Source organism: Talpa europaea (assembly GCF_964194135.1).
Source record: "Talpa europaea genome assembly, chromosome: 5".
In the NCBI taxonomy this organism is placed as follows: Eukaryota; Metazoa; Chordata; class Mammalia; order Eulipotyphla; family Talpidae; genus Talpa; species Talpa europaea.
This window is the reverse complement of record NC_140071.1, coordinates 129,716,931-129,861,109: the sequence shown is the minus strand read 5'-3', so window position 1 is coordinate 129,861,109 and position 144,179 is coordinate 129,716,931. Positions and strand designations below refer to the sequence as shown.

Sequence of the window (144,179 nt, the reverse complement as noted above, 5' to 3'; positions counted from 1 at the left end):
TACAGTCAGAAGCATGGGAGGGTGAGAGAACTCACCAGAGCCAGAGGGGAGAGCACAGCAGGCAGACTGACGAAGTACACTGCTGAGGGGAGCAGCGGGTGCGGCAGGAGAGGTCTGCGCGTCATGTGGGACCCTCACCCGGTGGCTGAGGATCGAACTGGTGCTGCAGAGGCTGCGGGCAGTTTTGCAACCCAGCGCTTAACCACTGAGCCACTGGGGAGGCCCTATTGCTTCATTCTTTAACACTGGTCCTTTTCATTTAAGTCCCTTTTAATTTTCAGAGGACTTGGACACCAAGCCACACTTCTTGGTTACTTGTCCGTGGCTTGCAGATCAGCAATTCATCATCATTTTGTCAGAGCTGGAACCCGCTTCCTCAGTTGGGAGAAATAAAGGCTTTTAAAGCTTTCCGGTCACTGAGGACGGCCCCAGCCCAATCAGCTCTGCATGTTTTGCAAGGCATAGTTCGGAAAAAAAACAGCTCCCCCCTCTTTTCCCGCCTCTCTACCTCCTGTCTAGTTCTCAGAACGGGCAAAGGACAGGGCAGCTTGGCAGCCAGAGGGTCCCCAGAGCCATGTCTTTGTTAGCCCAGGACAGCCAGAGCAGGCGCAAAGCGAGGCAGGGGACTCACTGGCCACTGTGGCAGCTGCCGACCCGGGTTCAAATCTCAGCTCTGAGGTTCCTGCCTGTGTGTCTTTGGTGCCTGTTTCCTCCTCAGGGAGCTGGGAACAAAAGCTGTCTTTCCCTCTTAGGTTGGTTGGGGGATAAAATAAGATCACAGAAGTAAAAGCATTTAGCACAATATCTGGTAACTAAAAAGTACTAAAAAATATTAGCTCCTGTGATTTTTCTAATTATTATTTTCACCATCATTTTAAATGACACAGTCAGAGAGACGCACATCTCAGCCAATCAGGGCCAACTTAGTGACCCCACAGGCTCCGGGAAAAAATTCAGCTCCTTGTCTAGGGCAGACCTCTCTCTTTGTCTCTCTCTGTTTGTTTCTGTCTCTGTCTCTGTCTTTCTCTGTCTGTCTGTCTCATTGCCTGAGGTGGCCCAAGTTTTTGGGGTAACAAACTAGGAAGTGAATTCTGAGAAGGGGATCTGCAGTTGTAATGAAACTAGTGTTCAAATAACCCCTGTTTCCTAGGAAAGCAAGAGCAACACAAAGCAACCCCTCCTCCATACCTGACACCCCCCAAAGTCATGCCATGGGTTGGGTAGAGCTCAGAATACAATCAATAGCTTCCAGAAAGGGGCAGAGCAGCTGAAGTCCCTCTTTCTAACAGCAGTAAGAGAAACCAGCCTCTCTGTGGCTTCCTATCAACTTATTCCACTTTGAGAAAGTGACCTCTGAAATCTGCAACTAGGGCTGATCCAAAGATGAGGAGGACAGACCCCCCCCCCCCATAAGACCAGAGCTGTGTCCTAACACAGAGCTGCACACAGCCAGTTATCTCCTTTCTTACAACTCCACAGATCAGTCAGGGGTTTGGAAAGATCTAGAGCTGAGTGGGTTTGTGGCCAGTCAGCAGCAGCAACTCACCCATGAAGTAGGTGGTGGTCTTGCAAACCGCGCTCCCGAAGATGAAATCCTTGAGCAGGTTGGGGATGAGGTTGAAAGGCATGCAGAAGAGGCAGAGCATGAGGTCGCTGACAGCCAGGGAGAGCAAGAAGATGTTGGTGACAGTTCTCATCCTCTTGTTCCGAATCAGGACCGTAATGACGAGCGTGTTTCCCAGCACGCTGAGCAGGAATATCAAGGAATACAAAAGAATCTGCACCGCCGGCTGCCACTCTGCAGAGTAACGGGGACGAGATGGTTATGAGAGCAGAATGTTAAAACCTTAGGATGCAAAGCAAAAGGTTATTGCTCAGTCTTTTTTTTTTTTTGCAGGGATGCATATCATGCAGCCCTACTACGCCTGTGCTTACAATTTTTAGCAGAAACACACTGAGAGGACAGCACAGAGTGATTCAGTTGCTTCTCAAAGGTTGATTTGTTTCAGGATCTCTGGGAGAGAAACTGTTGCTTAAGAACAAAGCTGCTCAAGTGAATAGCGATTGCTTTCTTTCCTAGCTGCTAAGTAGTATTTTGCTTTAAACATTTCTTCACGCTGGGTTGCCCCCAAGAAAAGGCAGCGGCTAGCTGGTGACAGCTTCTTTTCTGGAAAGCTTGTCAGTCCAGCTCTGACACTTGTCCACCCTCGTCGTTACACTTCAGTGCCTCCTCCCGCGTCCTACACACCCACCCCGGCCCCTCCAGGGAAGTGTAGGGGCATCTAAGTCAACTCTGCTTTTGAAGCTCTGATCCACACTTCTCAACAGATGACTTTCTCCAGCCTGTCTCACCGGGACTCTGTGCTGTTTTCTTTATCTGCTTTGCCTTGGCTCATGTCCCTCCACTTAGCAGTTTTGAGAATTGAAATAAGAGGCTCCGACACTTACCTTTGGAAGGAAGGGGCCGATCCAGGCAGAAAAGTGTGTCGTTTTCCATCCCGAGTTCACAGGGAGGAGAGATGTTGCTTCCATTCCCAAGAAGGCTGTCGACCACATCCATCCTTGCTGGCTGCTGTCCACCCAGTGCGCTGCTGACGGCTCCGTCCCGGCTCATTCCTCAAAGGACAGTCTCCCGAAGGCCACCTGCCGTGGAGGGACGGGGAGAGGGTGGCTGCCAGGTGGGGGCTTTGTGGCCATTCCTAAAGGCGACTTGACTTCTCCACGCTCAGTTCAGCTCGGCAAACGCTCGCGCTCCTGCCTGGGAGAGGCGAGCAGAGCCCGCTCCACCTCAGGCCCACCCCCTCTCCTGGCCAGCCTCGGGCCCTGGGCAGGACAGCCCGAGCAGGAGTTAACCCTTCCCAGAGATTCGCTGCTCTCACACACACGTGTGCACACACGCATGGACACACACACACACTCGGACACCCAACACACGCTTCCCAGTACCTCTCCTCTGTGGGAACCTGTCAGCAGCCCAGACAGCAGCAGCCCAGAGCCCACATGGCCGTGTGAGACAGGAACAATTAACACGGTAACAGATAGGATAATGCGGACCGCGAGGACTGGAGGGCAGGAGGGGCTGCGTTTCTACCTCCTTATAGAAAAGCAATTAGTGCCATTTTAGTTTTGGCGCCGTGCCCAGCAATGTGTGTGGATCTAACCGCTGCCCGGTTGTTAAGTTGTTACCAACCCCAGGGTTATTTCTTGTGGTCTCTGCCCTTGTTAACTGGAAGGACAGGGATACTTTTGAATATTGGTGCCTGGATGCTTATTACAAAAAATTGCAGATTAGATTTTCCATTCAGTCATTTTCTTCCTTTGTCCATTCACCCAGTGGGCCTTCGCTGAGTGTCGACCATAAACACGTAAACAAATAAGAGAAAGATCATGTCAGATAGTGTTAACCACTGTGAAGGAAATGAAACAGAGAGGTGTGGTGGAGAGGACCGGATGGGGGATGCTCGATGGGGTAGTCAGGAAAGGCTTCCTGGAGGAGGTGGTCATGATCTGAGCTCTAGATGAGGAGGAAGTGGTGGAGAAAGTTGTGATGATTTGAGGAAATCTATACAGGAGGAGTCTATTTTTTTATTTTAAGCAGAGACCACAGCCTGTGCAAAGGCCCTGAGGTGGGAATCAGATTGGCCTACTTGAGGAATAGCTAGAAGTGGGTTTAAGTAAGAGATAAACTGTGGAAGGAAAGATTAGAGGAGGGACTGGTCAGGGGTCTGGGCTTCCTGTGAAGTTCTGTGATGCTTGAAAATCCTTCATGTACGGATTTTGTCCTCAGTTCAGACCCTTGGGAAAGCAGACAATAGCAGCGGGTCCTGCTTCTGAAATGCTGCCTGGTCTGACTGGGACCTGGTCTACTTGCTGGACCCTCTGGGGCCTCAGTATACTGACCACGCCCTCAGTTGACAGAGCAGCATGCTCTAACTTTGCTGAGCCCCGGCCGGACACAGGTGACGTTTCACTGTGGAGGCTTAGGGTGTGGAGTTGGGAAGACAGTGGCTCCTCTCTTTTTTGAAACCACAAAACAGCTCATGCTTGAGGTGCTTAGACATCCACAGAGGTTGCCTTCTACTGAGGTTCACAGGGGGCCCAGCAGCTTCTGCTTTAGCAGGGGGTTTGGGGAAAGGTCCCCCCCCCAGGATCAAGAGCAGAAGAGTCCTGGCTTGGTGTTTGCCCTCGCTGGAGCCTGATTTGGGGCTCACTCTCCCCTCCCGCCCTCCTTTCCCTCCCTTCAATTCTGTTCTGTTAAGGTGGGCAGGAAGGGAGGGGCCATATAGGGGGGCATAGGGTGCTAGAGATTTTTAGATGCACAAGGAGAAGCTCTTTAGAATTTATGCTTTACAATCCAGAGCCCCTTGTAAATACCCAGGTTAATGGTTAAAAAAAGGAGCTAGATCCCCTCCCGGTGAATCCTTCAGCCCCAGGCGTGGGAGTCTTTATTTTTATCCAATATCCTTGGTGATGGGAGGCCAGGAATCTCAGAGTCACCTCTCAGGAAGTTCTCAGGAGCCATTAAAGAGCCCAAGGGCAGGTAGAGAGCAGGCTGCAGGAACCTAAACCCAGTCTCCACCACTAGCCAGCTGTGCAATGTGTACAAATTACTTTTCTGAGCCTCAGCTTGCTCCTCCTTAAAATGGGCACGACATAACATTACCTGTACACAGAGCAATACAGAGAAAGCGCTTAGAACAATGTTTGGAACACAGCTCTGGATAATAATAATTACAGACTAATACTAGGGCTGCTCTATTCATGCCCATTATTGGAATCAGAGGGAGGATTTGCAGCTCCAGGGCCCTAACACAGTGCCTGGTATGTAGTATACACTTGGAAATGCTTATGAATAAAATGTGAAAAATTGGGAAATACAATCTTTTATATTGCTTATTATTCCTTCTCATAGTGCTACCATATTGTTTCTTTTTCTGACCAACTCTGGATTTTTCACCCTGAGTTTCTGAGCCAGTGTTACCTTAGGGTTAAACTGCAAGTAAAAGAGCATTCCAAGGAGAAACATTAGGAAATGCAAGGAAAGCAGATGCATTTACCAGGGTGTTTGCTCTTCTTCCCGTCCTCATCATAGCTGCTACGCTGGATGCAAGGAGACAAGCCAGGAGCAAACTTGACACAACTTCTACCTGCCTGAGAGATGCTCATCCTCAGGAGACAGCCCACAAATAGAGTGGGCGAAATAGAAGTGCCCCTTTGGCCTCGGAACCTTAGCTTCTGATTGGATACAATTTACTAAATTGATAAAAATTGTCAGAAATTCACAAAATTGAGTTGAAATGAGAACCTCCCCTCTTTCTGAGACACATGGTGCTGGGAGCGGCCTAAGTCTGGGTGATTTCTAAGGGCCCCTGAAACGTTTTAGGTACTGGGGGCTCTTGTGTGGCAACTACTGCCCTACCTGGACAGAACATGAGCTACCTCAATGGGTTTCTGGTAAAGAAATTGGTAACTGTTCCACGAATCCTTTTTCGTAAGAAACAATGGTTCTAAAACATCTCAAAGATTGATATGGGTTTCCCCTCATTTTATCATTACTAACATGTGTCACAGGCTCATGGAAAACCTTTATAAAATAGAGAAGTGTAAATATAACGCAAATATATCTCAGGGCCCCTGATGGTTTCGTGTCACTGTGGTGCTACTTTCAGAGAAACACAGTCCTGGAGCCCAAGGTAGCTTAGGTAATTGCTTGTTGTGGAATTTACAATTCATAGGGCAGCCTGACATTTCTTAAAATCCTCTGGCTTCTCCTGCAATTGCCCAGCATTTTGCTGGCAAGAATATCACTTGCTAAATTCCTATTCCTTGTTCTTTTTCCCAAATTCACTTTTCTGTTTTATTCCTTTCCCTCCTCTGCCACCCCAGACTCTGCTCTGGCCACCCTGGTTACTCTGGAGGGCAGACACGCTGAGGTTCTGGGCACCCTCTGCACCCCACAGAGGACTGTATATTCCCCCTGAAGTTCTCCCATTGACTATGCTTGGAGAAGTCATGGTGGATCCTTTCTGATAACTAATTCCCCCTCCTCCTATGAAGGAAAGAAGCACCATCTCTGCGAGGCTGGTACTTAGCACTCCAGCTGGGTCCAAGCAATTGACTCTGCCAGTGTCTCTGTCTCACAGTGAGGACCTGTAAGATGGGCGAGCAGTGGGAACACGTCTTTTAGAAGGCTGCTGGGATATCCCATGTCCCCCTCATGTCACATGTATGGAAAGAACTCTGCAGAGTGTGTGCTATGTCATAGCGGCTCAGTCAATCATCATCATCATCATCATCATCATCATCATCATAACATTATAAATTGTGAGGGAAAGAGGAGCATGATTATCTGGGAGAAGAACATTCTGGACAGGGTATTTATTATTGTCTGAATATTTTCCTCATTATTGGATAGGAAGTCTACTTAAAGACATGAAGATGATATATAATTTATAAATGGCTATCGTAAGCTATTTCTATTTCCCCCTTTTAATATAGTAATTGGATACCCCACTGGGTACCCATGTGATTGGCACAGAGCTGCCTCAAATCAATGCTCTGTCTCCCAGCCCCTGTGTAGCTAGACTTGGCTCTATGGCAAGGTTCTGACTAGAGGGATGTCAGGAGAAAATGAGTGTGTAGCTCGAGAAGTATCTTTACAAAGAGCTAGCCTACCCTTTTGATTCCTTTTTATCCTTCCTCTGGCCAGAATGAAGATGTAATCATTGGAGACAGAGCAGCCATTTTGTATCCTGAGGTTGGTGCTATGTGTGGGGCGTATGTGTGAAAGTTCTGTCTGAACTCTAGAGAGATGGTGAGTGATAAAAGCACCATTGATTGGGCATAAATCCTCCCTTAGAAGCTTTATTCTGCTGTTTCTACTCCTCCTATAGCCTCATGGGATGGGCTTTGATTATTTTGTTTCATCAATAAGGAAATTCAGTGTTCTAGGAATTAGACTTACCACCTCACCTCAAAACTCCCTCCAGTTCTTTGTGGGAACCCCCAGATTAGGTTTCACGCATCCCCACAGACCACTCTCTTAGGTATATCACCTCGTCCATCTCTATTTCCCCTCACCCCCTTGGCTTCCACCAAGGACATGTCCTGTGCTTGAAAGCACTGGAATCCCACTGGGGAACGCCACCATCCACGGAAAGGACACTGCCCTCATGTCTCCCCCACCAGCCAGTCCTCTGGGCACCAACACGCAGAGGTGGGAAGCAAGCACCCACCCTGCTTGGGTCAGAACTTCAGAAAGGCTCCTGTGAAAACAGGTCCATCCGTCCAATCCCATGCCGAGAGCTAGCCCGGTCTCCATGTCCCTGTTCTCCCGCTCTGCTCCCCATCCAAACACTTTCCTCCCCCTCAGTGGAAAGGCCAAAGGCCCCCAGAATATTTGTGGATGCAAAGAGGTGGATGTGACTCTCCATCCATGGGGATGCTGGGGAGGGCTGTGCCCCAGCTCTGACTGCCAGGTGCCCTCCTTTCTGCTTATGGGTTTCATCTTCACCCCATAATGCTTTCCAGCTATGGCAGGATGAGGCTGCTGCACAGTCAGGTCACTAAAAACCCGAGTTTCACATGCCTCGAGGTGTGGGGAGCCAGCAACTGGGCTCTTACGGGAACCTTTTAGCGACCGGTGCCCGGATGGCTTCACATCCACCCACGTGTCCACTTGCTATTTTGGAATTGTAACAGCTACCGAATCCATTAACTGGACTGGAAGTGAAAGCAATTGGAAGCACAAGTGCCTTGAAATGTTTAAGCGCTGCAATGCTCATCTGGCCTAATTACTGCCGAAAGCAGGGTCAGAACGGAGCTCTTGATCTCAGTCCCTGCCGTGGCCCAATTATCCTTTAATCCTTTAGTTTAAAGGAAAAATGTCAAATTTTAAAAATGTCGTTTCTATGTCTGTCAATAGTGAGAGTGTGGATTTGAAATTTTTTTTTTTAAAACAGGCACTAAGTGGTCACTGAGCGCTGAGAGCACCTAAGCACTCTGTGCCCGACTGAGCTGTGGTGATGCCATTGACCTGGCCAGTCTCCAAGGTGGGCTCTGTCTGCCACGCTCGCTGCGGGTGTATCTGCAGCTGTGCCTACAAAGTCTAGCGCACTGTACACATGCCCTAAAAGTTTGTTGGGTAAAAGCAGGAAGAGTTGGCAGGACTGATGCCACCTAATGCCACTTATCCTTCTTCACATGGAAGAAAATGTTGGAGTCTGAAATTGTGAGATTTTTCCAGACTGGATAGAATTTTCTCCCTTATTTTACTGTTGATGTAACTATCTGAGAACTCAAGTCTCTTGAATGAAGTGCTCTTTCCAAGCCAATAATAGCAGCGGCGGCAGCAAAAGTAGTGAGAAAAGCTCACACTTACTGGCTTCTCTTTCGAGAGCTTTCTATGCAGACTCATGTCATCTTCACATCAGCCCGTTAAGAATCAATGTGACAGTATCTTTAGGCTCTAGAGTCAGACAATCTGGGTTCTTTCTTGCTCTCACTCTCTTTTTTTAAAGATTTGTTTATTTATGCATATAAGAACTGGGGTGTAGGCCAGAGACATGGGGGGTTAGAGGATTCACCAGAGAGATTGGGGAGCAGTACAGGCAGACTGACTGAAATACACTGCTGAGGGGAGCAGTGGGAGAGACAGGAGAGATCTGTTGTGCCATGTGGGTAGCTCCCTGGCCGGCTGGGCATCAAATTTTTGCTGCAGTGGCTGGCGCTAGCTTGATAGCGCTATGTCTTTAACCCCTGCGCCACCAGGGAAGGCCCCTCTCTCTTTTTATAAATTATTAATTGTTAGTGAAGAAGGTCAATGGGAACATTTGGAACCTTCGCTAGTGAGAGTCAAAATAGGATAGGCGATGTCTGAGTTCCTTTATCAATGAACGCCAAGGCTCTTCCTAGAATGCCCATTGTTAGCAGGTCATCTTATGTCCTTTTCTGTACCTTACACCTGCCTGTGTCTCCAAGGAAATGACCTGGGAGTTATTGGCTTCACAAAAATGATATTACATTGTATCTTTTTTCCTCTGCAACTTTCTTTCACCTAGGAATCACTTAGAGGTTATTCGGCCAGTATAGATTGGCATATCCTTTTAAACTTCTCTAGAGTATTCCATAATAGGGTGCGTCACACTTTTACCATTTTTTTGCTTTAGGTTGTTTCCAGCATTTTGCTCTTTCACACAAAGCCACTGTGAGCTGTTTGGTGGCTTTCTCAGGCACATGTTTCTCCAGGCGCTTCCCCATAACAACAAAACTCTGGAATTGCTGCATTTAAAAGAAAATGATACTTCCAGATCAAAGGGAGGGAGGGAGGAGCACAGGGGACTGAGGTGATGGTGCACAGGTGCATTGGGGAAGGAAACTCTATGGGGACTCCACCTGAGGGGGTGGGGGAAGAAAATATTATTTTAAATGAACAATGGGGCCGTGGCGCAGCGGTTGAGCACTGGGTTGCGAAGCTGCCCGCAGCCTCTGCAGCGCCGGTTCGATCCCCGGCCTCCAGGCGAGAGTCCCACATGGCGCGCAGACCTCTCCTGCCGCCCGCTGCTCCCCTCAGCAGTGTACTTCGGTCCTTCTGCCTGCTCTGCTCCCCGCTCTGGCTCTGGTGAATTCTCTCACTCTCCCGAGCCTCTGATTGTACCCAGTGCTTGTATAAATAAATAAATAAATCTTTAAAAAAATAAAATAAAATGAACAATGATGTAAAAAATTTCTAAAAATGACACCTCCAAATTCCCATGCGAAATGGCCGAGCCAATTTGTACTCGCCAAGTGCACAATCTCCTCACCTACCCATGTGCAGCCATTCGATTTGCCAATCTGTTCAGTATTTCCCAGGCTGACAGAGGTCTTAGAGTTTATTTTTGCATCTTTATTGCTCATGAGGTTGAGTATCATTTTGTAGTTTATCAATCATTTGAATTTTTTGGATTTATCTGCTCATTTCTTTTTTTTTTTTTAAAGATTTATTTATTTATTTATACAAACACTGGGTACAGTCAGAAGCGCGGGAGGGTGAGAGAATTCACCAGAGCCAGAGCGGGGAGCAGAGCAGGCAGAAGGACCGAAGTACACTGCTGAGGGGAGCAGCGGGCGGCAGGAGAGGTCTGCGCGCCATGTGGGACCCTCCTCCGGTGGCCGGGGAGCAGCCGGGGATCCAACCGGCGCCGCAGAGGCCACAGGCAGCTTCGCAACCCAGCGCTCAACCGCTGCGCCACCGGGGAGGCCCTATCTGCTCATTTCTTTTGTGCATTTTTCTATACATTCTCTTTCTGTCATTGATTGATGAGTTTTTTGCTTTCTTCTGATACTAAGCATTTGTTAACTACGGTACAAATATTTTCTCTCAGTCTGCATCCAGTCCTTGTAATTACAAACCTAGATTGGAATCCTAGCACTCAGATCGACTTTCTGGTTACATTGAATAAATACTTATCTCAGTTTTGGAGTCTGCATCTATAAAATGGAAGTAACACCCTACCTTTATGGTGTTCTTAGGATTAAATAAGATAATGACTATAAAACGTTTGGCCCAGTGCCTGGTATGTAATAAGTTCTTAAAGGTAATATTCATTGCTAAATCTTTAAAAGACTTTTCCATTCATGAGCCAAACACTTATCTTCAACTTTTACCCATTGGTAATAGATCTACTCTCTGTAGTAAAACAAAAATAAAAGCCTGTAGGATCTTTTGGGATGAGCAGGATAAGAAACATCACACCTGACTTTAGTTTATAACTTCTACAATAGGCCTGTTTTATTTTTACTTTTAGCCGATGTTGTATAAATTAAATTGTTAGTACAGCAGGGAAAGGCCTGAATAGAAGTAAATTCGGTTTCCATTGAAAAAACTTTTAAAGCAAATGTATAAAAGCATTTTTCATAACAGCGTGGGAAGATGAACAGACATCCTGTCCTCTCCTCCCCCTGTAACATTACGACAAAAGGATCGTTCTTAAAACCACTCACTTGTTCTGAGAAGCCAAATAGCTCCTTCTGAGCCTGACCATCAGTCTTTCTGTGTGGCTATGATTATGATTAATTCAGATTATGTTGTTTTTTGAGTGTAAACAGATTCCTCCACAAGCCTCTAAAACAGGTGGTGCAAGAACTATTTTCTCCAAACTTTATTTTTTTAAAGATTTATTTATTTATGAATACAAGAACTGGGGTACAGGCCAGAGGTGTGGGGGGTGAGAGGATCCACCAGAGACAGAGTGGGGAGCAGAACAGACCAACTGACTGAAATACACTGCTGAGGGGAGCAGTGGGTGAGTCAGGAGAGGTCTGCTGCACCATGTGGGTAGCTCTTTGGCCGGCTGGGGATTGAACTCATGCTGCAGAGGCTGCGGATTGCTTCATAGGTTGCACGAGGGAGGCTCCAAACTTTAAAATGAAGGAACAGAGGCTCTGAGGGCAAAGGCATCTCTGACCTTCCCAGTATGAATTGGTGCCCCTTCCAGATCCCTCCACCCCACTCTGTAGCTCTCAAACCATGTCCCTCTGTGTGTGCAGAGTCCCCTGGCCTCCTCTCCAGAGTCCTTCCTGCTGTGCCCCTTCCATGCTGGCTGGGCGCTGGGCACAGAGGAAGCCCACTGGCCCCCACTTCGGCCTCAATCTCCCACCTGGGGTTCACGGTGAGCAGAGTGGGGGGAGAGGACCAGGTTGGGGGGAGGAGGGTGTTCTCTGGGAGTGATGTGTCTGATGGAATCAGACACACACATCCAAGTATGGGAGGACAGGGAGCCGAGCCAGGAGGCTCCAGAGTCTACCTGGTGCTCTTCATCCTCAGTCATTTCGAATGACCTCCCTGAAATGGTCCAGGATGCTCTCATCTGGGACTGTCCTGTTTTGATGCAGCTAAAACTGCATTGTCAGGGAGAAAGGTGACTCTTAAAATGTGTTCTCCAGGGCATCCCTTGGAGGCCCCCTTGGAGGTGCAAGGGGTTAAGCACTGCACTATGAAGCAATCTACAGCCTCTGCAGCACGAGTTTGATCCTCGGCCAGCCAGGGAGCTACCCACAAGGCGCAGCAGACTTCTCCTGACTCACCCACTGCTCCCCTCAGCAGTGCATCTCAGTCAGTCTGCCTGTTCTGTTCCCCACTCTGTCTCTGGTGAATCCTCTCACCCCCCTACACCTCTGGCCTATACTCTAGAACTTGTATGCATAAATAAATAAATAAATAAATCTTTTTAAAAAAAAAGTGTTTTCCAAACAACAAGTGCAGGGATCCACAAACTTTTCCATTAAAGTGACACCTAATAAATATTTCTGACTTTGAGGAACAAATGAAAGAAGAAACAGAACTTTCTAGCCATCAATGATCTGCCTGTCTCACACATCCATCTTGGCGTCTATTGAATTAGTGGTGGTGGTAGGAAAAGGCCTAGAGGAAATCTGACATTGGGGATGGAGGGAAAATATAGGTACTATTGCAAATACAGTGAGGATTTATTGGATTACCCCAAAAATACTTAGTGTCATTGTCTTTTCTCAAATCTTTGCCGATAGTATCGCTCACTTGGGTGAACTGTTCAAAGAGCTGACGCTGAAAGAATATCCCAGTCATGAAATAACAAGGCATGTGCACAGGTTTTAGGACCAACAGGAAGGATTTTATCCTTTTCTCTGGTGGAAGAGCATGAGAGTGTCCTCTTCTTTCCTTTGATTTCCAAATTGTCTAGAATGTGTGCATGTGTTACTTTTATTTTATTTCTTTTTAAAGATTTATTTATTTATGCATGCAAGAACTGGGGTGTTAGCCAGAGGTGCAGGGGGTGAGAGGACTCACCAGAGAGAGTGGGGAACAGAACAGGCAGACTGACTGAAATACACTGCTGAGGGGAGCAGCAAGGGAGTCAGCAGAGGTCTGCTGAGCTGTGTAGTTCCCTGGCCAGCCAGGGATCGAACTTGTGCTGCAGTGGCTGCAGAATGGCTTGATAGTGCTGTGTCTTTAACCTCTGCGCCACCAGGGAGGCCCATTACTTTTATTTTAAATAGACTGGCTCCTATACATTTATTAAATACAGTGCACGTGCCAGGCATTGTACCAAGCTAGGGGTTAATTTCAAAAACAAGGTTCTCAACATCTTGGAAGCATCACTTCCCTTTTGAATGGGCAGGGAAGGCTAGGAAGCTGGAGGACAGTGCTGGAACACAGTGATCCTTGCAACTTACCTGGCAGAAAGAACATTTTATCAGGCAGTGAATATTCTAGAGTCTGACGTTGTTAGTGTTAGCATCACAGGAGTGGGGAGCAGCCGCTCCCTAGAATATTTACCTTGCTGTCCTCTTGACCTCCTCCAGCTCCTGTTTTATGGGCAGGTTGCCTCTCTTGCAGGAACTGACTATTCAGACCACCCCAGCCCGCTTGCTGCTGACTGCACTGAGTGGCTTTATTTGTGATTAGCATTGTCCACACTATGTCTGTGCTCTGGATGTCCTTTTTCTTTGCTTTAATAAAACTGGATATGCTAACACTGGGTGTTTTCCTTTTTAGTAATTCAGTACTTTGTTAAAATTTCTTCTTCCCAGGACATAGGTGTAGGTCCCTGGGGAGTGGGGAGAGGGCAGACTGTGGAAGTGACAATGGGATCCTTGCTGGATTGCAGCCCTCCCTCCACGCTAACCCTGCTCTGCTCGGATCTGTGCACTTGACTTGAGCCCCGAGCCCCGAGTTCAGAATGAGTGTTTTCCCGGAGGATTCTCAGTTCTTTATGCAAATAAGGTCTTCATATGCACCCCGCTCTGTCCTTACAGATAATGCATTTGAATTCTAGAGGGAAACACCCATGGAAGTCCCCACAAATACATTTGCACACACAGAGGGCACACGGTTTTGTTGAAATAGCATTGGTCTGGCAGGCAGCAAGATCTGGAATTGAAAGAGATTTCACCAGGTGTTCAGTGTGTGACCTTGGCCAAGTTACTCAACCTTTCTGGACCTTGGGATCTTTATCTTCATGTGACAGAGTAAAAAGGGAAGGCTATGAATATTTGCAATCTTCTACACACACACTCCAGTACAACACACCTGAAATGAGCGGAGATTCTTTGTTCAATCAGATATTGAGTTTTAAGTGGTGCCCACTGGGGTGAGAAGTGGAGAGAAGAATTAAAGAAACCAAGAGGGGCCAGATTACCATACTAAGGGAGCATGCAGGGGCAGCGGTGAGTGAGAAAGGAGCAAGTGGGGGCCTTTTTCATGGCTAACTACAAGGACAGGGAGCTTTGGAGCTGGGCCTCAGAAGATGTGTCATGTTGGATGTTCTGGAAGCAGCTGCCATGATGGAATTAGAAGACAGATTTATTGGAGCAAGTTCCTATAAGATAAACAAAAGAAGTAGGAAGAGAAGGAGAGAGGTTTAGCAACTGTGAAGGAAGCGTGGGAATGAAGGAGGTTGGACAGGAACTGCTGTCTGCAGAGCAGCCCTGGAGAGGCTGATGGGCAGCGCCACATCCAAGATGGCCAGGTAGAGAAGACTGGCGGGGTGGGAATGGCCTGGTCCTGGTCCCCACACCACGCAGTCCCGCAGTCTCCTTGCTGCAGACTTGGTGATAAATCCCGACAACCTGAGGCTGTCACTCCACACCTCATAGCAGGCTCGCTCAAGCTTTCTTTCTCTCTCTCTTTCTTTCTCTCTCTCTCTTTCTTCCTTCCTTCCCTTCCTCTCTCCCTCCCTCCCTCCCTTTCTTGATTTATTTATGCATACAAGAACTGGGGTACAGACCAGAACTGTGGAGGGTGAGAGGATTCACCAGAGAGAGTGGGGAGCAGAACAGGCAGACTGACTGAAATACACTGCTGAGGGGAGCAGCGGGCGTGACAGGAGAGGTCTGCTGCACCATGTGGGTATCTCCCTGACCGGGGATAGAATTTGCGTCTCAGTGGCTGTGAATAGCCCGATAGGTTGCCTCTTAACCCCTTGTGCCACCAGAGAGGCCCCCCTTTTCAACTTTTAAGGACCCTTCTGATGACATTGGGTTCATCTCAATCATTCTGGATAATCTCCCTAACTCAGCATTCTTAACTTAGTCACCTCTGCAAAACCCCATTTGCCATGAAAGGCAGTATGTTCACAGGCCCGGGGGTAGGACGCGGATGTCTTGGGGAGGGCAATCATTTGTCTTGGTGGCTGTAAGTTTTCCACTCTGATTATGTTCAATGAGAAACAGCCCAGAAAGCCAGTCATGGACAGAGAAGGAAGCGATCTGGTTGTGTTTCAAAGGGGTGAACTCCAGTGTTGGATATTTATCACGAGTGATACAGGAAATTAATGATGGAAAATGCTTACAAGTCCTATCCTTAAGATAGTTTTGTTCAGACAAAAATGGGAAGAGGATGATCAGTTTAAAGACAGAGTTAGCTCCAGCAAAATTCCTTATGTGTGCGAAAATATTACAGTAAGTTGGGGATGTTTTCATGTGACATTAGCGCTTTCTGTTATGTGTTTGGCTTGGCACCGTGGAGAGGAAGAAGAGATGATGAGCAAGCAGATCCCGCAAATGCGGGCTGCGAGTTCTGGGGAGCTGGAGAATATTGTGGGGTGTGATTTCTTCTTTACAGATAAAGTTCCTTCTTTATCAATAGAACCTGCCCACGCCCCCAACAACCTTCGTGCCATCACATAAGACATGTACCTTTTAAAGGTGGGCCTCCCTTGTGGTGCAAGGGGCTAACATGTAGCACTCTGAAGCTATCCACAGCCTCTGCAGCACGAGTTCAATCCCCAGCCAGGGAGTTGACCCACATATGGCTCAGCAGACCTCTCCTGTCGCACCTGCTGCTCCCCTCAGCAGTGTATTTCAGTAGATCTGACTGCTCTGCTCCCCACTCTGTCTCTGGTGAATCCTCTCACTCCCTGCATCTCTGGCCTGCACCCCAGTTCTTATATGCATAAATAAATAAATCTTAAAAAAAACAACGGTGGCCTTGCTTCATTTGGGTCAAGTGTAAGATGGCAACATCTCTGCCCTTTGGTATTATAAGGAATCGATAAAACCAAGGTGTAGAATTGCTTGACACACAACTTACTGAGCCCCTAACATGTTCTGGAGATGGTTCTGTGTGGCAGGAGTGAAGCAAGAAAACAGGACAGATCGAGTTCTGGCCCTCTGGATCTCAATAAAGGGTCATTTTCTTAATCTCAGGGGCATTTAAGTTTAGGAGAGAATGCAACCAAAGAGAAATGTCTGATCCCATTGCACTCCTGATTTCACATCTGCCTAGATGAGCACCCTCTGATTGATATGACACTAATTAGTCATGATGATAATCTTACTAATAGGTGTTGCTTGCATTTTACAGTTTGTGTGTGTTAATGCATTGAATCCTCACAACATACCCATAAAGTAAGTATCTGTATTAGCCCCCTGCTAATGCTGAGGAAGGTGGAACACAGAGGTCTTATGCCACTTGCCAAAGTCTGGGCAGAGGCGAGATTTCAACCAGATGTTGGCCTTTGAAGCTTGTAGGGTAAGGTAAAAAGTATCAAGCTTTTCTGCCCTCCTGCCATTAGGGTAGATGAGGGAACCCTGTGGTCCTGAATGCATGCCTGATGGCGGGCACCTGGAGTGGGTACACCTGGGCTGAGAGAGTGAGTTTATAAGGGCGGCATCATGGGGACGCCAGCAGAAGCTGAGAGAAGCAGACACAGAGAAGCAGAAGTAGAACCACCAGAGAAGGCCAGAGAGCCCAGAAGGAGTGAAGACTTGCCGGGGGCTGGGAGGCCTGTCAGATTCCCGGCCCCCCGGCGCCCCTGCTTGCTGTGTACCTGGTAAACCCCAATAAAAGCCTGAAAAGCCACTGAGGGCTCTGACTCCTCCTTTACCTGGTCTGCTGGATCCTAGAAAACCTGCACCGTGTCCATGCTGCCCACTACAAAGCTGCTATTCTATGGAGATACCATTCTACTCTCTGTAGAGAAACAGAAAAAGTGAAAGGCCTACTCGATCTGGAGAAATAAGCATTATCTAATGACCCTGCCCACATCACCCTTAACAAGTTAAATGTTGGACAAATGTTTGCTTTTCATAAAACAAACCTTAAAGCCTTTATCTTTCCAAATGTGTGTAGTGTCGACCCAAGGCCGTTTAGGGAGCCAGGGAACAGAGGCAGGCTGAGGAAGGCTTTATTTACATTTTGAGAAAGGAGTTCAGCATTTTTCTTGTCTACAGAAGAACGCTAACATTTGCTTCTGGTGCTCATTTTGGTTCCCACTGCTGGTTGCTATTGTTGTTCCCCAGTTGGAACCAACCGATCACCTGTAGAATTTTAAAGTCATCAAAACCTTCCCCCGAGTAAAAGCCCAGGACTAGCACACTGCCTCACTCTTGAGTTTTACCAGATATGTGAGGAAGATTTAATTCCTATCATCCAAACTCTTCCTAAACATTGAAGAGGAGGGAAGGCTTCCCATCTTTTTTTTAAAGAATTATTCCTTTCTTGTAAGATTTTTTATTTTATGTAGAAGGACTGGGGTGTAGGCCAGAGGTATTGGGGGGAGGTTGAGAGGATTCACCAGAGACAGAGTGGGGAGCAGAACAGGCAGATCTACTGAAATACACTGCTGAGGGGAGCAGTAGATGAGACAGGAGAGGTCTGCTGCGCCATGTATGTCAGCTCCCTGCCAGGGGATCGAACTCAGACCTTCGTGGGCCATCGCAGGGGTAGCACTAAGACTTAACCCCTAGGCCACCAGGGAGGCCCTGCAACTCATTTTATGAGACCAGTATCCCCTTGCTACCCAAACGAGAAAAGGACATCACCAAATAGGAAAACTCAAGCCCAGCTTTCTGATAAACTGGGATGCAAAAATCTCAAAATAATAGCAAACCGAGCTCAACAATACATTAAAAGGATAGGTTCACAGAAACTGCAATTTACAAAAATGACATATAACGAAAGCAGGTCCTCGAATAACATTTCATCAGCATCAGCTGGGGCTGTTTCTCCTCACTGACATCATAATGATTGAACAAAAGGAGAGTATTGGAGGGGCAGCTAGGACAGAGGCAGGGGGCACAATCTCCCTTCCAGGCGCCAGAAAGAACCATCTGGATTTTGGACTTCTGACCTCCAGAATGGTGAGAAAATACATTTCTGTTGTTTCAAGACACCCCGCTTGTGACAATTTGTTTGCTGCTGCCCTAGGAAATGAACACACCCCTGCAGGTTCTTCTGTGACCTTTATCCTGTGTACAGAGCCTGCTGCCAAGGTCCCAATGTCAGAGGTTGAGTGGGATTTGAACCTGGCTCCTATGATGCCCCAATTAAGACTTCCTCCCACCTTTCTTGCTTGAGCCTTTAGGAGGAGTTATGTGGGTGAACCTAGGTTAAACAGAGGGAACAAGAAGACTCTGATCTCATCAGCCCTACCCAATAATCTATTTTATCGTGGAGTTACTGGTTTGTTCAATATACCTGTTGCTTCATTTCCTCCCTTCCTGGAAGGACAAGGAGGGAGAGAGCTGTCTATACCACCCGTTCTACACAATGAAGTGGGAAAACGCAGTCTATTACCTACAACCCTATTTGCTCGTCCCAAACAACTAAATCACAAAATTCTCTAATGACCCCAGGATGCTTGCCTGGCACAGGTGTGGAGAAGGCTAGCCAGCCGTGCAGTTGGCTTTGCTGCAGGAAAACAATTAGAGTGGTGACTCAGAATGTAAAAATCACATTACTTTAAATGATATGAATAGCAGTCAAGGCAAGAACACAATTATCTGCAGGTGGAATCAAAAAACAGAGATTCACTGTCACTGAACAGAACAAGGTTTGTGGTCGTCTGCTTTCCTTCCTTTTCCAGACAGTTTCACTGACCCTCGATCAATCAGACATAATTGAGAGCACAGAAACCGACCCCTGTGCATCTTAAGAAAGTAGGTTGCTGTCTTACTCTGCTCAGGCTCCTATTACAGAACCAGACACCGAGGGATTTACAAACACCAGGCATTTATTGGTCATAGCTCTGCAGGCTGAGAAGGCCAACATCAGGGGGCAAGTTGATGCAGTCTTGAGTGAGGACCTGGTTTCTAGGGTGCAGTCAACAGTCTTCTTCCTGTGCCCTCCAGTGGTTGAAGGGGTGGGGGTGGGGTGTCTGGAGTCTCCTAGAGAAGGGAACAAATCCATCACCAGGGTGTGACCCTCAGACCTAACCAGCTCCCAAAGGGCCTGCCTCCTAATACCATTTTGTTGGGGGTCAGGATTGCAGCATATGAATTTGGGGGGGCAGTCACATTCAGTCAATAGTAGATGGCATTTCAAGTTAGCTGGGGAACAAAAATGATTATTACTATTTAAGAGCTCATACAGGAGCAGCTGATTATCTATTTGAAAAAAGTTGCATTCCATTTCTTACCTCACAGCATATTTGAGTTAGAGCATTCTTAGCTGCAGACAACTGACCGCTCTCTAGCTAGCATACAGAAAAACAGAAAAGGAAGTTACTAAACTACAAAGGGGATCATGCAGTCCTGGAACTCTCTAAGGAGTACAGACATCAGGCCCGGACTGTGCAGCCAGGAGTCGCACACATTACAGCCCAGGCCGGTCCAGCAGTGCCCCGCCACCCTGCCCCGAGTCCCAGTTCCATGCCTCACCTCTGGGCCAGGACAAAGCTTGTCCAGCAGAACTTGTGCCATCACCACCTCACTCCTTAGGAGGCCCAGCCACCACCCTCCCCAGAACGAATGTCTGCTCATCATGCGTCTCCAAACTGAAATTCCACATGGATCAGTGGAGCTTGACCATAGAGTTGTGCCTTATTTGCAAAGGCAGCTAGAACATGCAGTTTCTGGCTTCTTTGGGGTGGGGGGAGGCGGAGTTGTTAAAGTACAAAGTAATAAGGGGGGGTTATCTCTTACACACACACAAGTGTGATGTGTCTGAGGTCAGCCAAAACATCATAAATACTCACTACAATACTTTAAAGTGAATTCTAGTAATTACAGATTTACTTGTACAAAAGGGTGCCCTAAAAGGATTAGACAAAGTCATAGGGAAATGCTAAGCTGATATTGGGACAAGGAAGGGCTTTCTGAGCATAAATGCACTAGAAGAAATTACAAGGAAAGATCAATAGATTCAGCTACTTAAAAAGCCCATCTTTCTTACATCAGGCAAACCATGAAAAATTTGACTGATCACCTCTTGGCGATGTTTATCCCCATTAAAATCTGTGCATGCATAAGGACCAGGGTCAACTAGATAAAATATAGTTGCACAGTCGTCAAGATCACACAAATTGAGTCCAAATGAAACCACTTCAGTCCTCTCAGAATTTCCTAAAACCCAGCTCTGTCCTATTCCACATTCTATTTCTTTTCTTTTCTTTTCTTTTCTTTTTAAGATTTATTTATTTATTTATACAAGCACTGGGTACAGTCAGAAGCGCGGGAGGGTGAGAGAATCCACCAGAGCCAGAGCGGGGAGCAGAGCAGGCAGGAGGACCGAAGTACACTGCTGAGGGGAGCAGCGGGCGGCAGGAGAGGTCTGCGCACCATGTGGGACCCTCCTCTGGTGGCCGGGGAGCAGCCGGGGATCCAACCGGTGCTGAAGAGGCTGCGGGCAGCTTCGCAACCCAGCGCTCAAACGCTGCGCCACCGGGGAGGCCCCCAAATTCTATTTCTAAGGAAGAGGCTTTTTTTTTTTTCAGTCTCTTAAGAATTGCTCTTACATATTTGGAAAGTTTAATTATTTTTATTGTCCAAATTACTTTCTGTCTTTTAGAGGAATTTAAGTCAATCCATGTCTAGACTTATGAGATTTCTTTTAATTAGAGAGAGGAATGGCTGGGGTCACCAAGTAGATGTTTCCTGCCATTCCCTGAGCTCTGCTTACAAGGTTATTGCTGAATGTATTACTGCTGAAGTGGAGGCTGATGCAGGGGCCTTTGAAAAGTATCCTCTTTATTCCTTTTCATTACAGCTACTGGCGAATGCTTGGACTTGGCACTCATGTTAAGCTAGGGTCTGAAAGTTGCTTTTTACTGGCAACATAAAACATACTGCCTTTCGATTTCCTGTCAGATGGAAAAGGCATTGCTTGAATAATAATAAACTTAATCTGCAAAAGAAAATGAAGAAGAGCAAGTCAGGGTCTTGGCCCAGAGATGTGCTCGTGGGTATAAGTTTGGTGGTTTGTATCGGGCAGCAACACAGATGTAGGGGAGAGCCCAGTCTGGCCACTCCAGGGTGGGTGAAGGGACATACAGATGGAGAGAAGAAAAAGAAGGCTATCTGGTAGATGGGATTTTTTTTATTTAATTTTTTTATTTTTAAGTAGAAAAACTGGGGTATAGACCAGAGGTTTGGGGGTGAGAGGATTCACCAGAGACAGAGCAGGGAGCAGAACAGGCAAATCTACTGACATGCACTGCTGAGGGGAGCAGAGGGCAAGATAGGAGAGGTCTGCTGCACCATATGTGTTGCTCCCTGCCCGGATATCGAACTCAGGTGGTAGAGGAGATAGCACTGAGACTTAGCCCCTAGGCCACCGGGGAGGGCCCATGATGTGATCATAAGTATATGGAGTTTGTGGTAAAATTTAGCAAAAGAGGGAATTGCATGCAGGTAAGAAAATGAGAGTCTATTCCTAGCAAGTGTTCCCATCCCATGCAGTCCCACCCCTGCAAACCCACAGATGTCCATATGACATCACGAGAAACAGAAAAAGTTAGAAAACTTCATTCTGGCACTTCTGTGGCAAGTAGTATGAATGTAGCAGACAACTTTGCTATTGGCAATCCTTCAAGGTGATGAGTATGGTGAATGTTTTGTTCCTCCTCCTCTTACTCTGAGCTGGCTCTAGCTTTGACCAATAGAAAGTGGTGGATGTTTTTCCAATGGAATCTAAGCTGCACCCTAAAACAGCTGGAGCTTCTGCTCCCCAGGCTGGGAATGCTCCTTCTTGGCACCCAGTTGCAAAGCTCAGCCCAGTCAACCCAATGGACTGTAAGAAAGATGAGAAATGCTTATTGTCTTAAGTCACTGAGCTTGGGGTGGCTTTTAAGGTAGCAATTGGTAATCAAAATAGTGGGTCCTAATAATACAGTAACTGGAGGGACTTTTCTCGGCTGAGCAACATGTCAGAATTGCATGTGTGAGTATAGAATTCAGAGCTGACTTAAAACCAAAGTGACACGGTAAAAAAAAATTGGTAAGAGTTGCTTGGGGTGAAAGATATTGGAGGGAAAAGAGGCTAGAGACTAAGCGTTTGGAATTGAGGCAGAAAAGGAGAGAGAGAGAAAGACTAAAGCCATCACTCAGCCCTATCCCACCCCTCCCTGTAGCATTAAACTAATAATTAAACAAAACATTAGAAGGGAAAGACCATGGGGAAAGATACTTGTGGCAAGTAAGTCATTTTCCTATAGTGGGTGGTAAGTACAGCTTTACTTCATTGCCTCGGCACAATCTTCAGTAAATTCTTTATTTCTTACAGATGCTCTATGTGGGAACATTCTTTGGGGGAAACTGCAAAGTGGTTTGAGTCCTGCATGTGACGGGGTGGGGATCACACACAGAAGCTGCCCACGTCACTGGGCATCTCGTCTCATGCACAACCCTGTCAAACAGGTGTCATTAGACTCTTGGGCAGATGAGCGAAACCAGACTTGGAGGTGTGGTAGTGTTTCCAAAGTAATGCGCCCTAGAAGTGGCAGCTTCGGGGTTCACACCCGGGCCCCTCTATCACCATTGCATGAATTCTTTTCCCCTTACCCTGTTTGTTTGTTGCTTCACACCTTTCACTGTGCAGAGAATCAATCTTCAAGGCTTAGGGGCTTCATATTCCCTTTATACCCAGTTTTCTCAAGTCTTTCATCCTCTACGAATGCCATGCCCAAATAGTATTTAAATGCTACTTGGAAAGCTCTAAGTCTAATGGTCATGGGCACAGATGCTGGAAACAGACTATCTTGGCTCAAAGCTCAGCTCTATCACTTACTGATTTTGTTATATTGGGCAAGTTCCTTAGCCCTCTGTGCCTCTGTTCCCTTATCTGTAAAGTGGGGGTAATGTTTTCCACCTCTTCAGTTTGGGGATTTTCAATGAGTTCACGTCTATGGCACCATCTAGCTCAGAGGACCTGCTCTACAAGTATTGGCTATTGTGAGCATGTTCCCTACTCTGTTTATGCATCTTCCTGAAGATGAAAACAGTTTTTGTTTTTTTTTTTTTTTTCACTTATCCTGGACCTTAGTGCTGGTATTCTTGGTTTGTGGTGGGGGTAAGGAGTGGGTGCCCTCTCCCTAGGCGTCAGGATGTCCCCAGCCAGGGAATCCGGTCCCCTGGCAGCAACTATTGAGCAATGAAGAATTCCACTTAAACTTCTTTGTTTCACTTATTTGTAATGAAAAGAAATGCGCTCCTCCATAATTCAACGAGACATTTGCATATCAGAAGGACAAAGAAATAGGGAGGAAAAGGTCAAAAGGGAATAGGAGTTGGTGGTGGGGAAAATGCAGCTCTTATTGATTCAATATGTTGAAAAGAATCTGTCAGCCAAAGGGATCTGGCTTTCAAAAATAAGCTTCCAAAGTCACTTTTTTTTTTTTTTTAACCAAAGAAAGTAAGAGACTGAGGCTTGGGAGCACGATGGACTTGCTCAAGATCACTCAGCATGAAATTGATGATTCAGGATCTGCCAGACTCCCAAACCCTCTTTTTCCCACTTTAATGCTTCCTAGGAATTGAATTTTTTTTTTTTTTTTTTTTTTTTAGGAGAAGGCTGCTGCATCCTATGTGGCTTAGCTCCCTCGTGGGGAATTGAACTCAGGCCACAGCAGTGATAGAGCTGAGACTTACTCTCAAAGCCAACAGCGTGGCCCCTTTAGGAATTGAATTTTACAGTGAGCAACTGATAGTGAAGGAAAAGATAAAGGAGAAAAACCTAGAATCGCTCCCTCTTATTGATGACATTGCAAGCAAGCTTACTTTTTCATTTATATTTTTATGATTTAAAAAATATATATATTTTGTTCTTATTGTCAATAGAAATTTTTAAAAGCCACTTCAAAGGGAAAAAATAGCTCAGAACTCATTATTTAATTTGGAATGCATGGATTCACCAAAAATTCCCGACACCGGTAGTGTTCTTTGCTAGACTTCCAGCTCAACCCACCTGGCCTTGGTCCACAGAGAAAATACCTACCCAGAGCTCTTAACGACTGTCTCTTTACGAATTGAGAGAATATGATCGTGTTTCTTTCTCTTTTCCTGAGGAAAACAACACCAATTTTTTCACCTACAGTCAATATTTCAACCCTTTCATCATGTCACGGGAACTCTACCAATTATGGGAAAAAAATTATATTTCACTGACCTCTATCAACGCAAGCAGGCCACATCTTGCAAAGGACATTTGGAAAGTCAGAAATAAAAGTTTACCAGATCACCTTGATCTGAGCAAGGCCTAAGTAAGGCACAGTGTCTCCCTGGGGCCCATGGTCTATCTCGGTGCCTGAATTGCTGCCACGTTTCACTGGTCACCGTGTCTGATCGATCCATGGACATCTTGAGCTTCTGTTATCATGTGACCTGGGGACAGGGATTCTTCATGGCCCATTGTTCTGCCTTAAAAATAATTACAGTTCTGATTATTGTATCAAAATGACCATAATGGTGTAGTATTATTATTGCAATTATTACAGGCAATTCTCCATTTCTGCAGTTGCTATGTTTGCAGAGTTGCTGAGAACTTTAAATTAGTTGATCCTGGACCAGAGGAAATACAAGGAACTTGCAAACCTTTCCTGCCAACATTTTCATCAAATGATCAATACATACCTTATTTCATGTGTGTTTATGTTTAAAGACACTTTATTTTTGATTCATTAACTTGGACCTCGCTGCCAATCACGCTGTAACTCGTGCCTGAACAAGCTTGTCTGGCACATGTGTTTTCTCTACCAGGCACAGCACACCCGTCTTTCCGTGTAGGAACACGTAGCAGTTCTTCACCACCATGCTGGGGATGACTGGGAACGGCAAAATCACCAATAAAATGCACACGCATGCACCTGAACAATACATGGTAATAAATAGACAGCAAAATGGTCACTTGTTTACAGAGTGAGAACTGAGACAAGAAAGTAGGACGTTGACTCCTACATTCAGCTGAAAGTGCACAGAGGCCCTTGCTAACTTATTTATTTATTTTTAAATATTTATTTATTTATGCATACAAGAGCTGGGGTACAGGCCTGAGATGCGGGGTGAGAAGATTCACCAGAGACAGAGTGGGGACCAGAACAGGCAGACTGACTGAGATACACTGCTGAGGGGAGCAGCAGGCGAGACAGGACAGGTCTGCTGCACCATGTGGGTTGCTCCCTGTCTGGCCGGGATTGAACTCGTGCTGCAGAGACTGTGGGTTGCTTCATAGTGCGCTGCTCAACCCCTTGTACCACCAGGGAGGCCCTTGCTAATTTAAAGAGACAAATGCATATCGGAAGAGCAAATGAACCTACTTGCTAGAAATAAACAAACCCCTTTTCTCATTATTCAATGAATTCAAAACCTATTGGGCACATACCCCAATACGTGGTAGGAATCTGATCACAGTTCCTAGAATCAGAAGTATCTAAAATGTCCACCTCTGATTCCTGAAATATTGAGATACCCATTTCTCAAACAGGGAAAGTAAATGCTGTGTACCCCAGTGGGCACAGCCTTCAGGCGTGGCTTGTGATTTCATTGTATTAATTGCCCGCGCGGGGGATTAGCTTAACACACAATAGCGCGACCCTTCTCTCTGTCTTCGTATGTGCAGACCTGGTAGGACTCTCAGTTGTCTAAGGACTAAATATTATCCAAACACTGAACGGGAACTGAATTGTCCATTGCAAGCCGGATATATTTTCTTTGTTTTGTCTCTGAGCATATTATCATCCTCCCCAGGGCACTTTATATTCAGGAAAGATCTTTCCAGAGAGCAGTAGGTAGCTTTTTACAATTTGGTAATATTTATACAGGACTGGTTTGGGAGGTGCCTGAAATGAAGTAAAATGTAAACCTCGTTTTTATTCCAAGTTCTTAGTTTACCTTAAATCAGCAGTGCACTATCTACAAAATAGAGCATCTAACTCTGAGGGACGGAGAAGAGAAAGCTCAAGTTCACCCACTAATGAGGGCATCTCGTTAAAGTCACTTGTTAGTTACAAAATATAAATCTAATTGATGATTTAATTAATTAATTTATGAAGCCATTTGGGCATCTGTGTTCTGGAACAGAATTAAGGCAGAAGATCTTTTTCGTTGAACATTTAGCATGAGCATCGTGCTGGATATTTTCACAAATAACATTTCATTGAAACTCTGACTCCATTTGACTGACGGGTAAAGAAACTGAGGTTCAAACCTGTTATGTAACTTGCCCACAGCAGTTCAGTAGCAGAAGAGGAAGGAGAATTCTAAAACCGGAGTAAGATAAGATTTTTTTTTTTTTTTGACCCAGGGTCAAAAGAATGACAGATTTGACTACATTAAAAAACAAGTAATCAAAAACATAAGAATCTTTTTAAATCAAATTGTATTGATTTGCCATTTATTTATAAAACAATGTGATGTGGAGCATACAACTTTATACCTTAGCATGCATGAGCTTCAGTCATTCTACACCAAAGCTGCAGTCCCAATATTCTATCACCTTATCCACGCCATCCCCTTCTGGCTCCCCATATCTTTCAGAGTCTAGAGTTATTTTTGCCAGTTTGTTTTCTCAGTAACAACCACCTGACATCAGCAAGAACCTCTCCTTCCAAAGTACAGTCCCAGATCATCTATACAGGATTTGCAAAGGCCATTTTGGAAAAGATTATATTGCGACCCCAAAAATGATCATCTGGAGAGACAAGGTCAAGGAAATTCTTTAGAAGGAGTGAATTTGCTGTGCTTCTGTCTTCCTTCCATGAGTAGAGAGGAGAGTGCTGCCTTCTCACTTGAAGCCAAACTCTGCAGGTTGCAAGAAAGCTCAGCTTTGCTTTCTCTTGGAGTTGTCTCTTGGAGTTGAAGAAGCACAGGGATTAGTTGACCGTATTCTGAAAAATTCGACAGGCATGTGGCTGGTGATGCAGCCCCAGGTGACTAAACAGAAAGGTCCACCCCGGGAGCATCTCACCATGGGGAGAGCAGACAGGAGACCAACTAGGGGAGAAATTGAAAGGATTCAACTTGGAGGTATCTTGGACTCCACCCAATAGAACTTCTCTGAGCGGTTATGTGATTATAAAAAAGGAAGTGGAAAGTCAGATGCCCACAGGCTAAGGGAGAATTATAAGTAGCCATTAAGAGAGAGGAGTTTTCCATATTAAAGAAGTAGCAATCACATGGGGCCTCTGATGTAATCCATGAAATTAACCCACAGCAGGAAAACAGCTTTGGGAAGCTCCATGCAGTGGAAACTATGTTATGCATTTCAGTTCCTGGACACAAACCACACTTCCCAGCTGCCCTTGTCGTTCAGTGGGGTCACGTGGAGTGTGGGCAGGTATAGCCTGACACACACCTACTCAGCTACAGGAAGCATATCCCACAGGGTCATCTTTGTGTTTTTACCAACAACAGACCAGATAGATGCGGCCTAGAAAACAGAGAAGACATCGATTCGAAGAAATGGAGCTCTGAATGACTGTGTGGAGCAGAGTCCTTCCTCCCCACCTTGCTCAAAATCTGACCCACATTGCCTGTAACATGAGTGAAGAAAACATCCACTGTTAGTCACTCGATTATCACAGTATAAGACGGACAAGTGCACTGAACACCTAATGGACATCATTATTGGATTGCGACAATGGAGGTTTTTTCTGTCCATCCGAGTCCTCCAACCTTGGAGAAGCCAGAGTCAGACTTAGTGTGGACTGGGAGGGGAGGAGCCAGGAAGGAAAATAAGAAGCTGCCAGTCATACCCCCTCCCCCACTACAGACTTCCAACATGGTGGTGCAGGAGAGGACATCTTTAAATAGCACAGGAATATGACAATTTTTTTTATTAAACTTTTATTTATTTGATTTCTCCCCTCAGGTGTAGTCCCCATAAATATCCCACTACCATATCACCAATGAATCGTCACCAATTCTTTTGTGTTCTTTCCTCCCCTATTTTGACCCATCTCCCTCCCACTCCCCTGCTGTGGGAGTATGATAATTTTAATGTTATGGGGTTGGATATTCAGGCTAAAACAATAGGGTCAATCTTGTAATTAAAATTACCGAATATATTTTATTATCTTAAATGTCTGGGGAGGGGCCTCCCTGGTGGGGCAGGCGGTTGAGCACAGCTCTGTGAAGCTGTCCACAGCCTCTGCAGCACCGGTTCGATCCCAGCCGGTCGATGAGAATCTTACATGTTGTGGCAGACCACTCGTGTCTTGCCCGCTGCTCCCCTCAGCAGTGTGTTTCCAGCAGCTTGCCTGTTCTGTTCCCTGCTCTGTCTCTGGTGAATCCTCTCACCCTCCCGCACATCTGGCCTGTACCCTGGTTCTTGCATGCACAAATAAATAAATCTTAAAAAAATTGTCTGGGGAAAAATATATGAGAATAGCTTGCAATTTTATCCAGGAACAGAAAATAACCCCACAATGAGAGAAAAAAAACAGCTATGCTTTTATTGTACCCTACAGAGTCAAAGTCATTGAACAAAAAAGTGAACCACTTAGGTTGTTTCCAATTTTTTGCTATAAACAATGGAAAACCTTACACATATAAAATTTTGTGGGTATGTGGGTCCAGATATATGTATGATAAATTCCCGAAACTGAAATTACTGGTCCAAATGATGTATGTGTGTATGTGTGTGTGTGTTTGAAATTTTGATAAATATTACCAACTGCCTTCCATAAAAATTGGACTCCAATTTACCACCCATCAGTAATCTGAGAGAGAATTGTTTTCCCTACAGCCTCATTATAGTTTTGAACTAGTTTTTTTGAGCTGCTATAATGGATTATCATAAACTTCATGGCTTAAAACAACAGAAATGTATTCTCTCACAGTTCTTGAGGCAGAAATCTAAAATCAAGGTGTCAGCAAAGGCAAGATCCCTCCAGTTTCTGGGAGAGAATCCTTGCTTGCCTCTCACAGCTTCTGGTGACTCCCAGCATTCACTGCTTCCTTGGTTTGTGACAGCATCGCTCATCTACTTCACTCTTATAAGGACAGTTGTCAGTGGATTTAGGACCCACCTGAATAATTTAAGATGATCTCTTTTTCAAGATCCTTATCATAATTACACCTGCAAAAACCCTTATCCCAAATAAGGTAACATTTACAGCTTCTAGGGATTATTAAAACATGGATGTATCTTTTAAGAAACCACGATTTAACCCACCATACATTTTTCAAAACTTTAAAAACTTGGGCCTCCCTGGTGGCTCAGCGGTTGAGCGCTGGGCTGTGAAGCTACCCGCAGCCTCTGCAGCACCAGTTAGAACCCCGGCCACTGGGTGAGGGTCCCACATAGCGGGCAGACCCCTCCTGCCGCCCACTGCTCCCCTCTGCAGTGTACTTCATCAGTCTGCCTGTTCTGCTCCCCGCTCTGACTCTGGTGAATGCTCTCACCCTCCCACACTTCTTACTGTACCCAGTGCTTGTATAAATAAATAAATAAATAAATCCTTAAAAAAAAAACTTTAAAAAACTTGACCAATCTCATAGATAGAAAAAAAAAACAGTACTGATATGTAGCCTTATACTCCTTGATCTCTGTGGCATGCTCCCTCATTATCTGAGGTGCAGAGGGTGATACCTTGATGCTGGATTTTGAGAAAAGAAAGAAGCTTTAGTACAAGTGGATTGCAAGGAGGCAGGAGAGAGACTCAAACCTGCCTCCCTGGTTAAGAGAGGGAATGAAATTATATAAGGTTTTGGGATTTGGTGTTAAGAACAAAGGAGTTAAATTTTATTGGCTGAGGAGTAGGCTAAGGACAGAGAAATGTGGACTTGGCTAGTTCGTTGACTTGTTACATGGCAGTTCACACATGGAGAGAGTGAAAGACTTTTCTACAGATAAGTAGTGTTTTAAATTTCTGTTGGTAGGTCCCTTGACTCTGAGTAGCTCCTTCCTCTGTATTTCTTGTCTCTTGGCTCCAGCCAGCCTGTGACTCAGAGTAAGGTGGATGGCTTCTGTGCATACACACGTTGCATCATTTGTGGATAGGTTTTTGCTGTGTCTGTGGAAGCAAGTCCTAGAAAAAGTTTGCTAGGCTTTGTGTAGCCAAGGAAACTGATATCAACCTGACCTTGGCTTCACAAGCCCCTCCTGGCTGCTCCTTCTCAGTTGCCTGCACCAGTCTCTCCTGATTGCCTCATGTCCCTCCCCTGAGTTTTCTCCCCGATCCTCTTACCCACCCATCTTCATGTTGTTCCCCCACCTGACCCCAATCCAGAATGCAGGGAATTTCTATTTTTCAGTCATATATTCCCAGTGCCTAAGACAAGATCTGGCTTGGAGTAACAGCTTGGAGCTAATACACCCATTCCTAAAAGTCAGTTAAATGTATTATCCTTTGCTTTTTTTTCTTATCTCCCTACATGACTGTTCCAGTGTATGGATTCCAGATGTCTCTCACTATACATAAGCAAGATCAGTAGATCAATTCTTTCTGGTGTTTTCTCTCTCTCTCCACTGCGTCAGGCAGTTAATAGAAATCTGATGACGATCACGGTTTGACTCATTAAATCAATAAGATGCTGTACAAATAGACAGGTGGCTGAAAGTCACCCTGGAGAATCACAGTGATTGGTACCCTGTGAGATAGAGGTCAAAATGATTTATTTCTTATTATGTGAATGAAAACATTTTAAGCTTGTTTATATTGCTGGTTGATTATTCCACTGAGCTTGTTAACACACTGGGGAAAATAAATATGATTCAAAGTCACCTTTATTAAAGACAAAATAATCCATAAAAAATAAAAACAGATGTCAAAAGGAACAAATGAGATAATTTGGGGGGCAAGTGAATGGGAAGTGACTGAGGTGGTGAAAGACTTGACTGCATACACGATTGATGGGGTCTGGGCATCTCAAGGCATTTCAAGGATTGTATCTCTTGGCAATCTCAAACTAGCCAAATCCACATTTCTCTGTCAGTGACACAATAGTGTCAATGAACCTGACACTATCTTTTTGAAGGACACTATGCCTTTTTAAAATCAGAACTTTGGGTGCCAATTTATTCTCTCTATTTTAGAAATAATTTGATACCACCAGAGAAGGAGCCAAGACAAATGATTGAAAGGAATGGAAATGTGTGAGGAAGCATGAGAGTGAATCTACAGTGGTGAAGGAGGGGAAGAACTGAAACCAAATTTCTTTTTTTTTTTGTAAATAAATTTTATTTTTATATTCCCCATACAATTGCAACCCCCTTATTTTGACCCCAATCCTTCCCCTCCCCGCCCTCCACCTCCCGTAGAGTGTCTCTGGTTCATAGTTTTTTATTGATTTTGATTTTCACTTTCTTATAGTTATTCATTTTCCTGGTCCCTTATTTAAGTTTTCTAGATTCCTGCTATGAGTGAGACCATCCGGTATTTTTATTTTTCTTTTTGGCTTATTTCGCTGAGCATGATCCCGTCCAGCGCCATCCATGTTGCTGCAAATTGCTTGTGTTTATCTTTTTTGATTGCTGAGTAATATTCCATGGTGTATATGGACCACATCTTCTTGATCCAGTCATCTATTTTTGGGCATTTGGGTTGTTTCCAAAGCTTAGCTATTGTAAACAGTGCTGCTATAAACATAGGGGTGCAGGTGCTCTTTGGAATTGATGTTTCTGTGTCCTTTGGGTAAATATCTAGGAGTGGAATTGCTGGATCCTATGGAAGCTCTATGTTTAGTAGGTCCAGAAATCTCCACACAGCTCTCCATAGTGGTTGGACCAGTTTGCACTCCCACCAACAGTGCAGAAGAGTTCCTTTTTCTCCAAACCCTCGCCAACATTTGTTGTTGCTAGTTTTTTTAATATGTGCCATTCTCACTGGTATAAGATGATATCTTTTGATTTGCATTTCCCTGATTACAAGTGATGTTGAACATGTTTTCATATGCCTGTTGGCCATTTGCATTTCCTCTTCAGAGAAGTTTCTTTTTAGCTCTCCTGCCCATTTTTTGACTGGATTATTTTCTTTGTTGTTGTTGAGTCTCATCAGCTCTTTGCAGATTTTTGTGATCAGTCCTTCATCATTAGTGTTATGTGCAAAAATGTTCTCCCAATCGGTGGGGTGAAACCAAATTTCTTAAGCCTTCCCACTCTAAAACCATTTTTTACTTTTTGGGAAAAAGGCATAGTGATTGCCTATTTGATTTAAACTTACGAGTGAGCACACAGTAGAACAGGAAAGGTTAATTGAATGATTTTTAAAACTGCATTACATTTTGGGTAAATTGTCCTGAAGCACATTTGATGGAGGCAAATGTTATTTAAATATTAGTTCTCAAAAACTTTGAAATGACAAGAGGAAGTTGCAATTATTATCATGTAGTAGAATTATTGTACCTTGTATATAACCATTGTCATTGCTCTTGTCATAATGTGTTGTAACTATCAGTTGAGTGTTTCCACCATTAACTGTATAACAATAGCATCCACTTCTTTTTATGTCTAGTCCAATGCCATATCATTTGTTGATTTAATTTATAATAGATAATTGCCATCAATTTTCCTATTAATTAGGGAAAAATTAGGCACCTTCTTCCCAAAAAATCTGTTTGTGAACTGAATTTGAAGTAGCATATATTAGTCAGGACTCTGTCGTTTGAATGCAGAATGGAATTCAAATTGGCTGACGTTTACAATGGGTTTTCAAATGCAAAGGTCCCAAAATTAAGACAAGTCCTGTGGGAATCATGGCAACTGGGGGCATATGGGATTGGAACCAGATCACAGTGTCCCAGGGCTCTGCACCATCACTTACATTTTCTTTCTTTCCTTTTTTAAAGATTTATTTATTTATTCATACAAGAACTGGGGTACAGGCCAGAGGTGTGCTGCACTGGCTGAGGCTAGCTTCATAGGTTGCATCTTAACCCCTTCGCTACCAGGGATTTTCTTTTTTCTTTTTTTTGGCAAAGATTTATTTATACAAGAACCAGGGTACAGGCCAGATGTACAGGAGGGTGAGAGGATTCACCAGAGACAGAGTGGGGAACAGAACAGGCAGACTGACTGAAATACACTGCTGAGGGGAGCAGCAGGTGAGAAAGGAGAGGTCTGCCATGCCATGTGGGTATCTCTGTGGCCGGTGGGGATTGAACCAGCACTGCAGAGGCTGTGGACAGCTTCACAGTGCTGTGCTCAACCACCTGCGCCACCAGGGAGACCCCCACCAGGGATTTTCTTTTCTCGTTTTGATTAGGAGAGCTTTCTCCAGGTGGTAAGGAAGGGGCCACTAGCAGCTCTGATTTCATTTTTTTTTTTTTTTTTATTATCTCCTCGTCCCTTCAACTCCAAATGGAAAAATCTCAGAGGGCCATGTTCAGCCGAGTTGGACTACTTTCCCCATCCTGGAATCTTTTTTTTTTTTTTTTTTTTTTTGGCCAAGGGAATGGGACCAAGGAAGGAAGTAGGGCTGCATCACTCCTTTGGAGTGGAAGATCATTCTTCTCCTTGGAGGACTTGTTATGAATATGCAAAAAACACAGTCACCTGGGAAACGTTTTGCTATTTGAGTTTGATTTTACATCAATAAATATTTACAGAGCTTCTGAAGTTTGACACTGAAGTTTGGGTACAGCAATAGTTTAACATCTAATGTCTCTTCAGGGCTCACAAATTAGTTGGAGCAGCCCAAGACCATCCACATGCTGATTTTACCTTCTCATACTTCAAATCCCAGCTCAAATGCCAGTGTCTCCCAACTCAGACATCTCCCTTTATTATAGACTCATATAACTTGCTTGAGGCAACTCGCATTTGTATATATTTGCATGTGTGCCTTTGTAAAATAAGCTGGTGTCTCTAAATTGGGTGTAAGCACTAGGAGGCAGAGGTCATGTTGATTTAAGCTCCCTATGGAACCGCAGCACTGAGCACAATACTTAGAATAAAGAATGGATATAATTGCTAAAGTTACTATCATCAATAACCTATTTGGGGATGTGTAAAGAGAAAGCAAAGCTGAGAGTCAAGAACTGAGGTATAACGAGTATCTAAATTTATTTATTTATTTATTTATTTATTTATTTATTTATTTATTTATTTATTTATTTATACAAGCACTGGGTACAGTTAGAAGCATGGGAGGGTGAAAAATTCACCAGAGCCAGAGCGGGGAACAGAACATGCAGACTGACAAAGTACACTGCTGTGGGGAGCAGCGGGCACGGCCGGAGAGTTCTGCGTGCCATGTGGGACCCTCGCCAGCGGCTGGGGATCGACCTGGTGCTGCAGAGGCTGCAGGTAACTTCGCAACCCAGCGCTCAACCGCTGCGCCACCAGGGGAGGCCCAGTATCTACATTTAATTGAATAACAGGAAGAGAGGAAAAGATGAAGACAGATTAAACAGAGATGACCCCAACGAGAAAGACTGCACTTAATCAAATATCACTCTAGCCAAGGGAGGATAAAGTTTCGGTAAACAGGGCGAGTTGGCAGTGCCTGCTGCAGTGAATAAGAAAATGATAAAAACCTTTTTAAACTCACAGTTACGTAGGTTTGTTCTAGAAGAGGGAGATGAAACTCAGCTCATCAACAACCTACCTCTATAGTTCCCAATATGCCAACTGGTCTCCCTTTGGGTTAGGGAAAAATCTCACACCCAGAAAATATCTGAGCAGCTGGCCTTGATTCCAGCCAATAAATTAACTGGGGTTTTTGCAGTCTTTAAGGAAAATGAGTAATTTCAAAGCTTCCACTTGTTATTTATTTTGTTAAAGGTTATATGTTAGGATTCATTTCTGGTGGGAAAGAGGAGTGAGTAGGTCTTTAGCTATGCCAAAAAGAATACAAACTCTTAAACTGGAATTGAGAAGCTGAAACAGTGAGCAGGGAAGCTGAGACTTCTTTACTCTGTACATTAAACCACAAGGGGAGCTTTTGTTTTTATTTTTTTTCCCTGTTTCTTCATTTTCCTTTATTTCTTTTTTAATTTTCTTTTTTCAATTTTTTACATCATTTTTCATTTTTAAACAATTTTTGCTTCCCCCCACCCCCTCAGATTGAGTCCCCATAGAATTTCCTTCCCCAATGCACCCGTGCACCATCACCTCAGTCCCCTGTGCTCCTCCCTCCCTCCCTCTGATCCCTCTCTCTCCCCCACCCCTGCAGGATGTCTCTGATTTATAATTGTCTGTTTTTGCTTTGTTGTGTTTTGTACTGTTATTATTTTTTTATACTGATGTCTTATTTGATTCCCCTATATTCCTGCTATAAGTGAAACCACGTGATATTTTTCTTTTTCCTTCTGGCTTATTTCACTGAGCATAAATGCTTCTAGCTCCATCCACATTGCTGCGAATGGCATGAGTTTATCTTTTTTGATTGCTGAATAATATTCCATTGTGTATATATGCCACATCTTCTTGATCCAGTCATCTGTTTTTGGGCATTTGGGTTGTTTCCAGGTTTTACCTATTGCAAATAGTGCTGCAGGAAACATAGGTGTACAGGTAGGTGTTCTTTTGAATCAATGTTTTTGTGTCCGTTGGGTAGATCCCTAGGAGTGGAATTGCTGGGTCCTATGGTCGCTCCATTTTTAGTAGACTGAGGAACCTCCACACAGCTTTCCACAGTGGTTGGACCAGTTTGCACTCCCACCAGCAATGCAGGTGAGTTCCTTTTTCACCACATCCTCACCAACATAAGGGGAGCTTTTAAATGTAATCTTACCCTGGCCCCAATTCAGAACACGTGACTCAGACTCTCTGCAGGCACAGCCCAATCCCTGGAGTTTTTCTGAAGTCCCCATGTGACTTTAGTGTGTAATCAGAACTGTTTTGCATGAAGGTGAAAGCATGGTCTTCCTTGTACAAGACTTTGGATATTTATCTTCTTCTGCAGAGTTGAGAGCTGGGGAGTTGGGAGAGAGACAACATGAGAGAGGAGTCTCTCCCCGCCTCTCCTCTGCTCTCCTCTCCTCTCTTCTGCCCTCCATCCTTGCCTCTCCACCTCCTTCCCTCCCCATTTCTTTCTCCACATGGTGGCTGCCTAGGGCTAAGGAAGCAGACAGATAAGACTGGATGTCCCTCCAGTCCCGTTTCCACTCCTGACCCCCATTAAAGGGCACAGCCAATGAAATTTAGAATTTATGCTATCTAACTTATGACTGATGCAGTTTATTTATTTTCCCCTATGTCATAATTCTTCACCATAAGCTTGTATTGACTATGTCACGGAAGTGAGGGAAGTGTCTCTGTCCACGCCTGGGCAAGATGCAAGAGGTACCCAACAAAGCAGCCTGGTACAACCACTTCAGAGAGATGGCAAGCCTTTCTCGCCCTGCAGTCTTCAGTTATAGTTACAAGAATTGGATTTCCTACAGAAATGTAGGAGATTAAACAATATTCAAAGATTTTTCAGAAGTAACATGAAAAGACAATAGATTGGGTTGAGCATAAGATGGCTCAGGGACAAAGAATTAAGAGCTTCAGGAATCCAAGCCCCCAGGTCAGAGGTGTGGAGTTTTGTTTGTGGGTCTTAAAATAGCACATGTGTTCATGCACCTGTAGGGGTGGTGATGAGGACAAAAACCAAAAATCAACGGAGCAACCGTTGTTTAAGCGATACAGGCAACTTTGGTGATTGCTTAGTCCAGAAACTTGACAGTGAAAAGGAGAGAAATAAAACCTTGGCTACAGGAGGTTCCAGAATCAAATGGGGATGCTCCTGTGCTTTTGATTTCAAGACAGGGTGGAGATGTGCACACTTGAATAGAAAGGAAGAGGTACGATGGGAACTAAAAAATGTCAGGGAGAAAGGGCATGGATGTGAGTCCACAGCTGTAAGGAAAACAGGCATTGCCTTAGGTGAGTGTAGTACCTGAAACTTGTGATTTTTCCATTGCTATTGGTAAAGTATTTTTACTTTAAAGTATTTTGCTTTAAATTCAAGTATGTTTACTTATTTGTAAATTGCTTACATGTGCCACTATCATGCATTATCAAATTATATATTTGATATTTATATATATTTATATATTTTTTTTCATCATTCTTCGTTTCTTCACAATATATGCTTTCTCATCTCGGTTATAGTGCCGTGAAATTCCCACCACCCATTCACCCATGGACCATCACCCTAGTCACTTATACTCTTCCCACCCCTGTTTTGACCATACTCCCCTCTCCTCACCCCCAGACTGTCTCTGGTTTATAGTTACTGCCTGTTGATTTTGAGATTTACTTTATCATAATTATTTTTTTTCTGATCCCTTATTTGGATCCTCTACATTCCTCGTAACAGTGAAACCACCCAGTATTTTTCTTTTTCTTTCTGACTTGAAATGGATAATTTCAAAAGATGACATAAAAATAAAATATTCCAAAAGTTTTAATTACACATAAGTCCTTTGTACTCAAAATGATAATTTTTTCCATTACTATACATTATCAATCATATGTTAGAATAGCAAAGGGATTGAATAGGTTTCCCAATTTTTGAAAATCTTGGTTTAACATTTTGTATGGTAGCAATTCAAAGGTCTGTTTCTAATTTTAGCTTATTTTGATACTTGGTTTTGTGTCTGTCATAGCTGGAAAAAGATACCTCACAAAGATACATAAATCTGTCTGCAAGTGGTGTATCATTTGCTTTGTTTACCAAATCGTAATACTCATTTTTCATCCCCACCATCAATTATGCCAGGGTTGTTATTGAAATTCAGTTAGGAAATTTCCATCTTCCCCGATGTCAATCATTTATTCTTGTAAATTGGCTGTAAGGTGTTCTGTCTCTCTATTTTTAACAAATGGATTTAAAACCTACTGAAATTCTCTGTTTAGAAAAAGAATCTTTTATATTGAGTGATAACTCACAGCACAGAAAAACACACTGACCTTAAGCCCAGTAGAGGAATTTTTAGTAGTAGAAAGGTCTGTTTCCGTGTTTTTCGGGTGTGCTGATATGGCTCCTTTCACAAGTAACTGACATCAATTGCTTAGAAGTAAAATGAAATAACCGTGGAAAACTCCCAACATTAGTTCCAAATAGCATACATATATTTCTAAAAAAAAAGACTTTTTTCCCCTATCATTAAGGGTTGCTAAAAATCATCTTAACCTTAAAGAATCAGATTAAATATATTAACTTATTTCAACAGTATCTACAAGGAGTGTGGTAGTGACATTTACATGTCCTCACAGACAAGGTCAGCAGATTTGTCATGTTGCTCTTGAACAATGATTTTACCTTGAGATAACAGCTTTGTCTGGGTGCCATATTAGTCTACTCTTGCTGAAACTTTGCCTCCTAAGAAACTACCGCAGGAATTCAGACCTGTGGTATAAGTTGCTCCAGGTCTAGGGCATCTCTGCTTCTGGCTGTGAAGACACTGGGCTTAGCTCTGGGCTTGCTCTCGGCTGCTCCATGTGCCCTACCGCAGGGCCCCAGGCTGAGCATTCGCTGCAATGTGACTGGTGAGACCAGGGTTTGTGCTCATGACTAGGGCGAGTGAGCAGGCCAAACCAAACTGGCTCCTGCCTTTTAAACCTCTGCCCCTAACTGCCATGGACCAAAAGGTGACATGTGAGCTCTTGTCAAGGGTGTTGAAGTGTGATTTTTCTAGCAAGATAATGAAGAAGACCAATAATTCTGCTAACTACAGATTCCCATTAGTCAACAGCCCATTGTTAGCTCACTATTCAATCAAAACCAACGTGGCACCACAGGCTGGATTCCACAACCAATTGAAAAATCTAGCTGTCTACTGTTAAGTCAGATATCTGAGATATGCAAAAACAGAAAACCATGACTCTTTTCTCACTAACATTTGTTCTGAAAATACAGTTCTTTTAAATAAAAATATTTAGGTGACCATATGACTGGTTTATTATGGTTATTTTGAAATGAATTAGTAAGCAATCTTTTATTGTGGGAAAATATACATAACCTAAAATGTACAACCTTAACCGCATTTAAGTATACCATTCAGTACTGATATTGTACCAATATCACCACCAACCATCTCCATCCATACCTAGAACTCCTTCCTCATCCAAACTGGAAACTCTGTACTCATTAAACCTTAACTTCCCAGTAGCCTCTCCACCCAGCCCCTGGCAACATCCACTGTACTCTCTGCCTCTGTGATTTTGAGCACTCTAAGTAACTCCTGTAAATGGACTTATACAGCATTTGTCTTTTTATGTATGTAGGTTAGTTCTTATAAAATAATGTCTTCAAGATTCATTCTGCTATAGAATACATTAGAATTCCCTTCCTAAGGCAGAGTGATATTCTAGTGTATGTACATACCACATCTTGTTTATCTGCTTATTCCTCAGTGGACAACTGGGTGCTTTCACATTCCAGTATTTTGGACAATGTGCTATGAATATGGATGTACTAATATCTCTTTGAGACTGTGCTTTCAATTTTTTAGGGTATATACGCTGAAGTTGAGTTGCTAGATCTTATTGTACTTTATTTTTAACTTTTTGAGGAATTGCCAGACTATTTTCCATTGCAGCTGTACTATTTCACATTGCTACCAACGCTGCATAGAGATTCCAATTCCTTTTTGTTTCTGTGGATCCAGTAATAATGGCACCAAATTGATTCTGATTTTAGTAATTTGAGTCTTCCTTGTGTGTTCAGTCCATCTAGTTATCTTTGTGACCTAAACAAAATGTCATCTGTATAGCACAATTTAGAAATTTCTTAATTTTTTTGTGTTTGGTTATAATTTTCATTTTGGAAAATGAATGATGCCTTTTCTTTGCTGTTTATGGCGGAACTATTGTTTTGCTACAATCAGCTCTGATAATGTTGGGAGAGCCATTTAAAATTAACATCAATGTTTCCTTCCTGAGCTTAATAGATACCTATTTATTCAAAGACAGAGAAAGGATCTTTATATTTCCAGGAAATGGGGAAGATCATGAGACTGTGCAAATAGTGGTCCCAGACAGCACAGTGGCTAACAGAATTTTGTGTTATTCAGGAAATAGGAAAGCAACATGAGCAAGGTAAAGAGCAAATTATGAATGGATTTTTTTCTAACAAAATGTCCAAATAATTAGACAAGGAACATTATGCGCCACATGAAGGCTGAAGAATAATTGTTAAATAATAGACTTGAATCATTGGGAAGTGAGCCAGGTTTATCCCTAGTTACCCAGCCTGTTTTTGGTAATGCTCTCTAATATTTTTACAGCACTTTGTAATTTCCACAGAGCTTCCCTTGTTGGTGGCATCCTCCTTCTTGTTCTCCCTTGAACCCCAGGATTTTTCATCAAATCTGAGCTCAGAAATGCATTTGCTCAACTCATTCCCAGTAAGCACCTTCAAATCCTTTATAGGACAAGACAGTCATACTGAAAAAAATTCATTCAAACAAAGGTAAAAATGACTGATAACGTTTAATATGTGACCTTTCCAGAGGCATTTGTATTTTATCCAAAGATAAGGTCTTAAGTTAAACAGATGGATCCGTAATTCTACAGGTCAGGCAGCAGGAGAGGTTTCCTGGGGTAAGGGGGAGGCATAGGATTGGAAATGCCCTTTTTTGATGTCTTTGAATCAAACAATTTAGGGCTGTTTTTTGTTTCCTGGCAAAGCATTCCTCTCTCCAGGTCTGCTTTGCTGATAGCATGCATTTCTTCGATTGATTTAATTTAATCAATAGCATATAGATTTTTAAACCATCCAAAAATATAGGCTTTCAGTATTTTTAAAGATTGGGACACTGTTAGGGTGATTTTGACCAACTTGAAGAGTTTTATATAGATAAGAAATTTGAGGGCAGGAAAGTCTGAATCATTCTTATGAGTTAGAACCATAAAATTCAAATGGGTAAGAATCAAGGAAGCTGTGAGGATTAAACATTTAGTTATTCAAGAAAGTCTTGTGGGATGTATTCTTGTTATTTAGAAACAGACCAGAGTACAATATGTTTTTGCTGTTATTCTGTAAATCTAACTGAGGTATAGCTGAATAATAGAAGATGTTACTATTGTAGCGCCTATATTGTTTTGCTCTAATATAATCATTACATTTTCTCTCTAAATTAGTCATTATTACTTGAATTAATCTTTTATAATTTTTTTTCCTGTGCTTGTGAAATTTGTTACATAGCAGAGTACTAGAGAAGTCAACAGAGTCTCTTTAACATTGATAATGTTATCTTTCATTACATTCCCAAAGATCTCCTTTCAAAAATACAGAATTGTTGAGTGGCTATATGTTAGCTTTACACCATTACAGATTCTTGGCAGAAGATGTTTAGAAATAATTCTGTTTAATCAATTCCAAAGAACACCTGCACCCCTATGTTTATAGCAGCACTGTTTACAATAGCTAAGCTTTGGAAACAACCCAAATGCCCAAAAATAGATGACTGGATCAAGAAGATGTGGTACATATATACCATGGAATATTACTCAGCATTCAAAAAAGATAAACACATGCAATTTGCAGCAACATGGATGGCGCTGGAAGGGATCATGCTCAGCGAAATAAGCCAAAAAGAAAAAGAAAAATACCGGATGGTCTCACTCATAGCAGGAATCTAGAAAACCTAAATAAGGGACCAGGAAAATGAATAACTATAAGAAAGTGAAAATCAAAATCAATAAAAAACTATGAAACAGAGACACTTTTAGGGGGGCGGGGGCGGGAGGGGAGGGATTGGGGTCAGAATGGGGGGGCTGCAATTGTATGGGGAATATAACAATAAAATTTATTAAAAAAAAAAAAAGAAATAATTCTGTTTAGCCACATCATGTTTTCTGATATGACAGTGAGATCCAAACAGCTGTCCCATCTAGTTTGTAGCAGGAGCAGGGTGAGAGCTGGGCCCCCTGACCCAGCATCAGGCACTGCCCACTATGCCACATGGCATCATTTTACATGTTCAGAGGCCTCATTGGTTTCAGAAGATTGCTGGAGAGGGTGGACTGCCATGGTTCCTTTGGAATAAATTCAATTCTGAAAGAAGAGAGGAGACCAAGTTGTTCTTTCCCCAGAATTCATGGGTTCACTGGAAATGTTCTGAGATGATGTGTTAGTCTCCAGGAGTTTGATTTTTCCATTTAGCTCCCTTTTGTTTTGCTTGACCTTAATAAGGAAGGAAGCCACTTAACTGGGTGATAAAGTCATTAAAATTTGAATTGTCAGTTTGTGTTACGTTTTCCTTAAAAAGTATTTCTATTTTTTGTTTAAAAGACATCTTAAAGAGCAAAGATTACATTCAAGATTAGCAGCAAAGAATTTCTAAGAGAACACAGAAAAACCAAGATGTTGGTACTTGGAGGGACTGTCTTTCTAGAAAAACCTGATGACTCAGGTTGGTTGTAGAATCTCAAGAATATTCAGCACTTGGATTCATTTCTTTGGCTACATCTACACTGAATCATCTACAGTAAAACTGAAAAAAACAACAACAACAACAACAACAACAACAACCAGGCAATTGTTTGGATATTTGGGCTGCTACATAATGACAAACATATAGCTGTTTGCAAGTTTCAGATGATTGAAGAGTATTTTATCATCAAATATTTACAGTCATGAACACAGTCTAATTCAAACTTGTATTTTTGCCAAGGAACAATTTGTTTCTACCTGGAATATAACTGGAAAGTCAGGCACAGATTTTGATGATTACTAGCTTAATGAATGAACGTAGCTTAGTTGGATATGAAACAGCACAATTCATATGATCAAACATTAGTTGAAAGAAAAACCCCCTGGAAGAAAAGGACTGAAGCAATCCAGCTGCAACTTGTAATCAGAAGACAGCATACTCTCAGCATAATGAGGCCAGGCAGAGTTGCAACGTAAACGCTCGTTAAGACAATCATTTGAAAAGTTTCTATATAATGGCAGGTCTCTGGAACGCTAAGCTCCACGTTCTGCTGATTGCTAACAGGAAAGAACATCGAAACTTCATTTGCAGTTTGAAGGATGTGCACTCATCTGTTGGAGAGTTCAGCAAAGAACTCTGGTGCCCAGAAATCAGAGGAAAACCACTCAGAAGCAGATTGCACTGAATGAAAAAGGACTATTCTAACTCACCTCTATTTTCCAGTCTTTCCAAATAATTAGACAAGGAACATTATGCGCCACATGAAGGCTGAAGAATAATTGTTAAATAACAGACTTGAATCATTGGGAAGTGAGCCAGGTTTATCCCTCATTTAGCCTGACGTCTTGGAGCTACCAAACTTCCAACCACTAGCATGTTGGACTTCGTTTCCTTTGTTCACACAAGTAAGAATTACCTCTCAGTTTGTATTGTTTGGTTGATGAATAGAATTTGATGTTCATGACTAAGTAAATGGATCAATCTTACCAAATGTCACCACCTCTGAGATGCCTTCTTGATCACCCAGTTGATCTATTGGACACTTCCACCCATCATAATGTTTTGTTTTCTTCAAAACAACTATGACTACCTAAAATTGTTTCTTTTTTAAAGGTGGTTGTGTTTTTATAGTCCATTTTCTCCGTGGGCTTGAAGTCCTGTTAGGTCAGGTTCCTTGGTGGTTCAGTCCCTGCTGAATCTCCAGTGTCTAGGATAGAGCCTGGCACATGAAAGGTAGCCAATAAATATTTGTTAAATGAATATCTGATAACCTAAGGCACATGGTCTTAGTTATACCTCTGTTATTTGGAATGGAAACTATGTTTCCAGTTGCCTTACAAGGGAGAAGATCCATAAGACAAGACTGTATAAAAGTAAGACTGTATAAAAGAAGCAGAGCCTGATGTTCAAGAAATAACATATGGGTGGGGGGTGGGTCTCTAACCTAATAGGACTGGTGTCCTTCCAAGAACAGGAAGGACACCAGAGATGGACACACACATAGAAAAAAGCTCAGGTGAGTACACAGTGAGACAACAGTCATCTGAAAGGCAGGAAGAGAGGCACAGGGGCAGGCAAACCTTTCAACACTGAAATCTTCGACTGCCAGTCTCGAGAACCATGAGCAATAGATTTATGTTTAACCCATACAGCCTGTGGCAATTTGTGATGGCAGCCTTTGCTAATATTCATCTGTAGTGGACATAGTAGCTTGGCCTTCACTATCCTTCCCACATCCTTCCAGTGTGCTTTCTTGGATGATAGAGGCCAGAGACTTTAAACTGTCCTCTTTCAGTCTTGAATATAGTTTCCCAATCAGATGCTCTCATTGTTGGAAGGTGGAAGTGAGGCAGGGACTGTCTTCAACCTGTTCTGTGTGTTTCTGGGACAGCATAGTCATGTAGGTACTGGAAGTTTCTAAAGCACTATTCTATATGTATCCAGCCCTGAGCTTTGTGACTGTGGCTGAGTAGCCTCTTGATCACAAAATGTCAGCTAAGGCAGTGTATCCTCAAACCCAGCACTTCCTGAAGGTGGTCTTCTGAATGTGCCCCCGATGGCGGTAGGGCAGCTACCAGCTGCGTTGGTGGGTCACCGTAGCAGTGTTATTCTGAGTATTGTCTGGCACCCTGGTGAGAAATGCCTCAAAGCTTTTCTATTATTTCATAAGTAATTAATGGTCTCCTTCAAATCTCTTTCTGCCTAAGAAAGTTAGAGCAGTTACTGAATTTTGCCACCGAACCCTGACAATGCAATCTTCTATTTCTTTGTCACTGAGCATGATGTCTGGCACATGTAAAAGAACAAATGTTCATTGTTGTCTTAATCAGTGGTTCTTAATCTTTAGAGTCACTTGGAGAGCTAATACAGCACACCAAGGCCCAGGCCTGTTGAGGTGTAATAGGGCCCTAGTCTTTGCACTTTGTCAAGGTCCTTAGTAGATTTCCATGCCCTCCGGCCTGAGGAGTTCTGGTTTAAACAGCCTCAAAGGCTTACCAGGTGCCAGGCATGACCCTAAGCACCGGCTACTCAGTGAATCATTTAACTTGAATAACAACCTTATGGTGTAGGAAGTTGGTTTAATCCTCATCTTATGGATGAGAAAACTGAGGCATAAAGAGGCTTAGAAAAACACCCAAGGTCACACAGATAATAAATCGTCCATCTTAGTATCTAACCCCAACCACCAAAGTCCCCTTCTCCTGCCCCCTCCATTCTTCTGCTTGGATGATATCCTCTCTTTGCAGGGCCAAAAGCTGAATCTCATTTGAATTTAAATCAATTTCTTAGATAATTAAAAAAAAAAAACTTAACAATAGCCAGTCTCTGTGATCTGACCATTTAGTTACTAAAGAAAATTACTGGGCTAATGAGAATCTTTCCAGCAAAACAAAAGTCTCTTGGGTAAATGCCAACATACTTCAAAGTCTAATAAAACCTATTTGAATCAAGGAAGAGTTTGAAGGAATAATTAGTCTCAGATACAAAACTAATAATTCCCTGAATTTTATTATTATCTTTGAAGTGAAAAATGGCAAAACTGACCCTTAGCTCCATCCTGTTATTAGAGAGAACATTATATATTTTCCAGAAGAATAGATGAAAATAGTATTCTTTAGCTGCAAAGTTCCACACTCTTTTTTTTCTTGCTAATCATGTTTCTTACATTTTCAAGATTGCATCTCTAAGATTTAATAAAATTTCATTATTCTCCTAATACCTAGAATTAATAATGTGGGGGAAGATATCAGAAGATGTCCAGAGAAACTTCTGATAGAATGTGCAGAAATGCACAATGGATGAAATTTCCTCCCCTTTTTATGTTTTGTAAGCTTTTTAATTTATAGAAGTTCTCAAATTTTTATTTTATCACTATTACAAGGGAGGATTTCTGAAAACTTTTGAAATTGTCATATTTTTTTATCAGTAGCGGGGCTGGCGAGTAAAAGTAGACCTGGACACTTTTGAAGTAAAAATTACCCTCATTTGTCCCAGACAGGAAATGTGATCTAAATTAGCTGGTTTCAAAGTCCAGCTCTGACATTATGAACTTCATTGTTACTTTTTTTTTTTAAGATTTATTTATTTATTTATACAAGCACTGGGTACAGTCAGAAGCGCGGGAGGGTGAGAGAATTCATCAGAGCCAGAGCGGGGAGCAGAGCAGGCAGAAGGACCGAAGTACACTGCTGAGGGGAGCAGCGGGCGGCAGGAGAGGTCTGCGCGACATGTGGGACCCTCCTCTGGTGGCCGGGGAGCAGCCGGGGATCGAACCAGCGCTGCAGAGGCTGCGGGCAGCTTCGCAACCCAGCGCTCAACCGCTGCGCCACAGGGGAGGCCCCTCATTGTTACTTTTGAGCAGTAACTAAACTCCATGTCTAAGTTTGTTATTTTGGTAAATGTGGGGAAATAATCCCCTTTTCTGAGGTTTTTAAAAGAGTTTCATTGAGACAATGTTTCTTTCTCTTTAAACAGCATCTCTGGAGAGAAAGAGAGAGAAACAGAGACAAAGAGTTTTGGCTATAGTTTGGAGGAGGAGCTGAAAAACCAGAGCTGTAATCAGGATTGATGAGAAAATGAACCAAGTGGATCGTGCTCTGCTGTCTTACCTGAAACCTAAGGGAAGTGTTTGAGAAAGTAGGACCTCACTTTGCACCATTAAACCTCTTTTCCCCCAAAAGTATAGATTGCATTGCAGAACAGATCACTCACTTCTGCTTGTACAACAAAAGAGAATAACCTAGAATTCCAGTAGAGTGACCTCTAGATATAGGGAGGCCTTTACTGAAAGTTATTTATAAATAAGATGCTTTCCTTATAAGTCATCAATTTTTGTCTTGTTTTCTCTATTTAGAATGACAGTGGCAAATATTCTGCTCTTGTCATGCAATCCTTTATTTATAAACTTATCTTTGCAAGTGGGTCAATATTACTTGTTTTAGTTTTTGAAATGTCACTGTGAGACTGTAAAAATGCCACATTGACAAGTACTATAATTTAGATTCTGGGTCCTGAGCTGCACACAATCAAGTCTGTGCATGATAAGCAATGTATGTATTGCCTAACTGTATGCACTTAAATTTATTGTTATTCTGATTGGCCCCAAAATAGTCAGAGATGCTCATTCACAAGGGTTCACATCACAGTACCACTCTTACACTGAAGTCATTTTGGACAATGGAGTAACTATTCAACAAGCGATTCTTTTCCTTCCTCTTTCTCCCAGATTGAGGATAGAATAGCAGATTATTTCTTGCTGCTAGAGGTGGCCACATGACACAGCTTCAGACAGTAAGATGCAGGGGGAATACTTGGAGGCTTATTGGATAGTTGTTCTTCTCAAAAGAGATCTACACTGTCATCAAAAATGCTTTGATTCTCCCTACCCCCATTCCTTCCACCTTTGTAGGCAACAGGAAGAGAATGTGATGTTTGGAATTGTGGCATGCCTCTTGAGATGGAGGCAATAAGCTGAAGGATTTAAGTCAATATGCTACGAATGGCACATGGAAGAGAAGTAAAGAGCTCAGATTCTTGATGATGTTGCAGCATAGAACCAACTTTGAGACATTCCTGCAGATTTTCTGGCAATAAAAAACTCCTATAATTTAGACCACTAGGACTTAGATTTGTCTCCTGTGAATTTTATACTGTATATGGAATCAACATAATGCAAGTAGCCCAGATCTGCTTGAACTCAGAAACAAAGTCTATCTACCTCTGTAGAGAGGTGACAAACAGAATCAGAAGGAACTTTTTATCATGAGGGCTTTTGTGAACCTTGGGACTTAAGCACCTCTGTAGTTTTGTATCTTAGCAGCAACAAGAAGCAGCACCCTGGACAGTGGCTTTGGAGACACAGACATCACCTACACAGTCAGGACAGAACATGAGCAGACTTTTTCCTAGGTGCACAGGTTCTACTTCCTGAAGACTCCGTAAAGTAACAGGAGGAGACTTTCAATAGGCCCAAGGTCCTGTTCCAGCAGGTAGGTAGGGGCTGACTCTCCATGATAGCTAATAATAGCACTATGATCTACCTTGTTCCCACCTGTGACATTTGTGATATACACAGCACACATAATAATTTTTACTTACTTTGAGTAAATTCCTGACAACATAGAGTTCAATCTATTCTGCAGACAGAGTCTGCTAAAAGCAATGTCTCCTAAAACAATCCCTGAAAATATTTTTTATTGTAGATTGTGGAGTTTATGTGAGTGATGCTCATGGGAATAAAGAACATATTCCAGTATAACCTGAATTGTAGCTTGTTTTTGTGTTAGGCTTGAGGGTGCTTTTAACATGGTCCACATCTTGGTTTATGTGAGGTGTCTGTCTGGTCTTAGTTTTCAAATATATTTCCTCTCTCTCTCTCTCTCTCTCTCTCTCTCTCTCTCTCTCTCTCTCTCTCTCTCTCTCTCTCTCTTCTCTCTCTCTCTCTCCTCTCTCTCTCCCTCTCTCTCTCCTCTCTCTCTCTCTCTCTCATTCCTGCAGTGAAATCCAGAACCTTCAAATGTTGACCCATATCTTGAATTTGAGGGACTTTTGGGGAGACTTCTCGGGAACCTGTTTTGAATAAGACCTCATCTTATCTCTATCATGTGAGGCTTCTAGGCAAAAACTGAACAGCCTAACAGCCATTTGGTGACTACAAAGAAACACGAGAAACAGGAGACATCTGAGGAATTGTCAATACTTCGCAGAACCCCATCAATAAAAGCTTCTTGGTTAAGTCTTAGCCGCTTAGGTATCTATTTCTGCAACAAGATTCTGGATAATAGAAGCAGGAAAAGTGGAAGTAAAATGGACCGGTACGCCCAGTGCTAAGCACTTTCACAATTGTTCCCTCAAATAAGCATCACATTATCTTGTGAAGAGGTAGTATTTTTCAGTTCTGAAATGCAAGCACCTCGTTCAACCTCACATAGCTAGAGCCAGAGCCTGACACATTTTGGGTGAAATTTGTCGTGTCATTGTTTGCACGGCTCTGCTTCTGCAGAGCTTGAAAGGTGGCAGAGGAATGACCCTTTACAATAAAACACAAACATGCACCACTCTCTAAATTCCCCTTGTGCATCAGAGGCGCTGCAGCTCTGCAAGGAAGAGCCCCTCTTCCAGCCCTTCAACACCAGACGAAGCAGGAACAATGAAATAAAAAGCTTTCCCTTCCCGGCCTTTTCTGTCAGCGGAACGCAGGTGCTGGGCCCGACCAGCGCGTGGGGGAACAGAGAAGAACGGACACTCGGGCAGGCGGTTGCCTGGCAACGCCCGCGGGAGCAGCCCCGGCGCAATAAGGACCCTGGAAAGTGTCACTGGCCTTGCGGGGGGACCGGGTCGCCCGTTCTCTCGGCGCCTGCGGCCTGTCCCCGCGGCGTGGCGGGGTGGGAACGGGGAAATGTTGCAGGAAGAGTCGGATCTGTCTCTCATTATTGCCCAGATCGTGCAGAAGCTCAAGGGCTCCAGCTTGTACGCCCAGCTGGAGCGGCAGGCCTGGGTGAGCGAGCGGCTGGGAGGGATGGGGTCGGGCTTGGGACGGGGACGGGACGGGGATGGGACGGGGACGGGTCAGGCCTCGGCGGCGCCCGGGCTCCTCGGGCGGCTGCCCAGACCCGGGTCCGTCTCTGAGCTCTCTGATCACTCCAGGGGCGCTCCTGGGTAGGAAAAAGCTCCCAGGTGTAAGCTGCACTGCTCAGCCGCAGGCGGGGGTAATAGATCTTTATAGGGTGGGGGCATCACTCCCTCTTTTGTTTTTTTGCTTTTTTCCCCCCAGGCCTGAGAAATGTGGAGGCTACTCATTCATTTGCTATTGTTGTCCTCTGCAAGGTCTAATTTCTAAAGCTGCTGCACTCGATGAAGTTAGGCCTGACCACACCTTCCCTCACTTTTTCCTCCCTGTGAGTGGATTTAGAACACTCCACCGCCCTGCTTTTTTGCTTTCATGTCAATCACCTGCATGCACTCTGCCCTCTCTGCAGGGATCCCCCGCTGTCTGCCCACCCAGCTTTTATTTTATTTTTTTTTGTGGGGAAAGGGACGGTCAAAATTTTATTTTTTTTAAACATCTTATTATTTATTTCTTTATTTTTCATTTTTTTTTAAATTTAAATTTCCATTTTATTTTTTGGGGTTACATTATTTAAAATATTTTTTACATCACTTTTTCATTTTTGCACAATGTATGCATTTTCATCTTGATTATAGTCCCCATACAATTCCCACCCCACCCCTTGTTTTGATCCTACTCCCTGCCCCCCCTCCCCTTAGTGTGTCTCTGGTTTATAGTTGCTTGTTGATTTTGATTTTTACTTATTATAGTTAGTTTTTTTCCTATTTAGGTTTTCTAAATTCCTGCTATGACTGAGACCATCTGCTATTTTTCCTTGTCTTTCTCGCTTATTTCGCTGAGCATGATCCCTTCCAGCTCCATCCATGTTGCTGCAAATTGCATGTGTTTATCTTTTTTGATTGCTGAGTAATATTCCATTGTGTATATGTACCACATCTTCTTGATCCAATCATCTATTTTTGGGCATTTGGGTTGTTTTCCATAGCTTAGCTATTGTAAATAGTGCTGCTATAAACATAGCAGCTAGAAACATAATGTTTCTGTGTCCTTTGGGTAAATACCTCGGAGTGGAATAGCTGGATCATATGGAAGCTCCCTCTTTATCAGGTTGAGGAATCTCCACACAGCTCTCCATAGTGGTTGGACCAGTTTGCACTCCCACCCAGCTTTTATTATTTTCTAATGTGCTTGGTTCTTTGAATGCAGAGATCCATCAGGAGACTTTTGCCCTTTTTTGGGGACTGCCATTTAAATGGAATCTTAAAGTATATAAACTTAGGTGCCTGGTTTCTGTCATTTAGCATAGTGCTTTTGAGATTCATCCGTGTTATTGGTATTTCAGTTCTGTTCCTTTTTGTTGCTGAGCAATATTTCATTATTTGTATGTGCTACCTTTTGTTTGTATATTTGTTTGTTCTGGGTTGTTTCTGGTTAGCGAGATGATGAATAAAGTTGATATATTCATTCTGGTACAGATTTTTGTTTGAATATATGTTTTCTTTCTCTTGGATAGTTAGGAATGGAATTGCTGAGTAGTATGCAAAGTGTATGTTTAGTTTTTAAGAAATTGCCACACAAAGTGTGCCCTTTTGCATTTCCAACAGCAATTATAAGAATTGCAGTTGCTCTGAATTCTTGTGAGTACTTAATGTCAGTTTTAAATTCGCTTTTAGTCCTATGGTAGGCTATCTCATTGTGGCTTTAATTGCATTTCCCTAATGACTAATGTGTGAAGTAATCTGTTCAGGTCTTTTACCTACTAATAAAAAGTGTGTTGTAGATCATCTTATTGTTGAATTGTAAGGGTTCTTTATATATGATTCAAGTCCTTTTCCAGATTTATGTCTTCCAAATATTTTCCCCCAGTCTGTGGCTTCCTTCCCCACCACCGACTATGGCTTCTTTTAAAATTTTTTTAATTGGGTCTTTCCAACAGCAAAAAAAAAAAAAAAAAAAAAAAAAAAAAAAAAAAAAAAAAAAAAAAAAAATTGATGGCATACATTTTAATCAGTTTCTTGCTTTGTGTTTTTGTTTTTTGATACCTTACCTAAGAATCTTTTCTTAACCCAACTGCTCAAAAACGTTTATCCTTTTTTTGTTCTAGAAGTTTTTATATTTAGATCTGTGAACATTTGGAGTTAATTTTTATTTATTTTTCAGTGTAAGGCTTTTTTTTTTTTTGCATACAGATGTCCAATACCATACATATTTCTAATATCAATTTGTTGACCATTCTGTCTTTTTTCCACTAATTTCCTCAGTTCTTTTGTTCAAAATCAGTTTACTATACACATACATACACACACACACAAACACCCCCCCACTTACACACACATACCTGTCTGAGTTTCTGTTCTGTTGACCTATTTGTCACTCTGACTATACCACACTGTTTTGATTTTTGACTTTTTGTAACTTTTTAGTAAGTCTTGAAATTAGGTAGGTAGTCCTTCAACTCTGTTTCTCTTTAGAAGTGTTTTGAGCATTTTAAGTCATTCACTTTGCTATGTAAATTTTAGAATCATCTTGTAAAATATTATAAAAATTGTTTCTTGGAATTGAATTGGGATGCTGAATTTATGTGGGGAGAATTGACCTCTTAAAAATATTACACATTCTAGCCCATGTATACACTTTATCTCTCCATTCTTTGTATTTTCTTTCTCTTGTCATGTCAGTGTTTATCATAGTTTCGGTATATAAATCTTGTACATATTTTGTTAAGATTTATTTCCCCTTATGTATTTCATGTTTTTGACGCTATTAAAATTATTTTTTATTTCAATTTCCAATTGGTTTTAGTGTACATTATGTATTTACCACATAGCCCATGGCTTTGGTAAATTTATTAGTTATAGTACCATTTTTGAAGATTGCTTAGGATTTTCCAATTACATGTGCCAAATGTGAATAAATACAGTTTTATTCTTCCTTTCCAATTTGAATGGTGCCATCATTGCAATGTTAGATAGATGGTTTATATTAGAATTAGGAATTACTCTATTATTTCTGGTTTTCTGAGTTTTATTATAATGGATGTGAATTTCATGAAGTATTTTCTTATGTATGGTCATATGATTTTTTCTTATTGGTATGTTGATATGGTTATTAATATGAATTGCCTTTGAATGTTGAACCAATTATTTTGTATTCATGAGACAAATTCTAGTTAGAGATGATGCATTATCCTTTTGTGTGTTATTTTCTCTTAGCTTTTGTTCATGTTGTTTTGTCTGTTAGCATGCCTCGTAAATTTTTATTTAACTACAGTTATTGTGTATGGAAAATTACAAAGTACCCAGATGATCTCTTCCTTTATATTTTTCATCCTTTCCTCCACTGGACAGAGTCTTGTGCTTGGTTACCTTAATCCAATACGGGAATGTACTGTGTGGAGTGTGAGTTTTAGGTACCCAGGCTCAATCTTTCTCTGTTCTTTCCTGGCTCTCCAGTTTTCCAAGTAAAAATTTGCTGTTTTCTATAGGCCTTATCCCCTTGGGTCCTAAATTCTAATCTTCTCTCTTGTTAGACTGCTGAAAAACTTTGTCATGGGTTCACTGATTAGGTCTTTAACCTTTCATATCACAGAATCCTAGTATTCAAGAAATTTCTTGAAGAGATAACTGTCTATATGCGTAAGACCTCCAAGGTCTTTGTTAAAACTGTTTATTTCTCTGTCTCCTCTCACTAGCACCCCACCAGGCTTCGTTCCAGGTTTGTTCTCACTCTCATCTTCTTGTTCATGTTCAGTAGAAGTTAATGATCCCAGGGCGAGGCCAGTTCTTCTCTCAAGATTTACCCCTTTCTGTCACTCTAGCTCTTATTCTTTCAGCAACACTCTTGTACCTTCATGTATCCACCTTATTCTTATTCCCACCTCTTATTCTTTCAGCAACACTCTTGTACCTTCATATACTCACTCTTGTACCCACCTGCAGCTTTCCCAGTTGTTCTAGGCAGGGGTACCCTTCAGCCACCACCTCCTTCATCCAGCTTGGAAATGTAAATTCCGTTTGGTGAGAATTAAACAAGGTTATATGTCTGGGATGTTAATGCTTGGTAAATGAAAGCCTTAGGGTCCTTTAAAAGTCCAAATGAGATATTACTCCTTTGCTTAAAACCCCACAATACTTTTTATTGCCCTTAGAAAATGTTCACAATCCTTGAATAGGCCTACAAAGCTTGGATGGTCTAACCTCCACCCACTTTGTCTCATGTAGCACTGCCCTTCACCATCTAGCTCTTCAGACAAGACCATCTAAGCTCTGTAGGTCTTCCATGACATCCCACCTTAGGTGAGGTATGTTTCTTTTTGTGATCCATAGGACAGCGGGTCCTGGAATAATGTGATTTCATTCAATGTCTTCTGTTATAAACTTGATGAGAAAAAAACAGTCCTGGCCAACACTGAACGAATTGACATCATATGAGGACCTGTGTATTTTACACTAGCATAATGACTGGCATAAGGCAGGCACATGATAGATATTTATTAAGTCAAGTAAATCTTGACTTTTCTTAAATGTTTAAAATTGAGTACCTACTATGTGCCAGATACTTACTATTTAAAGCACCTTACTCTTTAAATATTTGTTTTTAATTCAAACTTGAGACCAATGAGTTAATAGCTATTTCCAAATTTATAAGAAACTAATTTTCTAGAAAATAAGTAGAGATGACAAAGCCTTTTGCGTTCAAAGCTTATTGTATTTCAAAATTGCAAATAAGAGATTCTATTTTGAGCTCCACTATTGAATTAGTTGATTATTTATTAAGTATTTATTGAGTATTTTCTATGCATCAGGCACAGTTCTAGGCCCAGGGATACAATGGGGAATAAGATGTTCTTTCCTCAGGGAGACATGATAGTATTACAAATTCAGCCAAGAGTTGCATAACAATATTTAGGTCAACCATGGACCACATTGGGTGGTAAGTCCCAAATTCCTATTGCCCAGTGATATGGCAGCCATCTTAACAATTTATTCCAGCAGCAGTCTCAAATGTCTTCTGTTCACCAAATCTCTTAATTTCCCCTTGTGTTTGAAGTAATATCATAACCCCTAAGCATACGAAATCCATAGTTAATGTTGCATTTGCACCACAAGGAAATCATCTGACAACACTTTCCTTAGAATGTAGCCTGGTCACTATGCAACACATTATTTTAAATACAAGTCCTCATCCCTTACCCAAAACCCGAGGCTAGGCATGCTTTGAAATTCAGATTTTTTTTAATTTTAGAAAGATAATTCATACATATTTATGTCACTTAATATCTCTACCACGATCTTGAAGCACTTTGTAATTATATTCATTAACATTTCTGCCACAGAGCATATAAATTTTCACCTTGTGTGATAAAGACTACAAATAGTCTCACGCTAATTCAAGTCAGATCAGATTTTATCACCATGTGAATTCAAGTTAGGATAGATTTCACCACTGGTTCAATTATGGAAAACTTTGACTTTCAAAGTTTTTCAGGTTTTGGAATTTCAAATATAGGATTATGTATCTGAACCATGACACAGAGGTTACTGATTTGATATAATAAAAAGTAGGGGCAGGGCCTCCCTGGTGGCACAAGGTGTTAAGATGTAACCTATGAAGCAATTCACAGCAATTACAGCACAAGTTCAAACCCAGCCAGGGAGTTACCCACATGGCTCAGCAGACCTATCCTGTCTCACTCTCTGTTCCCCTTGGCAGTGTATTTCAGTCAATCTGCCTGTTCTGTTCCCCACTCTGTCTCTGATGAATCCTCTCACCCCCCCACATCTCTGGCCTGTACCCCAGTTCTTGAATGCATAAATAAATCTTTAAAAAAAAAAAGTAGGGGCAAGAGAATAGAAAGATAAACTTAGTAAAGAGATGATTACATGGTGTAAAGGCCAGGAAGACCACAGAGCAGGTTTTCTATGATCCAGCAGTCCTGGTAAAGGAGGAGTCAGAGTCCTCAGGGGCTTTTGTGGTTTTTTTATTTAGATTACCAGGTACACGGCAGGCAGGGGTGCTGGGGGCCTCCCAGCCCCCAGCAAGTATTCACTCTGGGCTCTCCCAGCTTCTCTCACATTTTCTCTGCTCTTCCAATGGCTCTGCTTCTCTCTCGGCTTCTACTGGCGTCCCCGTGATGCCGCCCTTAAAAGCACAGTCTTATCCCAGGTGAATCCCATCTACCTATGCCCACACCCTACTCCAGGTGTCCGCCATCAGGCATGCAATCAGGACCAGAAGGATCCATCATCTATCCTGATGGCGGGAGGGCGGAAAAGCCTGACATTTTTACTTACCCTACACATGGGAAACTGAAAAACATATACTTGTATTTCTTAATATAAGTAAAGATTTTATTATAGCTTAGTACTTTGAAATATTATAATTGTGGGTATTTTAAAAATTATGAAGTCTTAGGCTTGAAAGAATGTTTGGTAACTTTGCCTCAGTTTGTATCATTAGCAAAAACATTTAATGGAGATCAACTAATGGTTTAAGGGCAGGTTTAGAATCAGCTTTGATTATATACTTTAGACTGTTTGCTTATTACATGCCTTTTCAAATTTAGTCAGGAGGATTTTCCTGCTACCAGCATTTTCTTTGTTGTTTCCATTTTCTCTGTTTGGGTATACTCAGAATGTGCCAGAGCAGTGTTGGCCCAAGGAGCAAAATATTTCAAAGACAAATATGATTTTTAGATTTCTACCCTCTCTCCACTAACTCTTCTCTTTTAGCATAATAAATAAACATTGACTGTATTTTAATATATCCTTTATATATTGGAACATAATTATTTAAAATTTTTGAGTGAGAACATGGAACTTTGTGTTTCCAGAAAGGGGTTATGTTATGATATCAACTTACATCTTAAAATTGGAGTTTCTCATTCATTCCGTAAACACCAGAGTGATAGCCTAATTCTAGACTGGATGCCTTGCACAAGATCAGCATTGTTATTTTGCATTATCATACATTACTTGTATTTAAAATGGATGTTGTATAAAATCTCAAATGTCCATTCCATTAAGTGTTTGATAAGTCTTGATGCTCAGATTGCTATTATAAATAACAGAATTGTGAAAGGAAGGAACCTGAGAGGAAATAGACTTTGGAGAGGGAGGGAATAACACAACTGAGAGGATATTCTAAATTAGAACCCCAAACACTAGCAATGCTAGTGTCCCTAACAGTGTTTAAAATTTTTTTTAAATTATAGCTCAAATATTGTTTGTATTTTTAAATCATTATCAGAAATACATATGTAGAGAATTTGGAGAGCATAAAAAGAAGAAAGACACTCATTTGTTACTTATTAGGGAAATGAAAATTAAATGGACCTAATTATATAGATCTTAATTAAATACATTTAAGGGTAGATAGAATCTATTTTGGTATTGGAAGGTCTATGCCATGATTAGAAGTTACCATCTTCTTTTTTTCATCTTCTGGGTGGAATTTGTCATATACTAGGGGGAGTTCAAAATTGGGCTACTGCAGTTGATAAGCAAATTAATATTTCAGGGATTCTGAACCAGGGCGTGGCATCATTCTTATCCATATCTTCTTTGGTTACTGTCATGTCCTTTTATCGTGGAAAGTAAAGAAATGAATTATGTTTAACAAAATTTCAAAATAAGGAAGCTCTTCTCTCCATAGATTTTATGCATTTCAGGGATAAGTATTAAATGTCGGTTTGCTTTGTGTAAGTAAGTGTATGTCTTCATGTTTAATTTTAGCAATGAGTTGCTTAGAGAAGATCCTGTAGAGTTCTTGACTCAGTTAAGATCTATTTGAAATGAGAGGGAGAAGGTTGGTTACTAAACGTGGACTGATGACTGTTTCAGTCTTGAAGTCTATTATTAAGGAGGCTAAGAAGTAGCGATGTGGAGGAAGGGGAATAAGATGGCCAGTGTTGGCAGCAAGTGGTCAGCTGGGGGAGGTCAGCAAAAGCCAGTGAGGGATCCAGCCTCAGGTGAGAGAAACCAGAGCAGCGCTGGAATTATACAACAAGATTGAGTACAAGGCCTGGTCAGCTTGCACAGGGCCAACATTTCCAACTTGAAACTTATTCCTGGCTACAAGCATGTCCACTCTGACTACAAGGATTCTAGAGACAAATCTGGTCTACAATTTTAGAAAGAGAGTGTGAGGACGAAATGGAGACACCCAATTCAACATGTTTTAGTCACCTCTAGTGGTAATGGGCACCTGAGAGAAATGAGACAAAGTTGTAACCAATTATGTTAATGATAAGACTGGGGGAAGCACATTATATCCTTTATGGCACCTGTCTCTTAGTTTTTTGTTTATGTACCTCAGTGTGTTGTGAGCTTCTCATGAGTGAAGGTGGACTATGTCTTGTTTTTCTTTTTGTATCCTGCAGCTGGCACATAGGGGGTGTTCTATTTACTATTGAAAGAAGAATGCAAATGAATAGCATATACTAGGATATAAAAATACTGAAAGGCAGTGGCTGGGGATGGAGAAGATTTGTATGGTACGTGGGGTGGAAAAATTGTTGTGAATTCTCAATGTAGGACAATAAAAAGGCTAAGTAGAGGATTTCTGTTGTAGGGCACTTCTAGAGAAATAAGATTGTGTGGTGGGGGGACCTAGATATTCAGAGGACTGTAAGTGCCAGAATGAGTTTACCTTTATTTTCTTAGCAGTAAAGAATCATTCAGATTTTTTGTAGGGCAAAGACATAAAGGTGATTTTTGGCTCTGGTGAGCAGGATAGGAATAGGGGAGATTGTTCCAGTTTCATCCTCTGCTTTATTTCATCCTATGTTCTGCTGGATCTTTTACTGTTCTATCAAATGACAGTGTACAAGATCCTTCCCATGCCTCTGCCTCTGCCCACCTAGCCTATACTCTTTTGCTGTCTTTTTCTAGTCTTTAATTAGAATTAAATGTGTTTCTCTATGGGTGATACCTCTCTTGTAACACGTTTTCTATCTTATAGTAGTATGTGTTTTCTTGACTCTTCCTTTCTGAACTACGAGAATGAGGACAGTGTCTTATGTTTCCCATGAAGTTTTGCAGGTTGCAAGTCTAAGGACTCTTCAGAGTATAAAAGAATGAACAAATGCAGTCATTGAAATATGCTTATGAAGTACTTTCAATATGATAGTTATATTGAGCAACCAAAACAGAATAATAATTAAAAAAACTGAATATTGAAGCCATATCTGAAAAAGCTGTGTTGTCTTTTTTTTTTTTAATGTTTTAGCCTTTTTATTTATTTTTAAAGATTTATGTTTTATTTATTTATTTTTTAAAGATTTACTTTTTATTTATACAATAGCTGGGGTACAGGCCAGAGGCATGGGAGGGTGACGAGGATTCACCAGAGACAGAGTGGGGATCAGAACAGGCAGACAGATCGAAAGCACTCCTGAGGGAAGCAGCGAGCGAGACAGGAGAGGTCTGCCACGCCATTTGGGAATCTCCCTGGCCGGCTGGGAATTGAACCTGTGCTGCAGAGGCTGTGGACAGCTTCACAGTGCTGCGCTCAACCTGCTGCGCCACCAGGGAGTCCTATCCTATCTTTTAAATGTTAATCATATCGTAGGTAATGAGAAAAGACTCATTGTACTCATTAGCCACTTATTTTTTTCTAAAAAGATTTATTTATTTATTTATTTATTTATGCATACAAGAGCTGGGGTACAGGCCAGAGATGCGGGGAGTGAAAAGATTCACCAGAGACAGAGTGGGGAACAGAACAGGCAGATTGACCTAAGTACACTGCTGAGGGGAGCAGAGGGTGAGACAGGAGAGGTCTGCTGTGCCATGTGGGTTGCTCCCTGGCTGGCCAGGGATCAAACTCGTGCTGCAGAGGCTGCAGATTGCTTGATAGTGCTGTGCTTAACCCCTTGTGACACCAGGGAGGCCCATTTTCAATGTGTTTTACACAGTAGGGTTCCTAAGAGGGCTGATTTCATTTGAAAAATGGGTGTGGCTGATAAACTATATTTGGGAACTGCCATGCCTTACTATGTTATCCTCGCATTGTTCTGCCTTTGATTTTCAAATTTCCCAAAAATTGTAATTAACTTAAATGATTAGTGAATTTGGTTTGCCATTGGTATAAAAGTAGTGCATCTTGAAATATTGAAAATGTTAGGAAGAATAACCAATTATTTTTCTGATGATCTTTAAATTGTGCTACCTCTGAGTTGTTTGCAAACACAGATGCATCAAAGAAAACCTATTCCTTTTTAACTTGGTACTTTTGAATAGTGAGTCGGGTTTGGCAGCTTTTAAAATCTCAGGAATAATAGACTGGAAATTGGACTTTTCAGTAAAAAAACAAAGTTTTATAAAGTTCTCTATTTATTTAGGGGGAAATTGGTTAAAAAGGATATAAAATAGTTGGTCAACATAATATTGTCAGTCAACAATCAGCGGTAAGTCAGTACTTGGGATACAGAAATAAACAAAGACGTGGTCTTTGTCTTTGGATTTAAGAGTCAGGAAAAATAAACAGGTGGGCTGAAATTACCTTGTAGTTTAATAAGTGCTCTGAGAGGACAGAGTGTACGATCTTTGCAGGCAAGGGAATGGAGGGAGTTGGGAAGGGAGCTGATATTTGAGGAATGTCTGGGAAGGTGGTAGGCATTTTGCTAAGGTGGTGAGTTAGTAGCACTTACATCTATGGAAACAACATGAAGAAAAAGTCTGGGGCAGTTGGGGGCATCAGTGAACATAGTTCTTTGTGACTAATGAGTAGAATATATAGTGGAAAAGGTCTGAGAAAAGAGAAGATTTTGTGTGTTTGCCACAGGTGAATTTGGAGAGAGAAATAGTTTTACCTTGGGAAGGACCAGCTGTGCCCTATTGTAAAGTTCAGATTTCCTTTGTATGCTGTGGAGTCCACCGTTTGGAAAGACTTAGGTTTTAGGAAGGTAATGCTGAAGGATGGAATTGAAATGGGAGATACTGGTTCATTCATTTAATGAAAATTTAATGAGCATTACTATGTGGAAGTGTTTTAGATATTTAAGAGACAACAGTGAACAAAAGAGACAAGGGTCTGTTGGTTCTTCCCCAGCTGCTTGTATTTTGGATGTATGGGGGAATATCTTATCAACAAGTTTGTTATAAATGTTTTCCATGGGATTTTGGTTTTACTATTTATTGCTTGGTCTCTTTTTATGTGAAAATTGGGGAGATTAAAAAATAAAGGAAAAAACTTCCCTGCCAAAAATGCTATCTTCCCAGAAGGGGATTGATTCCTGGCAGAGTTTAAGTAGAATTGCAAATAATGGAAGTTTCTGACTTGAAAGATGGGTGGATGATAAAAAAAAAAAACACAAGAGAAAGCAGGCTAGTGAGTAGAAGATCAATTTTTGTTTCTTAGATTTGCGATTCTTGTAAGATATCCTAATAAAAATGCATTCTTAAGAAATAGTCTTCTAGAATTTGATAGAGAAAGTTAGGTGATGAAAGATCAGTGCTTTAAATGTAATTGAAGCCATTGTAGATTGGAGAAATTATTATTTTTCGTGAAAATTATAGTGTGAAAAAACAGTAATTCTACTCTAATTTGCTACCAGTAATTTTCTGCTCTAAGCATGCACTTGATGAAAGAGACACTAATAAGCTCTTGTAAACTTTAGTTTTAGGTATTTTTTTTTGTATTTTTAGGCATTTTCCATAAATAGGCACAACAAATACAGCTGAACATTGAGCAGCAATCCAAAGAGGAAGACAGTATTCAGAAGTTCATTTATATGGGGTGCAACTGGGGTTTTGGTTTTTAGGGGTAGATGCTGTGTATGTTGGATATAATATTTAAGTGAAGGAATTTATACAATCTGAGTATTTTTCCTACTATAAAACTAGATGTTAAGCTGTCATAAAGATAAAAACCCTAGATGATGTTTTCATAATCTACAAGTTTTTATAATTTGAGTACGCTATACTTTATTACAGATCCTCTATTTTAAGAGTAGGCAAAAATGTCTTCTCTTTAATGAGTTATTCCAGATAATTCTAAGGTGCTCTGCTCTCAAAGGGGTTTTTAAAATAGTATAATGTTTGGACTTTCCTTTTCAAAAATTTTATAAGTATTAAATATCAACCCAAATGACTTCTTTTGACCTCTGTCTTTTTCTTTCTTTTCAAATTTTTTTTCTAAAATTAGACCAGTCTTCAGAGACCTGAAATTAAACTTGAATCATTAAAAGAAGATATTAAGGAATTCTTTAAAATATCAGGTTTGTAAGCTGCTTTTTTCCTTAATTCTTTAAGGCAAAGTAAGGAAATACTTTATTTGGCGGTCACATCTTATCCCAGTTTTCTAATTACTCATTCAGAATTGTGTAGTAGTGACTGAATAGCTTTCTATTTTGAGAAAATAAGAACGATCAGACATTTCAATAAAATGCTGTAAAAATTCAGAAACACTATGGGAATAACTTGCTGTTCTTTAATCAGTTTCATGTACTTCATGGTCAAAACACATCCTGAATATATTAAAAATCTTAAGTAATTTGTCTTATACTCTTCATTTATGGCTTTTTCCTTCTACACTCCTTTTCCTTCCTCCTTTCTGCCTTTTTAAAGAAAACAAAAGAAATTTTTTTTTAGCGAGAGGTTTCCTATTAACCATTAGACATAGGAACTGATGTTAAGTGGTTACTTACCCAGATAAATTCAAGTAGTTAGCAACAAACTAATTGCTCTGACTGATGGTACCTCATAATAACTTGCTTCTCAGGTTCTGGAGTTTACTGAGCAGTTAGTTGTAAGTAATAACTTGTGATTGGTTTTTGTCAAGAGCCTGTTTCTGGCCCTTCCCCTGGCATATTCCTTTCAGTACTAGTAGTTCATAGCCAGAGATTTTTGGCATTGGTTGAGCAACTTAAGAGTGGAATAAAGAAGTGTTCCTACCATCTTGAGAAAATGATATAATAGTTTCACATAAGAAATAATGCCACATTGAAGACTTTGCTACTCATTATTAGCCAAATTTAGAGGAAATAGTTCTTTAATAACACTTTTACATAGCAATTGGCAGTTAGTTAACAAGGTTATTTCAAGTGAATATGATGCTCCAATGTTAGTGACAAAAATTTAATTATGATATATGTTCATTTTTATAATAATATATTCATATATTTTATTCTTTTTTAAAAACAGGTTGGGAGAAGAAACTTCAGAATGCTGTTTATAATGAACTGAGTGTGTGAGTTTTTCAGCCTATTTTGAGATACTGTTATGTTTAGCCCTATTTACTTTGTGAATTATTGCATATAATATTGTTATTTCTCATTAGTATTTATATAGCATTTCAAATAAGTTAATACTAAAAAGTTAGTCTTGCCAGAGGATTAATAATAAATAGGTAGGGCCTCCCAGGTGGCGCAGCGGTTGAGCGCTGGGTTGTGAAGCTGCCCGCGGCCTCTGCAGCGCCGGTTCGATCCCCAGCTGCTCCCCGGCCACCACGGGAGGGTCCCACATGGCGCGCAGACCTCTCCTGCCGCCCGCTGCTCCCCTCAGCAGTGTACTTCGGTCCTTCTGCCTGCTCTGCTCCCCGCTCTGGCTCTGGTGAATTCTCTCACCCTCCCGCGCTTCTGACTGTACCCTGTGCATGTATAAACAAAACAAACAAACAAACAAACAAATAAATAAAGCATGCCTCTATAAAAAAAAATAATAGTAATAAATAGGTAGTTTTTTAGCCACCAAATTTTTAATTCAAGTTCATTTATCCAGTGTAATTAGAGTGAGATACTTCTCATAATATTTCAGATAACTGCAGCATACCAGCCAGCATTTCTTTCTATTTTTACCTTTTGGGATATTACCCTTTTTTCCTATTTTTTTATTGAGGTAACACTGATTTACAACACTGTATATGATTCAGAGGCTTCCACCACACCACACCCACCATCATGGCACACATAGTCCTCTGTCATAGTCACTGGGCCTACTCTACTCCTTCCTTTGCTTTCCACCTTCCACCTCCATCTTTGGTAGCCTCAATTTTACAGTCAAAGTTCTAGGTTTATTTTTGGTTTGATTTTGTCTGGCCCTTTGATTTGTTTCTCTATATTTCACATAGGAGTGGAATCATCTGGAATTTGTCTTTCTCCTTCTGACTTATTTTTCTTCTCCACCACCTCTATCCATGTTGTTACAAATAGCAATAGTTCAACTTTTTTTTTTTTTTATGACTGAGTAGTAGTCCATTGTGTATATATATTACACATTCTTAATCTACTCATCTGTCACTGGGCACTTAGACTATTTCTGTAACTTGGCTATTGTAAACAGTGATACAATGAACATAGGAGTCATATTTCCCTTTTGAATTAGTGTTTTTGTATTGCTTGGGTAGAAAGCTAGGAGTTGAATTGCTGAATCATATGATACATCTATTTTTATATTCTAAGAAACCTCCACACTGCTTTCCACAGGCACTGGACCAATCTGTATTCCCACCAGCCGTACAAGAGTGTTCCTTTTTCTCCACACCCTTGGCAGCACTTGTTTCTAACCATTCTCACTGGTGTGAGGTGGTATCGCATGGTGGTTTTGGTTTTCATTTCCCTGATGAAAAGTGATGATGAGTGTTTACATGTTTGGCCATCTGTATGTCTTCTTTAGAGAAGTGTCTATTTAGTTCTGTCCAATTTTTGATAGAGTTTTTTTGGGAGGGGGTTTGTTGTTGAATTGTATGTATGTATTTTTTGTTGTTAAATTGTGTGAGTTCTTTGTAGATCTTGGCTATGAGTCCCTATCAGATGCAAATATTTTTTCCTATTTAGTAGGATGCCTTTTCATTTTATTTATTTATTTATTTTTTAAAGATTTATTTATTTATTTATTTATTTATACAAGCACTGGGTACAGTCAGAAGCGCGGGAGGGTGAGAGAATTCACCAGAGCCAGAGCGGGGAGCAGAGCAGGCAGAAGGACCGAAGTACACTGCTGAGGGGAGCAGCGGGCGGCAGGAGAGGTCTGCGCGCCATGTGGGACCCTCCTCTGGTGGCCGGAGAGCAGCTGGGGATCGAACCAGCGCTGCAGAGGCTGCGGGCAGCTTCGCAACCCAGCGCTCAACCACTGCGCCACCGGGGAGGCCTGCCTTTTCATTTTATATTATTATTTTTAAAGTTTCATTTATTTATGCATACAAGAACTGGGATGTAAATCAGAGGTGCGGGACAGTAAGAGAATTCACCAGAGAAAGTGGGGAGCAGAACAGGCAGATCTACTGAAATACACTGCTGAGGGGAGCAGCGGACAAGACAGGAGAGGTCTGCTGTGCCATGTGGGTTTTTCCCTGGCCGGCCATGGATTGAACTCATGCTACAGTGGCTGGCAATAGCTTGATGGCGCTGTCTTTAACACCCGCACCACCAAGGAGGCCCTGTCTTTTCATTTTAAAGATAGTTTATTTCACTGTAATTTCATTTGTTTGTTTTTGCTTTTGTTTTTCTTGTTTTTGCTGTGAAGTCCCCAAAGACATCAGAAGCCATGGAGCACTGAAATCTTACTTCATAGGTTGCTGCACCATGAGGGTTCCTTCCTGGCCGGCCGGGGATCAAACTCATGCTGCAGAGGCTGAGGAAAGCTGTTTGCCTGCTTTCTTCTATGTATTTTGTGGTTTTGGGTCTTACATCTAAATATTTGTTCTACTTTGAGTTAACTTTTACATAAGGTATGATATAGTGGTCTAGTGACACTAGTGGTCTAGTGGTCTTTTTGTATATAAATGTCCAATTTTTCCAACTCATTTTTGTTTTTTGTTTTTTTAATGATTCATTTTTAAAAAAGATTTATTTATTTATGTATACAAGAGCTGGGGTATAGGTCAGAGGTATGGGGGGGTGAGAGGATTCACCAGAGATGGAGTGGGGAACAGAACAGGCAGATTGAAGTATACTGCTGAGGGGAGCAGCAGGTGAGCCAGGAGAGGTCTGCTGCGCCATGTGGGTTGCTCCCTGACAGGCTGGGTATCAAACTCGTGCTGCAGTGGTTGTGGATAGCTTCATAGGTTGCATCTTAATCCCTTGCACCACCAGGGAGGCCCTCCAGCTCATTTTTGAAGATGCTTTCCTTTCTATAATATACTCTCCTTTCTACAATTTACCTAGTACTCTTAGGTCCTTTGCTGTAGATTAACTATCCATTCAAGTGTAGGTTTATTTCTGGGCTCTCAGTTCTATTCCTTTGGTCTGCATGTTTATTTTTATTCCAATACCATACTGTTTTAATTACTATAGCTTTGTATATAGTTTGAAGTCCAAGAAAGTGATACTTTACTTTTTCCACTTTTAAAATCAGGATTGCTGATTGGGGTCAGAATGGGGGGGCTGCAATTGTATGGGGAATATAAAAATAAAATTTATTATTTATAAAAAAATAAATAAATAAAAATAAAATAAAATCAGGATTGCTTTAGCTATTCAGGGATTTTTTGTAGTCCTATGTAAAATTTAGAATGTAAATTTACATTCAAGGTGATAAATGATATGCATGTGTTCATTGCCATTTTGCTACTTGATTTCTCATTGTTTTTATAGTTCTTCTCTGTGCCTAAGGCTTAATCTTAGTCTTTATTGTCTTTTATGTAAAACAGTTTATGTAGAATTAGATAACCTATCATTTCCCCTTAAGAAAGTATGGAAGTAAATAAACCTTTTAAAAGTCTTTCTATATATTAATATATTATAAAAATATATCCTTTAGTCTACTATTGTAATACATATTTGCAAATGCCTGCCATGACTCGGAGGAGCATGAGTGAGCTAAAAATGGAAAGATTTTAGCTAATGGATACCTTAGTATACAGCAAGATCTGGTATGTCTTTTTAGACATTCATAGTGTTAGCTGGAAGAGTATTCATGCAATAGACCTGGATACCTCCAGAATGTCCCTTTCATACAGTTCTCTTTGTCTTTATCTTATAGATTACATGACATAGGTTGCCATATTCTGTTCCAGAAAATTTTCTTATAGACATTTGAGCCTTTTACACTTAGGTTTCAGGATAAATGCAACTTATTTGGTATAACATCAGCCTTTTTTATGTGTTGAAATCTCACGTTGGGTGCAGAATTTCTTGAGAATTCAGTTTATGGTTCTTGATTATTAAAATGTGATTGCTTTGCTGTATGTACAAGTCATACGACTAGTTTCAACAGATGTTATATGTTGTTGTGAAAGAAATGAAACTTTTATTTAAGTAAAGATCAACTTCTCATGTTTTTCGATTGCCTTCTGTCTTTGATTTTGCATGACTCTATGCCTCAATCATTATATTCCAACCATTCTGGCTTTTTTTTTTCCTTCTGATTTTTAGAGATTCCAAATATGATCACCTCTGGATCTTGTGCTTGTTCCTCTACCTTTATATTTCCTCTGCCCCCAGGTCATTGCATGGTTGATTCCATCTCTTCGCTTATATCTTGGTTCAGATATTAGTTTCCCTAGACACTTTCCCTTCCCTTCCAAACTACTTCTATCTCCTACCTTGCCTTCATTTTCTCATGGCACTAATTACTATCTGATATTATTGTATTTGTTTGTTTTTGTAACTATTGACCATCTTCATAAATTTTTAGGTACATTAGAGCAGGGTTATTGTCTTAATCACCAACATGTACTGGTATCTAGAATGGCTCAAATATTTGTTGAACAAATCTCTTTTCTTAATAAAAACAACACATTTTAATATAAAATATAATGTTACTTAGAGAACAATTTATAAGATATTAAAATTTTAATTTATTTAAATTTGTGTATTTGTGTTACAATTATAGATGTTATGAAATATAGCTTGTATGTTATTATTTCAACTATATAAAATATGTATTTATGGAAAAGGAAACTGGAAGAAAAGAATTGTTATGTTAGTAAATTAATGAATTTTTTCAACCTTTAAAATTCCTTTAAATGCTATATTTACATGGTAAAATGAAGTTACAACATATGTATTTTCATATAAGCGTTTGTGGAACTAAGCAGTTTTAGAGTTACCTCAATTTATGAATTTAGGTTATTATACAATTTAGCTTTTAATAACAAATTAAATTGCAAATCTAAAAATGCAATACTAATAGGATAAGAAAAAAAGTCTTATTAAGCTGTTGCTTTTCATGTAAACACAGAGAACTGCCAACAAATATTCTTTTTCATTTCTTATATTGACTACAGGGGTAAGTAATTTCTAACCAAAGAGAATTAATTACCAAAAGTAATGTACAATATTTAGCTGCTTCTTTTTGTCCCTAGGTATCCTTTACCTAGTCATCCTGCTGCACCTCCTGAGCATCTTAAAGAACCTTTGGTATACATGAGAAAAGCACAGGTTGGCTATCGTTCATTTTTAACTTTATTTTTTCATGTCAAATTAAATAATTCAGAGCAAAAATTTCATATTTATATCAGGAATATATGTCATTATGTGAAACACTGGATAAGTACCTATCTAGTTCTTGTGTATAGTGATGTGAATGTGTCAAATGCTACCAGTAGACCACCAAGGAACTTAAGTGTCGTGAATAGTGTTTGCACTTTTTCCTGTGTACATACAGAAACCAGGGATCACACTTACTTAACTATTCTAATCCTAAAACACTGAGTAGAAGGAAAAAAATCATGCACCATATTGGTCTGAAATTTAAAATATGATGAAAATATTTTGCAGCATTTCATTCCTCATGCTCTGTAATATTAAAGGAACAAAATGGGACTGAATTGACTCTCCAAATTTTCGGCTTTTGTAACCAAAGTTACTGATATATTTGAAATACATTTGTCCTCACAGGAGGCTATTACATTGTATCTAAAATGGGGTAAAAAAATGAAAAATCACTTTAAAAGAATAAAGTAATTCAAACAGAAAAACTGTAAAAAGTTGTTAAAATGGAGACCTAAGTTCTGTCACATACCCCTACCACATTTAAATGTCCCTTGTTTCCCTGTGTGTGGCAGTGTTTGTGAGCCTTCCCTGCAGCGCTGCCAGCACCTCTGGCCACTGCTGAGGTGAACATTAGAGTCCTCCTTCCTTCCCATCATATTTTGAGAAATTATTATGAAAAATTTCAAATATACCCCAAGGAACCCCCAGAGACCCATTACCCAGCTTCAAGAGTTTGTAATGTTTCTGCTCCTCCTGCGAAGCATTGAGTTACTACAGTCCATGCAATGCAGGGGATGTTATGCAGATTTTTACTTTTCATTTCAAAGAACCTTCAAAATCAGATGGCAAAAGTGAACAATTAAAGCAAAAACATGGCGATATTTGAAGAAATATATAATGTTACTTCTACCTGCAGGTGCTACCTTGAAACCTAGTAATCAGACAATATTATTATGTCATAAAGCTTAATTGTTAGTGAAGATGTGTGAAAGACTTGTCTTTGTTATAAAGATAAAAATTCAAGAAAATAAAACTAAAAATGGTTAGTCTAAAGTTTTGTGGTGAAATTTTAAAATTTTCAAGAGATTTAGGGAACTATCAAGTGTAAGAAACAAAAAACGAAAGTTGATTTCCTATCGTGAGTAAAAAGAAGAGACTGAGAGTGAATAATAAGTTCGTTTTTAAAACCTACTGCTGGTTGTTGAGCATATATGAATGCAAGTGTGTGTGGTGTGTACGTATGTGGTGTGTACGTGTGTGGTGTGTACGTGTGTGGTACCTTCTCTTTTCTGTCCTGACTTACCCGCTGTATCAGGAGCTAGTACCCTGCAACCTGGGACCAAATCTGCCCTACCACCTATTTTAATACAGCTGGCAAGCTAGGAATGTTTTGGCTTTTACTTTTTCAACTGGTTGAAAAAATCAGAAAAAGAATACTATCCTGTGGCCCATGAAAATTGTAGGCTCTAATAAAATGGTTTATTGGAAAACATTGTCATGCTCATTAGTTTGCATGTTGCCTGTGCTTGCTTATGCCCTACAATGTCAGAGTTGAGTAGTTGCAACAGAACGTGCTTATGAAACACAAACCCTAAAATTTTTGCCCCACGCCCTTTTACAGAAAGTTTGCCAACGCTTGCACCTTAATTATTGATTCTGAAAGGACATGGCCTGTGCTTTTCCTCTTCAGCATCCAGCACAGTATGTGCAATGCAGAACATTCAAATGTTGTTGAAATAACTGATTCTTTAACCTTAGTCACACTGAAAACCCCCCTCTTAGTGTCTGTCTCTATTCATTCCTGTATTTGTTCTCCCTAAGTCATCTGGTTCTTAAGCTCTCTGTTCTATTGGGCAGTTTTCTCCTCTTTGCTTGAAAGCTGCCTGTTCTGGATGACATGACTACCTTTCTGTCATGTTCTCTCTTGCACCGAATCATCTCTTGCCCCTCTGAGACTTATATTCTAGAGGTCATTCTGTTCCTCAACTATAGTTGCCTCTATCACTTACTTTCTCTCTTTTCCCAAACTGTTGAATACATAAGAGTAAGTTCACTTAGGGTCTGTATTGACAATTAGTTTAATCCATTTATTTACTTTCTAAATGGATTCATTTTGCTGCAAGTCAATACTTTTATTATTTATTATCTGCTTTCCAATTAGGTTTTGTCATGATTGTGTAGTCCCCAATTCTACCTCTAATTTACTCATTAACATTTGCCACTTAGTTTACTAAGAATATTCAGGTCATCTCATTCCAACTTCTACAACTTCCCTTTTATTGGCTACCACATCATTTTTTGGCTGCATCCCCCTTTGGTCTACTGTGATACCCCCCTATCTACTGTGATGTCTCATTTCTTCTGTGAGATCAAACTCAACATGTCTACAACTGAGTTTATAGTGTTATTTTTAAAATGAGCATTTTCTCTGACTTTATTTTTGTTAATTGGTTTCCATCATTATTATAGTAATTTAGATTTGAAATATCTCTGATCTCAGTTTTATCCAAATCTCACTAAGTTCTATAAATTATTTTTATAGTCTTGTATTTTAAAGTCTCATAGCTTTCTGTTTCTTTTTATTATCATAGTCATTACCACAATGATGATGGTGATGATAAGAACTAGCTTTTAGTGAGTGCTTACTTTATTTCAGGTACTGTACTTCATTTCCCATCCTTGTCTTATTCTTGCACGCCCCTCTTTCAATATTTTTTGTCCCAATTTCCTTATATACTGTGAATACTCCTAACTTTAACTACAAGCAGTTGAACATTTATAGTGCATCTCATTGCCCTCTATTAAACCTTCAGTGACTCCCTATTGCCCAACAAATTAAATTCCTATTGCAAAGTTCAACACTTAAGAATTTTCACTTTCTGTACCCAGCTTCCCCTTCCACTTTATCAATCTCTGCTGTCTTCCAACTCTTTTATATACCCTTCCAAGTGAATCATTTTGCCTTTCCCTGTTATATCTTAAACACTTAAAAATCTCATCATGGAAAACCCTTCTGCTTTGCATATGAAAATTCCATCTATTTGTGAGGGTCAGCTCAGATAGCCCCTCTTCTCTGATGTTGTGAACCTTGTTGAAAAAATCTGTGCCTCTTTTTGTAATCTTATATCACGCTATCATTTTGTAGCCCATATTACAAATTATACTTTATTCTAGTAATTTCTATACACATCTTTCATACTATTGTTATAAGCCTCTTGAAAGCAGTAACAATTTAGAAACATTTCTATGTAGTGTTCCCCATTATATCTAGTGAACTAAGCTTTATGTGGCAGGAGCTTACAAAGTTTATGTTGAATTAATAGTAAAGGTATTTATTATCTCTCTGGAAATTATTAAAATATTTAAAATTACATATATATGTATAAATTATAATCCTACTGTTGGTAGGACTATAATTGGTACAGCTATTATGAAAGCAGTATGGCAGTTTCTCAAAAAATAATAACTAGGAACTCCATATGATCAAGTTATTCCAGTTCTTGGTATTACCCCCCAAAATACAAAAACTAATCAAAATGGTATGTGCACTTCCCGAAATTTATTCCAGTATTATTTATAATAACCAAGAACTGGAAACAAACTAATGTCCACCAACTGACAATGGATAAAGATAACTGGTTTATATATACACAGTGGAATATTATTCAGGTGTAAAAAAAAAAGATGAAACCCTGCTATTGGTGTACTACAGTAAGTATGTGTGTACACATACAGATTTTTAATGATGCACACCTAAAACCTATATTATGATGTGTTGCTACAAAACAAAAATGAATCCTCAAATCAAAAGTACATCATTTTGTAGAAATATAATTAAATAGGAAATTGCATATAATATAATCTTAAATGGAAAAAGAAAAATGTGAAACAATATAATTCTGCACTATCTGTAGCTACACACATGCAAATATCTCATTTATTCACTATGCATAGAAAACAGCAACAAAATGTTAGCAGTTGTTGGCTGATAGCATTTTATGGATGCTTAGTTATGATTTTATTCTTTACTATATTTTTCTGTTTTCCAAATTATCTTATAAAATGTTACTTTTATAATCAGAGAAGAATTGCTAAAGTCTTTTTCCATTAGCTAGCTGGGTTATGTTCATTATGTTTTACTTTATTTTTTGTCAGGGTGAAGAAAGTAATTTTTAAATTTGTAATTTTATAGAGTATCTTTACATGCTATATCTTTATTAAATGATATTTACAACTTATTGTTTCATTGTTATAAAACAGTAGTGAGGAAGTAGATAAAAATGCCAATGTGGTTATAATTCCTTTGTCTCCCCTGACTTAGAAATTGCTCTATTTATAAACTCTTGAAATCGTTTCAGTTATACCATAGATTCCAATTATTAGGAAAACTGATTTGAAGGCAACAATAATTTCATTTGGAGAGGATATGGGTTTGAGTAAAAGGCATTATCTTCCAATTTAAACATTGTAAATGTAAAAGGCCATTCATTTTCCTCTTAAATAACATTTTAAAAGCTTTTTATTTGTCTTGTAAGTCTTTTGGGTAGAAACCATTACTTTATATTAATGCACTGTATTTTTCAATAACTTATTTGCTACTTTCACTTCTTTTTAGAGGATGCTAAGTATTCATTGAAATTTTAATTTAATAACATAAAAATAATAGCTTATTAAAGTATATATGGTAATCGATTTATGATTGACTATTGAAATTAACTTATTTCAAGTTTACAAGAAAGATAAGGGATAGAGAAGAAGGTAGTCAATATGGTGAAAAAACAGTAAGACAAATCCTGTTTGTGATACATTCTGAAAGATAACTGACATGGGCTCCTCATGAAAGTATCACAAAAAAGAAAAGAACAAAGAGACTCTAGATTAAGCTACATTGAAAGAGACCTGACAACCAAGTATAATGTAATGAGTGAATTTTTAATGATTTCTCTATTTAAAAATATAAAAGTCATTTCATGAATACCTGGAAAATTTTGAACATTTACTAAATATTAAATGATATGAAACGTTAGTGTTAATATTCTAGGTGTTATATTGGTCTTGTGGTTATATAGAAGGAAGTTATTCTTAAAACTTTCCAGTTGATGTGTTTAAGGGTGAAATTTCATCTTTGGAAAAATTATCATAATTTCCGTAAAGTTTTATTTACTACTTTAAATAGTTTTCACTAATTGAATTTATAACATGCTAAATTTAACTTACCATTTAGTCATCTACTGTTTTTCCTTATAATATTTATCACAATATGAGTTGCTTTATTACTTAATCTGTCTTCATTCCCTTTCTCTGCTAGCATATGAGGACTGAGACTTCCTATTATTCACGGCACTAATGATAGTGTCTGGCATATAGAAGGCAGTCATCAGTATATGCTGAGTGAACTAATGATTGAAGATAACTAACTCAATCAATCTCATCATTTCAATATAGTTCATAATATCTTTAATTTTTAAAATCAGTGTCACTATCACTAACCAGAAACAATAATAGACCATTCTTATGTTTCAGGGAAGTTGGGAAAAAAGAATTTTGAAGAGTTTAAATAGTATGTGCACTGAACTGAGTATCCCACTGGCACGAAAGGTACTTTTAACACTTAAGTGTTTTATTATGAATCAAATACCAGGATGTATCATGAAATTATAACTCTTAGGCAGATTTATTTTTTTTACTAGTATATCAGTTTGTTTGGAAACAAAAAGCTATAAAATACTGATTATGTGGGTATATTTATAGTAAATTTCTATTACAGGTACTGTTACACTTTTGTAATGAATATATCTTCAGAAAAATAAAAGTATAGAAGCTACAGTGTAGATTACATAGAGATTTGGCCGTAAAGGTTATAATTTAACTAGATAAAATTAATGGTTTTAATTACTTTTAGTCACCTTTTTTGCAAATTAGCATAATAGCATACTTCTTGAATTAGAGATGGAGTTTAGGCCAACTATCATCTTGTGATAGTCAATATGGTATCATCTTTCAGTATTAATGTAGGTAATACAAAGAATGAATTATCAACTTTCTGAAACACTATTTAGATCTAATTATATTAGATTTATTTAGATCTCATCTGTTGCTCTGGGCTTTTAGATGAGGAGTATTCTGAATTCTTTATAGCTGCTTACAAGTAGGAGAGAATAAATTGCTCTTCATTCTCCCTACCTATTCATTCCCTGCTGTTGTACAGGATATATGGATGTACTTTGGATATATCCAAGGACAAAAGACTGAAGTCACCAGAAAGATGGTGTAAAAAAGGAATAAATTTATATGAAATACTGTCTAAATATGTAGTATTGTATAATATACTGTCTTTCATATAGGAAGATGATGCTACTGACTCACAGTCACACTCTCTTGGCCAGTCCCCCTTGTGATGCATTTCTGAGATTGCTGGATGGGGTAAGAGAAGTAGTATGTGGCTGAGGAGCAGTTTTTCTTTGTGAAATTTACTGGCCAGTACAGATCATTACCTTCTTTTCTTGGACTCATTAGCACCATATTCTAACTAAGCCATTGAGACTAGCTATAATAGTTAAATAATAGTAATTTAAGTGTAATTCCAAAAATAAAAAGTTTACCATCTGTAATGAAATTATTTTTCCTTATGTTTGGTAGTTTATTTAAACTTTCGGATAAATTATTGGTTGTTAGTTCTCAGTTACATTGCTAAACATGATAAAATGAAACCAATTTTAAAATTACCTTTTTTAGAGGCCAGTTGGAGAACAGAAAGAACTTCTCAATAAATGGAATGAAATGGGAACCGATGAACCAGGTATAGGAAGAATTTTCTAAAAAATATGTCAATCAATTTTATAAACATGAGTGACAACTATATATCATTTACTATGATAACTAGGTGTGAATAATTGCATATACAAACATCTACAAAGTCACCCTTAGCAAAATGTGTGCGGAAGTGGGCAAGAAATGTGTGCCATAATGGAAGATACAGTGTGTTATTATTAGAGGTTCAAAAGGGAGAACAGTTCAATAAAACTGGAGAAATTTACTAAGTGTTCACATTGTATTCTAAGTACTCTGAGAATTCTCAGAGTGACTTTCGTTTTTCACTTCAGCTATACATAATCTATTACAGATTTATGAAAGGGGGATTCTTACTTTCTTCTAAAAGATTCTTACTTTCTTCTAGGTTGTAAAGGGAAGAGACTCATTTTTGTGTTCCCAATGCTTAATAAAATGTTTGACACATATTTGATATCTGCAAATGTTTGAATTAACCTAGTTGCACAGCAATGTGTGAAAGAATCATTAACCTTTATTTTTAACAAGCCTTCATATATCTTAACTAGAGTTATCTTTCTTGTTATTTCTAGATTTAAGCCTTTTCAGACCTGTTTATGCACCTAAGGATTTTCTCGAGGTAAGTTCTATTGGATAAACATGTATATTAATAAGGGTACCTCTAGGCAAAGGAGTAGCCATATAAAATGCAAAGGAACCATTTAAACAATGGAATGACATGATCACAAAGATATATAAAGAACTCACACGACTCAACAAGAAGTAAACAATCCAGTCAAAAAATGGGCAGAAGAACTTAAAAGACACTTTTCCAAAGAGGAAATGAAAATGGCCAACAGGCATATGAAAAAAATGTTAACATCTCTCATAATCGGGGAAATGCATATCAAAACCATAATGAGTTGCCACTTTACACCAATGAGAATGGCACATATTAAAAAAACTAGCAACAATAAATGTTGGTGACGATGTGGAGAAAAAACTCTCCTACACTGCTGGTGGGAATGCAAACTGGTCCAACCACTATGGAAAGCTGTGTAGAGGTTTCCGAAACTACTGAAAATGGAGCTACCATATGATCCAGCAATTCCACTCCTAAGGATCTACCCAAAGGACACAAAAACATCAGTTCCAAAAGATCCCTGCAGCCATATGTCTACTGCAGCACTATTTATAATAGGTGAGACTTGGAAACAACCCAAATATCCCCAAATAGAAGACTGGAGCAAAGATGTGGTATATATACACAGTGGAATACTATTCAGCAATTAAAAAAGATAAACTAATGCCATTTGTAGCAACGTGCATGGAGCTAGAAGGGATTATGCTCAGTGAAATAAGTCAGAAGGAAAAAGAAAAATATAGGATGGTTTCACTTACAGGAGGAATATAGGGGAACCAAATAAGAGATCAGGGAAAAAAATAACAACAATAAAAAACACAACACAGCAAAACAAAAATAAACAGACAACTATAAATAGAGACATTCTGCAGGGGGCAGAGGGAGCAAGAGACATCAAAACAAGGGCGGGAAGAGCACAAGGGATTATGGTGATGGTGCACTGGTGAATTGGTGGTGGAAATTCAATGGGGAATACACATGAGAAAGTAAACATTGTATAAAATAAATAAATAAATACCAGTGACTGTAAATCATGTACCCTGCTACTTAACACATGTGGGTACTCAGTGAATCATTTTTATTTTTATTTCTTCCCTGTTAATTTAGCCTAGCAAGAACCGATAAAGGTCTGAACTAAGAGAACACCTTTGGAAATGGAAAGAAGTCAACAGATTTAAAATAGATTTTAAAGGAGGCTTTGGGATCTGATTAGATAAGGGACTGTGAGAAAAAGAAAGTGTGATCTTTAAGTGTCCAGATGGAGTAATTGGGCAGAAGTAACTTGCCCTTGTGATAGAAAATACTGGAGAAGGAACGGGTTCATTAGCAAAGATGAGCTTAATTAAGTTTGAGAGGCATATCAAGCATTCAAATAGAACTCTTCTATAGGGAGTTGGAACCCATTAATTATTTTAATGCACCTTTCTTTGATTCTACTCTTATACCTTATGTATAATCCATCAGCAAACCCTATCAGCTTACCTTCAAAATATATTCAGATCTAAACACTTCTTATCACACCACTGCTACCTCTCTGGTCCAAGTTACCATCTCTTGTCTGGACTATTTCAGATGCCTCCTAACTGGTTTCCTGTTTTTCCCTTACCCTTGTGGAGAATCTGTCCTTAGCAGTTTCCAGAGGAAGCCCTTTCAGTACAATTCAGAATAGTGACTCTTCTAGTATCCAGTTATTTTTCATGTCATTCTACTTAAAAATTAAAGTCACAACAGTGAGTTTACACATCCTACTTAGTCTACCCTCTCTGAATTCATCTCTTTTCTTTCTTCCTTGTTCTGCTCTAACCACTTTAGCCTCCATGCTTTCCCCTGATTTTCTACCCATCTAAGGGCCTTTGCTTCTTGTTTTCTTTTTCTGCAATGCTTCCTTCCTCCCACACACCTCCAACCCCGCCCCCCCATACCTGCCTGCATATTTCCTCACTGTTGTCTTTGCTTAAGTGTCTCCTCAGCAAAGCCTTCCCTGACTTCCTTGCATGGACCTTACATGCTTGCAACTCCTTATCGCTTTCTTACCTTTTGACATAACTTTTATCATGCACCATACTATTTTTCTATTTTGCTCTATGCCTGTCTTCTATTAGAAGTTACACAGGAGCAGGAGAGTCTTTCTGTTTTGTTCAGCTATACCAGTTACACAGTCACGTAGTGGAAAAGACTCACAAGACTTCATAGGCACAGCCACATAAGGCTTTCTTTCAGCAAGAAAAATGAAGCACATGCAAACAAAGAGATCCAAACTTCAGGCATACCTCCTAGTGGCATCTCTCAGTTGCACAGGATGTGTTTTGTCTTTGGATTGCGAACCACCAAGATACAAGTAAGAAACTTTGGTCTTGGGAATCAAGACACAAATTTTCCAAGAGATCTTTTATACCCCCACTGGTTAAATCAGGTGCAAAACAGCAACCTGAACATTTTCCATGAACTATGTAAATAAATTGATATAGAGTACCTTTAAGGTGCATTAAATAGCACATTATAAATGAATAATTGGTACATTCTATCCCATCATGGCCAAGAATCACTACCAGACTTCCATAATCTCTGGAGCTACCGCAAACCAGCTGCAAGTCTTTCCTGGCCTTCGCTGCTCTGTCTCTAACTAGAACAGTGCTTAAACCATTGTTGTTCAATAAAGAATTATTGAATGAATGAGTATACGAGTGAATGAATCTTTCACATTTTCTGAACCTGTTGGTTCATACCTTATTGTCAGTATAAAGCTTTCTGAGAAATAATTTCAGGCCTTTCAGAGTTTGAACCGAATAAGAAGTTTGTACCTGTATGTTGATTGGCATTATTTCTTTTAGTTTATTGAAGGTTTCTCCCAAACTTTGCTTTTCTAGCACTTAACAGCTAAAATGTCATGTATGTTTGTATGGTTATCTTTAAGCAAGTTTTCTCCTTAATTGTCATAACATTCAGTTTCCTTAAGGACTATTGCTGAATTGATCCTCATATTATTCATACTGAGATTATTCATTAATTCAAATTATTTCTATAATTTGAATATTCTGTAATTATTTCCTTATAGTTTTTGCATTTCTATATTTTCTCTTATCCATTATCCAGATATTTATAATTTCTTCTCCTTTTCTGTTCTGTATTGTGATTTTCCCATGCAGTATGATGCCTTATTTGGATAATCAGGCTAAATTGTGCTGTTCTATATTAATCTGTATTTAACACTGTTGAGTCTCTGCTAAATATTTAATTTTAAAAACAAATACCATTAATATTTTTAGTTTCAATTTGATGTTTGCAATTTTAGACTTTATAAATCTTTGGTATTACAACACATTCCATTTTATTAACCATTAGTTTCCATTTTTATTAAGACCTTTCTCAGATATGATTGTGTTTCTGTCATCATCATCTCCTTCACTGGATTGTTGATGAATTCTTTCAGAAGTTTCCATTTGAAAATATTTTTTTTTGACCATCATTGTTTCCCTAAATTGCATGTTAATTGTTAGAAAAACAAGAAAACATATAAAGCAAAACTTATAATACCCTCACACAGCAATAAACAACGTTGCTATAAATTTAACTTAAATATTATAAACACTTTTTGTATTATTACCTACAGTTCCCATATTACAGTATACAAACCTACTATCCTGTATTTTCTAATGTGAATTAACCATAATTTGTCATTCCCACTAATGGAATATTTATGCTTTTTCATATTTTTCTGTGATAAACAGTACTTCATTACTGTTCTTTCTGTACTTTCTTTGTAGGTATCTTATTTTCATACTTATAGAAATGAGATTTCTAGAATAATAATATGCAAATATCTAAGGCATTTTTATATGCTTAATTTTGAAAAGTATATAAATGATCTTTCTTATTAGCTTGATTTCTGAAATATCTTTCTTCTTGCCCCCATGTATTTAGTTTAGAACTTATATCCTGCACTGTTGCTTTTTCTAAAAACTATCTTCCTATAAACCTTGTCAATATCTGTTTTTAAAAGGGTTAGAGTTGGCTTTAAAATTTTCCCTAGCAGTGGGTGGGGGAAAGCAAATATTGTCTAAAAAAATGTAAAAAAAATAAAACTAGAAAAAAAAATAAACACAAAGGGAAAATAAATTTTCCCTAGTAAAATATACAATCAAGTGATTTTTATTTTTCTATCACCTTCCCTGGTGACATATCTATAATTAAGCAATTTTTATTTTTGCCTATCATCAAAAAGGTTTCTTTTTAACTACATTTAATAGTAGATCATTAGTTGGACTATTAAGCCATCCTAACTAAAAGAATATTTATGGTATTTTAACATTTCAGTACAATTTTATAGTATTTTACAGTGTACTTAAACAATATGTATAATCCCAAATAGTTTCTAATTATATGGTGATACACCAAGAATATGATTGCCAATTTTATAAGTATAAACCTTTTATTAAGAAACTAACAAATTTTGTTGGATTTGTCTTTAAAGGTATTAATTAATCTTCGCAACCCAAATTATGAAAATGGTGATTCTCTTAGTTTCAGGACTCATTTGGGTTTAATCCAGGTTCCTCTGAAAGTGAAAGACATCCCTGAATTGGTAAGTATAGGCATTTAAAATAAATTAGCTTACTAAAGAAAATAATCAGAAAAATATTTCAGTGCAGCATGTATCTAAGTGTTAAGATAGCCTCACTAAATAAATGAATAAGGTGAAAGTTTTTGTTAGAGAACGAGTTGCTTTGCTAGTAACTCAAAGATGAACTTGCATTAATCTATAAATGCTTTTTTTTTAAAAGATTTATTTTTTTTATGCAAACAAGAGTTGGGGCACAGGCCAGAGGAGTGGGGGGGGTGAGAGGATTCACCAGAGACAGAGTGGGGAACAGAACAGGCAGACTGACTGAAATACACTGTGGAGGGGAGCAGCGGGCGAGTCAGGAGAGGTCTGCTGCGCCATGTGGGTTGCTCCCTGGCCAGCCTGGGGGTCGAACTTGTGCTGCAGAGGCTGCGGATAGCTTCACAGGTTGTGTCTTAACCCCTTGTGCCACCAGGGAGGCCCTGTAAATGCTTTTGTATATCCCCATTTTAATAAACATCTTAGATTTGTAAGCAGCTTGTTGGTATTCAGGTACCTATAAAACTGAAATGATATAATTTCATAAAATATCAAGAAAGGTACATTTTGTTTAGTTCAGTCAACCTCTATTAAGTTCATGACATGATCACACACTGTGGGAGACGTGGGAGAGTAAGAGTGAACTAGAGATTGTCTTTACTCTGGCGACTATCACTTTTGACAAGGAAGTTAGTTTTAAAACATAGTAATTATAGAAAGGTAGAAAAGTTTCCTGAGTAGAATGAAGAAATTATCACTCTTGGAACTTGAGGTGATGATGCTAAGTGAAATAAATGAGCAAATAAAAGATAATTATAAGATGGCTTCACTCATTTGTGAAATACACATAACCAAAGAAAAACTGACAAAATTAGCTTTTAGATTCTGTGAAAAACATGGTGGTGATCAGAGGGGAAGGGTGGGGGGGGGTGGGACAGCGGGAAGAAGGGGTCGTGTGACAGTGTGATAGAGTTTTGTAAACATGTGGCAAAGCAAAAAAAAATTTGATTGACAAAAAGAAATGTATCAGTTTTCTTTTGTTAAGGACCTCAACATATGGCATATGGAAATATAAATGCTGTCTTGTCTTTGGTGAACCTGAGAAAAACTTGTAATTCTAAACTTTACTGTTATTAAAATAGCTGATGGGAGACTGGTACATGAATTAAACATGGAAGGAGAAGGTCAAGTCTAAAGCCTGCAGAAGATAGGGGGTATGGATGAGCAGTGTGCCAGTAATCAGTTTATTTTTCAGGTCCAATCTACCTTTTCTTGTTCTACTTTGTTATACTGGAGCTGGACATTATAAACATTTCTCTGTTGCCAATGAGCTAGATGTTAGACTTTGTCAATAGAGAGTTCTGAAGGGACACTGGAAGACCATAGCCAGAGAAAAGGGCTTCTCTTCCTGGATCCCTTATTGGGACCAACAGATCAGCAGCAGGGAGCCTGGTAGCTCTCACCTGGGCAGCTGTCAGCCCACCAGCTCCAGTATGTACCCTCCCTGCACATCTCTGTGGTAGCAGTCTCTCTCCACAAAGGTGTGACCTGTGTTGAGGGCAGGGCATCCTTTTTGTGTTCTCAATTTCCTTCTTGTTTCACTTACCTTTAGCCTAAAAGTCAGAGTTGTTTTCTACATTTGTTATTTCTGTTTTTTTCCTGTTCACATTTCCAGTTTTTGTTTCCTGACTGGACACTGACTGATGCAAGTAGTTGATTTTCTTCATAGACCTTTAGAAAAGCTCAGAGTTTGGAGACGCCATATGTTATGAAAGGCCATGGTGAGCCATGGGGCTAGAAATGCAGAGTGTGAAATCCATGTCAGGAGGGTTTACACCTCTCAGACTTCTACTGCCCTGCATAGTCGGGTAACTCCTCTGCCTCCTTGAAGACCAGAGTCATATTCTTTGGAGAAATAGACTGAGACACACTATGAACGCAGAAGCCTCAGACGTAGAGCAGGATAGCCAATAGGCACTGTCTTGAAAACAGAGAAATTAAGTGAAAGTTGACTTACTTGTAAGGGGATTTGAGAACCCTGACAAAGAGGTAGCTGGCTGGCTATAAAATGTCTCCCAATGAAGGCTACCACACTCTATGCCCAATTCTTGCAGACAGAGCTTCTAGTCATTTTTAATTCCCTCATTTCTAAATATGAATCTTCCATCTTCAAAGACTGAGACCAAAATGAAAACAAACAAAAATTAAAAGGAAGAAATACTTCCTCTGAGTACTTGTGACCACTAATAACCTTTTCAAGTTTGAATTTATATTCACTCTTACAGGATAGTATAAGTCTTAACTTGGCACCAGCTTCGCTTAGATCAGTAGAACAATGCAGGGCAGAAAGCATAGCATGTCACTGTGTCAGTGTGCCGTTAATAGGTAGACCTTCACTGTCCTTACAGCCAACCAGAGGCTACTTCCCATCCCCCACAAGGAATGTATACCTTTGGAAGTGACAGGTCACTTAGGTACAGTGTGGGAAAGCCTCTTACACAATAGGAACCTTTTCTTGTAATTCACATGATGATACCTTCATGTCCTTTCAAGAGGCACCACCTCAGGCCTGTGTTTCCAGTAGACTTTTATATAGTTCCACGCACAGTCCTCCATTTCAGATTTAATTTACCAGTCATACTTTTTTCAGCAAATAATGTTGCTTGGCAAAATAGCTGGTATTCCTTTGTAACCCAGTACATTTTTGGAATAACAGTGCTGGGAGATCATCAACTTAAGGTCATCTTCACATGAACAGAGGAGTTAGCTTGTTATGAATGGATTCTTCCCAATAAGACTTAAAAAATCATTTTTCTCAGAGAAAAGATCTTATTTGTGAAATAAGAATGGAATTTCATTAAAACAACAAAATAAAACATTACAGAAATGCAAAGGAGCTTTTAGGAATCAAAAATATGGTAAGCAAAGAAAAGATTGTAGAAGATTTGATTTTTCTCTATTTTAGTAAAGAAAATCTGTGTCAGAAAATAGAGTAAAAGCAAAAAGCCATAAGGAATGAAAAATAAGAGGTAAAATATTTTTTAAATTAGAGGATAGGGCCTCCCCTGGTGGCACAGGCAGTTGAGCACCGTGCTGTGAAGCTGTCACAGCCTCTGCAGCGCAGGTTTGATCCCTGCCGGCGAGGGTCCCACATGGCGCAGCAGACCTCTCCTGTCTCGTCCGCTGCTCCCCTCAGCAGTGTATTTTGTCAGTCTGCCTGTTCTGTTCCCCTCTCTGTCCCTGGTGAATCTTCTCACCTCCCACATCTCCAGCCTGTACCCCAGCTCTTGTATGCATAAATAAATAAATCTTAAAAAAAAATTAGAGTATAAATTCAGGAGGGCTAAAAACTGACCGAGAAGAATTCCAGAAAGAGAAAACAAAGGTAAGTGAATTATTAAAATTTCCAAGAACTGAAAGACAGGGATTTCTAGGGTGAAAAGGCCCACCACACCTATGTTACGAAAGAGAAAATATGCACACCGAAACACCTTTGCAAAAAGGAGGATTCTGGAAACATTTTATAAATAAAAAAATAGTATATATATAGTGTCAGGAGTCAGAGTAGCTTTGGACTTCTTGACAATATGAATTCAAGCCAAAGATTTTAAAGTAATGTCCTGAAAAATTTGAATGATTTCAAACCTAGGTGTCTGTATGTACCAATAGACAAATGTGGAATTGAAGTAGACATTTTTGGTTCTGTATGATCTAAAATATTTACTCTTGTTCAGGGAGCTATTGGTAGAAGTGCTTTAAAACAGGCTCTGAAACTAAAGGTGAAATAAGGGACACAGGGAATAGGGTCCACCCTAAGAGGAGAGAATTTCCAGAAAGTCAGTGATGAGAAGTTTTAGGACAAAGGCCATTCAACAGATTTGAAACACAGTGGTCTCAGTTTGGAGCAGGAGATTGGAGGATTCTAGGGTGAATCCTTGCAAGAAAAACACCAAAAGTATGGATGATTTGTCAGCATCAACCCCATGCAAAATTGTATTGTGGAGGGTCTTTTCAGAATTGTTAAAGAATGTAGGAAGAGCTAAGTGATTAGAGAAAATTAATTTCATTATCAACTGCATGGAAAAGGGTAAGAAAGGAAACATTTATAATATATTACATGACTCAGCAGTTCATAATATTTAGTCATAATTATACAGCTATTAATATGGGTTTAATCAAGAATTAGGATGAAATTATGTGAGAATGATGGAAGGAGGAGAGAGTGTACATGAGCTCAAATCCTTATTTCCCATAAAAAAATATATATCTGAAGCTGGTGAATTAAAAATAGAAATGTAAACTTGTTACTTGAAATACTATGATAAATACCAGAGAAAAAAGTGAAAGTTATTGTCCCTGGATAGTGGGCTAATTATGATTGTGTATGTGCTACGTCTTTTAGCTGATTTGACTTCTTAAACTGTTTGCTGCATGTAGAAATAGTATAATATGTGATTAGGTGGTTAGATTCTGAGGCCAACCAAAAGATTTAAATTCTTGCTCTGTCACATTAATGGCTGTGTGACCTTGAGCAAGTTTTCATGACCTGGAGGTCTTAGTTTTCTCATTTGTGAAATATGTTTACAAATAATATCTCATACAAGTATTGTACAAATCAAAAAGTGAAAATAGAATTATGTAGAATTATGTAGTAGAATTATGTCCCCCCCAAAGATAAGTTAAAGTCCTAATCTATAGTACTTTGAATGGGGTATTATTTGGAAATAAGATCTTTGCAGATACATTCAACTTAATGTCTTACTGAAGTAGGTTGAGTCCTAAATCCAATATGACTGGTGACTTTATAAGAAGATGAGACACAAGGAGAAGTAAATGACAGTAGAGGCAGAGGTTGGAGTGATGCATCTATAAGCCCACAAACACCAAAATTTGCCGGAAACAATAGCTGCTAATAGAAAAGCATGAAATATACTGTTCTGAACCTTATAGTCCTTTTAACTTCTTGACTTGGGAATTCTAGCCTCCAGAACTATGAGAATAAATGTGTGTTGTCTAAAGTTAGTGGTACTTTTCATTTTATGGCACCCCTGGGAAGGCAATGTATTAAAATCATACAGATTGCACTTGGAGCATAGTGAGCAGTATTACTACTAAATAGTCTTATTCCTTAGTTATTTTTTACTAATTGCTATACTGAACTATTTTTCTAAAGTGTAAAAAGCCTTATTACTAGTGGTTATTACTAGTATTACAAAATACTGTGACTGTGCAGAAGAGGAAGTGACAGATTCTTCTAGTAGTGGGAAGTCTTCTCCGAGGTACTGCCATTTGAATTAGTTTGAAGAAATTTGCTAAGAAACAGGGAAAAGATAATATATGAAAAGATTCATCATGAGTGGGACAAATTATGTCTCTGTCTGTCTGAGGGAAAGTGGAACTGATGTGGATTTATAACTATTGGGAAACCAAAAACCTGTGGCTAATTTTCAAGAAATTGTGGCTGTACTCACTAAGAGTATGGTTAGTCTTTCTCTTCCTGCCCTCATCAGGATTACCTGTCCTTACCTGCCTTGAGTCATTTGGCCTGCTATAATGATTCTGACTCCAGGATGTCTGGTTTATCTGTGACCCACCCTGGTGTGTTTGTTGGAGGAGTGAATTTGGGGAGGTTTCAGTGAAACTTGTTATCCTGTAATGGATGGTCCTTAAATCTAGCTCCGTTTATGTATTGTAACTATTTAAGTATTGTACATTGTATGTTCATTAATATTAAGAGGAAATTTCTTGAAATTAAAATGTGTTAACTCTAACGTGATTTACTAATTCCTATTTACTAGTTCAGTCATATGGAGGCAGCAGATTGCAACTGAATCTCAGTGGTATGGTTCAGATTTTACTGAACCCCTCCCCTCTCCTGCTATGAGAACTTAGCACCGTGCCAAGTGCCCGGGATGAAAATGTGTGTATGAGAGACAGTCGTAATCTTCCCAGATCTTTAGGCTAGGGGCTAGATAGGCAGTGAAGGTATAACTTCAAGATGATGTGTTTATATGCATATGTTAATATGCTTTGATAAAAGATAACACATGTGCATAGAGAGTTATTTATATCAGCTTGGAATATCAAGGAAAGAGTCCCAGAAGACAAGCTACCTTGGGTGAATCTTGAAGAAAATCTGAGATAGGGCTTAAGTGTACTAATAATGAGTAGAAAAGGTAGTCCAGAACAGTGAAACAAAAAATTGGTGTTCAGAATTTTGTTTGTTCTTTAATAGTTCTTTAGCATAAGTAAAATTCTTCATTTTGTTTATATACTCTAAAATGGAAAGATTTATTGGACCTAAGTTGTTTCCATAGTATTAAGTTCAAGCTTATTTTAAAAAATCAAATTTGGGCCTCCCCGGTGGCGCAGGGGGTTGAGTGCAGCGCTGTGAAGCAGTCCGCAGCCTCTGCAGCATGAGTTCGATCCCCGGCAACCCACATGGTACGGCAGACCTCTCCTGCCTCGCCTGCTGCTCCACTCAGCAGTGTTTTCGGTCGTCTGCCTGTTCTGCTCCCCGCTCTCTCTGGTGAATTCTCTCACCTGCCAGCGCCTCTGACCTGTACCCCAGTTCTTGTATAAATAAATAAATCTTTAAAAAATCAAATGTTATCATTGATTCTAATGATTTTAATGAGGAAAGATTGCTGAAAATAAATGGATGATAGTGATTGAAAATGGAAGAATTAGTTTTACCTCTTAACCATTAAAAATTGATGCATAACATAAGATGTAGTGCTTTTTTAAAGTACAGGTAAAATCAAGTTTACTTAAAAATTAAAATATGATGGTAGTTATTAAAAATCAACACAAAAATGAAATGTATATTTCTGTTAGACTAACTGTCTTGAAGGGACATTAATAAATCACTAACTTAAATAATAATAGATCATTAGGAAGGATTAAGACTAATTCCATTTTTTAAAGGAGAAAAAAATTTGGTTTTAACAACTAGAATAGTAACAAAACACTGAGGAAAATATTAATAGAAATATTTAATTACTTAGGGAATAAAAGTAATGTGAATAATATGAGGTTGTAATATATTTTTAAAATAACGGACAGACATGATTACTTTCCCTAACATTACTAGAAAAGTAGAGGAAGTCTGGAGAATAAATTTAATTTATTCTTATTTTAACAGAGCACTTGGTTGTCTAATTTTACTTAAAAATTAAGTTGTTTGGAACATTTGCACTGTTTAGTTGATTAAGAGCTGAGTGAATTACAGTACCATAGAAAGCTCAGATGCAGAATTGTATTGGTAATTTTAGACAATGATTTTAGAAAATAAAGTTGATAAGTGCTTCATAAACTGCATGTTTCAGGAAAGATTTGAATGCTATTAGTACTCAAAAGGATAATTATTATTTCTTATTTTACTGATTAGTCCATTACCTAAACAGACAAAACCAAGGACTGTTTAAAGAAACTTTTTTCCTTCTTATGATGTTTTTAAAATTTTTTTCATGTAAATAAAATATGCAATTCAAGGATATCTTTATGTTTTCTACTTGTTTTTTTCCTAACAGAGGAAAAAGTTTCTTTAAAAAAAACCAAAAAACAAAACACAATGGCGTCCTTTATGGTGGTTAGAAAGCACCAAAATATAAAACTATTTTTTGGTAGGAAAAATATGGGGAAAAATAGTACCAAAGGCTCTACATTTTGGAAAAATATTATGTGTTTAAGTTTCTTTTCCCATTATATATATATTAGTTTTCATGGGTTTAAGTTTGTTTTCCCATTACATATATTATACATATTTTTCCTAGAATTTTGTATCTTTTCTATTCATCTTTATTTCACAAGAAAATAGTAACAGTTATATATGCATAATAAAAAAAATCATGGTCTTAAATTTGGACTAATGTATTACTATTTAAAGGGTCAGTAATGTCCTTTTCTTTTTTAGATATTTGTATGAAGCAAAGATTCATTTACCATTATAGTTTTATTTAGGTTGATGTTTAGGTGAAGGTGATATTTTTCTAATAATGGGCAGCAAACTGAGATGTATGTTAATTCTGTGTTATTTTTCAGAAAGAATTCTTTGTGGAACTTGGCTTAACAACAGGACAACTGGGTATCGATGACTCCACACAAGTGCCTCCTGGTTAGTATTTTTCCTAGATGGTATATAATTAATGATAAGAGTGAATTGAAGATTTATCTTGTCACTCCCAAATTAATATAATAGTTTTTTATATGTGAAAACTAAGCATACTTTTTGCCTCTGCTTGGTTACTATTAATTACTTGATAGAATCCTGTACATTACAATTATCAGAGTTCAACTAAGTTTTATCTTTTTTTATGAAGGCCTTGAAAATAATTCTGAAAAGTGATTAAACATACCTAAGTCATTTTGTTGGCAAAATCTTTGTTGATAGTTTTTTTTTTTAATTGAAGTAACATTACTTATAACATTATATGAGTCTCAGGTGTGCATCAGATCATTAAAAATCAACATGTCTGCATATTACATTAGGTTTACAACTAAAAGTCCAATTCTGTACTTCACTATACATTTGACCCCTTTTACCTATCCCCCTCCCTTCTCTTCTGCTAACCAGTTAATAATTGGTCTTATAGTCTAGAAGTTTATTTTGCTTTGTTTAGTTCAGCCATTTGTTTGGTTTCTCTGTATGTCACATATCTGTGATATCATACTGTGTTTGTCTTTTTCCATCTGGCTGACTTCACTCAGCACGATAACCTCCAAGTCCATCTTCACTGAGTAGTATTCCATCATGTATGTGTACCACATCTTTATCCAGTCATCTGTGAATGGGCACGAGTTTGTTTCTAGCCCTTGGCTATTGTAAAGTACTGTGACAGTAGACATGGGGGTGCATGTATCTCTTCAAATCAGTGTATTTGTATTTCTTTGGTAAAATACCCTGAAGTGGGACAATGGGATCATATGGAATTTTTTTGTCTTCAAGTTTTGAAACTACTTTCCCTTAAGACTACACCAATTTACATTCCCACCAACGGTGTGTAAGCGTGTCCTCTCTATATCCTCTCCAACACTTGTTTCTTGTTTTTTGGGTAATGGCAAAAACACTTCATTGGCAGTGTTCATTTTCGCTTTACGGGTCATCAACATCTACTTTTATTATTTTTCACATCTCTAAATTTAGCCAAACTCACATTCTATCTTAAATAAAATTAGGTTGTTTTAAATATTAATCCTTTAGAAAATTTCCACAATTTTTCTCCTTTTGTGCATAAATACAATGTGCTTTTCATAAAAGGTTATATTAGTATCTACCTAAAATAGAAGGAAGTAAAAACTGACTTAAAATGTGGGAGGCCTATATTGTATTGAAATTAATTACTAGACAGGAGTCAAGAACTGTCCTCTTTTTTCTGCCACTGTGAGTTGGATAAGTCACTTTATGTCTCTGGACTTGTTCTGTTCTCTATGAAATGAGTTCATTATTTTATTACTGTTATTATTGTTAATAGTAAGCATTTTATTAATGTTATTATTGTTACTATTGTTAATAGTAATAGTAATAGGGATGATACTATTTTTATGACTCAAGATATGTATTATCATGTTTGAAAGAAAAGTACATATATAAGAAAATGGCTAAATGAACTTTATGAATTGCGCATACCTATAAAAATACCACCCAGATCAATAATGAAGCCTCCCTTACCCTCTTTCAAGCTTTGTCCCCTGTGTCAAAGACAACCACTATTCCGATTTCTAGCAACATAGATTTTTTTTTTTGGCCAATTGTTGAACTTCATTTAAATAGAAGCATATAATGTGTGCTATTTGGTATTTGATTTATTTTGTTCAATGTAATATTTATGAGATTCAATCATATTGTTGTATAAATTTGTAGATTTTGTTTGTTGTATTATAGGGTTCCAGTGTATTAACAGAGCACTCATTCATCCATTCTGCTGTTGATGGGTATTTGGGAAGTTTCAAGTTTGGATCTATTACAAATTAGGCTGCTCTGAGCATTATAGTTTTGGGAACATATGTATACCCTCTGTTGAATATACGCCTTCTGTTGAATGCAATTTCTTGGTCATCGGGTTTACCTAAATTCAACTTTAGTAGTTAAGTGCCAAGGAATTTTCAAAACTATTAGTACTGGTGTATAATAGTAGATTCCAGTAGATAGAAGTGGGACTTTATAAATGAAGTTGTCATCAGTTGGGTTTTTTTTTTTTTTTAAATCAAAGGCAGAAGTACAGAAACTTTTTTGTGCTGTGAAAGATACTATGATTTTATTTAACAAAGGAAAATTAGTTTATCAGTTTTTCTTCTTGATTAAATGTATTTCCTTTTAATTTATACAAACTTTAATGAACTTAGAACAATATTTTCCTACATATAAAGATAAGCGTTCTTGTAGTTTTCTAGAGAACCATTAAGTTTAAAGATAATTAAAAGTATCAATTCCAGGAAAAAAACCGTAATATTGTTTTAATTATGGCTAATCACATTTGTGTCTAATAATTTTATTTTCTTTTATCATTTTTAGAACTTTTTGAAAATGAGCATGTACGCATTGGGCAAAAAGGTAAGTTTTTGATATTATAATTTTTGAAACGAAGGCAGTCCTAAGTAAATGTCTCTATCATAACCTCCAGTTGAAACTTAATCTCAGGAAGGCTAAAGACCTAAAAGGAGTAATTTGTAGAAAATATAGCCACAGTTTTTATAAGGGGGAAAATGTACCATTTTGGTTTACCAACAACTGTCAGATAAAGAAGTTCACAGACTGTTCTCTAAAAAGCAGATAATAAATGACAGACATTCTTCAAGAATGTTAGTCTAATCCATTCGGCAGTACAATTTCATTTTAAAATCAAAGAGTCAGGTTCTCACTTTGATGCACCCCCACACTTCTCATTAGTTGAGAAGTAACTGCATTAGTTGAAAATGTAACTGTCACACTTCCTGATGACTGTTCACAATGGTAAGATTTAATAACCAAAGCAGCTCTTAGTTCTAGGTCTAGGCAATAATTTTTTTTTCTGTCTTTTGAAGTTTCTTTTCCTTGCTTTTAAATATCCTGTTTTGTCTTTGAAATACAAAGTGCAAGTAAAATCTTTGTGTCAGAACGAAAGTTCTTTGGCAATTAGATTGTCATGACCCAAACTCCCTACTGCAGTTGTTCAAAATCATTTATTTAAATATTTCATTTGTATGATTTGACATTTTCATTAAACACAACTGTAAATTGAAGTGTATGTTTGATGTCCATTACTTCACATGATGCCTTTGCTTTGTTTTGGGTTTTTTTTTTTTTTTGGTCCTGTCATTTTCACTTAGTAAAAGATTTTTCCCCCTTTAAGCTTACAAAGGAAACAGTACTGTTTAACAAATATCAGTTATTACCTAGTATGTGGGGTTTTTTTTGTTTTCTTTATTTGTTTTGGAGAACCTTTATTTCTAGACTTAATAGCTAGTATTTTTGTTAAATGAAAGCAAAAGGATATTGCATTCATTTTGTGAACTTGGCTGCTTGCAAATAATTTTTGGCTGCCTTAAAAGGTTATCAGATCTTTTTATGTTTTTACTTCTTTAAAAAAAATCCCTTTTTTCTACTGAGTTTGGCAGATAGCTAAGTCATCTTTTATCTGTGATAAAAGAATGCATATCTTCCATCCTTTATAATCCTTAGCCATAATACTGTAAATACATACTATTTCCAATCATAGAACATTCATGACATAGTAGGCTATGCCTAAGAAATTTAGGGTCTCTGTAGATATGACTTTATATATATATATATATATATATATATACACATTATTAGTTTTGGATTCATGGGGCCATAGTTAAAGAAAAGTGATTTCAAGGTTTCTACATGAAAAAGTTTTACCAGGTATGGTAAGAGATAGAGGAGCTTAAGACTTGAAACTTCTAGGGCTGCAGATAGGACCACATCCAAATTCAGAGAGTGAAAGAAGGTTGTCAAGATATAATTATATTACCTATAAAGATGAAATGTTAGTTTCCTAAAAGATTTTTAATTGAAGATTTCAGTGTTATTTCTTACATTATGAATTATCTAATGAGATTTTAATATACTCTTGCCAGTTCTAGCAGAACAAGACAGTGCTGCTGCTCAACAGTATATCAGACAAGGAAGTCCCACGGCACTGAGAGCTGAGTTATGGGCTCTCATTTTGAATATTTCCAGTCAACCAGAGGTAAGAAGGAAAAAGTTAGGGCTGAATTTGAGTTACTAATATTTATTTTTTTCAAAGACTAGTTATTCAAAGTAAAAATACTCTTGTTTCTTAGTCTAATATTTACCTTTTTCTTAATTTTCAAAATCACTGTAATTTTGAGTCCTAAGATATGATTAATGTATAATTTAAGTATTGTATAATTTAAGTAATGTATAATAATTTAAGTAATGTATAATTTAAGCGCTTATCATGAAAGTTTTTTTTTGTTAATGATCAGTTAGATAATGTGAATTTTATACATGTACCACAGCAATTTTAAGGAATGGACTCTTCCAACTTAGAACAGTGAAAATGTGTGGTAGACTTGGGATGTTAGAATAGGAAGAAATAAAGATAGTCATCTCAGAATATGTAAATGAGTGCTTTGTTCTTACAGTACCTTTAGGAATGTGCACTATCTTTATGGTTCTAAAAATTGACAGATTATGTGGGAATATTATTTTTCTATGCATAAGAACATTTTATTTTAGGAAATATAATGAATGAAGAGAAATAACCAACAGATAAGTAGTAGGTAATAGAGAAAATTTATGTAAGACTAATTCTTTTTGAAATATTCTTAGGATTTCACTTAATTATTTTCTGCTTAATCCCATTAATCATATAAGTCACCCATTTAAAGGTTTTAATAAACAGCAAGATAATGCCTTCCCTAGTCCAACGGCTAAAAGTAAATGTTGGGCTTAGAATCATGTAGCCCTGGTTTTAACTCCTATTTACCTGAAATATGTCTTTGAGCGAATTACTTAAATTTCTTCAAACCTCAGTTTACACATATTTAAATACAGATATTAATATTTGTATCACAGAGTTGTGAGAATTGAAATAAATTATGAGTCTTTTAACACAGTACCTGACATAAATGGTCACCATTAATGGTAGTAGTAGTAATTACATGTTACATGTAATTATATTATAAATTGCTTATGATTAGTAATAATATATACATTTTTAAAAATCAAACATTTTATATTATGAAATGGTGTGTGTGTGTGTGGGTGTGGGTGTGGGTGTGGGTGTTTTAATCTCTCTCTGTGAATAGCAATGTCAAAAACCACTTGCTTCCTCTTTGAAAATTGTTTGTGATTTATTTCAGAATAGTTTTAGGCCAAGTGATATCGCTGATCTTTTGTACTGACAATCTGAAAGTAGCAGTTTACAGATTTGAGTGTATGTTGGGCATTTTCTATGAGTGTACAAACTATTCCAGAAGAGGTGGTAACTTTTGTCCTGATAGGTTTAGATGATCTAACAACTTTACTGATCAGGAGCTAGGTAAATAAATCTTGTCTCTGTACAAGAGCTACCTACTGCAATTTCAAAATCAAATTTAACATTTTTTCAGTACTATCCTAGAATAAAAGTAGTACTCTTTAATAATAATCATGGATTACAGTGTTCAAAGGCAGCCTTTTTGCTTGAATTTTGTAGCTAGTAGTCATCTTATTTTTCTAAATGCAAAATGATGTATCTGTAATAGAAATTAGTATTTTCAGAAAATCAATCTCTATTGAATAAAGCATTTTCTACTACTTACATTGACCTTGACACTTGACAATACCAGTTCCAAAGTAATTGTTAAGTGGTAAGTTAGAGAGAGAGAGAGAGAGAGAGAGAGAGGCAGAGGAGAGAAGTTATCAGCTTAGCAAACAATGAATACCTACTAGGAACCAGACTTACTGTTAATTACTTTTATTTACTGTCATTTGAAGTAACTTTGTAAATGTGATTGGCCCTTAATTCTTTTGTTCATTTTAAATTTAGGACATCTTGTATTATGAACAGCTTAAGACTAATGTGATACAACATGACCTTTTGGTGGACAGTCTAATTTACAAAGTAAGTAAAAGTGTACATAGTTTTTCCATCTCATTAATATAATTAAACAATTAGGAAGTTATTCAACATGCAGGGTCTGCATTAGTGTGATGTAAATATTTACTTTGAAGAATAATTTTTTTATATTTTATTTTATATAATTCTTACATCATTTTTCATTTTTGCACAATGTATGCATTTTGAAGAATAATTCTAAGTAATCTTCATACTTGTAAAGTTAAAATTGACCTTCAAAATTTATAATCCCCATCCAGTGTTACCTTTTTTCTTTTTCTTTTTTATTTTTTTAAAGATTTATTTATTTATTTATACAAGCACTGGGTAAAGTTAGAAGCGCGGGAGGGAGAGAGGATTCACTAGAGCCAGAGCAGGGAGCAGATCAGGCAGACTGACGAAGTACACTGCTGAGGGGAGCAGCGGACGGCAAGAGAGGTCTGCCCGCCATGTGGGACCCTCACCCGGCGGTCAGGGATGGAACCTGCCCTGCAGAGGCCGGGGATAGAACCAGCGCTGCAGAGTTTGCCGGCAGCTTCGCAACCCAGCGCTCAACCACTGCGCCACCTGGGAGGACCACCTTTTTTCTTTGTCTTTCTATTTTTTTTTAATTAATTAATTAATTTATTTATTTATACAAGCACTGGGTACAGTCGGAAGTGCAGGAGGGTGAGAGAATTCACCAGAGACAGAGCAGGGAACAGAACAGGCAGACTGACGAAATACACTGCTGAGGGGAGCAGCGGGTGCGGCAGCAGCGGGTGCGGTAGCAAAGATCTGCGCCATGTGGGATCCTCACTAGCGGCCGGGACTCGAACCGGTGGTGCAGTGGCTACTGTCAGCTTCGCAGCCCAGTGCTCAAGCGCTGCGCCACCAGGGGGAGGCCCCCTTTTTTCTTTTTAAAGCTCTCCTAATGATCCTTTTCTGGCCTGTTCATTTTTTTTTTTTTAAGATTTATTTATACAAGCACTGGGTACAGTCAGAAGCGTGGGAGGGTGAGAGAATTCACCAGAGCCAGAGCAGGGAGCAGAGCAGGCAGCAGGACCAAAGTACACTGCTGAGGGGAGCAGCGGTTGGCAGGAGAGGTCTGCGCGCCATGTGGGACCCTCACCTGGGGGCCAGGGATTGAACTGGCGCTGCAGAGGCTGTGGGCAGCCTCGCAGCCCAGCGCTCAACCGCTGCGTCACCCGGGAGGCCCCCTGTTCATTTTTTAATTAAGAGAATGATAAGCATTTCTTGTCCTTACAAATCAAATAAATTAAATGAATTAGAAACTGAAGGAGAAATGTAGCAATAGTATTTTTATCTTTCTTTTCTCTTTAATCTGTATCTTTAACTTTTTCTAGACCTACCACACATTTACTACCCCAGAGTCATCCTTGACTCGTTTCATTCTCCCCTTATTGCTGCTTTGCTCAATAGCTCAGCTGAATTTTGTAGATTGAGCAATATTGTCATGGATTTCTGCAACATTTTTAGTAATAGTTTCCATATTTCTACTATATATGTTTTCTTGCTGGTGTGATTGTAGACTTCTTAAAGATAAACAATGTCTTTTTTGTTTGTTGGATATAAGTGATGACTTGAATGTGAATAATCAGAAAGGCATAGATTGTTGGTATTTCGAGGGAATGGCAAAGATGTGGACTTGAACAGTTCAGGTTGAGACTGGAAAATAAATTTGGGACCAGATTATCATAGTTGTTTTTGCATGTTATGATTGCATCTGCTTTTCAAACCTAAGGATGCCTAAATATTAGTTAAAAGGAGATAAAATTAAAATAAGTGATAGGAATTATTACTAGAACCTAAAAGTGTGTGAGGAATTTGAGGTCACATATATTAGTCAAATAAATAGATAGTGATGATAAAATTGAATTGGAAGTTTGTAATCATTCATCAAGTTATAAAGTCATCACAGTATTATTTCTAGAAATTGCTTTTATGTTGTAGTACTATAGACACATACATTTTGGTTCTTTTCAGTACTCTCCACTTTTAATTCTAGGATGTGAAATTGACAGCAAGCAATGATGATTATTATTTTGTTTTTGAAGATTATTTATATCAGGTAAGTTGCAAAATTAAAATATATAATGTTCTTATTTAAGTTCTATAACTCATGATACTTTATATCTCTATCATTAGCTAAATCCTCTTGAAACCCAAGCCATGTTTATTTTTTATCAAATTAAATGTTCTAGGTTTGTGATAAGGTTAATTTTTGTTCTTGCTATGAGACTAGGGTGGAGAAAAAGAGTTTCCAAATAAATGGTTGGGCTGTTCCTTTTGACTATGTTTGCTACAACCAAGAGCGATAAATGGGGACAGATTGTTAAACTTGATGTCAAATTCATATTAAAGCCATCACAAGATGTTAGAGAAGGCATTTTGCATACATTTATGTTTGAGCTATTGAGTAAATAAATGTTTTGAAATAAGTTTTAAGTGTTATAATTACTCTGATCATTTCATAAGCTGATATTATGGGTGTTTGGATTCTTAGGTCTTTTTCATATCTACTAAAATGAAAACATTTTATAACAAAGAAAAAATATATAATTTATACAGAATTGCCTAGATGATGTTCTTTTTTCCTTAGGATCACATATATATTCATTCAATTTGCATGAATGTCATGGAGAAAATATCTAGATCCTACCTGGTAATTTCTACTTGATTAAATGTAAAATTGAAACTAGACCACACTCACACCATACACAAAAATTAACTCAAAATGGACTTAACCCTTGGATTTAAGACTGGAAGCCATAAAATACATAGAAGAAAACAAGCGAAACATTCCAGAAAGTTGACTTCAGGGATGTCTTTGGAGATTCAGCTCCATCGGGAAAGAGAACACAAAAAGCAAAGTAAATGAAGGGGACTACTTGTTTCTGTGCATCAGAGGAAACTATCACTAAAACAGACTAGAAAAAAACCTTTGTTTTTTATTTTTCTCCTCAGTATTCTCTAATTGCCAGTGAGCCTATCAGCACTATTTTTATCATTTATTTATGGAGTGTTTATTAGGTGCCAGGCTCTCTGTAGACACTTCATGTGCTTTAAAACTAATTCTTACAACATCGTTATAAGGGGGCTTTATTAATCCCATTTTACAGATGAAGAAGAGACCCACAGCCCAAACTCACACAGCTACCAGGACCCTGCCCATCTCTGTCCAATTTCAAAGCCCCTTAAACCACATTACCCTTTAATTTGCAAAAATTTATGTCAGGGCAGAGTATTTCAAAAGTCATTCTTGAAAATTTGCCATTGAAAATTCTCCAAATTGGCTTGGATAAAAATGCAAGAGTAGCATAAATGAATTTATAGCCATTATTTTTATTTGCTACATATTATAATTCTCAGAAACATTACCATATGTATATTTTTTGAGAGATTATAGAACTTTATAGGCAAGGTAAGTCTTTTGCAGTTATATGTACACATTTTAGTTATAATTCTGCTATATAAACTGCAGTTCAGACTTATACATCTAGTTTCTTATATGTCTTCTAAAGAAAATTATTATCAATGTATAACCTCTTCTTCATAAAGTTCAATTTTTACCTTATTAGTAATCAGAGTTACATTTTCAAGTTAATTTAACTAAAATTGTCATCTTCACATAATCACATTTTCTAGCAAATTTACAATTTTACTGTTACTTTCTTACAGATACAAAATTGGAATCTCAAAAGTTAAAACAACTCAAATTAGAGTAAGAGTTGGCAGCTCTCTGCTTGTATCCCGGGATTGCACACAGTACATAATGTCTAACATACTACCTCTGGCATTATCACCTTACAGTTGTTAATGTTCTCTCCAGAGCAGTCTCAGATATCTTGTCTTCTCTAGGGCAACAGGAACTCTCTAGGGGAATATATTTAAGCACAGAGCTCCTGTTAACATTTCTTTGTTCCCACCACCTGCTAAGGGAATGTTAATGAAAACATTTAAGAATTATTTTCCCTATAGGTAATAGTAGAATATTTGTCAGTACATTTTCTTTTTGTGTTATTTTACTTTGTGTTAGTGGATGTATTAGCTTATTATTGTATTAGTTTTATGAGTTGTATGGTTTTCAGTTATTAGTTGTATTAATTGTACTCATTTATTTGTGTTACTATTATCTATTACCATAAATTTAGTGGCCTAAAGCTAAACAAATACATGCTTTTACAATTCTGAAGATCAGAAGTCTGAAATGCATTTCACTGGGCTAAATTTCAGTTGTCAGGACTGTGTTCCTTCTGGAAATGCTGGAGGAAAATACATTCCCTTGCCTTTTGCAGCTTATCTAGTATAAATCTATATTCCCTGTTTATGACCTCTTCCTTCTTCTTCAAAGCCAGCAGATAATATCTTAGTTCTCTCTGACTCTGATCCTGCTGCATCTCTTTCCTTCATAAGGATCTTTGTGATTATTTTGGGCCTGGGGACATAAATCCAGGATTATCTCATCTAATAATCTTCAGTGCAATCATATCTACAAAATTTCTATTTTTCCTGAAAGGTAGCATGTCCATAGGTTCCAGATATCAGAATATGGATATCTCTTAGGGAAACTTTGTGCCTGGCTTCCATGGTGGTACAGGAAGGTATGATGAAGATTACATTTTTTACTGATTGGATAACATTTTATAGGTTTATAACTTTTTAGAACCTAATGATTTTACTAGGTTATTGGCAAATATTCATTTTTTATAGGTCTAAAAATAAAAATGATATGATCATTTCACAATATATACAAATATTATATTTTATTGTATACCTAAAACTAATATGTCAATTATATTTCATTTTAAAAATTATATGGTCATATTAATATATACCCAAAACATATTTAAGACTGCATTTAATAAAATCTATTATTTTTTAAACTGTGATGAAAAAGTACAACATAAAATTTACTATCTTAACTATTTCTCACTTACAGTTCAGTAGCATTAAGCCTATTCACACTGATATAGAACCTAACATGTTTTTTGTGCATTAACTCTTTATTCAGTAGAATGGAATATTTTATTCACGTTTAGATAATATTTACAAAACCAAAATTTGACATCTCATTGTAACTTAATGTTACTTAATATTAAAATACTAGAAATATTGCCACTAAAATAAGAACATAAGAATGTGAATATATTGCCAACAATCATATTTTTCAATAATCGTTGACTTCACAATTCTATTTCTATGTATTTGGCCTACAAAGATATTCACATATGTATAAACTGACACACTAAAAGACTTTTGACCTTGTCAGGAATAGCATAAAGTTGAAAATCATTTAAATGCTCACTTGTAGGAGACTAGCCCATTAAATGAATTATGGAATATACTCACAATGAAAAACTGTGCAGCCCTTAAAAATGAATCAGATCTGTGTGAAGCAGCAGCATGCTCATATGTAAGGATATGAAAAGATCTCTCAAGTATATATTTTTTTTGTTTGTTTTGTTTTTTAAAGATTTATTTATTTATTTATACAAGCACTGGGTACAGTCAGAAGCGCGGGAGGGTGAGAGGATTCACCAGAGCCAGAGCGGGGAACAGAACAGGCAGACTGATGAAATACATTGCTGAGGGGAGCAGCGGGTGTGGCAGGAAAGGTCTGCGTGCCATGCGGGACCCTTGCTGGCGGCCAGGGATCGAACCGGTGCTGCAGAGGCTGCGGGCAGCTTTGCAGCCCAGCGCTCAACCGCTGCACCACCAGGGGAGGTCCTATTGTTAAAAAATATATATGTCACAGAACACTGTGTATGTTGTCCTACCATTTGAGCTGAAACAGCAGTTGCCAAGGTCACCAGTAACTAAATCCAGAGACCAGCACTCCATCCTCCTCCTGATTGCTGTCTCAATAACATTTGGCCCAGTCATATCCTTTCTTCACTTGAATTCCAAGACATTATATACCTTTTATTTTTCTCATACTTGACCGATCATCAGAAGTAAAATCCAGCAATTGGGGGAGCTAAAGTTTTAGAGGAGCTCTTTAAAAAAGAAACTATAATATTGCAAATACAAATTAGATAAGAACACAATTATTTATAATAAGGGGGAAAATCATAGTAAAACATTACGACCATGGAGATTCTGTTCGCTTGTTTCCAAGTATTATTGTCACTTACTAGAAATGCATACATAGAGACATTTTCTGATTTTTACAACCTGACTTCACCTCTTAACTTGAACATACCACATCTCAAACCAAATCACAGATGTCTCAATGCTAAAACCCTTCATTAGCATCATGGGAAATCCACCTCTTCTGGTTATTTTTTAGTCTATGAGACAAGTTCCTTTTCTTCTCCCTAGTATCTTGATATGAGAGTGTCCCAGGTCTCAGTTACGCCAGGTGGAGGGGACTAACAGTGAGAAATCGTGGATGAACTTGGCCAGGGCATTGGCATCTGCTGCAACACTCCCACAGGAGTACCAATAGAGGGCACTCCTCTCACGGCAAAGCACAGTGCTGGCCTACCTCTAGGCATCCCATGCGGGAAAGTGCAACAACTGTTAAACAGCGCTTAATTGTCTGTTTTTTTCCAATGTTACACCCAGGTATTACTTTGTTTTTCCCGGGATACATCTGTGTTGGGTCACTTTGCGTACAACAGTGCTTCACCACCGAAATCATATATAAGAGGTAAAATTTTAGTAACACAAAGCAAGTATTCTCTAATACATAACAATACTAACATTTTGTTTTATAGCACATGTCAGTGTTGCTGAATTTTTGGTTGTAAAATTATTTAATAAGGTTTCTCTCAGATGATTGGTGCTGTCTTTTCACTTCCACTTAAGTCTGTGCCCAAGCCCCTGCCACACATCACAGGAAAGTGGCTCCGAAGCAGCCTATAAATACAAAGTAACTGTCTTCCCTGTCTGCTGTCCTCCACGTGGTTTTTGTCTTATCTGTTGACTTTTGATTTTCCCATCTAATTAAGTTGATCGTTTTCTTTTTTCTACTTTTTTACCTTTTGTATTCCTTCTCTCAAAATGTTCTACCACACTGAAAATTTTGATATAATTTACATGCCACTAGTTTTCTAATTTCTATTTCTTTTTTCTATCACTGGCTGCCTACAAGACATGCCTCTTTCAATCTCTTGCCATCCACTTGACAGCCCAACTAGTTTCAGCTGAAAGCCTTTCCAGACTTCTCCTTGTTGTTCAATGGGGAACACCCAGCTCTGTCTGGTCATCCGCTGTTCCCATGAAGAGACTTTTTCTCCTGTGTCTCCTAAGTTAGACTGTCTGCAGATTGCGCCAATCCCGCTCCTCAGCCAGGCCCTCGTTACCTTGTGCTGGGGTCAGGCTCTACCTGGCTTACCTCAATCTAGGGGCTTTCTCAGTTTCATTGCTTCTAAATTAAACATAGAAAACTCTTTTGTTTCTTTAATATCATCTGATAGAAAATTATTTTATAGCTTAATTATCTAACAGGTTCACTTTTAAACTCAGAGAAAAATGTAAGGCCCTGCATCAGTTGATCCTATTCTTCTAGCTAAATTTGCCTCCCTGATTCCCACTCTCCACCCCAAATCATACATTCCTGCACAAGTAGCCAATGTCTCACCAAGTCCACCAACCTGTCCTCAGGTTTCCTCAACTCTAAACCTCTATAAAATACTTAAAGTCTGTGCCAGAAAACTTAGCAAATATATTCCCATAAATCCTGCCTTAGTTGGGTTATAAGCCACATTATTTTATATGTTACTCTGTTTACCTTTGGCCCATAACCCACTGTGGGGTACCAACCAGTACTTGCTATCATGCATTCATGTCTCTCTGCCATTCTGTCTATCTAACCTATCATCTACCATAATTCTGTCTTCTCCTTACACACAAGATCAATCCTTGTTGTCTCCACCCTAACCTAAACTATTCATCTTATTCTTCATCTTCTCTTGTCCACTACTCATAATAAGAACAACAAAATTTTAATTAAAACCTTATAAAGTTCGGTGCTAGAATCCTATGTGATTTTTCAAAGGATTCAAAGGTTTTAGAAAAACTGTCAAGATAAAAGCTAACTAATACAAAGATATTCTGAACAAAGTTCAGAAAAACTCAACCTTTGTTTTGAGGAAAAACTGTTTTGGATAAAATTTCCTTTGAACATTTGATTATGATAAATAAATATACTTTAATTTTCCAAGACAATTCTAATTTAAAATATTTAGCCTCAATCTTGAATGAAGTATGTGAATTGTTTTGAAACTCAGAATATATGACCACAATATAGTTAAAGACAATTTTTATTTATTTTATTTATTTATTTATTTTTTTAAAAAGATTTATTTATTTGTTTATACAAGCACTGGGTACAGTCAGAAGCGCGGGAGGGTGAGAGAATTCACCAGAGCCAGAGCGGGGAGCAGAACAGGCAGAAGGACCGAAGTACACTGCTGAGGGGAGCAGCGGGCGACAGAGGAGGTCTGTGCGCCATGTGGGACCCTCCTCTGGTGGCCGGGGAGCAGCTGGGAATCGAACCAGCATTGCAGAGGCTGCGGGCAGCTTTGCAACCCAGCGCTCAACCGCTGCGCCACCGGGGAGGCCCCTAAAGACAATTTTTAATTTCTCAGCACATTCCATAAAAATGCAAACAAATGAGACATTGCAAAGTTTAGGACGTGCTTTACTGAATAGATTAGAATTGTTTATAATTTACAATACAATTCCATGCTTATAAACAAATGCTTCTCTTCTTAAATGCTTAAGGAATTTGGAAGCACTTGTTTTTTTTTTTTAAGATTTATTTATTTATGCATATAAGAACTGGGGTATAGGCCCGAGGTGCGGGGAGTGAGAGGATTCACTGGAGAAAGAGTGGGGAACAGAACAGGCAGATCAACAGAAATGCACTGCTGAGGAGAGCAGCAGATGAGTCAGGAGAGGTCTGCTGCACCATGTGGGTTGCTTCCCTGGCCGGGGATCAAACTCGTGCTGCAGTGACTGCGGATAGTTTCATAGGTTGCATCTTAACCCCTTGCACCACTAGCGAGGCCCTGTTCTTTTAATTATTTGGTATCACTTATACTTATGTATATATATATTATTGACTTTAACTGGTGAAAGGGTTTGTTAATATCAAAAGATTATCTGGCATATTTTCAAATTAATTCCTATCATGAAACAAAATGTAATAGGACTGCAGTATAGTAATTTTGATAGCTATATTAATTTGTAGTACATTCACAAATCTAGTTATTTTTTTAACTTTTGCTTATTTTACTTAATCATACTGAAACCCTCTGGCTTTCTCTTATAGGAAAACTAGGACTAGAAGAATATGCCGTCTTTTATCCGCCAAATGGTAAGAGCAATGCTATTGCTTCCTCTAGTGGGAAACTGGAAAATCACAACTTTTGTAACAATGGTTACTTGTTTTCTCTTTAAATGGATGATAATTCTCTAAAATAAGCCTTCTATGGAATACCTATTTTAATTAATATTTCCATGTGTATGCAAACTGATGCATACCCTATCTGGTTTTTCTAAAGATCAATGGTAATATTTGTGAGAAAACAAAGACTTTTAGGTATCTAAGCCCAGGGCACTCAGTTTTCTCTGAAGGGCACAAACTAGCCCACCCAGGACCTTCCTTTAGCTGTACTGGAGCAGTGCCCTAATCTGTTGAGCATAGTGCCTTGTGCTGCGCTTTATTATTCTCATAATTTGACTAGTTTAATACTTACAAAATAAAAAGATTGTGATAAAATCATATCACTGAAATAATCTATTTTCATGATATAAAGTGACCAAATGGATAGTGACCTTATTTGATATTAAAATTCCTCTGAGATTATTAGACAGTTTTTAAGAAATGTTTTTTGGAAGAAGCAATAAATAGAAGTCTGTGTTATAACAATATTAACTTGTATCCTAAAGAAGTCCTTTTACTCCAGCAGAGTTAAGAACATGGGCTTTGTAATCCAGTAGACCTGGGATCAGATCCCAGTTCTGCCTGCTCATCCTATGACTTTGTAAATTATGTGACTCGCTGAACTTCAGATGCATCATCTGTAGCATATTGATAATAGGATAAATGTGAGAAGTGTATTAAAAAACACCTATGCAGCTATTGCTAGTATGTTTAGTTTCTTTACTGACTGCTCCATGGGAGACTCATACTCATTTGTTTTAAAGATTTATTTATTTATGCATACAAGAGCTGGGGTACAGGCCAGAGGTATGGGGGTGAGAGGATTCACCAGAGACAGAGTGGGGAACAGAACAGGCAGATTGACCAAAGTACACTGCTGAGGGGAATAGCAGGCTAGTCAGGAGAGGTCTGCTATGCCATGTGGGTAGCTCCCTGGCCGGCCAGGGATCGAACTTGTGCTGCAGAGGCTACAGACATCTTCATAGGTTGCATCTTAACCCCTTGCGCCACCAGGGAGGCCCTCATACTCACTTTTCTGACACTGTACTCTCCTTGCACCTCTAAGTGTGGTGCTCAGGCTTTGTCCCTTTTTAAGCACTCATGTTCTCCAGTGCCCCACCCCGACCTTGTTCTGCTGCTCTTTTCACACATTTTCCTTTGGCTTCCCTCTGCTCTCCTGTTTCTATAGATTTGTTAATTACTTTAACATTTATATCTTCAAATCTGACTGCTGTAGTAATTAACTGAAACTTACTCAGCCTAAGCTAATGAATTTATCTTCCTTTTCCCACTATCGAAAAAACAAAGACAAAAACAAAATTAAATTAAAAAACAAAACAATAAAAACTGCACAGTGTCTTGCTCAGTTAACCATACTCTCATCTAACCAAATTCAAGGCCTAAAACCTGGTAGTCATCCTTGACTCCTCTCTGACTGTATGTCCCTCATCTAATAGGGCACCAGGCCATCCAGTGTTGTCTTCAGCCTCTTCCTCATCATAACTGCTACTTTCCATTTATTATCCTAGATTATTAATTGTAACACTCACCTAACTGGCCTCTCATCCTTCAGCCTTTCCAGCTGTTTTCTCTTTCATAATGTTTTCTGAATTAATACATCTATAAGGAAAATATGAAAATTGCTATTTTTCTCCTTAAGATTTTCTTAAGGGCTCCCCATCTCTTTATAAATAATGCCCAAGTTTCTCAGCATGGAGAACGAGGACCTTGCTTGACTCTGACCTCCATTCAGTCTAAGTCTTAGCTTTACATCTCACATTTCCCATCTCGCTTTTTAAAATCACAGCAACATCAAAATATTAATTACACACACACACGCCCGCATATTCTCTCAAAAAACTATGCTGCTTCCTACCTCAATATCTTACTATGATACTGTTAAGTTGTATCCTGAAGAAGTCCTTTTACTCCAGCAGAGTTAGGAACATGGGCTTTCTGATCCACTTGACCTGAATTCAGCTCATACTTCTACCTACTCACCTGGACAGGCATTCCTGTTCCCATGCTGCAGATAGGTCCAGTTTGGCTATCAAGGCTCAATTCAGGTACCATCCTCTTCAGGAAGCTCTAGGTTAGGTTAAGAATCCTTTCTCTAGGGTCCCATTGTACCTAGTGAGAAAATCTTTGGTATCTCTTATTATATTATCTTATGTTATTTGTTTATATTTTATTTCCCCATCTTGATTGCAAGTTTCTTGAGTTTCAGGACCTTCTCATTCATTTTTGTTTCTCCAGCATCTAGCACAGAGCTGGACCTTAACAAGTAATTATTTGAACTAAATTAGAGAGGCCTTTTAACCTTATCTATAACCTTTGTTATATCCGTCTCCCCAAAACTTAATTGTCAGAATATTTTTAAACATTTATCTAAGAGTCAAAAATTGTTTTGAAACCTGAAAAGCCAAAGAAGATGTCCATAGCGTCAAGTTCCTTCTCTCTGTTCATAGGAGAACTACTCATACTTAGTTGAGAACATATTAACTTTTTTACTTAGCACATGTCTCTAACAAAGATTTTCTGGTTTACATGCGCCTCTGTAAAAGTAGAAGTGTGGAAAGAAGCTGATATGCATGGCAAAATTACTAACAACAGTGCAAGTGAAATTCAGATACCTCACAAAGAAAATAGAAAAACTATAAAACATCATATAAGAACACTCCAGCAAACCAGCCTGGAACCATTTTATGTAAAACTCAGTAATGCTCTGCCCTTTATAAAGGTATTTGTTGGGTTATAGCATGTTTTATTAATTTAAGACTTTTGTGATGAGTTCAAAGCGCCAAATTTTTTTTTCTATAATAATAATAAAATAGTAACAGCAGTTGCAGAAGCAGCAGCTTATATTTCCCAAGTAGTCCTGTATACCAGGCAGTGAGCTGAGTGTATTATATGTATTAATTCATGTAATGCTCACAGGAAGCTTCTGAGGCAGCGGCTAGTATCTCTCCATTTATAGGTAAGGAAGCAGAAGAACAGAGTTCTAACTTGCCCAGATGGTGACTGGCAATGCCAGGCTTTTAGCCCAGTTATTTAACCTCAGAAACAATATTCCTAATCTCCAGGCCCTCAGAAAAATGTTGTTGAGTTCATTATGCTGTCTCTTAGAAACAAAGAAAGTGGCTAATATATTGAAAAAGTAGATTACATAGATTCTAGAAAGGTTTTCACCCAGGATAAAAATAATTTAGTGCTTAATGGGATCAATCCAGCTATTCATAAATTTAATTCTTCAGAATTTTTTCTCCTCTAAGGTTGTTTTAAAACCTTACCAGAGAGAATTTTCTTCTCTGGGCAATGAATCTGAAGTTGCAGAATAAGAAGTAACAGTCTTTCTATTGTTCCTTTATCATTTACTCGGACAATACCTACCCTATTTTTAACCCTCTGCCAAAGACAGGATCACTTTGACATCTCAAGGACACCTCTCCCAGACCACCACCAAAACTGGCCTGGCTTTCTTAGTCTAGTCTCAGGATTACATGCAGAGTTTGCCTACAGTCCACTAAGATCCTCTTGGAAGCTGACGTGAAAGGTGCTTACAGGGTGGCAAAGGTTTCTCAGTGTGATTGGTACATGGTGAGGTTGGAGAAGTAGACAGGCCAGGTCAGGTAGGGATATTTAAAGTTTTGTCTAGTAAATCCAATATTTGGGCATCCTTAGAAACAGTTTCTGTAATATCTTGTTTTCCTGTGAATGGCCACCTTTCTTATTTCTTTGCATGGTTTGTGGATTGTTTTGGTCAATAACTAGATATTTTAATGTAGTACTCTCCCTTCTCCAGAATTTCTTGTTTTGTGATTGTTAGTGAGTTTTCTTAGCTATTTTTATGAATATTGTATTCTGTATTGAATGCCTACTGAAGTCTCTGTTCATTAGCTTAGTGGTCAGCTACAGAGATTTCCTTAAACTTCTATAAAAATTCCCCCTGTCTGCAGATTGGCTGTGTTGGGTACTCCTTCAAGGCTTAGCCAGACCATTTACAGCTCTCCCTTAGCCTGCACTTCCTGCTCACACCGAATCCAGACATCAGGCAGAAGTGAAAGCTTGAGGTCTTCTTAGGTCTTTGCTGTATTCCTTTGTATGCATAGGAACTTTTTTGAAATCTTTATTCTTCCATGTATCTCCTTCTGCACGCTCTCCCTTCCCAGGTTGTTCAGTCTGTAAACTGTTCCCACATCTGTTATCCTTGCTGCACCAGGTGACTGTGGCCAATATATTTGCATTTAAATACGTTTGATAAATGCCAGTTGGCAGGCCACTTCAGCCCGGTTTCCTCAGGTGGCTACCACATAGGTGAAAATGTAAAGCCATAATTTTTTTTTTTATTCAGGGTTCATATTAACCCCTCTGACACCAGCAAGCCACACCAGCCATGTGGACAGCGATCTGCATTGTTATCTCTGAGCTGGAGAGTAAGGGGTGGTAGCTAGTGGGAGGTAAATGAAATGCAACAATGCTTTTTTCCCCAGAATTCAGTAGCGTCTTTCTTATTTCAACATTTCACTGGTGGTGGGAAGTTTTTTATTAGATTCTGGTGCTTTTTTCTGGCTTAACTGTTGCTTTAGTGGAGTGAGAGGAGAGAATTTTAGACTCCTCTACCCTGTTCTTCTCAGTGACATCTCTTTACTAATTCCTTATTCATATTTTAAGAAGATTCTCCTAACTCCTATGTAGAATAAAAGTGTCACTCACTCTGATGTAAGCTATAAGAGAACAAGAACCTTAATTATTTTGATGAACAACATATTAAGCTCCTAGAATCATGCATGGCAAAAAGTCATTGCTCAGTAAACAATTACTGAATGAGTGAGTGAATGAATGAGGAAATTAATGTGGAAGAATATAGAGGGGCAAGAATAGAAACAAGGAGACAAGATTTATAGGGAAAACACATAGATTTGACTGAAACTTGAAACATAATTTGCTAATACTGTTTGATTCCTATAAGCCAAGAAAAAATAATTGCTAGTGAGCATTAGGTGGATGGATTTCAGGACTCCAGAGCAGTGGTTCTGTCACTGACCCCCAAGACATTTGGCAATGTCTGAAGACTCTGTAGTCACAGCGAGCAGGGGAGAGGGTTACTACAAGTATCTCGTGTGTAAGATACCAAGGATGCTTTAAATATCCTACAGTGTACAGGATAGCATCTTCCCCCTGTCTCTACCCGCCCCCCTAACAACCATTAGGGAAGGTTCTTGGAAGAAATAGTAAAAATAATCATTAAATCTACTTGCAGGTATCAAGTTGCTAAGTAGAAAACTGCCTTGTCATCAATTTTAATTAAACAGATTCAAAACATCTCAGAATCCAAAATTCATTTATGTATAACTTTAAACATAAATTGAAAACCTATCAAAATTTAAGGTATGATTTTTAGATTGTTGTTTCAATATGCTCTGATGTTCTGCAAAAATATAATTACTAAAATGAAGTAGCAGGCTACTGAAGTTCTAATTCAGAAAGATAATGGAAATAACTAGAATACAATTTAACCATTGTCCTAATTCCTATTCTCACTGACCTGTGGGCAGCACGTGGAATCAGAATAAACAGAGGAAATGATTATTTCAACAAATGAATTAAATAAACTGTACTAAGTAATCCCAAATGAAAGTGTAAAAATGTGCTTTCAACTAGAGTGATGTTGAAGGGAATCAGATGTGAGCGTTATGGTACAACCATAAATGCTGAGTATTAATAGAGACAGTGAGGAAATGAAGGAAAAATATTTAGTAAGTGCAAAGCATGTTAATATTTGGGGCATTTTCTGAGTCAGAGTTACTATATATATATCTGAGCTAGCGCAGGATTTATTTTTGTTGATGATGTTGGCCGTTCTGAGCTATGTTAAAGACCTTTTAAATTGTTAATTTATAAAGTTACTCCTATTGAATAGAGGAGGCAGTAGTTTAGTGTTTCTTCAGATGGATAAAGGAATACTAGGATCTTAAAATAATCACTCATAGCAGACTGTGAGACTCAGAGACCAGACAGAAGTGGTGTTCCAAGCATCCTGATGCCTGTTAGAAGTATACTCTTGGATGATGGCCAGGTGAATGAAACTTGACCCTTGAAAGACCGAAGTGATGAGAGGCAAAGAAAAGGATTTTGAAAATCTGGCCAAGAACATGACAACCTCTGAGATCAAAGAAATATTCTAGGTGGTATGTGCCCCTGAGTGTTAATAGATTCTTCGTTGCTTCTTATGCCTCTGCTTTTGTTTGCCAGAATCTGACTTTGTCCTTCTTGAACACATCAGACTGTGTACCCTTTTCTGGATTCCTAAGCCTGGCTAATCTTGATTAAGCTTCAGTGAACCCTTATCTAATACTGATAGAAAAAGATTTTCTTAGGTTTAAATGTGCTACTCTCCCTTCCGAGAGAACAAAATAGCTATGGTCTTGAGCACCTGCTGTGTACTAAACACTATACTGGTGCACTTTAAATTCCTTAACTCATTAGTGCTTTTGTACAACCCAATGAAGTTGTTATTATTTATATCCATTTTCAGAAATGAAAATAGAGACTCAGCGAGTATTGGTAACATGCCAGAGTGACGCAGAATTAAAATTTATGACTTAGTGGCTCATTATAATTTCAACATTGCGTTATTGAGAGCCTCCTGTCCTATATTGTCAATAACTTGCTCATGAATGAATCTTGTACTTTAATATTTTCTTTATAAGCCCTCATTTTATTTGTAAATGCTCAAATACCCATCATTAACATGTATTGAGCATCTCATCTTTAAAAGATACTGTGCTGGATGCTAAAGGTAATACTCAGGATGAATTGTGGCACCTGCAACAAAGACTTTATAACCCTCCTACTTAGCGAACAGCTGTACATTTCAGAACTTGGGGGAAATGTGATAAAACTGTGATTAACCACACAATTCATCGTAACACATGCATTACCTTTTGCTTTTTAGCAGTTCACTAATTCACTGTCTATAAAGTTTCTTCTTGGAAACTCCTTGTCCTAAGATGTCCTATACTTAGCAGATCCTAAGTCAGTATTTGCAGAAGGTGAAAATAATACTAGAAGTCTTTATTTCTGACTACCTTAGCCGGCTTGTTCCAGTATTTCTGTAACAGCTTAACAGAGGAAGGCACGTATTTATGTTATAAGAATATATGAGTTTTGGGCCTCCCCAGTGGTGCAGTGGGTTGAGCACCGCGCTGTGAAGCTGTCTGCAGCCTCCGTAGCACCGGTTTGATTCCCGGCCAGCCAGGGAGATTCCCACATGGCGCAGCAGACCTCTCCTGCCTCACTCGCCGCTCCCCTCAGCAGTGTACTTTGGTCCTTCTGCCTGTTCTGCTCCCTGCTCTGTATCTAGTGGGTTTTCTCACCCTCCCGTGCCTCTGGCCTGTACCCCAGTTCTTGTATAAATAAATAAAAAAAAATCTTAAAAAAAAAAGGAATATATGAGTTTTATATAATAGCAATCTTCTTTGAGGTTTACCATGCACTTTAATTTTTGTAAGGCATCAAAATATACCTTCTACATATTAATGTTTTCCCCACTTTTGGTCTTCTACATATTAACATGATTATTGAAGAAAAGTTAAAAAGATAAGACTTTTAAAAATTATTTGTTGAGTCTATAATCAATAAAGGGAATAAAATGAATTAACAAAGAAGGACAGTAGAAAAGATGGGCCTTCATGGTAAGAAAAAATAGACTCAACTAAAGCTGTAAACAGAGAGGATGATGGTCTTTTGGCCCTACATCTGAGTGCTCTGTGGAGCTGGAGGCTGTCTTATCATTAGGAATATTGACTTTCATTGTGAATTGATTTGGGTTTGATTTTTTTCACTTTCTGTAAAGTAAAAGACCTTTCAGTCCGTAAAGAACCTTACCATTAGAAGACCCTCATATGTCCAGTTTTCTTCAAATTTCACAAATTTTTCTTTATATCCACTAGTCAGAATTGTTAAACACAGAATGTTAGAGCTCAGTGATATTTCAGGGGCAATTTTAGTCCTTTTGCATGACAATAAGTTATTGAGGCTCAGAAGGTTCAGCAACTTTCCTACGCAGCTGGCTTTTGATGAATCCACATGTAATCTAGATCTCCTGAATAGAAACCAAACTTCTTCTCTTGTTGCCTCAATTTTCGTCATTTACTTACCCATGCACCCATTCATTTATTTAATAGACGTGTATTTATTTATTATCAACTATGTTCACAATATCATGAAATGTGTGCAGAGATGAATAAAATACATTCTCATCTTCTGCAGCAATCTGTCAAACACCTAATTATAACATACAACTTAATAAAATTATAGTAATATGAACAAAGTGCCATGAGACTACAGAAGAGTATTTTATTATGATTAAAAAATCAAGATATGTCTCTCTGAGGTTGTACCTGACCTAACTAAGGTCTTAATGGGCTGTCTAGATCTAAAAAGGAATTTCAGGATACAGAATAATCAAGTTTAAAACTATAAAAATATGAAAGCTCTTGGTGAGTTTTGGTGATAAGAAACATAGCTGTACCATGGGGGATGTGGAGTTGGGATGGCATGACAAAGGGATGGCGACAAACCTGGGATAGAGTCTCAGGTTGCCATCAAGAATGGTTAAGACTAGATCAAAAGTTGTCAATTTCACTCTGTTGACACTTAGCCAATAATATATGCAGCTAGAATGTGAATTCCATAAATATGGGAAAATGTCATATTTATTTTAATATCTCCAGAGGCTACAGATTAAGTTTTTAAACATTGGTCTGGTGAGTAGGTGGATGGATGAATAGTCATCAGCTAATCCTCACTGGACATAGAGGTCTTTGTCATGTTTAAGTCAACATTTTTAAAAGATAACCTAAACTGTTACAAAAGCTGGTAGAAGGGCTGAGAGATCCAGGAAAGAGATATTAGGAGACTCTTTGAATACCCTGGGTAAGAGTTCACAGAGCCTTGCTTAAGGCCCTGACCAAAAGGAAATATGTGGCTAAAAAGTGGTAGAGGTAGGTTCTCTAGGGCATCACATATTTATATCACAGACATTTATGAGAATCCCTCTGGGGTGCCCCTGCTCCCACTCCCTCTGTCTTCCCCCTCTTCCTCCTCTTTTTTTTTTTTAAAGATTTATTTATTTATGTATACGAGAGCTGGGGTACAGGCCAGAGGCATTGGAGGGTGAGAAGATTCACCAGAGACAGAGTGGGGAACAGAACAGGCAGACTGACCGAAATACACTGCTGAGGGGAGCAGCAGGAGAGAAAGGAGAAGTCTGCTGTGCCATTGGGGTAGCTCCCTGGCCGGCCGGGGATTGAACTTGTGCTGCAGAGGCTACGGATTGCTTCATAGTGTGTTGCTTAACCCCTTGCACCACCAGGGAGGCCCACTTCCTCCTCCTCTTTATCCTTCATATTTATAATCTCTTTGGCTGAACGTTTGCAGTGAAATAGGAGGGACCAAATATATGAGTATTTTGATAGGACCCACCCATCTCTTCTCTCTACTCCTCCGTTAGCAGGAGTGAAAACAACACCACTTCCTGCTTTAGATCAGCTAACCTGAATAAACTTATTCCTATTTGTGTCAATCACCACATGACGCCCAGGGTTTTCTGGTCATCCCTTATCAATAACTCTACAGCTCCAGTGGCTCTTTATTAGCAAGACTTTCCCATCACCCTTCCCTTTATTATTTTTCCCTCAGAGCACTTAGCACTATCTGACATATAGTCTCCTATTTTCATTTTTCTGCCCCTAATAAAAAGTAAAACTAGTTATTAGAACAGCATCTCAACACACATTTAGATTAATAGATACTCAACACACATTTATATGATGCACATAAATGGTGGGGGAGGGAAGTGGGGAGAGGAATTGATGGGGCAGGATCCCAAAACAAAGGTTGGCAGATTTTTCAGTAAAGGGCCAGTTAGTAAATATTTTAAATGTTGCCTGGCACAGTCTCTGTCATTTATTTTTATTTGTTGTTTTTGAAATAATCCTTTAAAAACGTAAAAGCCACTCTTAGCTCACAGGCTACACAAAAACAAACCAACCCCTATGGAAGTCAAGGAAACAGGATTAAGGTACACATGTGAAAATGTTCTAGCTCTGTTCTACCTCGGACAGGGCTATGTCTTCCTCTGAAGAGCTCCCCAAAAGGAAATGAGAAAAGATGAAAAATGTAAAGAACATTTGCAGTAAAGAACAAGCAAGGGAGTTCATGTCACTCCCTTCCTAAGAAGGAAGGGAGTTCTGCATTTGAAGAGTAGGGAAGTTTTGAAAGAATAGGATGACAAATCAAATAGAATGATCAAGGAAACTGATAAGCAACACTGGATGTAAGCAAAGTTGAACAACATGAATCCATGATGTCTTCTAGAAGACCAGGGAAATTAGGAAAAGGTAGATCCTGAGGATTTTAGCTTATGAAACCTGAGAGTGATTCTGAATAGAATTCTAAAGATGACTGGCCTGGTATACAGGTTCAGAATACTCCTGGATTGTCTGCATGCTCTTCTCTGATAGATTACTTCTAGAACCAAAAAAGAAAAAGAGTTGGTTTATGAAAAGTACTATCAATAAATGACATTTATTAAGGTCTTAAGCTCTTTGTGGATTAATGGTTAAGCGATAGCCTTTATCACATGTAATCATACCATATATAGGTTCTAGCATTATCTCTGATCTACAGATGAGGAAACTGAAGCTTAGAGAAGTTAAGAAACTTACCCAAAAACACACACAGCTCTTAAGTGTAGCTACATGAACCCAACCAGTCTAACTGACAACTGTTCTGTCCTCTTAACTTACCACCATGGGGTGTTGATTAATGAATTACTGTCAGTATGGAAAGAGGTCTCTAGTGTGACAAGTCCTGCTCTCACCCTGTCTTGTTCAGAATTTTTATGATGCTTTAGATGAGGACATAGTGTACTTATCAAATTCCATAAGTAATATGGTAATGTAGTAATGTGGAAGAATATAGGGATATTCTAAGAAACATTAAATAACAATGAGAATTAAGGATTATCTCAAATTGGAATGGTTCACCAAAGGAGAATGTAATAGAGGTAAGAATATAAGCCTGTAGAACTGGACTTTTAGTTCCTAACAACACTGGGATTTTACCTCTGAACATGTCAGATGAATAAAGCATTTCTATACTATTTTTCAAAAAAAGCAAACTCAGCTTTCTTCTGGACTGTGTTTGCAACCTGACTTAGTATTCGATGAACAGTGCTATTTATTACAGAGATTCTGTTTTGAACTTAAACTATACAAATTCCAATTTTTCTCTTAGAATGTAACAAGATGTTTAGTACAGCCTCTTAGCCTTCGAGTATTCCTTTGAATATGAATGTGTTCTTGTGTACAATTCTAGCCAAAGCTTACACTGAATTTGTATCATATTCCTGTCAATATTTTTTCTAGGCCACATCTTATGATATAATGTTTTGGTAAGTTTATAAAGGAATACATCTATCCAAGGAGATGGCTTGAAATGCTCACTTACTTTTAACAGATTGACTTTATAATTACATGGTGAAGTTGTTTCAGAGAGGACATAATCTAGTGACCATTATAATTATTCTTAAGCTTAATTCTGTGATCTACCTTGTTGTGATGTTGTCCTGGCTTTTTGTAACATATATTCAAAGTTATAATTTTCAACCTGATCAATATAGATTTAACTGGTTGTATATTGAAAACCTCTAATTTGCTTCTCTAAAATCATTAAAAAGCATGCGTTTTTGTTGACTAGCATCACTAGGCCTTTCTGACTTTCATGACCAAAGTGGAAGCAAAAATTTTGGAAATGTTTCTATTTTTGGGTTTTAATCCTCTAAAGTTTACCTAAAAATTCAGTCTGCTAATTGAAAAGAAATACTTTTTGTTTTTAGGTGTAATTCCTTTTCATGGATTTTCAATGTATGGTAAGTTGGACTTTAAAATATTCACTGTTTTTATTACATTTTAGAAAACTAAACGTGAAGATCACACTTTATATCACAACACCCACACACTTAACAAGTGTGTATTAAACATTAAGATTAGCATCTATACGTCCAAATTTTTTACTTAAAGAAATTCAAGTAAAGTGTTAAAACCATAATTGCTCAGATGGTGATTGCTTGACAAATTAGAATTAGAACATACTGTGAAAATGCTTCTGTGGCTTACAGTTTCTAGTCCCATGGTAACTAGAGAAACACCTAAATATTTAGTTCGAGTAAGTGTAAAATGAGGCCTTTCAATTCCTGAACTAATTCTCATTAAGTCTTTTTTAAAAATAATAGGTCAGAAAGTATGTGAAGGGAAGAACAACACTGAGTTTGAGTTCATGGTTTCTCCAGAATACTGGCATACACAGCTACAATTATCCTGACACAGCCGGTCCTCTGAGGTAGACGTGAGAACGTGTGTGTGGTCTGTGGTCTAAGACCCCGAGTGCCTGGCCTCATGCACCATCGAATGGGAAATGCAGCAGCCTACTGAGGGTTAGCAAGAGGAAGAATGCTCTACACCTTAATGCCACTTCATTTTAAATTTCCATGTACTGAATAGAAACTTGAAGACTGCCGTCCCCATTATAGCTACTCTCCACCCTTGACACTATACAAAAATACTTTAATGTTTTACTTTCTGTAAAAAAGAATCAGCAATAAATCAACACATCTCGTTGTTAAAAAAAGAAAAAAAGAAAAAACCCTTGTTTTCAACATCAACCATGGTGAATGACATAAAGTTTTTAAAACCAGCATATAGTGAAAAGCATTGGAAGTACTAGGAACTTTGCATTGAGCTCCCCTTGATGGTGCTGAATTATAGGCTACTCTGCTTTATTCTCTTGGGAAATCAGAACTCCCTAACACAATATACATAGTTATAGTGACATTTTGTCTTATGTCTCTCTTATAAATATGTGAGGAATTTAAAATGGAAAACCTGAAAATGTTAAGAATGTAAATTTTCAAAAATAAAAAATATAAATTTCAAATCATCATGATATACAGTTCGAATATTTTATAATTTTATTTGCCAGTCATACCCCATTAAAACTGAAGTTGAGAAAAAAAGGGAATATGAATTTTTACCTCTAATAATAAAATATGCTTTTTTATTATTGTTATCTTTTTATTACTCTATTTTAATAATTCCAGCAGCAAGTATTTTCCAAGTAAATAGGTTTTAAAAGGTATACTTGAGTGATCTGATGGACAGTTAACAATGTCAAGAAAGTTTCAATCTTCTAACATTTCTCAGGGTACAAAATGTATCATTGATTCCTGCCTGTCACTTGCAATGCTAATTTTTGATTATTTAGTCATCGGCAATACTGATGAACACTTCCATTTATCACAGATAATTGAATTTTTGTATTTGTTAAAATGTAAAGGATTTCATTAATTTTCCTTTCACTTTGTCAAAAGAAGTGAGCTGAATTGGCTCCTTGGTTCCTCTGCGTACTTAATGCCTCGTGTTATTATGACAGTAATGACAGTTTATGGAACCCCAGAACTTCTTACCTGTACAGTTTATTTCATAGTTGGAATTGGCCGATAAGTATGTCACTTTTTATTAAAATTATTATAATGCGGTTTATGAATCCACATTATAAATATGCCAATGCTGCCTCATATTCTTGAGGCTTAAAAAGATGAAATGCATGGCCTTATTTGTCAGAACAAGACCACTTACATTGTTGGACTTTGTGACATTCAGCTGTTGGGTGTTCAGTTGAGTTGCCCCAACTGGGCTTGATTACTAAGAACTGGGTGCAAAAGAAAACTGAATTTAATGACTGCCGGAGAGTTGTTTTGAGTCTGTAAAGACTCTCTTGATACATAATGAGATATGCCAGTGTAGACCAATGAGTCTAAACTGTTAATCAAAATTTTTATTTTCAAATTGAATTAGTTGAAGATCATGAGCCTTAAAGTGAGCCATAAACCATCTTATCTTTTACTCATCAGTCTTCAAAAATGAAAAATCTTATAAAGTAACCGGTATTCTTTACAAAACAAAGTAGAAGTTAATTGTCTGATTATTGCTTTCTTACTGCTTCAATTTTTTTTTAAGAGAGTTGACTTTATGTAGTTTTTAGAAGTTACTTGGAATTTTTAATATCTTTATGTAATTCCATTCTGTCATTCTTATTCTACTGTTAAATTTGGATTAGGGATTATAGTAGCTCATAATTTATTCTTTTCTTTATAATTTTGAATGCCTATTTGAACTAATTATGTGTGCATATGTTCCCTCTTTCAACATGAAAAACTAATATAGATATGATTTTAAATTTATGAGTGAATATTACTATAAAATACTGTTTATTCTTTCATGTTTCATAAACTTATTTTTAAAATGTTAGTAGTTCTGCAATATTATCAATCACCTTTTTGTTTTTCAGTTGCACCACTTTGCTTTCTATACCATGAGCCTTCCAAATTGTATCAGATATTCCGTGAGATGTACGTGAGGTTTTTCTTCAGGCTCCATTCCATCTCTTCTCATCCTTCTGTAAGTTCATAAAAAAATGGATCAAATCATACTTTAATCTGTTCATTCTTTCCTTTAAAAAGTCTCCTACTCAATTAAGTTTTAAAGCAACAGATTTTAATATATAATGTCAAGCAACTTATTTCTAGCGACTAAATGAAAGAAAAAATAGATACCTATGCATTTCAATTATCTTTTATTTTTAAAAGAAGCCATAGGAATAACCATATTTTTCTCCTTGACTGCTGGTTTCCTCATGTATGAAACGAGGTTCGTAGTATGTTACTATAGTGCTGAAAGATGTCTAGGGAGAAGATGTACTTGGCTCAAGGCTGGGATTCAGTGAGTAAGTGACTGCTGTTGTTGTTGTCTTTTTTTTTTTTTTTTGAATCAGGAACATGGTACTTTATTTCTTCCAACAAACATAATAATGGTAAAAACACATTTTACATGTAATTAAACTGAGACTTATAGAAATTAAATAATTTGACCAAGTCCCCTAAACAATTAGTAAAAACAAGCAAAAGATTTAAATTCAAATCCTTGATTCTGGAGAGTGTGTTCCTAATGCCCCCTCTCACTGCCTCTTTGGTCCAGCACTGTAATGTCTGTTTTTGAAAAATAGTTATTAGCAGTAATTCATGCACCATAATATAAAGCGCAACCATCTTTAACCTGTTTTGTACATTTATGTGGAATTTCAGATGAATCAAATCTTCTGTAATTATAAACACAAGGATTTCAGTATGCTGAAATAATATTCACAATTCTCTGCCAATTTTATTTTTTTTAAAAAAGGTATCTTGATAATTTTTCCTGAAAAGTATACCACCAATATTCGTATTTTTTCATAGATTTCTTTTTGAAATATCTTATTTCCATTGCTTCCTCAAGATTATAAGGTTTTAGGGCCTCCCCTGGTGGCACAGTAGTTGAGCGCTGGGTTGCAAAGCTGCCCGCAGCCTCTGCAGCACCGGTTCCATCCCGGGCTGCCATCCCGGGCTGCCGGCGAGGGTCCCACATGGCATGACAGACCTCTCCTGCGGCCCGCTGCTCCCCTCAGCAGTGTATTTCATCACTTGCCTGTTCTGTTCCGCACTCTGGCTCTGGTGAATTCTCTCACCATCCTGTGCTTCTGAGTGTACTCAGTGCTTGTATAAATAAATAAATCTTAAAAAAAAAAAACTTTATTAAAAAAAGATTATAAGGTTTTAGACATCAAAGTTTTCAAGAATCATTTAAAATAAGGTAACTGATGATTATGTGTCAACTTGATGAGGTTATGGTGCCTAACTGTTTAACCAACCACTAGTCTAGTTATTCCTGAGAAGATTTTTATGGCTGTGATTAACATTTGCAATAAATTGGCTTTAAATAGAAATTATACTCCGTAATGTGAGTGGGCTTTATCTACTCAGTTAAAGGTCTTAAGTATGAAAAAACAAAGGTTTACTGAAGAAGAAATGCTACATCAAGACTACAGAAAGTTTTCAACTAAATTTCCACCGTGCCATTCTGGTCTACAGATTGCAGATCCAAGACTGAAATATCAACTCTCTTAAACGTCCAGTCTGCTGGCCTACCCTGCATGTGTCAGACTTTCCAGAGCCCAAAATCATGTGAATCAAATTCTTCAAATAAATCTGATATAAAATTAGACAAATAGGTGTGTGGCTGAGTGGGTAGAGAGAGAGATAGATGAGATAGATAGATAGATAGATAGATAGATAGATAGATAGATAGATAGATAGATAGATAGATAGATAGATAGATAGATAGATAGATCATGCATATATACAACAGCCAGGGAGCTTTCTATCTCTCTCTCTCTCTCTCTCTCTCTCTCTCTCTCTCTCTCTCTCTGTGTGTGTGTGTGTACATTTCAGTACTGAAACCAGGAAAGACTTGGGCATACCAAGACAAGTTGATTCCCCAACATTAAAGTATCTCTTCCCTTAGCAAATTGCCTGATGAAAAGGAACATTAGCACCACAAAGATTTGTGAGATGCCTCAAAATTTTCAGCACATTTTCCAGCCAATTACAAATAAAATGATATTGACCTAGACTGTAATAAGTTGTCTTTGTGTGTATAAAATACATATAACATTAAATTTACTATTTAAGCCATCTTAAATTTGTATATCAATGTCAAATCATCAGCACTCTCCTAACCATTTGTTTCTCTATAATAGTGGTACCCTGCACAAACAAATCTTTACAGAAATCACTTAGCAACTCTTACACTACCAAAAAAGCTTAGAGATTTGAGAGAATGATGTCATTAATTTAATTGTCCAAATATCCTAATAATATTGTGTGTGTGTTTGTGTGTGTGTGCATATAAAATATAAAGGAACTAAGACTCAGGGAGATTCAGTAAATTACACCAAAGTTACAATTAGGAGCCAAGTCAGTATTCAATTCTAAAACCTAGGCCCATTCTCCTAGAAATAAAACATATAATAACCTGTAATCACTTTTATAAAACAGGAATCATGAATATTAAATTTAAACTTAGGTATGGAATTAAAATAAAGTACAAGCAACAAGTTGGGCTCATTAAGGAAACCGTAGTGTTGCACATATAGTGTATGCCTGATGATATATCACATTGAATTAAAAAATTACCTGAAGGAATTGAGACTTTTTTAAAATTGTGTTGTTTCTTATTGAGGTAAGATTGGTTTACAACACTGTATGTGATTTAGGGGTATAGGTTCACATTCTTCTTCAGATGTATGTTACCACATCATACCTACTACCTGTTACCAAAGCACTTGTAATCCTTTACCATAGTCCATGGCCTGCCCCAACCCCACATGTTGTCTTTGTTTTGATTATCATCATTGTCATCTTTTTTCTGTTCATGAAAATCAATCATTTGTCACTTATTTGTCAATTTCCTATTGATGGTTGGCAGTTAGCATACTAGGTGTTTTTCTATGTTCATTCCATAGATAGCTCCTTTGGTCTCCACAGAAGCAGATCAGGAGTGGAACATTTTTATCTGTTTTATTTTAGCTGGTCCTTTATCAGATCTTTTTTCCCCACAAGCCTGAGTAAAAGCAGTATCTATTTTATTTCCATTATACTTTTTCCTCCTTGGGGCCTGTTTTAAGGGTGACTTGACAGACTTCAGAAGAAACAGTACATTGCAATGTGTCAAGGCGACCACATTTTCCCAAAGAGAGACTGTGTCACTTCTAATAAATTAAATGGCTGTTCTTTCCTCAGTTTAACCCTGTGCCTTCCTGTTCTACCTTCCTCCAGCTCCAATTTGGCTCTTATGCTTTGCTAATACAAGTTGACAAATAACCAGAAATCCAGGATGTCAAAGATGAACAAATGAAGACCACCAATTATCTCGGGTTTCTTCTCTCTGAGACAAACTAATTTCGTGCTTATGTTACATTAAGGTTTAACCTAGAATAATTAGAACCATGTTAATATTTCTCTTTTCTAATACTTTATGCTTAGCATCATATTTTTTTGCTCTCATATTCCATAACAATTTAAGCTCTGAGTTTAAAAACTTTTTTTTTTAACCAGTTGTCCCACACACACTCCTGGTGTTTTCCCTGTACAGGACCCTGAAGCTGGACACTGAGCTGCTCTGGGTATTCCCCTCCAGCTTCATGCTGAACCTGAGGTGTCCATTTTCAGCTAATTGATTGGACCAGCCTTGCCTTTGCCCTTTATCCAGTGGAATAAGACTTAAAGGCTGTCGGCTCCTTTTCTGGCTTGCCACTGCCGCCAGACTGAACTATTTGGAACCATGACAACCTTTTTTCTTTAGAAACTCAGAAAGAGGATTAAAACTTCCTTACAAAGATCAGCCATAAGGAATGCTGAGCTATAAGAAAGACTTTATTCAGAGTTGTCAAGTAATAAACACACTTGGAAAACCACTGCTAAAATCAGTGACTTCTTGTATCTACAAATAATGCCCTTTAAAAAAAAAAAGATTTCAGTACAGAAAACTACCTTTATACTAAGTAATTAAACATTCTGTTTGATAACTTCCTGATGCAAATTTCAAGCAGTCAGCAATCTTTCTCTGGGGATAGATTTCAAAGAAAGAGTGAAAAAAGCAGGAAATATTTTGCTTCATGGGTGAGGCCGCTGAAAGGGAAGGGCTGTGGAAGGAGAAAGCAAAGGGTGGGGCTGCAACACCAGAGAAATACCTGGAAGCTGGAATGCATCCAGAAAAAACTAATTTTGCCTAAGTGATGTTACATGGCTTGCAAAGTAGAGCAGATTTTCTAGAAGGGATGTTTTCCTTGAATTCTGAATACTGCATGCCAGGATCCATGGGGATGCTATTGGATCAAAGAGGAGACTAGCATAGGGATGGGTATCCAAGGAGGAATAAAATTTTAACTTTAAGCACAATGTGAGAAATCGTTAATGTATTTCCTGTTTTTAACTCTTAATATAAAACATTTAAAATATTTTTTAATGTTTAATGACTTTTTTTAAAGATTTATTCATTCATTCATTCATTCATTCATTCATTCAAGCACTGGGTACAGTCAGAAGCATGGGAGGGTGAGAGAATTCACTAGAGCCAGAGGGGAGAGCAGAACAGGCAGACTGACGAAATACACTGCTGAGAGGAGCAGCGGGCGGCAGGAGAGGTCTGTGTGCCATGTGGGACCCTCCTCCAGTGGCCAGGAAGCAGCCGGGGATCGAACCGGCGCTGCAAAGGCTGCGGGCAGCTTTGCAACCCAGCGCTCAACTGCTGCGCCACCGGGGAGGCCCTATTTAAAATATTTTTAAAAGACTTATATTTCACATTTCCATTTGAGTAATTTGTTGGCAGAGCTCATTTTTAAACACTAAAACATGTCTCTCTCTTGGGCAGGGCATTGTGTCACTCTGTTTGCTGTTTGAAACTCTTCTTCAAACTTATCTCCCCCAGCTCTTTTATCATCTACGAGAAATTGGGGCTCAACCGTAAGTATTTTTCTCTCAATGAAAGAATACATTGTTTGACATCAGCAGGCTCTTTTTTCATCACTGTAAATCACTTGCAAAGATACAGTAATTCTTCAGAAAAATTAAACTAAAAATTTTCCCCAATAAAACAGTAATTATCAAGTAGTAAATTATAATGCTAAATTGTAATGCTAAATTATAATGCCAAAATTATAACAGTAAATTATAATGCTAAATTATAATGCCAAAATCTTGACAGAATTACTGAAATCCTAATAAAAATCTTATTACCAAAATGTCTTAATTTCTATTCATAGTGAAAGGTGTTGGCTAAATCAGGCAAAAATTATTGGGAACAAATACTACGTGAGAAATGTGATAATGCTAAAATTAAGTCAATTTACACTAAATCTATCAGGGGACAGCTTTTGAAGCTTATCTGGTTTAAAGTTTGCTTTCGTTAAAGGAATCCAGGTCAGTTACCCACCGATGGTTGTGTACTTATTTTTCCTTCCAAAAGTTTGAATATTTGCTCATTTATCTCATTGTGAGTTATCTGTGAATATGCAGAACAATGTTACTTGTTTCTCTCCTTAAATCAATGTCCAAAGCAGCAGAAGCTTCAAAATGATTTGTCAGTATTTTGTTACTGTCTTCCCCTCTGGTCAGGTGTTTTCCTCTACTCAGGAAGCCATGTTTAAAATGAGCATTAACTTTTTGAGGCTACAAAAGAAAGTAACGGGAAATAGAGCAGTTTAGTATTTGTATTCTTCAAGTTGAATCCACAGCAGATGGACAGATGGACCGTGGATGAATGGAAGAGACAGACCCAGATTCAAATTCTGTCTCTACTAAACTGTATAATCCTGGTATAATTAGTTAATTTACCCAAGCCTCAAACTCTTTAAGTCATGATAATTTAATTCCCTCATTTTTATAATTAAGATACTTATTTCCTACCTCATAAAATTATGTCAAGATTGAATGTCTTATATTTCCTTTTAGTGAAGTACCACTTAATTTCAGGCAGCTTGGGCCTTAATAATATCATTTATAAAGCAATCCCTCATACCAACCAGTGATAATACTGAGTTGATATTCTTTCTTTTGTAGTCATTAAAAAACAGGATTCTGGTAATGATTGAGGTTATAAAACAAAAATGTGGTAGAAATATACACAATTCTTTTTTTCTTAACCTTGTCATAAAATGACCTCTTTTATATATTGTGAAATGAATATTTGAATATAAGTAGGCTTTTCTTTATTATGTTGAAGTCATTTAGTTTATTGCTAGAAACTAAAATTTTTTGTACACTTTAATCATTTAAAGGGGAAAATTTATTTCAATGACATATACATTAAAATTCTTGTGTAGGATAAAATATAAAAATTCAGTTGTCAAACTAAAATCAGTTTTTGAATTGACTGAAATGAATTAAAACTGATGTTACTGGAAGATTTTTAATTGAAAGTTTATTTTGTTAAATAGGTATAGGACTATTCAAGTCATCTATTTCTTATTGAGTGAACTTTGGTACTTTGTATGTTTTACCTAAGTTATTAGATTTATGAACAAAGTTATAATAGTCGCTAATGATTCTTAATTAGCCTCTTATCTATAGGATCAGAGTAACATTACCTCTCTCATTCCTGGGACTGATAATTGTAACTTTTTTCCTCTTGATTATTCTAGCTAGAGATTTATCAATGTTATTTGTCTTTCAAAGAAACAGCTTTTGGTTTCATTGATTTTCTCTGTTGTTGTTTTTTCTGTTTTTAATACCATTAATTTATGTTCTTATTCTTTCCTTCCTTAGGTTTGTTTTGCTTTTATCTTTCTAATTGTTTAAGGTGAAAGAGATCATTGATTTGAGACCTGTTTTCTTTTATAATATAAACAATGCTATAAATTTCCCTCAAAATACTCTTTAGCTTCAGCCAACAAATTTTTATATTTATATTGTGTTTTCATTTTCATTCAATTCATATTGTTTCTTAATTTCTTTTGTGACTTTCTCTTTGACCATGGGTAATACAGAAATATGTTAATTTTCAAATATTTGGAAAGATGATATCTTTCTGTTGTTGATATCTTTCTGTTGTTGATTTCTTTCTTAGTTCTGTTTTAGTTTTAGTTAAACAACATGCTTCACAAGATTTCAATTCTTTTAAATTTATTGACATTTGTTATATGACCCAAGATATTATCTATCTTGGTGAATGTTCCATATGCTTTTGAAAAGAATTCATATTTTGCTAACATTGGGCGCAGAATGTTCTATAAACGTCAAGCAAAATTTGTTGAACAAGCAAGCCTTATTCAAGCCTTCTATATATTTGTTAATTTTCTGTTTACTGTGTATATTGAGTATTAAAAAAGAAATGTTAGCATTTCCAATTATAATTATGTATTTGTCATTTCTTCCATCTTTGGTGTATATATTTATTTTTTCCCATGTATTTGTAGTTCTGTTTTCGAAGAATTAATTCCTTTGTGTTTATCTGGTTTGGGATTTGCTGAGCTACTTGAATCTTAGTGTTTCAATCATTATTTCTAAAAATGTTTTTTTCTGTACCACATGCTCTCTCCTTTACTTCTGTAATTCTAGTGACACAAATGATCTTATCCCACAGGTCCCTGATGTTCTGTTCATTTTATTTTTTACAATTCTTTTTACTCTATGCTTCAGGCTTTACACTTACTGTTGATTTATATTCAAACTCACTGACTTTTTCCTCAGTCATTTCCATGTTGTTATTGGAGTCATTCAGTCAGAGTTGTGTTTTTGTTATTGTACTTTTAGTTCTAAAGTATTTGTTTGGTTCTTATTAATAAGAGCAACCTTTACTATAAATAAGTTACACTCAATAAACTTTATTTTTAAGAAATCGATTCTAAACTACCTATATATATGGGCATGATGTGTTACTGTTGTTCTAAAAAGATACCCCGAGAGATCCAGTAAAATTAGTCAAAGTTAATAATTTAGACTTAAAATTATCAAATGAATTTTTTTAAATTTCCAGTGATAAAAGTTTCATTGGCCTCTACAAACAAATACTCTAAAACCAAGCAAATGCCTAATTTGCCAGAGCTACTACCTACATGTACTTTGTTATATTAGAATGATAGTTATCCAGTATTATGGAATCTGGATAAGAACACAGAGGTCTTTTCTAGTCATAAGAGAATTAATATGACACTAACCAAGACAATCTCTAGGTCTCTTTCTCTCTTTTAAGAAAATAGCAGAGATATTTACATATTAAAATAATTTCAGCAAAGAATTTTCTCAGTGGCAGTCAAAGGATGTTTAGATGCTATTGATTGTACAGAAATGTGAGGGGAAGTTTATCTTTTAAGGCACCAAAACCAAAGAGTTTGTTTCCTGATTCCAGAGATAAACTGTTATTGTAACATGACCTGTTTATAAACAGTGCAATCTCATGCCTTTTAGATTTTTTTTTTTTTTTGGCAAAACAAAATTCAATTGAATTTATTGGTTGATCTTTTAGATTCTAATAATCTTCATTTTAAAACAAATGATTTGAATCAGACAAAAACTTCTGCCTGTTGCTTTAATTGTTCTATGTGGTCATTTGAAATGTAAGAATATAATTTATTGAATTGGAAAAATAAGCTGTTTTAAAGCACACTTTCAGGAATTTATTAATAAAAATTTAAATAATAACTGTTAAGACAATAAGATCATGTCATTGATAACTATTACACACCCTGAAAAGCAGACTATAGAAATAATTTTTCTAAAGGCTGAACTATAACATAAAGGAGGGGCCACAGATATAGTGCATCCTCTGAGTATGTTGACCATGAATTTGAGGGCTTCTTGTTTCTCACCATCGCTCTTTTGCAGCTTTTAAGAGAATACTTGAGTTTTAAACAACCAGGTGATTTCTAAGACTCATAAAGAATTTGCCTTAAAAATAGAACTTACTGGGCTCTTTTGATACTGCCTTTTGTATGGAAACATTCCACTGGTAAAATTTATTTTATCTTTGCTTGTAGACTTCGCATATCATTTAGATGGATGGTCCGTGCTTTCTCTGGATACTTAGCAACAGATCAACTCTTGCTTTTGTGGGATAGAATCTTAGGCTACAACTCTCTGGAAATTCTTGCAGGTAAGAGTAAGTGCTTGTTTGTAAAACACATGCTATTTAAGGCAGGGTCATCATCTGGTTTTTTATCTATGCTTCCTCCTCTTGCCCCCAAAGTCTCCTGTCTTTCAGACTAACTGTAGGGTCAGGAATGGACCACAGTGCAGGTTTTCTAAGATCCAGCCGACCGAGTAAAGGAGGAGTCAGAGTCCTCAGTGGTTTTTTGCAGGTCTTTTATTGGGGTTCACCAGGCATATGGCAGGCAGGGGTGCTGGGGGGCCGGGAGGCTGACAGGCCTCTCAGTCGTTCTGCTTCTCTTGCTTCTCTCTCGGCTTCTGCTGGCATCCCCGTGACGCCGCCCTTAAAAGCCCAGTCAAATCCCATCTACCTATGTCCACACCTTACTCCACGTGCCCACCATCAGGCATGCATTCAGGACCACAGGGTTCCGTCCTAATGGCGGGAGGGCAGAAAAGCCTGATACCTTCTACCTTACCCTACACTAACCTTATTTTCTTGCTACCGTTTTTCAGATGACAGGACTTCAGACTTCCCATCAAATAACTCTCCTCTGGATAGGTCATAAATCTTGAAGTGTATTGTACATATCATTTTGTATCATTTCAAAAAGAAGGGGGTTTAGTGCTTTGTATAATTCAGACTTTTAAAATGGACTTGTTAATTGTCTCTTGAAGAGTTAAGAAGTTTTCTGTGAAAGAAATGTTGAATTAAGACTTTCAAGGTCTCTTCCAATTTAATTTTTTTTTGATGACGCGTCACCACTCATTAAAATGAAGTGAAAGAACAATAAATGAATGAGTATTACATTCACTCCAAGCCAGGCATTCTGTTGTAACCTCAATCCATTAATTAGAAATGTTATCGATTAGTAAGCAATGCGGATATGCAATCCACATTATTGGGTTCATCCACTTTCCCTACTTTTTTTTAAAAGTCAGTGGGGAAGAATTGTAGAACATATAGAAATGGAACTAGGATGATGAGATTCAGATAAAGATTCAGAGTAGTAGGTAATTCCTTGTATATGTTTACAGATTTGTTTTGATTATTTCATACATTTTTGGGGGTATGAATATTTTGGGTCCACCTCTTTTGCTCAAATGAGTTATGATACAGTCTTTAGAAATATTTTAGTAAATATTACTGGCTTTAATTGTTAGTTAACTAGGCCTTTGTAGAATAGTTTAAAGCAAAGTTGCCTTAATGTTCACAGTAGAATTGCTTAGAATTAAAGTAATGAGAATAGTTTAAAATATCAAAAGTTTAAATATTAGAATTTCTACATTTTATATAAGGCATGACTTCAGTTGAAAATATCCCAAAGTATATAGGCCTTTTTTCCTGGCCAACAAGGCTGCTCTGTGTCAGGGCTGGGCAAACCAAACACGAAGCAGATGGGAAGGAACTTCTGTGATGTGACACCAAGATAAATAAAGGATCTGAGCACATAAGCATTTTGGATGCTGAGGTCAATTAGTGAAGTGATCTTCTCACCCCCCACTCCCCACCCCCGCCCTTATCTACCATTGGAAAAACAATTTCCAGCCTCTTTCCTGCTGCAGCAGAAAATTTAACCATCCTGTCAGCTTTTACCTATTCTGTTAAATTATATGCAAAACAGGAAGTAGTGATTACGCTTCTTAGCTTCTAAAATGGCTCCACTGTCAAATATTATTGCAGATAATAGGAAACTATAAAGAAGTGACTGGTCAACAGAACTGGTTTTGTTAGTCTTGTAAACAGAGGAGCTCAGTGACTTTAAAGTATTTAAGTTTTCTCCTTTTCAATTAAAGGGTAAAGCCTTTTTTCCAGGTCTCTTACATTTTAAATAATCCCAGCTGATTTGAGTTTTAAAGTTTTGTTTTATCACTACCATCTTTATTACCCTAGGGTTTTCCTCTCTACTAATTCTAATGCTTTTTTGCCAGATTGTCCAAAACTGTTGTGTCCTAAATAAAGGCCCGTGCTTCATAGTCACTGGTTATACTCTGCCTCTCTCTGGAGAAACTTAGAGCCCTTGATCCTCGCTTCTGCTCCTCAGGCACAGACACCCACCTGTCAGGTCCCTGTGCCACCTTGACATCATCTTCATGCTACTCTGGAAAATCATTTTGAAGGACAATAGAGAAGACAATGATTAGGAAAACACCGCAGTTTTCCATGTCAGGGATGAGTCATTGCTGCTTACCTTCAGTTTCTGTAGCGTCATCATGTAGTGATTAGGTGCTCCGGCTCCAGAGCCAAGGCTGAGTACTCACCCTGTCATGTGACTGACCCTGTCATGTGAACTCACTGTGCCTCAGTTTCCACCTTAGTAAAATGTGTGTACTAACAATAGTACTCAATTCATAGAGTTGGTGTGATAATTGCTACTTGTATTGTTACTCCCATTGTACAAGTGCCTTTTAATGCAGATCTACTTGCACTATCTGTGGCGATATACTTAGGAACCAATCTTCCAAATCATTTTGAAGGTTCTTATTCATTTCTTGAACTTCAAGAACTTGTTAAGTAGGGGAAGTACTGCCACCACTCACTTGTGAGGGAGGAACAGGGGAGAAGCCAGGAGTCATCTCTAGGCCACACCACCTCCTCATCAGAGTTGTCACCTCTTCCATGTGTCCTTCCTTTGCTCATGATGGATAGATATGAAGGATAGCACGTTAGCTGCATTCTCTTTTCATATACAGTTGTTAAGATGTCCTTTTTTTGAAGAAGTTTTTTATCCTGTAAACGTTACTGTAAATCTCAGGATAAGTCCCACAGCAGCCTTCCCCACAGTTGTGCCCATTGGTGATACTAAGAAAATCAGTGCTGGACATAAAAAAATAACATAAATGTAACAAGATATTATAAAAACATTTTTTAAAAAAAGCCTTTGTTGCCACATTTCTCTCAGGACACCTCTTGATACATATGGAAAATGATCTGATATATTTAAAAATTCAGTTTCTATAAGCTTCCAGAAGCCTCCCTGTTACATTAGTAAGAAACACCTACATGAAAAGTATCGTTAAATTATCAGTCACCAGATTTTCATGCCACTTGAAAACTGTTAAAGTTTAAATTGTAGGTATGAAAGAAACAATTTATAAATTGGCCTTTTAACACCATTTTCCTTTTTCCCCAAACTGTGGGCTCTACATAATCTCACCCTCAGGCATTGGTCTCCAGAGGTGATCATTTCCCTTCCCCATAGACCTTCTCTCAGAAAGCCAGCATGCAACCCTTCAAAGCACTAGTTCTGAGCTCCCACTGTGGGTTGTGGGCATCGCAATAAATCTGTCAGGCTGATGAGTAGTAGGTCAGCAGTTGAAATAGTGTGCATTCTTTTCCAGTTCTGGCAGCTGCTGTGTTTGCTTTCCGAGCAGTGAACCTGATGGAGGTGACATCATTGGCTGCAGCTGAAGTAAGGATAAGTTTCCCTCTGATGGGATGGAAATAGTTCCTGAGAGATTGCCAGGCTCAGGCACTTTAGTCTCAGATGCATAGGACACACGTTACCGGAGCTGAATTTTTGAACCTGGGTAAAACCTATAAGTTCTGAGCTAAGTAATATTAAATACTCAAACTTCCTTAACTTCTTGAAAACAATCTTGTGACGGAGTCTTCAACAAGTTTATAATGGAAACCATTAAAACCATTATGGAAAACAAGATACCTGGAACTCTTAATAGAAATTATTGGGGTTTATATTGTTTTCTTATCATTCTTGCCCATGTATTATGCTCATAGAACAAAGAAAAATGTGTTGAGAGAGCTAAAGAGCAGTGTTTGAATGACGTAGTAAACAGACATAGGCTTTTTTGCTTATTTTAAGTTATGAGTTAATTATTTAAAACTGGTTTCTTTTCAGCTTTATGATTTATACCTGAAACATGGTTCAATTAAATAGCAGTTTACTGTGTTACCCTGTTTGTCATCTCTCATAGAAATGTAAATTTTACCCTTAAAATAGCTGCCTACATTCTTTGTATAAAGGGAAGAGGATGTTTATGCATCTTGCAACTGAATAAACACGAGTTCCATCTCAAAATGATTTCCTGAAGTCAGTTACTCCTTATACTAGTATAGCGGAACTAAGATTCATAATGTACGTTTATTTATAGAAGCAAGTTGAAATGTTAGACCTCTTATAAACCCATGCTACCTTGTATATTTGAAAAAGGCTCATCAGGCTGATGTCCAGGTTATTTTCTGCTGTGCATTTTAGCATTTTGCACACGTTCTAACATTAAGATTTCAGAAAAAAGAAGGAAAGTTATAGCTTCAGTACAGAGACTTGGGACAAATCTGAAGAACTTAGAATGTGTGTCAAGACCGGAATTACATTGCAATGGTGTTTCTGTTGTACTTAATTTCATAGGCTTCTCTTTGCTGATTAGCATACTGATGTTGATAATTCTTTTTGTGTTTTTTTTTGTTTCAGGCAGTTCTTGCTGATCTTTCTACTTTAAAAGTTATGCCTCTTCTTCAGATTTTTCTGTTTGCCACTGTTACCTGATCTTCTCACGATCACTGACAACACATCTAGTTTTTCATTAGAAACTAATCATGAACTATGCAAACTCTGCATAAAACCAAATTAAACCTTGCATATAAGCCAATAAAGATCATGTTCTCTCCTCAGTTAAACCTAAGTAGTTTTTCACTTTTTGAAACAATAACTCTGCACACCAAATATTGCACTGCATGCTGCTGATTTTCAACAGAGAAGCAATAGACATAACTTCTGCTAAATTGAGCATACTATATATATAATTCTGACTTGTAAAAGGCATGTAACATATGCAATAAGACTAAAAATACTGTAATAAACTTGGAGAGGTTATTTTGCCTCTGGGACAATTCTCTCATGTCAGTTGTAAATTTATCTCTAGATAATGTATCATTTTGTCCTATAAGTAGCTTTTCACTTAGAGTCATGGGTGGGGTAGGATGTGGGAAAACTTGAAGAAGGGAACTCTTTAAGTAGGAATTCAAATGTACGTTGGTGTTCTTAACAGCTTTTCTCTCACCAGAGATCTTTTAGATCCTTCTCCACTTTATTTTCTCCCTTAAAGGTCTGTACTAGAGAAGTAAAATACAGTTGTTTCCATCTGACAATATTTTTTTTCATCACTTTTTAAAAAAAAAAAATCAGAAAATTACAGCGTGATCCCTTCAAACATGTCAACCTTCCATCTCTCGATTAGAAGACTTAGTTAGAAAACACTGAGGAGGCCTATTGCCAGATTCTGTTACCTTGGAAGTATGCGAAGAGAACATGCAAGATTTCAGTGAAGGGAAGGAAATATCAAAACCATGTCCACTCTGCTGAAGCATGATTTAATGAGATTTGCTTCTAGGGCAAAGCAACTGATAGAAACTCCATGTAGGTACAAAGTCTAGTATCTACTTCTAGTTGATTCTAAAACTCATGGCATTATTATGCAAGGGGTCAGTCTTATTTTGGTCTTTGTCTTAAGCGTCATTACCATTTCTGTAATAAAAAATAATAGGATGTGAAAAAAAGCCTTCAAGCCATTATGTCTTGAATTTAGATTCAAAATGATGATAATTTCAACAAAACTCTAAATCAGTAAATTCATACCTTTATTGAATGTCTAGAATTGTATTAGTTTTATCTAAATGTATTTCCTAAGTCTTTTATTTGGAGAGTATACATTAGGAAATGTACAAGGTTAAGCACAGAATTGCAAGTGTGGTAGAATTTGGTACAACTCATTATTAGTTTCAAAATCTATGTTTGAGCTCTTATTCATCAGATATTTGTTGACTTATTAAGGATGAATAAGAGCTTATCCAGTGATTGATGTTTAATAAGCCCCATTACTTGCTCTCTAAGGTGCTGCAGTTATGATCATGCTTTGCTGTTCTGTGTGGGCAAATGTACATTCACCACAAGGACACCTTTGACTAGGGTCCTTCTTCCCGCTCTGAAAAAAATGAGGACAGGGCCTCCCTGGTGGTGCAAGGGGTTAAGCAACGCACTGTGAAGCAATCCACAGTCTCTGCAGCATGAGTTCAATTCCCGGCCGGCCAAGGAGCAACCCACATGGCAAAGCAGATCTCTACTGTCTCACCTGCTGCTCCCCTAAGAGTGTATTTCAGTCAGTCTGCCTGTTCTGTTCCCCACTCTGTCTCTGGTGAATCCTCTCACCCCCCACCCTCTGTATCTCTGGCCTGTACCCCAGCTCTCGTATGCATAAATAAATAAATAAATCTTTAAAATAAAAAAAAATGAGGACAAAAAGTTGGGAAGAAAGGGTTTTAAATGATTAAGGTAAAATGTGTGCAGAATGCCCATCTTTGGCTTCTTTAGAAAAATATTGATAAGCCTTTTAAAAGCAGCAATGTAATGATCTCATAGAAAAACACTAGACTGATAATTTGCTATCTCTTATCTGTATTCTGTAAACAAAATTTGATTGTGTCACTTCCATGTTGGGGGCAGAGACAGGCAGCAGGAAATCATTTCATTTGCTGTTACTTTACAGGGTTGAGGGAGACCAAATGAACAAATATATTTGAAAGTGATTTTTTTAACTACAGTGCATCAAGCAAAGACAATATGTCATTGATAATTTTAAATATGACATTTTAAGGTGAAGTGGTAGAAGTTAAAATATGCAGAATACCCAACTTTGTTAGCATTTGTATGACTTTATTTGGTAATTTAAGACTGTGTCTATAAACATGTATGGGCCATGGCATAGCAGTCTTCTTGTTTGGAACAGGTCTCGTCTGTCACCAGTGGTGGTTGTGCACCCGCTACCCAACACGTACTTGAAGTTTAGGAAATGAATGGTAAGAATCTTCAAAATGATTTGGAAGGTTGGTTTCTAAGTATACAGCCCTAGCTAATTATAAACAGATAGATATATCTTAAACACACTTTTACAATGGGAGTAATAATATAATTGCAGTTATACCAACTCTATGAATTGAGCACTATTGTTAGCCCCATTTTACTTCTATAAAGGCTCTAATTTTTATTTGGACATCCACCTCCTCTCCATCTGCTTCAGATAAGGCTGACTCCCATCCCAGGGATTTCTGGATCCTGACAGGCCATACAACATGTACGAGCCCTCTGGCCACAGGGTGAAAGTTAAGACCAAAGAAATGTGATTGTGAGATTTTTGTTGAATATTCCAGGAAAGCTAAATGTGAAAAGAAATGAGAATCTAGGGTCTGTCTGGAGATGTGACAGCCCCTGAAAGGAAAGTGAACACCTGGTCTGTCGATCTCATTGATCCCCATATCACACTCCACCCGTCCACCCCTGCGCCATTTTGTCACATGAGCCAGAGATCCCCTTTGGCGCAGAAAGAGTCTTAAGGTGAGCTTACTTTCCCTTTTAGGTGATCCACGCAGCATGGGTATCATTATTTGATATAGGACCCCTGTCTACAAATTGGCTAAACTAGAGGAATCTTTTAAAACTTTTTCAATCAAGACACACCATCACCTTACAAGAATGAATGAATTCCGTCTTCCAGACCTACTAAGTTTCCTGCTGTACCTAACACACATGGTAGGTCTCTCACTTTTGGTCCTTTTCTCATGTAACACCCTCAGCTTAGAATGCCTTTTCTCCCCTCTTTACCTAAGTCTTACTTGCACCTCGAAGCTCAACTCAGGAAATGAGTCATCAGGAAAGAATACTAATCTTATGAATTCTCCTGATACCCTAAGTATATATAAGCTATATCATACTCATGCGTTAGCTTTTCTTTCTCTTCCACTAGACAAAGACTACTGAAGGGCAAACATGGTTTCTTTTTCAGATTTGTATCCCTAGAACCTGACTTAGTGCATGCCCCATAGTGGGGTTTATAAATGTTTACTGCTTGAACAAATGAAGTCATCTCATCTAATTCACTCATTTTACTGATGAGTAAAATGAAAATTCAGAGTAATAACTCATTTGTCCAGTGCCACACAGCTTTTTTACCCACTGAGTTGATTTGTGGAGTTGCCGATGGAATTCCAAAAGGGAAGAATATATTGAAGGAAAAACACATAAATGCTTTAGTTCACTTAGTTTTTAATGTTCAAATCAGCTAATTTACATACAATAGTGTATGTGTAATGTACTACATTGTACATACAATAATATACACACCTTTTAGTTATAAATTCTGTTAGGCTTAACAAATGTAAATACCCAAATCACCACAGTCAAGGTCCAGAACATTCCCATCATCTGAAACAACTCCCTTTACACTCAACCACTGCTCTGCTCTGTCCCTAAAGATTAGATTGGTCTTTTCTAGTGTTTCGTCATAAGGCAATCATGCGTATGTACTCTTCTAGGTCTGGCTGCTTTGCCTGACATGTTTTGAGAGTCATCCATGTTGTTGTGTGATTAGTCATCCATTCCTTTTTATTATGAATAGTATTTCACTGTATGTCTATTTCATACAATTTGTTTATCCACCATTGTTAATAGGCAACCATATTTTCCTCATATTTGGTTTATTATGGATACAGCTACTATAAACATTTGTGTACAAACCTTCATGTGGACATGTATCTTCATTTCTTTTAGGTATACCTAAAAGTAGAATTGCTGAGTCATTTAGAAACAAGTTTAACTTTCTATGAAACCTCCAAATTAGTTTCTAAGTGATTCTACCATTTTACATTGCCAATGTAAAAGATTTTCAGTTGCTCTAATTCCTCACCAACATTTGGTATTATCATGTTAGTAATTCAAATAGTGGCTTTAAATAATGGTATGTCCCTAATTGCTAATGATGTTCATGCTTATTTGTAATTTATACACATTCTTTTGTAAAGTGTCCAATTGTTTTGTCCATTTTGTAATCAATTATCTTCTTAAGTTGTAAGAATTCTTTATCTGGATAAATTTATGATTTGTAAAATATTCTCCCTGCTATAATTCATCTCAATTTTCTTAACTATTACATCTTTTTAGAGAACAAAAGTTTTCATTTTGTTGAGTAAGTTTGTGTATTTTTTATTCATAATTTTTTGTCTAATTCAAGAAATTTTTGCATAATCCAAGTCACAAAGATTTTTTTCCTTACAATTTCTTCTGGAAATTCCATTTATGCCTATGGTTTCTTTAGCTAATTTTTGTTTATGTTACAAGTTAAAGATTGAAGATCATGATTTTGTATATAGATATATAAATGTTCCAGCACCATTTGCTGAAAAGCTATCTCTCTATATCAGTACCACTTTATAAAATCAATTGATTGTATATACCTGGACTTATTTCTAGACTCACTCTTCTTTCCATGAGTTGACATATACCCTTATTCCAACACCACACCGTCTTGGTTTTTGCAGCTTTAGAGAAATTCTTGAAATCAGGTTGAATAATTCTTCTAATTTTGCTCAACTATGTCAAACTTATTTTAGCTAAAGTTCTTTGCATTTCTAAAAGAACTTTTAGAATCCATTGTACTAAAAATGCTGATATTTTTACTGAGATAGCATTAAATCTATAGATTGGTTTGGGCACATTGCTGTCTTAACAATATTGAGTCTACCAATCCATGCACATGACATATCTCTCCATTTTTTTTAGGTCTTTTTTAATTTCACTCAGCAGTATTTTGTAGCTCTCCATGTAGAGTTTTTGCACATATTTTGTTAAAATTATTCCTAATTATTTCACATCTTTATGCTAGTGTAAATGGTATTTTTTATTTCAATTTCCAATGGTTTGTTAATATTTAGAAATATAATTGACTTTTTAAAATTATCTTTATATCTGAGACCTTGCTAAAAACTTTCTACTTCTAATATCCTTTTTTGTATCTTCCATAGGGTTTTCTACGTATATACTATATCAGCTGTAAATAATGACAGTTTTACTTTTTTTTTCAAATCTATGTCTTTTCCTTCTTTTTCACCAGTTATTTTCTGTCAGTAATTTAGCAGTGACTCACTAATCAGTTTCTCTGACTAGACCCTGCAATAGAATATAGAAGTGTTGCAGCTCACCTAATTTTAAATGAAATATACTTGTTTCTTGAACAAGTACAGTAAGTGCAACAAATACTTTAAATACATAGCAATTTAATTGTTTTCCAATTTAAAGATGAAATGATGGGAGGCAATGAAATAAATTCCGAATGAGGTAGGAAAACATTGATACCCAATGAAGAAAAATTGGGTAGGTTAATGTTGCTGATCATCTAAATGATCATCTTCACCTTTGTCATGTTAATTTGGTAGTGTTTTTTATTCAACTGTTCTTTACCCTTAAAGCTTTTTTCTTAGGTATGTGGTATGCATATTTATTCAATAAACAATAATGCTTATACTGAGCAAGGGTCTATCAATTTGTATTTATTCATTTTTGCTTTTTCAGTAATAAATGTGGTAGGAGACAGTACATCTTCTGGAAATAAATACTAACACCTCCATCCCGCCTGTGATATGATTAATGGCTACCCAAAGATATTCACGTCTTAATTACTGAATCTGATGCACATGTTACCTTACCTAACAAAAAGCACTTTGTTTATATGATAAAATCTAAGGCTTTGTGATGCAGAGATTAATCTGGAGAACCAGGTGGGCCCTGTGTAATGAAGAGGGAAAGTGGAGTGTCAGCCGCAGGGATTTGAAGATGCTCATATTGCTGGCTGCCGGCTTTGAAAATGGAGGGAAAACATACATCAAGGAATGCAGTTAGCTGATGGTAGCTGGAAAAGGCAAGAAAATGGATTCTTTCCTAGAGCTTCCTGAGAAAATTCAGCCCTGCTGACACCCTAATTTTAGGGCTTTTAACCTCCAAAACTGTAAAATAATAAATTTGTGTCATTTTAAACCACTAAATGTGTAGTAATTTGTTACAGCAACAAAAACAAATGAATCTACCTCCTCTCTGAGTAAATTGGGTTTACCACGTCAACTGTAACCTATGACCATAGCAAGTTCGCATTGCTTCAATTATTTACCTATAAAATAGGTGATTCTACCTACCCATTTTTCTCTTGTGTTTTCTATATGATCTAATGAGATCATATAGATCTTATTATATGTAAAAAATATTGTGGAGATCGCTTTTTACTGATCTGGTACTGACAGGGGAAAGAGCTTACAAAGTTGGGTGCTGTTGGGGGTAATGTATCTCCAAGTTTGATCTTTCTTTTCATGTTGGGGGTGTCACTGCCCTTCTCCCATGGAGAGGAGTGAATTGCATTATTGATGAGGTTGGCATCAGTCAGTGGATATGTGAAGCCAACCCTTTCATCTCTCTCTCTCGGGATTCAACAGCACACTGAACATATTTCTATACTGCTCCTCTATGCCCTGAGCCTCAGCAAGTGGACCCCTTGGTGTAGGTTAAGGGGGAAGGCCGCAGTTATTCAGTGCATCGCTGTTAGGGCAGGACAGGCCACAGTGCAGGTTTTCTAGGATCCCACGCAGACCGGGTGAAGGAGGAGTCAGAGTCCTCAGTGGCTTTTTGCAGGCTTTTATTGGGGTTCACCAGGCATATGGCAGGCAGGGGGGCTGGGAGCCTGGGAGGCTGGCAGTCCTCCCAGCCCCCAGCAAATCCGCACTCTATCTGGGCTCTCTGGCGTTCTCTCTGCTTCCCTGCTCTTCTGTTCATTCTGCTGCTTCTCGGCTTCTCTTTCGGCTTCTGCTGGCGTCCCTGTGACGCCGCCCTTAAAAGTCCAGTCTTAGCCCAGGTGAATCCCATCCACCTATGCCCACACCCTATTCCAGGTGCCCGCCATCAGGCATGCGCTCAGGACCGCAGGGATCCATCATCTATCCTGATGGCGGGAGGGCAGATAAGCCTGACATTTTTCCTTACCCTCCAATCGCTAAGTGCTAAGTTTGAGACTTGGTTTCAAAAAGGCTGTCTTTGCTGAAAAACAGGCACGTTTCCTGGGGTAACTTTATCAGTAAGGCTATTAATCTCTCTTCATCTGCTTTTAGCTGCATAGGTTTTAATTTTCTCTTGTAAGTACTCAAAACTGAGAAGGGATTTTTGTTTATTAAACCTCCAAACCTCACACCACTAACCTCACGCACAGATGTTAAAGGTCACAAGGACGAAACTGTAACTATGGGTCATGGAATCCAAGCTAGAAAAAAAGGAGAAATGAAGGTGAAAGAGGAATTAGTGACAGAGATGGATGAAGAGGACTGGGTGGATTGAAGAGCATAATGAAAACAGACAAGCGCTTTGGAAGGAAGCACATTTGAATTTTGGAGGTGGTGTCATTTTTGTCAATGCCAAGATGCCAGTAATGGCTGGCTGAGGTAGAGTAGAAGAAAAGTCACTGAAAATATGAAGAAGTCCAAAAAGCAAGAGTCGGTGTGTTGAATGAATCACCAGCATACATGGTGGAGCTACCAAGAAGGATGACAGGAGAGGGCATGAAGCAGAAAACAGTTGCAAGTTAGTTTCACCAGGAATGAAGAGGAAAGACCCAGTTTACTAGTAGGTGACTCTAACATGGAGGAGGGAAAGTGTTATAACCAGATGGTGTGAGCCTCAAAGGAGCAGAAGGGTTTTTCAAGCGAGAAGGGGAGAATAACACTCTAAAATTGGCATTGAGGAGTAAGGCTGGTGCTGAAGCACTTTGTATATAAGAGAAAAATCAAATATTTGAGAGGACTGCAGAGAAACCAAGACCCCAGGATGCAGCCTGCTTTTTTTTGTTGTTATGCTAGAAGGTGAATTGGAACTTTCAGGGGGGAGGTTGTAATTGGAATCCCTTTATTTACCAAGCAATGGGCTCACTGCCTGATGCACATAGAAGTGAATTATTATGGTACCAGGTTTTTTGGGTTTTTTTTTTTAATAAATATTTATTTATTTATTTATGCAAGCACTGGGTACAGTCAGAAGCGCGGGAGGGTGAGAGAATTCACCAGAGCCAGAGCGGGGAGCAGAGCAGGCAGAAGGACCGAAGTACACTGCTGAGGGGAGCAGCGGGCGGCAGGAGAGGTCTGCGCGCCATGTGGGACCCTCCTCCGGTGGCTGGGGAGCAGCCAGGGATCGAACCAGCGCTGCAGAAGCTGCGGGCATCTTCGCAACCCAGCGCTCAACCACCGCGCCACCGGGGAGGCCCTGGTACCAGGTTTTGAGAAAAGAAGCTGTATTGCAAAATGACTGGCAAAGAGGCGGTAGAAAAACCTCAAATCTGCCTGCTTATCTAGGGAAAGGAAGGGATATAAATTGATTTGGGAAAGGGAAATTGAGACAAAGAAGTTAAATTTTATTGGCCATGAAGTAGACCAGCAGCACAGGAAGATGAAGTTGGCTAAAGGTTATTGGCCAGGTATAAAATAGTCCATTTATGAAGACTTCTCCTTCAGGTAAGCAGATGAGCCTCTCAGTAGCCCCTGCTCCTGTTGCTTTTGGTGCAGGGTCAGTGATTGCTCAGTTTGGACCAGCTTGATGTCTAACTTAAGGTCATTTGCCTCTGCGCATGCTCATGCTCAGGTTGTATCATCTCCAGATACGTGTCCAGGCTTTGCTGTTTATGAAAGCAAGTAAAAAAAAAAAAAGTTTGTGAAGCTTAGGAAACTAGGGTCAATCCAACCGTAGTTTCAAATAGAGTTTTTTTTTTTTTTTTAAGATTTTATTTATTTATGCATACAAGAGCTGGGGTATAGGCCAGAGGTGTAGGGGTGAGAGGATTCACCAGAGACAGAGCGGAGAACAGAACAGGCAGATTGACTGAAACACACTGCTGAGGGGAAGAGCGGGCGAGACAGGAGAGGTCTGCCTCGCCGTGTGGGTTGCTCCCTGGCCAGCTGGAGATCAAACTCGTGCTGCAGAGGCTGTGGATTGCTTCATAGTGCAGTGCTTAACCCCTTGTGCCACCAGGGAGGCCCTCAAATAGACTTTCTTATTCCCATTTTTCACTTAAGGAAACTAATGGTCAATTACTTGATGATCAAATTGATGCTTTTAATTAGGGAGTGATGAAAGATTATATAACTTATTCAAACTTTCATAGTTGGTAGGAAGAGACTAGAACATTGGTCTGCTTAACTGAATCCTGATGTCTTCCTCCCACACAACCCCACTGCTGAAGTCTAGGTATGACACAACTGAATTTTCCCTGTGTTTACTTTATGGTCTCTCCAATGATCACTCTCCTGTGTCCTAAACCCTTGCCTCTCAAAATAATGTCTTTGGGTGAGCCACATAGGCATCACCTGGGAACTCATTTAGAACTGCAGAATTTCTATATCTTCAAGATTTCTGAATAAGAGCCTGAATTTTTACAAAATCCCCTAGTGAATCCTGGGCCTATTAAACTTTAAGATGCAAGTAGTTCAGGAGAAAAATCTGAGGTACTTAAAGCAGTGGTTTTCAAACCTTACTGCGTGATATGATCACCTTGGAATCATTTAAAGATCTTGCTACTCAGGCCACAACCCCTCCCAGTTGAGTCAGAATCTCTGGAGATGGAGCCCAGGCATCCATATAGTTTTAAACTTCCCAAAAGTAAAGCCAAGTTTTGGGAGCATATTCAATGACAGATGCTGATTCAGTAGATCAAGCAAGGGCCTGAGAATCTGCATGTCTAAGTCCAACAGGTGATCGATGATCCTGGTCTGAGAAGTTTCTGGAGTAAAATCAAACTACCTGGGATTCCCTTCGGCATATCAGTAAGTATAAAAAGTACAGAATCAAGGCAAACTTAGGGCACAGTAGTGACCTGCTTGCTTCTGAGTAAGATAAGGAAGCAACTCTGGGAGAAGGGAAGGGAATGCTTCAGACACTTCCAGGGCCTTCCAGGTTACTTCCCACCTGGAGCCGGGTGGGCAGTTGCACCTAGCTGGCACTGAACTGGCCTGGGGCCGAGTGGGCCAGCTTCCTCAGGCTGACTCAGGGCAATCCCACGCTGCTCGAGCTCCTGCCACACACACTATGCCTCGGGCTACCTAGCCTCCCCAGGCCTACCTTTCTCATTGTTCACTGGGCTCCCAGGTCTAGGCTTCTGAGCAGGACTTGGGGCACCTGCTTAGTCTCCCCTGTTTACTTGGGCTTTGGGAAAAATGCAAACAGGCCCTAACACTGAGGAACTTGAGCCAGGAGAATGAGGAAGGCCACGAGGATGAGAGCCTAGGAGACACAGCATGACGGAACTTGACTTGTTTTTCATCCTGGCTCCATTCATGACATGCAAGATTTGGTCTGCCGACTGCAGACTGGCAGGACCCAACACGCACTGGTCTCAATTCCAGTTTATGATTTACATAGTTCTCTCCTCGGTGCTACCCGAGCAACTGTCATCAGCACGCTGGGTGCGACCGGCCGTGTGAAGCAGATCTGCGCCATGTTCAGCTGTGGCCCCAAGTTTGACTGTTCCTCTGGCCTGCAGCACAGTGAATGGTAGTTTGTGAAACAGAGGCTGGGTAAGGGCTTCCCTTTGGACACCCAGGGATGGGGAGACCCCTGACAGCCTCTCCTGCCCTGTTTCTCAGGGGACAGAACACTGATTCCACTAGCCAAGAGTTAACAGGGCAAATGAACTCACTTTTCTCTAGGTTTGACACAACTATGTGAAAGGAAGGGAAAATCCTAAGCCTGAGACGCTTGATGCGAAGCAGTCAAGGGGATTTTTAACAATCTGCTTCTATGTTGAGATCACCCTAAGGGTTTTTTACTTGGAGCTGGTTCACTGATATCTACTAAGCACGACTTATAAGCTCTTTGCCACATGCCAGATACAACTAGTCATCAGAACACAACCTGTTTACCTTCTGGAATCACTTTTTCCCTTCCCCGAGACTCTCGAGAGTCTCTTTAATTTTCTGGGATTCAGAGACAGCCACTCTGGGACCTAACGAGTTAATATAGTTCAGAGGCTTGAGCTGGTTTCCATCTCTCTACTGGCAGCATAATTGATCCTTTTTGTTCCCCACAGAACAGCCAAAGGAGCTTCATTCCTCAGATGAGGTGTTTCCACCTCCCACAAGACCCTTGTCCTAGCAAGTGGCCAGGCACCCACAGTGCACCCTGAGGGTTCACCTGGTCTCCGGTGACGTGGCTGCTTGGGTAGACTCATGTTCCTTTTTACTTCCTCCAGCCTAATAACAATTCCTCGAGGGTACGGCTTAAAAGTAGGCATTCGAGGGTTGAAACACTAGAAGAAATTTCTGGTCCATGAGTAATTTGCCTCTTGAAATCTCACCTGGGGGGTAGCTAATTAACCCGTAGGAAAAAGGGGAGGAGGCAGCTCTGGAGGGAAGTCCCTGCCTAGTGTGCAGAGGCTGCAGTCTGTGGGGCTCCACATGTCCCTGTGGCCGTGCAGGCCTTCCGGCAGCAGCAGATAAACCAGGGGAAGTCCTGAGGGGCGCTAAGATCCAGGCCCTGAACCATCCCCTTTGGGAAGTCCTGGGGTTAAGGTCCACCTCTCCCCCACTGGTGGCGGTGTGGTCAGCTTCAGCACCATCCCTGACCTTCTGAGTCCAAATCATTGGTGGTGGGGTTGCGCAGTCTCTCAACAAGTCCTCCTTGTGATTCGGGTACGGGGTCACGTCTGAGGACCACTGCTCTAGTGAAGACATTGTCATTTGTTCAGCCCCTTTAAATTAGGCTTAGTCAGAACCTTCCAGAGGTAAGGGCGTTGGCAGCAAAGGTAGATGGCCTGGTCCTGAATATTGGCTCTGCAACCTCCTAGATGTGTGTGTGTGTGACCTTGTGCATCAGCTCCCTGGGCTCTAAGATGGAAGATAATGCCTCTGCCACAGGCGGTCAGGGAATATGGCATATACAATCATTTCTGTCTCTTCCCATCTATTTACTAGGAAATTTACAGAATAAGACTCACTGTCCCTAAAGTAAAAATCTGCAAGGCAGGGAATGGCCACACACAAACAGGATGCTGATGTTAATACACTTTTAATTAACATTTTTTAATAGTTCTAGGTTTAAAAGAGTTCAGTGCAGATTTTGAGTCCTGAGAATAGGATTGTTGTTGTTTTGTTTTCCCCAGCAGAAACGTTTCCCTATGCTGACTTTCATCCAAATAGCTTCAAAGATTAAAATTGTTTTAAAAAGTGAAACTTAATTTCATGCACTTATGCTTCCTCTTTCCCCTTTGAGAGGAAGAATAGATCATGTTTGGTTTGATTTTTTTTTTTTTTTGGTGTATGTAATTCAAGATTAGGTCAATTTAGCAAAACTAATCAAAATGATTTGAACATTTTCATTCTTTTAAAACAGAACA

At 38.6% G+C, this 144,179-nt stretch overlaps 2 protein-coding genes across 3 annotated transcripts in view; one reads left to right on the top strand and one right to left on the bottom strand.

Moving 5' to 3' along the window:
* CCKAR (cholecystokinin A receptor) overlaps positions 1–2,560 on the bottom strand; it is a gene marked incomplete at its 5' end in the record, with an annotated part of 8,919 nt that extends 6,359 nt beyond the window's left edge. Inside the window, 2 exons of the mRNA XM_084233243.1 lie at positions 1,547–1,798; positions 2,449–2,560. Coding sequence (XP_084089369.1) covers positions 1,547–1,798; positions 2,449–2,560 — 364 coding nt within the window. The remainder of the gene's footprint in view (positions 1–1,546; positions 1,799–2,448) is intronic.
* Positions 2,561–49,381: 46,821 nt separating this feature from the next.
* On the top strand, positions 49,382–131,488 carry TBC1D19 (TBC1 domain family member 19; the record flags this gene model as incomplete). Of its 2 annotated transcripts, XM_084234042.1 has the most annotated exons (21): positions 49,382–49,480; positions 61,700–61,772; positions 62,698–62,743; positions 67,799–67,874; positions 73,452–73,526; positions 74,664–74,727; positions 75,290–75,336; positions 79,811–79,921; positions 87,983–88,055; positions 90,453–90,491; positions 92,018–92,130; positions 93,937–94,011; positions 96,014–96,076; positions 100,576–100,660; positions 103,289–103,333; positions 115,305–115,337; positions 117,815–117,924; positions 122,770–122,861; positions 126,872–126,987; positions 130,323–130,393; positions 131,414–131,488. In XM_084234042.1, 21 exons carry the CDS (start codon positions 49,382–49,384, stop codon positions 131,486–131,488), a joined length of 1,581 nt encoding a protein of 526 aa, XP_084090168.1. The 2 variants fall into 2 exon arrangements, with proteins under 2 accessions (XP_084090168.1, XP_084090169.1); XM_084234043.1 differs by lacking the exons at positions 61,700–61,772; positions 62,698–62,743; positions 67,799–67,874.
* Positions 131,489–144,179: the final 12,691 nt, after the last annotated feature.